General features: G+C 39.7%; 1 protein-coding gene and 1 long non-coding RNA gene across 4 annotated transcripts; one reads left to right on the top strand and one right to left on the bottom strand.

Annotated features, from left to right (window-relative positions):
* Window positions 1–12,019: 12,019 nt before the first annotated feature.
* LOC124614044 lies at window positions 12,020–32,717 on the bottom strand. The gene is made up of 3 exons (XR_006979684.1): window positions 32,651–32,717; window positions 32,523–32,542; window positions 12,020–12,082 (listed from the first exon to the last, which is right to left on the bottom strand). It is a non-coding gene; the product is annotated as an uncharacterized LOC124614044 (long non-coding RNA).
* Window positions 32,718–65,196: 32,479 nt separating this feature from the next.
* On the top strand, window positions 65,197–143,955 carry LOC124613095. Of its 3 annotated transcripts, none has more exons than XM_047141686.1 (7): window positions 65,197–65,297; window positions 65,705–65,775; window positions 84,124–84,273; window positions 84,329–85,888; window positions 99,396–99,564; window positions 99,803–100,001; window positions 142,278–143,955. In XM_047141686.1, the coding sequence occupies exons 3-7, from the start codon at window positions 84,142–84,144 to the stop codon at window positions 142,462–142,464; spliced, it is 2,247 nt and encodes a 748-aa protein (XP_046997642.1). In that variant the 5' UTR covers window positions 65,197–65,297; window positions 65,705–65,775; window positions 84,124–84,141; the 3' UTR covers window positions 142,465–143,955. The 3 variants fall into 3 exon arrangements, with proteins under 3 accessions (XP_046997642.1, XP_046997644.1, XP_046997643.1); XM_047141688.1 differs by having other exon boundaries at window positions 65,198–65,297; window positions 84,353–85,888; XM_047141687.1 differs by having other exon boundaries at window positions 65,278–65,409.
* Window positions 143,956–144,179: the final 224 nt, after the last annotated feature.

Here is a 144,179-nt window from a genome sequence, read left to right as displayed (position 1 = left end):
TGCCAAGCGATAAAGTTCATTCTTGCTTTTAGATAGAGCAATAGCAATTGGAATATTGTCTCTATAAAATGACCATATTTTAGCATCATTTTTGATACTTTGATCAATATCTTTTTCTCCAGCCTTTTTAACAGAAAATAAATTACAAGCACCATACATCTTCAAAATATTGTCTGGTCCACTCTTTTCCATTAAAAGTTTCGACATCAATGCGACCACTCCCAAATCCTTCAATATGCACACTATTTTTAGCACTGTCCATTTTCCGTGGTACATCAAACGGAGTGTATAATACATACCAGTCTTGACAATTTGTAACGTGATGTGTCACGCCACTATGAATATACCACTTGTCACATTCTGATATATCTACATTTGTAGGTAAATTACATACTTTAAACAAAGTTTTTTCTGGAATTTCTCGTGACAATGTTGTCACAGCTGATAACATTGCAGAACCACCACCACCAATAGGACAGTTCCTGGAGATATGACCTTTGCTTTTGCATGTAAAACACACTATGCCGGTTTTGCAGTCTTTCAAAATGTGTCCAATCTTACCACATGAAAAACATTTCCTCACATTGTGGTTGCTTGAATTTTGCAACTTTTTCACATTACCTAATTTAATTTTGCTTCATTGCTACGTAGATACACTTCCTTTGGTTCCTGAAAACATTGCAGCAGCTACATTTGTTTTTTCTCTGTCTCGTATACGCAGCTCATAATTCAAACACCTTTTCTGTAGTTTATGCCATGTTTTGTCAGCTTGTGGTAGATCATGCCAAATTACGTAAATATGAACAAATTCTTTTGGCAGTGTCTGAAGCGTGCACACAAATCAGCTTCATCTATTGATCTATTTAGCATAGGCATCTTTATTTGTACTTCGTCAAATTTTGCTAAATGACCTTGAATACCACCTGACCATTCCCATTTGATATTGTGAAACTTATGTCACAACAAGTTGATATTTTCAGCAGACTGAATATCATACATCTGGTGTAATTTATCCCAAACATCTTTTGCAGTTTCACATGTAGCTACTTGAAATAGCAGTTTTGTTTCTACTGGCAAAACAAGATGTTTCTTCACTTTTGTCCAAGCATTTAATTTCATTAGATAACCTTCAACATTTGTTTCCAGTTTCACAAAAGATCCACATACAACATTGTAAACAGCATCACATTCCAGGACAGCCATCATAAGAATACACCAGGTAGCCCAATTTTCTTCACCATTCTATTTTTCAACTGTTGCTTTTCTTCAGTCATGATGTTTTGCCCTTATTTTCTGTTTACGCTTACAAACACGTCAAATAACTTCGTAAACTGTCTGCAAAAAGGGTGATCGCGTCACACACCGTCTGCTTGAATTAGTCGATTCTGACACAATTAAACATTTCTCAATTATACATCAAATCAATGCTAATTATAACCATGCTCTCCTCTGCTACCATGTTAGGATAAAAATATATATATCCAACCTCTAAATGATTGCACAAAGATTTATTAAAGTACCAGAACTTAACATAAGAACAACAGAAAAACTATATATTATTTTAAAACTTCATGGATCACTAATACAAAGAACAAATACATCAAACATTAACTTTGCATCAAAGATACCTGCACACACATAACAGAAACAAATACAAACTTGTAATATTATTTACAATCCTTTAACACCCTTCATCCAAAATCTAATTATGTCCTTGTAATGCTACTGATCCTGGAATTCCATGTACAATTAAATCTTAAAATATGCATGCATTCATGCACAATTAAAGGAAAAATATGGAATACCAGAATTCCATCTTTTTCTGATACATTTTATTTTTTAAAAAACAATCTAAAACAGTCAGTTTTTCCAAATCCTCCATTGATTGGAGTAGCTCTGCGCATTGAGGAGCAGAGTTGAGTTGAGGTAAATCTGTGGATTCAAGAGGCAAGATGGTTCGAGCTGTAATCTTACCCTCCCACACATTCACTGTCTGAGTATCTTCATTTTTTGAAAAGCTTCGAGAGGTGTAAGATATACAAAATAATAACTTTTTATTTATCTTGATTTTCGTTGTTGTTGTTGTTATTGTTGTTGCTGGCTCAAAAACTTGTTGCATATAGGAGTCATTCTTGCTCCTGAAAATTTTGATTTAACATTGTGGGTTCTTGTTGCACTAAATAAATGATAAAGATTTGCCATTCTTCTATACCACACTAAATTCACAATCTCCATTTTTGTCACAGCACAAATTACATTAGTAGAGACAAGATTAGCATAATACGTGCATTTCCATCTGAGGCATGCCCACCACTACCTACATTCTGCAGTACGCACACAATTCCAAAGAGTTTACAAAGCAAAAGAGTTTACAAAGCAAAAGATTTTACAAAACAAAAGATGAAACATCACTAAAATATATCATTATTTTATAACTGAATCCAGAGATAAATTTAATAACTAGCCTTAGATTGTACAATTGATAACATGAATTTTAAGTATACCAGAAATTTTGTAATTTCAAATATTTTTAAAAGAAGAGTAATTTTAACTGTTAGTACATAATGATTGTAACACATTAATTCCTTTTATAGATTTTAGCCTGAAACATAATACATCATATTCAAACTCATATGTAATTCTTTTAGTGAAACAGCTGAGATAATTTTCAACTATGCAAGAATCGATAGTATAAATGGTATCATTTAACTTTATAAAAAAAGGTAATGTTAGAAGAGGGTGACTTGTTATAATATCCCCCTCACAAAATTTGGAAACAGAGTGTTTACAATATTTTGTTACAGACTATAAGGTTTGCCAAACAGTGTACAAAATGATGCCCAGGATTGCAGATGGATTTATAGAAGTAAGCATCTAGCTTCAATCAATGTTGTACATTCTATTTGAGTATACAAACACGCAGTCGTGATGACCAGGGGTACCCAAAACAGAGCTAAGCATAAGCCTGTTCACAACTCAAGATCCAATCAGATACAACACTGCAACACTCAGGATAAATTCAGGTAAACATAGACATAAATTAGCATTGAATGATGACATGATCCAGTAGCTTGACAACCAAAATCAGAGTACGAAAACAGACACGTATACATCCTATTATATTGTCCATACTGGTAAATGTCGTCCACACTAACCTACACACACAAAGACCTAGAAGATTCATGTACAATTAATAAAAAATAAATAAATAAATAAAAATACTGATTGAAAGTTACATAATGATTGGAGATTCAATCCCCCAATAAAAATAATTGCATTTATGCTGAATAACACTGTCTTTAGCAGTCTTGGTTAACAATTCACAAAAAATCAGACAATACACATGCAAGTCGACAGATGCACGAGTATGTTATCCAGCACCCACAATCTCTTGCAAAATGACTGGTTCAGCAGGGTATTGCCACACAGCAGTGTGCGGAGTGGATCTCCACACATCTTTCAGCTTCCTCCTTAGAGTTATTGTCACACGCTCCAATGGATAGGTAACTTCCTCTCTAGCATTCACATCAAATCCTGAAACATTGTTTTGTGTACTAAATATGTTGTTCAATACATCCTTCGTATCACATGAGGTGTGTTCCCCTTAGTAACTTTTAAAGTCAGTTATATGAGATTTATGTCATGTGAAATTAAAAAGTGTTTGCATATGAAACATCAATAAATAAAGTTAAATGTAAAGAAAAAATGGACTAATAATGTAATCCACACAGATATGCTCAGATAATGAGACCTGGAGGTCAAGGAAGGTAGGATTCAGTTACAATTGTGGACAGGACTGTAATCAGTTACTATTGGTTAGCTTTTCTTTTAATCATACACAATTTATTAAAATCAACAACAAATTAAAATATTGTAATTAATTTAAGAATTGTTTCACAGCTGAAGGCCTTGATGGCAATAAATTAAGAATTGATTAAAGTTGCTGCAACTTACAATTACACTTATTAAACTTACAATAACAGTTATTAAAATATAAAAGACGGCTTGTTGCAATAATAAAATTTCCAAATTAAAATTTGAAGATAAGTAATGACACTCACGGCTGAAGGCTTTAATGGCAATAAATTAAGAATTGTTTTAACTTGTTGCAACTTACAAACTACTGTTATTAAAATATTGAAAACAAATCACCAAGGTCTTAAAGGTTAAGCTAAAATACTATTGCCACATTAGAATAAGCTAAAATACTATTGCCACATTAGAATTTTAAGACAAGTAGTGACAGTCATGGCTGAAGGCCTCTAATGCCAAGAATGGCAATTATTAAAAAAATTTAACAAACATACTGTCACACAGCAAGGCAATAGCAAAAGTTAAATTTAAAAGACAGGCAACTGATCCCCACACAGGTGAGAGAAAATTATAGTAAACTTGGTAGCACAGCCATTTAAACTTGCTGTAGTGCAAAGAATGACAATTATATTTAAAAAATTAAGAAACATACAGTAAAACAGCAAATATAACAACAGGGTTAATTCAAAAGGACAAGCAACTGATCGCCAAACAGGTGAGACAAATGATGGTAACTTGGTAATACAATAATAAAATAATAACACAATAATAAAACACAAGGGATACTCACAGACAGTACTCCAGGACTCAACCTCTGAGTACGTGAGGCCAAAAATATTTTCGTGAGGAACAAGAAAGGCAGCCAAGAGTTGCATTCACTTCACAAGATAGTAACTCAGACTAGTGGCAGTCTAATGAATGGCTAATGATGATCTGCTTAAGCTACCTAATGTCCGATATCATTGCAATGATGGAGCACCGCGCCAAAGCCGGAACCAGCGGTCAGCACTACGTCCTCAGAATGCTGTGTTTAGATTATCCAAAAGGAGAAAGGTGTTGTGTTGGCTGAAGAACCAACACCGTTTTACGAGGAGAGGCCATAATGCACGCATTTTAGCTCATGCACGCTAGCGTGAGGAGGGAAGAACTATACTGACGTGAGGTCTGGAACATGACAAAGAATTAGAATTCAGAAAGCGGACGTAATTAGTTTGATACTTAACTTTAATCCATTAATGATGAATGTCGCTCTTTACGGTACATGATTCACAATATTGTCTGTTCAGAATTCATTCTAATTAATGAATATGGCGCCTTGCTAGGTCGTAGCAAATGGCGTAGCTGAAGGCTATGCTAAACTATCGTCTCTGCAAATGAGAGCGTATGTAGGCAGTGAACCATCACTAGCAAAGTCGGCTGTACACCTGGGGCGAGTGCTATAGAGTCTCTCTAGACTAGACCTGCCGTGTGGCGGCACTCGGTCGTCAATCACTGATAGTGGCGACACGCGGGTCCAACGTATACTAATGGACCGCGGCCGATTTAAAGGCTACCACCTAGCAAGTGTGGTGTCTGGCAGTGATGCCACAAAAGGAAACACCGCTACCAGAGTAGACAAAACACCAACCGACCTACAAATCAAGGCAACTGTTAAAACGAGACACCTTACCAGACAGCAGCAGCAAGGCGAGGAAACGTACACTGCCGTTACATACACTAATCTCAAGGGCAGGTCACTTGGGTGTTAGCGGCCACTAGGCAGGAAAAATACCACTGGTTGAACTTAACAAATAGTAACACATAGAATGTGACAATTAGTAACAAGAAGTCGAGGAAAGCTAATTAGATCTGCCTTCCCTAAGCACTCCACTCACTGCTCTTCGTCTTGGCGACACTGCGAGCAGCAACATAAACCCAAATCACTGGATAATCATGAGACCTCACAATGGTGGAGGTTTCACTGCTAGGATTAAAATCCACTCAACTTAAAGCTTGTTGGATCCAGTTGATGACTAGGTTGTGTACCCTTGCGACCACAGCTCTTCCATCTGGCAGTGTGTGTGTGTGCTGCCAGTGGTCCCAGCGTGTTCTTGCACTCTACTCTTGGCTCCTCTGGTGCTCACAACCAAACTGCCCACTCACACGACCTGGAAGAACGATGACATCAACCCAAATGTAGGGCCACAGTTACAACATATCGATAACACCGCTGCTGCCACTAGTGGACAGGCAATATTTGTGAAACCAAATGGTGCCAGTCAACACAAGGAGAATACAAACAACCGCAACCATGTCAACCAAACGATACAATCTGGCCTCCAACAGAGGACGGAAACCTACAACAGCACCAACGCGAGCAGGGGTGGGGGGTGGGGGGGCATGATGTGGTGTTAGGAGACCCAACTAGCGGCCTAACCAAACTTAATTTGATTAAGGTGGACCCAGTATTGCTTATCAGTTCTTGGCCTAAAATCCATATAATCATACACGGACCCAGAAAATGGTGTGTAAACTTCCCAAGGTTGCCAACACACACACCGCCCTCCTGGGAAAATTACAGACATACACCAGATCTCCCGGCTTACCCCTGAAGGCTCGCCGATTATTGTTATACCTGGCACAATTCCAGTTTTCCTTGACAACCTGAGGGGTGATCTCCACAGGAATTAGGTCTTGAATGCCCCATAAGTTTGAAAGGAAGGAATTAACAGGATAAGCAAACACCAAGGAAACTGGAGTAGCCTTCAAAGCCTCATGGCTGGTGGTATTGAAGGCAAAACTAAGCCAAGGGAGACTACAATCCCACTTACTGGGAGACTTCTGATGAAAGATAATCAGTGCAGATTTAAGGTTACAATTTACCCTTTCCGCAAAGGACCCCTGCGGATAATACAGAGTGGTAGTTACATGCTTAACACCACTTTAAAAATAGAAGGCCTTGAAGGGAGCCAAAAGAAAGGCCGGTGTATTATCATTAATGATTTGCTTAGGAGGTCCAAACACACTAAATATGTTAGTTAAACGCGCAATGGAGGTGGCAGCAGTCACATTACGACTCGGAAGAAACCAGGTAAACCTCAAAAATGCGTCAGTAATGACTAATACATACCAATGGCCTCTTTTGGTGCGAGGTAAGGGCCTCACATAATCAATATAGGGTTTGTCCATGGGGCAAGATTCACGCTCAGAACTAACGAACCCCTGTTGAAGAGTGTTATTCGGTTTGGCCACATGACACAACTGACACCGAGAAACTATTTCTCTAATCTCTCGGTCAATAGACGGCCAAGTCAGATGCTCCTTAATCTTTTGCAATGTCTTATAGGTTCCCAAATGCCCGCCAATCAATCAGTTGTGAAAAGAATGGAAAACCGGGCATATTAGGGTGCTTGGTAGAAAGATCTTAACATCCTTGGTATGTCCCACCCTTTTACACAAAATGCCCTTCCTTATAATGTATTCATCCAAATGCTCACCCGCCGAAAGCCATTTCTTAGCTGGCCCCCAAGTGGGGTCCTGATCCTGATGGTCAGCCATGTCACTAAACAAATGAGGCATACCATCTTAACATGACACAACTAAGACTGCATTCCCTAGTTTCTTGGGTGCCCTCACTAGATGGTTGTTCAGTATACATATGGCTGAGGACATCCGCGAGCACGTTCTCAGTGCCTCTAATGTGCTTAACCTTGAACTGAAATGCTGAAATGCATACCACCCACCTGGCGATATGGCCAGTTTTACACGGCCTGACTAGCACCCACAGGGTGTCTACGTGGACAAGAAAAAAAAATTCCTGGATTTTCCCCAGATTTCCCGGTTAAAAACACAATTCTCCAGGATGAAATTATGTATAAAGCGGGTGAAAATACATCCTTGTTAAGTAACAGTTTGCTTTCCCTCGGAGCTGTAAAACCTATCACTCCTTTGAATCGTAAAGGTCTTATACCGGTGGAGGACGTCCCAGCACTTTAGGAAACGAAATCCAGGAAAAACAATGTGTTTGGAAATTTGTTTGATGCAAGACAATATGCACAGAGTTTATTTTCGTATTACGAAAGTATATACACAAATTCCACAAATTACAGCACAGCAGCTTCCGAAACTCTAAAAAAGAGACTGCGTTGGGTGATGCACTTTTGTCAGCCAGTCATAGCTCATGTCACGTGATCTCGCTAGTGAATGACGGCAGTTATTCAGAGCACGAGGCCTGCGAGAAAGACAGGCTGCGGCACGTACATTACGAAGGTAGGCCGAGCTCACTCAAATCAGCCAAGTGCGTTTCTACAGCAGTTAACTCGTAAGTAGATGTGTATGTACGAACGAAAATTGCATCGTCTATTGGCATCCACTGTTCTCAGTCCTACAATGATAGGAAGTCCGTAGGCCTACTAACAGGTTCTAATTTGGCAATTAAAATCGTGCCAAAATGATTATCAGTTGCGTAGAAAAGTCGAGGTGTTCTGGCATGAAAAGACTTGTGACATTACTCAGTAACACATTATGCACATTTTTTTGAAGGTCAATTACACTTTTTGCCATCGATCGCATAATTTTTTATCTATGTAAGAACAACATTAAATGTGAAAACTAATTTGAAGCTCGGTCTTTTTTTAGCGTGTGCTACACGTTAAGTCATATCAAATACAAATGTGCCGGTAAAATTTTAAATAGTGGCATAAATTACTTATCTTCTGGGCCCGACATTTTTCAAATGGCTGATCCTCAAAGTGTTACGTTTTGAATGAGAGTTGTAATGCCCTGTGATTTAAGAAATTCACTGCACATTCTCACACGTAACATAAATCATCTTGCGTGGAAATTTCCTTTGAAAGTAACGCATCTCGAGTCACTATTTGTGATATTTACTGGTGATCTTTTAGAAATGTAAACAATTGTGGCGTCACGCACATTGAATGCACGTTAGTTGTTACGGACGTACTGCATAATCTTCAACCTAAAGCCTTTGACACTTTATGGTGTTGGCAAACTGGTCTGTGCATTGTGTAAATTACCCATTTTCTACGCAACTAAACTTTTATTTTGGTGTTATTCCCTGATTTATGTTTCATTGCTGCAGTATTATTCAGCAGTAGTGGACTAAAGCTCTTTGTCAGAGTATCAGATCTTACATGTCCAACCTACAAAACTTTAACTGAAATCTAAAACAATGAAAAATCCCGGAATTCTAAGAAATTCCTGGGTTTTTCCCGGATTTGTCTCGGATGAAAAAATTCCTGGGTTTTTCCCAGATCTCCCGGGCCGTATACACCCTGACCCAGCTTAAGACTTGATTGCTGGTCTCTAGCTGAAATACTCTATGTTCAAGATAAAACTGGTACTTATCCATTGTGAGCAAGATGGCCGATCCCTCACATTCGTAAACAGAATATTTAAGCTCGGCACTGGTTAACCAACGAGACGCTTATGCTAATGGCTGCCTTTGACCTTCAAACTCCTGGAGGAGGACTGCCGAAATTCCTGCATTCGATGTGTCGGTTTGGACAATGAATTTCTTATTAAAATCAGGCGCTCCGAGAACAGGATTGGCTATGGCCGCCTTAATATGCTCAAACGCAGCCTCTTGAGCAGGTCCCCACTCAAAACCCCCTTTCAGCGCAGTTCATTTAGAGGAGCCAACAACTTAGCAAAATTAGGAAGAAAACGCCTAAAATAATGCGCCATCCCTATGAACTTGGCAATCCCTCGCTTATCAATGGGTGGTGGAAGGGCTCTCAAAGCCTTAGTCCGCTCCTGATCGATCCAAATACTCTTGCCTGATACTAGGTGACCTACGAAGGATACCTGCTGTCTGGCTAATGTCACCTTATTGGGTTTAACAGTGAAACCGGCCTCCTGAAACCTAGCAAAAACTTACTGGATATGTTCCAAATGCTCTTGAAAAGAACAACTATAAATTACCAAGTCATCCAGGTAATTGTAAACACAGATTAATTTCAAGTCTTCAAGAATATTATCCAGGAAATGAGTGAGGACGGCTGTGCCAGTAGCCAAACCAAAGGGAACCCTATTAAATTCAAACAGATTCCAGTCAGTACAAAATGCTGTAACATGTTTACATTCTTCGGCTAAGGGAATCTGATAATAGGCTTGATTCAGGCCAAGCACAGTAAACCAATTAGCCCCAGCAAACCAAGTAAAGGAGTTATGAAGATCAGGTAAAGGGACTGATTCAAGGGCAACCTTCTTATTTAGGCGACAGTAGTCAACAACAGGCCGAAAGTCCCGCCCCTGATCCTTAAGAACGAGGAATACAGGCAGAGCATAAGCGTTTGTAGAAGGCCTAATAATTCCCTGCTCAAGCATTTTGGAGATCTTTTCCTTAGTACCTTCATCTTAGGCGGTGAGAGGCAATATGGGGACTGCCTGATGGGAATATGGTCAGACAGATGAATATGGTAGTCAAGAACATTAGTAACCCCGATTCTATCGCAGAGAAGCTCTGGGAATCTCTCTAACAAATCCCTTAGTTCAGAGGCCTGCTGGGAAGAAAGATGGGTGAGATCAAACTCACTAACCTTAGCATCAACTGCCAGCATTACCACATCTCAATCCACCTTACATTTAGTAAACTCACAGAAGCCAAATTTCTGACGAGAAGCGAACTTAAAGAAAAATTGTGTACCCTGAATAATTCAAGACAAGACCAGTTTTACTGATAAAATCACATCCGAAAATCAAATCGACCGGCAGCTCATTAACCAAGGACAAAGAGAAGGGCCACAAGAAATCACCAACCAAGATACTTTCTCGGACCCAACCATGCAGAAGCAAAACCTGACCGTTGGCAACCCGATATCTCTGCATCAAAGAAGGGGTCGGCCTAAGTACTGCAAGATGACCAGATTCAAGAAACTATTCCAAGCTCAAGAATGAAAAGGAGCTACCAGAATCCAAAAGGGCACAAACAGGTTCACCACCTACTCAAGAACAAATATAAGGCAGTGAGAGTGATGACCAAGCAATGACATGGGCACACCAGGTTTTAAAGCCTTGGCCCTGGGGTCGCTGCCCAGCCAGACGTCATTTATTGACTCTGGGTGTCCACGGCCGAGTGCAAGTACAAACTAAATGGCCTGTTTGACCACACCTAAAACAACGCCACAATTCCCCTTTAGCAGACTCAGCTGATGTTGGTAGTCCAGAGTTGCCCTCAGCGACGCCCGCGGGCTGAACCTTAACTTTATGGTATCTATCATCCAAGAGTGGTAACACAGGTACCGCTACAACAGCGGCACGCAGTTCCTCCCACAGAGAGGAATGACCACGAAAAATAAATTGTAACTTATCCACCTCTTCCATTCCTCTCAGGACAATTGAAACTAACTCCAGTGCTGGCAAATCAACTAACAAGGCCAAGCAGGCCATCTTAACTCTTTCCATGTATTGATGTAACTCCTCTTTATCTTGCTGGATCTGCCAAATATAGCAACACTCAAGTTGTTTGCGAAATCCCGTGGTCAGTCTTTCCCTAATATAAGCTCCCTCAACTGCTGCAAGGATAACCCTCCTGCCATGGCCCTGGATACCAGTGTCCTCAATTCGCCTCTAATTAAAGGATACAATAGAGACAAAACTACTTGATGGGAAACACCAAACGCATCAGCCTGTTACTCAAAGCAAACCAGCAACCATAACAAGCTTTCAGTTTGCTCGAGTCGGTCTATAACTAATTCTGCGATGTCTCAAAACAGATGCACCAGGGGATTACGTAATTTAGCAAATACCCATCAAACCTCTCGGAAGACATAAGGGTGTTATTCCCGGGCTCGCTAGTGCACCATCCGGAAGATAGCAAATCCTGCTCCCCTGTCCTCTTCCTGTCTAGCTCTAAACATGTGAACTTAAACTGCAATTTATTAACCAAGGACTCCAACACAGTGGTTCATTCCTTATGACGATCCTCTACCTTTAATCCCCTTAAATCAGATACCCGGATGGTTAAATGTATCAGCCGTGTCCACAACCTGTCTAACTGACTGCCACTGGGTTGAGTGCCCTCTAGAAACCGATGTTGTCCTCAAGACTCCTAACAGTTTTAAACAAAACCTCAATGGCTGCCTTGTCTCATCCAAAACATCCGGCATGACGTCAATTGGCTGAAGCATGGTAGCACGCAAGGGGGCTGCTAAGTCCAGAACACTACCCTCAATAGGCTGGCATCTTATTGCCAGCTCATGAGTGAGGTGGTCCTTCCTCAATAGGCTGATCCCAGGGCACTGCCTGACGCCATTACAGAATTGATCGCCTAAAACAGAACAGAATCACAAAGACAAAAATCGTTAACAAATCAAACCAACAGTAACTGAAATGGCAAAATTACAGTCACAACCAAGCTCTGCTACCATTTGAGACCTGGTGGTCAAGGAAGGCAGGATTCAGTTACGATTGTGGACGGGGCCGTAATCAGTTACTATTGGTTGGCTTTTCTTTTAATCACACACAATTTATTTAAAATCAACAACAAATTAAAATAATGGCAATAATTTAAGAACTGATTCATGGTTGAAAGCCTTAATGGCAATAAATTAAGCATTGATTAAACTTACTGCAACTTACAATAACAGTTATTAAAATATAAAAGACGGCTTGTTGCAATAATACAATTGCCAAATTAAAATTTTAAGACAAGTAACGACACTCACGGCTGAAGACCTTAATGGCAATAAATTAAGAACTGTTTTAACTTGTTGCAAATTACAAACTACTGTTATTAAAATATTGAAAACAAGTCACCAAGGCCTTAAAGGTTAACTGCTAAAACAAAATTGCCACATTAGAATTTTAAGACAAGTAGCGACAGTCATGGCTGAAGGCCTTTAACGCCAAGAATGGCAATTATTAAAAAAATTAACAAACATACGGTCAAACAACAAGGCAAGAGCAAAAGTTAATTTAAAAGACAGGCAACTGACCACCAAACAGGTGAGACACAATTATAGTAAACTTGGTAGCACAACTGTTGAAACTTGCTGTAACGCCAGGAATGGCAATTATATTAAAAAATTTAGAAACATACTGTAAAACAGAAAAAAAACAAGGTTAATTCAAAAGGACAAGCAACTGATCACCAAACAGGTAAGACAAATGATGGTAATTTGGTAATACAATAATAAAATAATAACACAATAATAAAACACAAGGGCTACTCACAGACAGTGCTCCAGGACTTGACCTCTGAGTAAGTGATGCCGAAAACACTTTCGTGAGCCATGAGAAAAGCAGCCAAGAGTTGCATTCACTTCGCAAGATGGTAACTCACACTAGTGGCAGTCTAATGAATGACTAATGATAATCTGCTGAAGCTGCCTAACGTCCGATAACCAATGCAATGATGGAGCACCATCCCAAAGCCGGAACCAGTGGTCAGCACTGTGTCCTCAGAATGCTGTGTTTAGAGCATCCAAAACGAGAAAGGAACCACCATTATCAGAGTAGAAGAAACGCCAACCGACCTAAAAATCAAGGAAACTGTCAAAACGACACCCCTACCTTACAGCAGCGGCAAGGCGAGGAAACGTACACTGCTGTTACATATACTAACCTCAAGGGCAGGTCACTGGGGCGTTAGTGGCCACTAGGCAGGAAAAACACCACTGGTTGCACTTAACAACTAGTAACACATAGAATGCAGCAGTTAGTAACAAGAAGTCAAGGAAAGCTAATTAGATCTGCCTTCCCCAAGTACTCCACTCACTGCTCTTCATCTTGGTGACACTGCGAGCAGCAACATGAACCCAAATCACTGGAGAATCGCGAGATCTCACAGTGGTGGAGGTTTCACCGCTAGGATTAAAATCCACTCAACATAAAGCTTGTTGGATCCAGTTGACGACTAGGTCGTGCACCCTCTCGACCACGGCTCTTCCATCTGGCAGTGCATGTGTGCTGCCAGCGGTCCCAGCGTGTTCTTGCACTCTCCTCTTGGCTCCTATGGTGTTCACAACCAAACTGCCCACTCACACAACCTGGAAGAACAATGAAATCACGCCAAACGTAGGGCCACAGTTACTACATATCGATAACACCACTGCTGCCACTAGCGGACAGGCAATATTTGCGAAAACAAGTGGCGCCAGTCAACACAAGAAGAATACAAACAACCGCAATCATGTCAACCAAACGATACAGTCTGGCCTCCAACAGAGGACGGAAACCTACAACAGCACCAACATGAGCCACAGCACGGCTCAGATAATATTCCTAATTTTGGCAGTACAAATTACGAATATTGTCCTATTTCAAAATTGTAAAAAGCTCTACGCATTTAGTCTCGTGGCATCTATATATTAAATTGGAAAGCACAAATCTATTACAGAACATAATTATATAGTGTATCGTAGATTTTAACCCAGTCAATAGATAAGAGAAAACTTTAAAAATCACATCTTACATATTAAATTCCAGAAAACAAAACACAGTTATCTAGTCTTATGGATATACAGATAGATTTAAACTCAGTCAATGGATAAAATAGAACTCTAGAAATCACATCATCGTACATACTAAATTCATGACAATGGAAAAAAGGACAAAAAAAAAAGATACTTATGGATCATGTCTCTATGCTTTCAGTTCAGTGATATTGCATAATCCAAACTATTTCTTAGATTCTTAATACACAAGTCTGTATGCATTAGATTTTCAAGAACTTCAAATGGTCCAATATTGCCACATAGAGAAAGGTGTAAGTAGATGAATGATGAACACTAACTTCACTTAACGAAGGTTTATTCAGCACTTGCACATACAAGAGCGCATAGCGAACTGCCTCTGACCAGAACACATATGGTATATATACAGCTACGGAACATTCCAGTACAATTATTCTTGCCATTTGTGGATACTTCTAGAATGTACTCGAACCGAATATAGAAATTAAAATTTTTCAGTTCAGGTGAGTATTGGACTCACGACCCTCCATGCAATAATCTAGTATCATGACCACTACACTATGGCAACTGTGCTACTTGGCTTCTTCTGCGACATTGCTCCCTCCTTAAGAGAACAGCATCTTGGTGTTATGTCCTCCTAGTCCGGGAATGAGCCATCAGTCCTGCATACTCCGACTCCCTATGACTGATGTTCGCCCTGGGATCTTCTTAGAACTTCCCTTGCCACTGCATTCTTCGAACCTCCCACTTGTTGCCTGTCACTGGAGCTTCGAATTTACCGTGAGTTGCAGGATCCTTATAGGGCTTCATTCAAAGGACGTGGACCATATCTCTGATCTATTGTCGTCTTGTGTCGGGGTTGAAATCTTCAACTTCATAAATAACATCAGACAACTGTCTTACAACCTTATAAGGTCCAAAGTAGTGCCTGAGGAGCTTCTCAGAGAGACCAACCTTCCGAACAGGAGTGAAGAACCAGACAAGGTCACCAGGCTGGTAGACAACAGGGTGGTGGCTCACGTCATACCTTCGTTGAGCCTGCAGCATGTGGAGTTGAGCAAACTGCCAAGCTTCCTCAGCTCTGGTTAACACCTGGCCAATGTAGTCATCGTCCACCTCATCAGGATGTAATGGAAACACACTGTTCATCATTGTCGTCGCCTCACACGCATGCACCAGGAAAAATGTCATAAATCCTGTGGCGTCTTGACTGGTGGTGTTGTAGGCAAACGTCACGAAAGGTAGTACCTCATCCCGGTTGCTCTACTCAACATACAGACCAAGTACCGGGTCAGTCATCAGAGCTTTTCACAGCACATTGAAAGAATCTTGTTGAGCACCATCCCAGATAAATTTAGCATTGGATTTTAGCAACTCTTGGAATGGCCTGGCTTTGATACAAAAGTCTTTGATAAAATGACGGTAGTAAGAACACAATCCAAAGAAGCTTCTTACGTCTCTGATACTTTTAGGAATAGGAAATTCCGTCACAGCTTTCACCTTTTCTGGGTCTGCCCGCACACCTTTGTTTGACACAAGCTGCCCAAGTATTTTGATTTCTTTTGCTCCAAAGAGACAATTTCTCAGATTAAGTTTCAGCGTGCCTTGTTGGAGACACTTAATAATGGCCCTCAGTCTTTTTATGTGTTTATCAAATATCTCTGAGAACAGTATAATGTAATCTAAATAACAAAGACACATTGTCCACTTCAGGTACCTTAGAAGACTATCCATCATTCATTAAAAATTTGCTGGTGCATTACACAAACCAAACGGCATTACCTTAAACTCATACATGCCCTTAGGGTTAATGAATGAAATTTTCTCATGATCAGCCTCATCTACTTCGATTTGCCAGTATCCCGAGTACATGTCCATGGTTGAGAAAAATTTAGCCCCCTTCAGACAATCTAGTGTATCGTCAATTCATGGAAGAGGGTAAATGTCCTTTTTAGTTATCTTATTAAGCTTCCTGTAATCAACACAAAAGTGCCAAGTGCCAACTGCCATCCTTCTTCCTGACGAGAACCACTGGTGATGACCACGGACTCTGAGAAGGCTGAATGATTTCATTCTTCATCATTTTCTCTGCCTCGCCGCGAATTATTCGACATTCCATTGCTCTCTGGTTTATTGGTTGATGGTCTCCAGTGCTAATCCGGTACTTCACCATCGATTTGTCTAATTTGCTCTTCACCTGTGGATTGAAGCATTCAGAGAACTCTTGAAGAATGGCAAGTAACTTCTTCTGTTGTTCATTAGTGAGATCTGTTGATAGTCGAGTTAGAAGGTTTTGTCTTGTAGTGGTAGTGCTAATTTTGCCCACAGACTCGGCATGGGAAGTTTCTATGATGCTCAGCGGCTCTGCAATTAATGGCTCAGAGTTTGCTATGCACATGTGTCTTGGAAGGATCTGCAGTTCTTGGCGACAGTTAACTATCCACAATTCACTGAATCTGTTCCTAAATGAGATGACAGAGGTTGGGATGAGCAAGTTATTCTTCAGTGGTATGCTTCTCTTACATTCCACACCAAGATCCATGGGTTGGTGCATGGCATGACACATGACAGCTACCTTTCTAGCACTGACTGCAGGAATGATCACTTCATCCAGCACACATAGTCTCCACACACTCGGATGCACATCTTCCTGTCCGCAGTATCTCATCTCGTCTAGCATAACTCATCTCGTCTAGCATAATCTTCAAGCAACCACAATCTATAATTGCTTGAGAAGCTTTCAAAAAGTCCCATCCGAGAATGACATGACTACACTCTTGTAAGAAGAATTCTAAGGTCACTTATACCCACACAAATTACACATGTTCCTGTAGGTTTTACATATTTCCAGTTAGCCACCTTCAGCAGAGATGTTTTGTTGTCGACGAATATGGTTTCCTGCACTTGGTGATGGTTTGTTGTTGTTGTTGTTGTCTTCAGTCCTGAGACTGGTTTGATGCAGCTCTCCATGCTACTCTATCCCGTGCAAGCTTCTTCATCTCCCAGTACTTACTGCAACCTACATCCTTCTGAATCTGCTTAGTGTATTCATCTCTTGGTCTCCCTCTACGATTTTTACCCTCCACGCTGCCCTCCAATGCTAAATTTGTGATCCCTTGATGCCTCAAAACATGTCCTACCAACCGGTCCCTTCTTCTTGTCAAGTTTTGCCACAAACTCCTCTTCTCCCCAATTCTATTCAATACCTCCTCATTAGTTATGTGATCTACCCATCTAATCTTCAGCATTCTTCTGTACACCACATTTCGAAAGCTTCTATTCTCTTCTTGTCCAAACTATTTATCATCCATGTTTCACTTCCATACATGGCTACACTCCATACAAATACTTTCAGAAACGACTTCCTGACACTTAAATCTATACTCGATGTTAACAAATTTCTCTTCTTCAGAAACGCTTTCCTTGCCATTGCCAGTCTACATTTTATATCTTCTCTACTTCGACCATCATCAGTTATTTTGCTCCCCGAGTAGCAAAACTCCTTTACTACTTTAAGTGTCTTATTTCCTAATCTAATTCCCTCAGCATCACCTGACTTAATTCGACTACATTCCTCAAGTACATCACCCTTGTGTAGACCCTCTATATACTCCTTCCACCTTTCTGCTTTCCCTTCTTTGCTTGGAACTGGGTTTCCATCTGAGCTCTTGATATTCATACAAGTGGCTCTCTTTTATCCAAAGGTCTCTTTAATTTTCCTGTAGGCAGTATCTATCTTACCCCTAGTGAGATAAGCCTCTACATCCTTAAATTTGTCCTCTAGCCATGCACTTCCTGTCGATCTCATTTTTGAGACTATTTATTCCTTTTTGCCTGCTTCATTTATTGCATTTTTATATTTTCTCCTTTCATCAATTAAATTCAATATTTCTTCTGTTACCCAAGGATTTCTACTAGCCCTCGTCTTTTTACCTACTTGATCCTCTGCTGCCTTCACTACTTCATCCTTCAGAGCTACCCATTCTTCTTCTACTGTATTTCTTTCCCCTCATTCTTGTCAATTGTTCCCTTATGCTCTCCCTGAAACTTTCTACAACCTCTGGTTTAGTCAGTTTATCCAGGTCCCATCTCCTTAATTCCCACCTTTTTGCAGTTTCTTCAGTTTTAATCCACAGTTCATAACCAACAGATTGTGGTCAGAGTCCACATCTGCCCCTGGAAATGTCTTACAATTTAAAACTTGGTTCCTAAATCTCTGTCTTACCATTATATAATCTATCTGATACCTTTTAGTATCTCCGGGATTCTTCCATGTATACAACCTTCTTTTATGATTTTTGAACCAAGTCTTAGCTAAGATTAAGTTATGCTCTGTGCAAAATTCTACCAGACGGCTTCCTCTTTCATTTCTCTCCCCCAATCCATATTCACCCACTATGTTTCCTTCTCTCCCTTTTCCTACTCTCGAATTCCAGTCACCCTTGACTATTAAATTTTCGTCTCCCTTCACTACCTGAATAATTTCTTTTATCCCATCATACATTTCATCCATTTCTTCATCATCTGCAGAGCTAGTTGGCATATAAACTTGTACTACTGTAGTAGGCATGGGCTTCATGTCTATCTTGGCCACAATAATGCATTCACTATGCTGTTGGTAATAGCTTACCCGCACTCCTATTTTTTTATTCATTATTAAACCTACTCCTGCATTACCCCTATTTGATTTTGTATTTATAACCCTGTATTCACCTGACCAAAAGTCTTGTTCCTCCTGCCACCGAACTTCACTAATTCCCACTATATCTATCTTCAACCTATCCATTTCCCTTTTTAAATTTTCTAACCTACCTGCCCGATTAAGGGATCTGACATTCCACACTCCGATCCGTAGAACGCCAGTTTTCTTTCTCCTGATAACGACGTCCTCCTGAGTAGTCCCCGCCAGGAGATTCGAATAGGGGACTATTTTACCTCCGGAATATTTTACCCAAGAGGACGCCATCATCATTTAACCATACAGTAAAGCTGCATGCCCTCCGGAGAAATTACAGCTGTAGTTTCCCCTTGATTTCAGCCGTTCGCAGTACCAGCACAGCAAGGCCGTTTTGTTTAGTGTTGCAAGGCCAGATCAGTCAATCATCCAGACTGTTGCCCCTGCAACTACTGAAAAGGCTGCTGCCCCTCTTCAGGAATCACACGTTTGTCTGGCCTCTCAACAGATACCCCTCCGTTGTGGATGCACCTACGGTACTGCCATCTGTATCGCTGAGGCACACAAGCCTCCCCACCAACGGCAAGGTCCATGGTTCATGGGGGTGGTTGGTGACGGTACTTCTCCAAAATGACTGAATATGATGCTCCAGAGTCCACAAGAGCTTGGGCTGGTCGGCCACCCATGAGGATATCGATGTAGTTTCCTATCGTTTTTGTAGTGATCGACAGCAGAGGATTTTTCTCTTCGGCGACCTCACCTCCAAGGAAGGTCGCACCCTTTAGTATTTCAGGTTGTGGCGGCTAGGTGATCAGCTGGAGCTTCCAAACAGTGATAGAGATCTTGATCGACGTGTTGGCAAGGAAGGTCGCACCCTTTAGTATTCCAGGTTGTGGCGGCTAGGTGATCAGCTGGAGCTTCCAAACAGTGATGGAGACCTTGATCAACGTGTTGGGGAGCGTCCTCTCCAGTGGCTAGCTTGCAGCGGTGGTGACCTACGTAGTCATCCACAGTGGAAACATATTGGTTGGTTATTCATGGTCCCCAGACATCAGTCTTCCTTGGTGCCCAAACAGGTTCCTCATTCAGTATTGTAGGAATGTAACTTCACCTGGGTCTCGACTATTTTACAGTTTTAAAGGGAAATGAAGGACGAGAGATTGGGTTCAATGTCTGTTCCAATTCCTTCCTTATGACCTCTTGAAGCGTCTTGGTTTTTTGCTCAGTATGCAGTCCAAGTGTCTTCTGAACTTCCTCTCTCACTATCTGACGAAGAACACTTGTGGAATCAGTTTCTTCCTCCATCACAGACATCAATACGCCGTTTGGAAGCCGTTCAAACTTCTTGCATATAATTCTTTTTTGATGCATTGTCTTGGTATACTGGTACCATTTTATGAAGTCGTCTGCTGTCGAAACCTCTTTCAGGAGTAGGGCTTGATACATGTCCTGAGCAGCACCCTTTATGAGATGTGCAACCTTATCTTCCTCCTACATTCAAGGATCCAGTATTTTACACAGCTCCAAGATGTCTTGAATGTAGGATGCTGCCGTTTCTCCTGGACGCTGTGCCCTGCACTTTAATTTATCTTCAGCCTTGCACTTCTGTCATTGTGTGTCGCCGAAATATTTGCGCAGTTCTGCCTGGAATACTTCCCAGCTTGTGAACTTCTACTTGTTGTTCTCATACCATTGCTCGGCAGTGCCCTCCAAGTAGGAAAATACGTTAGCCAAACACACAGTGTCATCCCATTTGTTAAATCTGGCTATACACTCATATACCTTCAGCCACTTGTTTGGGTATTGGCCATCATTACCAGAGAAGCTGGAAGGATGTCTCACGTGGTGGCACACAGTTGCTGTCACTGTGACGTCCTCTTCTTCTTCTATCTCCAATAGATTGCGATCTGTTGAATATGGCTCGAACTTGGGTTTCTCGCCATGTAAACAGCGGCTCTGTCGTGGCCTGATGGGAGCCACCATGCCGTTGATAATGTGCAGTATCACAAGTTCCAATACCCAGCGCCTCCACCAGAATAATGTTTTGTGGAAGAAAGTGTAAGTAGATGAATGACGAACACTAACTTCACTTAACGAAAGTTTATTCAGCACTTGCACATACAAAACCACGGAGGGAACTGCCTCTGACCAGAACACATGTGGTATATATACAGCTACAGAACATTCCAGTATAATGATTCTTGCCATTTGTGGATATTTCTAGAATGTACTCAAACCAAATATACAAATTAAAATTTTTCAGTTCTGTTTGAACTCACAACCCTCCATGCAACAATCCAGTATCATAACCACTACACTATGGTGACTGCACTACTTGGCTTCTTCTGCGACTATATAAATATCGAAAAATTTCTTTATTTCAGGTGTCAACACTTTAGATTTCTCTTTTACTTTTACCAACACAAGATCTCCTACTTCAAACTTAGAAAATATACCTTTACCATCATGTCTCTTCTCTCTCCTATCCCCCTGTTTTTTCATCATATCCCTAACACATTCTTCCCTCTCTTGTGGAGACAGAATTTTAAATGGTGGAAACTCAATGTTTTCAGAAATTAAGTTAGCTGGTCTGTGATTAAACATGATTTCCAATGGGGAAAAACCTGTTGAAGAATGTTGTAATCTGTTCATAATATCCTCAAAGTCAATGACATAATCTATCCAACTGGTATGATTCTTACTTCAATATGTTCTAAACAGTCTTCCAACCTCTCTCATATATCTTTCTGCAAGGTTACTTGAAGGATGGTACACCGAAGTTAGAATATGCCTTATTTTTGCATGGTCAACAAAATCTTTCCAAGCTGTTGATGTAAATTAAGAACCAGTATCAGATAAAATTGTTTTGAGGATAGCCAAGTGATGAAAATATGTGTTTTCAAACTTAGAGATGATTTGCTTACTGGTAGCTTTCTTGAGAGGAAACAACTTTATGAACTTTGTTAAGTTGTGCTGGGCCCCTTAACAAACTTTGTACAAAAAGGGTTGTTTTCCACTGAGACGATAGTCATCGGGCATCCTCTTAGGCAATTAAAAAGGCCCTCAGTAATCTCCCTAGCTTGGCTATTCTTGATTTTGGGCGCCTGTTTGTTGTCCAAAAGGGTGCTTCTGCTTGTGGAATAGTGGCTGTTCTTCTGCAAGAACAAAATGGGAGTGACATCCCATAGCTTATGCTTCTAGGAAGTTGTTACACGCAGAAACTAAATATTCCAATTAAGAATGGGAAACATTGGCAATTGAGAAATTTAAGTTTTATCTTGAGCATAGGAATTTTCTTCTAGAAATGAATAACCAGGCCCTAAGTTGGATTCTGAGACATCCCCAGAAGACTGAGTGAATAGCACATTGGGCAATTCAGATTTCCGCCTTCTGTTTTAAGGCCAGGCATATTAAGAGTCCGGACAGTTAGGTGGCCTTAAGCTGAGTGGTCATCAGGATCAGAGGCGGGGGGGCTTCTGAGGACTGGGCAATGGAGATGTTGACGGAGATCCTGAACTCTTTATTAATTTGAGAGGGAAGCAATATCTTGACCAACAATTACTGGGATTAAACGGAGGTTGTTATAAGGGGAACAGGTCTCTGGTTATAGCCTGCACATAGGACTGCTTTGTTATAGTTGTTGCAGCAAGAGCAAAACTAAGATCAGTTTGTCCATGAAACTTGTCAGTCCTGTATTCCATTACTTTCATGATACTGTGGTGGGTAGCCACTTGGGTATTCATAAAACTATTCCTAAGGTTCAGGAGCATGTTACTTGGCCTACCATTTGCAAAGATATTTGGAGATTAGTGGGAGTTTGAAAGCTGCAAGAGTGCTAAACCCAGTACTCACTAGCATAAAGGCCTTCTCCAGTTGACAAGGAGGATTGTCCTGTGGAGAAACTTTTTATTGATTACTTAGGACCCATTTGTCATACTTGTGCCGGGAACGGGTATGTCCTGGTGGTTGTCGATACCATCTCCTGTTTGCTAGTTGATTCTGAGCAGTAGGTTTACAGGGCCTTTGGCCATCGAAGTAATTTTTTCCGCCTTTGGACCACCTAGGTCTCTTGTGAAAGATAATGCTTTGCCTTTCATTTCCAAAGTGTTTAAAAGGTTTAGTTTTGAGAACGCTGTTAACGTATCACCACCTCTCCATACCATCTGCAACCCTCCTTTGTGGAGCAAGTTAACCGTAATTTAAAGGCACCACTGATCATTTTTGATGGTAGGTCTCAAAGGAAGTGGGATCTTTTGATACCCTGACTCAATTTGGCATTCAATATGTTCCAACATGAGACTCTTAAGGCCTTCCCAGTTTCCCTTATATTTGTTTATCAGGTGAATTCCCAATTAGCTAACTTACGGTCTATTAATGACCTTCTTCTGGAGCAGGTTAGTCCGGAAATTATTGAGTGGAATTAGAGGAGGGTGAAACACAACATCCAGCACTCCCATCAGAAGTTAGTAAGGCTTTACAATTGCGGTCAAAGGAGTTTAAAGTTACAGTAGGGGAATGAGTTTTTGTGTAGAACCCCAACATCGCCTTAAAAGGGGAGGTAGATTATGCTAGTAAATTGGCTCTGCAGTTCCTCAGTCCTTGTAGATCATGCAGAAATTAAGTCTTGTTAATCTTCTTTTGCAGAATTTCTGCACACACAGTGTGTTGTGGGCTCATGTGAGCCAAGTCAAGGAGAATAGTCAATTTTATCAAAAGGCAAAAAAGGAGAAAGCACTCCACTCCCCCTTTTTCCAGTATTAGTTGGGGGAGGTTGAGTCTTGTGGTTTCTTTTTCTTTTACAAATTGCCTGCCTTGTCTGTACGAGTTTGCAGCCATGTATACAGGGTGTTAAAAAAAAGGTACGGCCAAACTTTTGGGAAACATTCCTCACACACAAAGAAAGAAAATATGTTATGTGGACATGTGTCCGGAAACTATGGAAAAGAAAAATCGCTACCTCGTCGCCAATTGTAACAGCTTCAAGTTGAAGAAATATATTTCAAGGAAGACACAATACATGAAAGTCACAGATCAAGTAAACAAAGTAAGACGTGTGTACACTTTAACAGTCAAATCATAACTGAGTCCAAGTCTAGCGGCCACTGGCTGGCTGGCCGCTTAGGTGGCGCTGCTGCTGCATGGCTGGCAGACAGCGCCGCATGTAGAGGACACGCATAACTGCGCGGCAGCTCTTTGAAAGATCAGTGAGTCACAACAGTTTTAACCCCTTTGAATTTTTTGCACAGGTCTTTATGGAGGAGGCCTGTAGATTGCTAACGTCCACAGGTGTTGTTTGACTGGCCGTAAAGTCTCAAGGAGGAGGCTTCCAGTACGGACGGAAGTGTCCCTGATGATAACAGGTTGAGATGACAGGAGGCATGGGGATCGAATCTGCTGGAGCCCCATGCACCAATCTGCCCTTTGCAGCAAGTCCGGTTGTTATAACAGGAGACATGGGCGATGTGTCCGCGTCCGTAGGACATGGAGGCGAGTAGAGTTGCTCCGACAGATGATGATCATCTGTTTCCTGCATGAACACGTCTCCTAGTGGTGTCAGTTCTTGTGCTGGCACCGATATGATAGTGAGAGGACTGCGTTGTGAGTAATGAGAGATTCCAGTATCCCGAGCATCAGGTAGAGCCGAAGGTGGTGTAGTGGCATCCAGAACAGGCGTTGCCGACACACGAGGCCGAAGCTGGTCCGAATGACGCACTGCAACACCCGTGTCCGTCTGGATTTCATACAGGCGTCGGCCACGGTGTCGTAAGATGCGGCCAGGACTCCATTTTGGCCGCCTGCCATATCCCCGTACCCATACAAGGTCGTCAGTGGTGAACCAGCCAAGCAAAGGCACCCGCGGCCGTGAGGTGGAAGGCTGCAGAAGATGAAGTAGCGTGCGGGGCTGTCAGCCATGTAAGAGCTCAGCCGGGCTGTGGTCGCCCATGGGGGTGAAGCGGTAACAAGCCAGAAATTGGAGAAGCACATCGTCAGCAGCAGAAGTCAGGAGTTTCCTCATCTGAGCCTTAAATGTGCGGACCAGTCGTTCAGCCTCACCGTTTGACTGTGGATGGAACGGAGGGGCTGTGACATGCATGACGCCGTGACGGGCACAAAAATCCACAAAATCAGAAGAGGCAAATTGCGGACCATTATCAGTAACAAGAGTAGAGGGAAGGCCTTCCAAAGAGAAAATGCGAGCTAGAGCATTGGTGGTTGCCGTGGTGGTAGGCGACGTGCAACGGACAATGAAAGGAAAGTTAGAGGAGGCGTCAATAACGAGAAGCCAATAAGTACCTAAAAAAAGGTCCCGCAAAGTCAGCATGAATACGCTCCCAGGGCTTCTCAGGCGAAGGCTGTGGTGACAAAGATGACGCACAAGGGCCGCAGGCAGCGACCATGTGTGCGATTTCAGAGTCGATGCCGGGCCAGTACACATGACAGTGCGCCACAGATTTTGTGCGAGACACACCCCAGTGCCCTTGGTGAAGCAGGCGCAAGACCGAAGCACGCAAAGACGCAGGTACCACAACATGCGGTGAAGCATTTTCGGTGGAAAGGAGGATAACACCATCCCTAGCCGTGTGGCGGTAATTCAAAGCATAGTAGTTCTGCAACGGATCAGAAGTCTTATCAGACGGACGATCTGGCCAACCCTTCCGAATACAGCGTAAAACCTGGGAGAGGGTAGGGTCAGAACCCGTAGCAGCCGCCAGCCAGTCCCCAGTGATGGGGAACCCGTCCACAACCCGCTGCTTGGCAACATCCAGGTGGAAACACAAAAGTTCATTCCTATCGAATGCCAGATCAGGACCCATGGGAAGGCGAGACAGTGCATCAGTATTCGCATGTTGAGCCGTCGGCTGGAAATGAATCTCATAATTGAAATGAGACAAGTAAAGAGCCCAACGCTGGAGGCGGTGTGCAGCCTTGTTGGCAAGTGACATTGATGGATGAAACAAGGAAACAAGTGGTTTGTGATCCGTAACAAGATGAAATTTGGATACATAGAGAAAAACACCAAACTTATGAAGAGCATAAATAATGGCCAAAGTTTCTTTTTCAATTTGAGAATACTTTTGTTGGGTGTCCATGAGCGTTTTGGAGGCATAAGCAATGGGTTGTTCAGAACCATTAGCAAAATGGTGCGCAAGGACTGCACCGACCCCGTATTGAAAGGCGTCTGTGGCAAGAACAAGATGTTGGCCAGGTCGATAAGTAGCCAGGCACGGGGCCTGTCTCAGCATAGTCTTCAATTTCTGGAAAGCCGCATTGCATGATGCAGACCAGTGAAAAGGCACATTTTTATGCAACAGGCATTCAACGGTTGAGCCACCGAAGCAGCAGATGGTAAAAACTTGTGATAGTATGCTATTTTCCCCAAGAAGGCCTGCAGTTCCTTAACAGATGTAGGGTGAGGAAGGGCATCGATCGCAGTGACAGTTTGCTGAAGCAGACAAATACCATCCCGAGAGAGTTAAAACCCAAAGTACGTGATAGATGCCTGAAAAAATTTTGATTTCTGAAGATTACACTTAAGACCGGCAGTCTGTAAGACATGAAAAAGTGTGTGGAGATTTTGAAGTTATTCATCAGTGGTGGAGCCAGTGGCAACAGCATCATCCTGGTAATTTATACACCCAGGGACAGTGAGCAATAATTGTTCCAAGAATCGCTGAAAGAGAGCAGGGGCACTGGCAACCCCGAATGGCAATATTTGGTATTGATAAAGGCCGAAAGGCGTGTTAAGGGCCAGAAACTGCCAGGAAGCAGCTTCGAGGGGAAGTTGATGATAAGATTCTGACAGGTCAAGTTTAGAAAAATACTGGCCTCCAGCAGGTTTAGTAAACAGTTCTTCAGGTCGAGGCATAGGGTAAGTGTCGATAAGGCATTGAGCATTTACAGTGGCTTTCAAATCGACAGGGAGATGAATATAACCATTTGACTTAGCAACGACAATGACAGGAGAGGACCACTCACTGGAAGTGACAGGAAGTAAGACCCCTGAAGCAGTGAGATGATCCAGCTCCCATTTGACCTGATCACGAAGGGCCACAGGAATGGGCCGAGCCCAAAAAAACTTAGGCCGAGCAGTGGGTTTGAGCATGATATGAGCTTCAAAGTTGTCTGCATAGCCTAACCCAGGAGATAAAAGGGACAAAAATGTCATCAACGAGGAATCCAATTGAGCATGTTGTTGTTGTTGTGGTTTTCAGTCCTGAGAGTGGTTTGATGCAGCTCTATCAAATCTCAGTCAAATCATAACTGAGTCCAAGCCTAGCGGCCGCTGGCTGGCTGGCCGCTTAGGTGGCGCTGCTGCTGCATGGCTGGCAGACAGTGCCGCATGTAGAGGACGCGCATAACCGCATTGCGGCACTTTGAAAGATCAGCGAGTCACAACAACTGCATCATTAGCAAATGGTATATACCAACTGTACCAACTAAATGACCTAATCTATACTTTTTTTCGAATGGCCATCTTCTGCGACAGCTATTAAAATCTGTTACTGTAGTTTATCTGTCTTGAGCTGACTGCAATTTAATTAAAAAGAAAGATTAATTAAATTGCAGTCAGCTCAAGACAGGTAATCCACAGTAACATATCTAATTTTTAAAGCAAAATCAGTATTACAGTCAAATAGCACAGGCTTCTGTCATAAAAGTCTGGGTCATCTGCAATCTGAAGTATGCATGCACTTCGCAAAGGCCTGACTAGTGCAATTTCATTTGAGGAAGCAGCTAATACTACTTGCGATATTTGCTTAAAGGGAAACAAACAAGACTTTCTTTTTTACGATCTGGTTCAAGAGCCTTGGAAACTCTTGACCTAATTTACTCAGGTTTGTGTGGGCTATACAAAATAAGTCAACTGGAGGAGCCAAGTATTACCTTACCTTAATTGCTATTCCAGGAAAGCATTTGTGTATACTCTCAGAAATAAAAATCAAGTACCACACCTGATTCGATACTAAAAATCTACACTCCTGGAAATGGAAAAAAGAACACATTGACACCGGTGTGTCAGACCCACCATACTTGCTCCGGACACTGCGAGAGGGCTGTACAAGCAATGATCACACGCACGGCACAGCGGACACATCAGGAACCGCGGTGTTGGCCGTTGAATGGCGCTAGCTGCGCAGCATTTGTGCACCGCCGCCGTCAGTGTCAGCCAGTTTGCCGTAGCATACGGAGCTCCATCGCAGTCTTTAACACTGGTAGCATGCCGCGACAGCGTGGACGTGAACCGTATGTGCAGTTGACGGACTTTGAGCGAGGGCGTATAGTGGGCATGCGGGAGGCCGGGTGGACGTACCGCCGAATTGCTCAACACGTGGGGCGTGAGGTCTCCACAGTACATCGATGTTGTCGCCAGTGGTCGGCGGAAGGTGCACGTGCCCGTTGACCTGGGACCGGACCACAGCGACGCACGGATGCACGCCAAGACCGTAGGATCCTACGCAGTGCCGTAGGGGACCGCACCGCCACTTCCCAGCAAATTAGGGACACTGTTGCTCCTGGGGTATCGGCGAGGACCATTCGCAACCGTCTCCATGAAGCTGGGCTACGGTCCCGCACACCATTAGGCCATCTTCCGCTCATGCCCCAACATCGTGCAGCCCGCCTCCAGTGGTGTCGCGACAGGCGTGAATGGAGGGACGAATGGAGACGTGTCGTCTTCAGCGATGAGAGTCGCTTCTGCCTTGGTGCCAATGATGGTCGTATGCGTGTTTGGCGCCGTGCAGGTGAGCGCCACAATCAGGACTGCATATGACCGAGGCACACAGGGCCAACACCCGGCATCATGGTGTGGGGAGCGATCTCCTACACTGGCCGTACACCACTGGTGATCGTCGAGGGGACACTGAATAGTGCACGGTACATCCAAACCATCATCGAACCCATCGTTCTACCATTCCTAGACCGGCAAGGGAACTTGCTGTTCCAACAGGACAATGCACGTCCGCATGTATCCCGTGCCACCCAACGTGCTCTAGAAGGTGTAAGTCAACTACCCTGGCCAGCAAGATCTCCGGATCTGTCCCCCATTGAGCATGTTTGGGACTGGATGAAGCATCGTCTCACGCGGTCTGCACGTCTAGCACGAACGCTGGTCCAACTGAGGCGCCAGGTGGAAATGGCATGGCAAGCCGTTCCACAGGACTACATCCAGCATCTCTACGATCGTCTCCATGGGAGAATAGCAGCCTGCATTGCTGCGAAAGGTGGATATACACTGTACTAGTGCCGACATTGTGCATGCTCTGTTGCCTGTGTCTATGTGCCTGTGGTTCTGTCAGTGTGATCATGTGATGTATCTGACCCCAGGAATGTGTCAATAAAGTTTCCCCTTCCTGGGACAATGAATTCACAGTGTTCTTATTTCAGTTTCCAGGAGTGTAGTTGAAAGGCAAACTGGAAAAATGATCTGTACTTCACATGCAGGTAATTACACACAGAAAACTTCAATGATAAATTGATAAACTTTTTCATACAGGTAGGTATCCAACATCAGACTACAGCACTGTATGTACCAGAACAAAACAGAGTTGATGAGCATAATAACCCTACAATAGTAGAAAAAGCAAGATGCCTGATCTCCGAAACAAATTTGCCAAATAAATTCTGAGCAGAAGCAGGCTCCCATGCAGTGTATGTTATTGAGAGATCTCAATTAAGACACTAAAAAGCAAGACTCCAGAAGAAGCTTAGATAACCAAAAAGGTGGATCTTCAACATCTCAAAATATTGGGAAGCAAGGCCTATATTCACATTCTGAAAGCTACTCAATGAAATTGGGACAAAAAAAGTATTGGATGTATCTTGGTAGGATACTGTGAATAATCAAAAACATACAGGCTTTTTGAAACTAATTGCCAGAGAATCATAAAAACAAGGGACATTATTTTTTATGAATGTACTTTTAAACAGTGTAAAGAAAAAACTGTGTTGCGGGAACCAAGTCTATTGTTTCTCCCACTGATGCAAAAGAAGCAAAATCAAATAACGGCTGAAGTCGAAGAATTTGAAACTGAACCTGAGACTATCACAGCCAGTAGTAGTTGAGGAATACAATGAGGAACCAAACCCAGATAATGCAAATAATGATGACGAGCATCCACAGCAACTTGAGTCAGTACAAAAGTCATCCAGAATTCCCAAGCCAAAGGAGCTATATGACTTTGTAACTTATCAGTCTAAACACTGGCTGAAACCAATACAAGAAGAGTTACAATCACACAAAGAGAACTACACATGGGAGTCTGCTGTTTCACCTTCGTTTAAGAAACCAATAAATGGGAAATGGGTGTCTCAGTCAAAGAAAGATTTGAAAGGTCACATTGTACACTATAAAACATGGCTAGTAATAGAAGATACTACTCAAAAGCAAAGCCTGGATTACGGTGAAACATATGCCCCAGGTATAAGATATAACTCATCAAGATATTTATTTGCTGTGGCTGCTAAACCTGATCTTGACATTGATCATCTAGATGCTGCCACTGCTTTCCTACAAGGTGACTTACATGAAGAGATTTACATGAAAATGTCAGAGGTAGACTCTGCTACAGAGACAGTGAAAAATATTGGTATTAAAAGACTGAAAAAGGCAGAATATGGATTAAAGCAAGGTGGTCACAGATGGAACTTGAAATTAGACAGAACACTGTTAAATCTAAACTTGAAGAGATCAACAGCTGACCCTTGTGTCTATTACAAAAATCAAAGTTCAGACATTTTAATAGCTGCTGTTTATATGGATGATATGCTAATTTTCAGTAACATTTCATAATAGAAAGAAGTTTTCAAAAAGAGTTTAAGAGAAAAATTTTAGCTGAAAAACCTTGGTGATTCTGCAAATTGTTTAGGTATCTGAATCACTAGGAACCATAAAGAAGATTATATATGGATAGACCAGACACACTATGTGGAGCAGATTCTCAACAGAATTAATATGAAAGAATGGAACCCAATATCTATGCCACTGGACAGTAACCAATTGCTCATTCGTAACCAATTGCTCATTCATGACATGAGTTCAAAAAAAAAAAAAAAAAAAAAAAAAAAAAAAAAAAAAAAAAAAAAAAAAAAACAGAACAGGAGCAAGAAGCTATGAAGAACATACTCTATCAAAAGCAATAGGAGATTTAATGTCTGCTCAGTTAGGAAAGAGGCCAGACCTAGATTATTCGATACAGATTGTCAGTCATTTTTGTGACAATCCAAGCATGCCACCCTGACAAGCAGTCAAAAGAATCATTAGATACCTAAAGGAACCAAGGATATGTGATTATTGTTTTCTAAAAGACAGGACTGCCACAAAACAGGTTACTATGATACAGACTGGGCCAAAGTTTCCAAAGACAGGAAGTCAATAACTGGATAACTGTTTAAATCTCAAGGAGCAGTAAAATCCTGGCAGAGGAAGTAACAGCCAACCATAGCCTTATCCACAACTGCAGCAGAATATATGGCCCTGACCTCAGCAGGTCAGGAGGCTCTGTGGCTTCAACAGTTAGACAATCAAATATCTCAAATCCCCAAGAAGGATCCTATCAAACTATTGTGTGACAACAGAGCAGCAATTGCCTTATTTAAGACTAATGGTTACAAGAGTCAAACCAAACATATAAACGCTAGACACCACTTTATAGGAGAAAAACTAGAGTCAGCCCAAGTCACTGTGCAGCACAGATCTTCAAACCATAGTAGCAGATATGATGACAAAACATCTGGTTTTATTTCTTTTATTTATTTTTTTGTGCTTGATTCTAGTGGGGGTTGAGAGAATTTAGAATCTGTTCCTTGACTGTGTATATATCTTTTGGGTTGCTATGGACAGTGTTATTCTTTATTTTGTGGACTGTATAATACATTAGTTTGTGTAACTGTGTTTAATGTGTTAATGTGTACAATAAATCTTACAGTTCCAGTCAGATACCACCAGCAAATTACTCTGCTAAAAGGTCAAGTTTGTAACATTCTCGTCAAAAGTAAACGGAAAACTGTAATTAACTTATTTGCATCCATTACTGTTTTCTCAAGCTGTGCCCTTGGTTAAAATATTACAGTTTGTGGTTTAAATTATCATAAGATTTGGATGTGATTTGACATTAAATATTTCCAGTTTATTAAATTGTCTACAAAAAGTTGTAATTTGATGAAAGGTCCTGTTTCATTTCAAAACAGTTGTTGGTATCCAAGCTGTTGTTTCCTTTTTAACTGTTGTTTAAAGTGGATGTTGCTGATCTCAGAAACTGTTTCTCTTAGTATTATATAGTTTTTAAAAAAACAATCCAGCTTGTCAAATAGTGAATGATGTGTACTTAAAATCCCGGCTCAGTCCTTTTGCATGTTCGATTTTGGTTAAGCCACATTTCTGTAAGGTGGCATTTAAAACCATAGCATAACTTTGCTCGTGCAAAATTAAGCTTGTCCTTTTCTTGTATGGTATCCTGTGAACCCTGGAATGAAGGGCCTGATCAGCTCACTACCATGAGACAGATACTGTAGTCAACAATTTAACTGTCTCCCTCGCAACCAAAGTGTATATCGCTTATGTATAAATGGTGTAGACAATTTCACTATTGGTAATAGAAAGAAGAAGTTAATTTACTAACCTTCTTCAAGCAGCTGTTGTCTAGGGGCAGCAAAAATCTCTTCAATATTCCAAAATTCAGGTCCAAGTTTACATTGTATATTACATCACAGTGTGGGTTTTACATGGCGTTGAACTGTAATAACTCACTTTTAGGATCGAAACGACGTTTATTTCGTCACTTGATAGAGCGAATACAGAAAGATGGCTGTCGAACATAGTGGGAGAACGCAAAGACTAGAAGATAAAGCTAAAGAGCATAGTCAAAGAACTGTCACTTCGCATCAGAGAAGCCACAGCTCTGCCCCCCTCTCCCCCCCCTGGTAGTGCGAAGCACAGCAGGGCTGAGCTAGCACACACTCACAAAAAAACCTTCATGCCAGCACGGTGAGTGGAGGCGGCGTCTGGCACACGAAGTGTGTGGCTCGAGCACATCGTCGTCAGGGGTCCTGTGCGTCAGACAGCTGCGCAGGCGATGGCGAGTTGAAGGGGGTGTGGCAGCGTCAGGCGAGGTGTTGGTGGAGGCAGGTCAGCAGGGTGCAGCGAGATGTGGCTCCAGGAGGGACCACGCAGGCTTTAAACATTGTACTGAAACTGTACTCGGGTGGCTGTTGAGCAGAATCATGAAAGTATTGATCCTGCAGTGTTATATGCGGTGCGGGCCGGAGTACGAAGGTTGCAGAGCTGCATGAACAGCGTCATCTTGTAACACGACAAAATTGCATGATTACAAGTCCTTATGAACAAACACCTGCGGCGTGGTGTGAGTGCAAGGTAGAGGCGGATGAAGGTGGGCCACGTGAGCACACACTCATTTGATGAGGGCCGGCAGGTCAGTAGCATCCGTTGTAGAAGTGTCCTCGATGCAGTCAGTAGGCAGGATGAGCGGTTCACCATACAGGATCTCCGCCAATGAAGCATTGAGGTTCTTCTTGTGTGTGAAGCGGATTCCCAGTAATACCCACAGCAGAGCCTCACACCAAAGCCCGTCGTGGCACATGAGTGTAGCTTTTAGCGTTCCGTGCCATCACTCCACAAGACCATTGGCCTGCAGATGATATGCAGTCGTGCAAAATTTCGCCACCTCGCACAACTCACACAAGCGAGTGAAAAGCGACGACTCGAATTGGCGGCCCTGGTCCATGGTAAGTGACAGGGAGCAACCAAATCTAGCCACCCACACCAAAATGAACATGTGATCGATTGTCTCAGCTGTAATGTCCACCAGGGGTAGCGCCTCAACCCAACGGGTGATGTGGTCGATCATGGAAAGGATGTATTTGTATCCCTCGGACAGCTGAAGAGGACCGACCACGTCAATGTGCACATGGCACAGGCAGCCCCTGGGGACGTCAAACTGTCCTAAAGGTGATTGCACATGTCTGCTCACCTTGCTCCATTGACACGGACTGCATTCACATGACCACGAGTGGCAATCGTGCCGCATGCCCGGCCAGATGAAACGTTCGATTACTAGTCGTGTCATTGCCCGCATTCCAGGATGGGCAATATCATGTGACACGACACTGTGTGTCCATGTCTTCAGCCTGAAGCCATGCCAGTTCCTCTAAGTTCAATAGGGTGGAGAGCATCGAAATGCAGGAGAGGTATTCAGCAACTATGTTCTCTGCACCGCAGATATAACAAGTGTCCGAAGAATGATGGCAAATAAAGTCCATGTGCCGGAAGCGGCATGTGGGAGATCTTTTGCTGGGCTACAGATCGCATCAACAAGACGTTTATCGTCCAAATAGATGGTGAAAGCACGTCCTTCGACATCACTCCTGAAATGTTTGACTGCCTCATAAACCGCGAGGAACTCGGGGTCGAAGGTCGACCATTTACACTGACTCCTTGTTAGCTTTCTTGACAAGAAATGCAGCAACTGGTTGATTCTGCAGTGTGTTGTTGGAGGACAGCACCTTCCGCCAACTTGCAAGCATCAGTTGTGATAGACAATCCACACCTCAGGTTCGGGGTGTACGAGAGTGATAGCCTACGTGATGGTCAATTTCAAATTGTCCAGCATGGGCCTAGTCCAGTCCAGTTTATGCTTTCCCATTGTATTTTTACGAGAGAGGGCGTTGATAACAGCTAACTGGATGGAGGCAGCCCAAGGTATATGTCGCCAATAAATGTTCACCAACCCTAGGAAACGGCACAGTTGTGCGTAATCCTCGAGTAGAGGCACAGTGAGGATATTCGCGATTCGTGAATCAGTAGGGAGGAGGCCCATCAGATGAGACTGTATGGCCAAGGAAAGTAACAGATGTGGAACAGAGCTGCAATTTGTCATGGTTGATAATCACGCTGTTGGTCGCAAGAGCCGCACGAACTGCATCAGTGTGAAATTGGTGTTCCTCCACAGACGAGAAAAAGATAAGTATGTAATCCAAATAGGCAAAAGCGAAAGGAAGTGGTAGCAAAATCGAATCATGAAATGTTGCCACGTCGGCGCAGAGTTTTTTAAACCATAGGGCATGAAGCAGTACTCGAAAGGCCAAAAGGCATAATGACCGCTGTTTTCGGAATGTCCAGCAGGTGCATTGGAATTTGGTGATATGCCTTCGAAAAGTCAAAGACAGAAAAGAACTTTGAGCCATGCAGAACCTGCGTGAAATCCTGGATACAAGGAATCGGATAGTTGTCTACAATAGTCCTAACATTAAGAGACCTGTAGTCACCGCACACGTGGCGCGAACCGTCTTTCTTAGGCACCAGGTGGATGGGAGAGGACCAGTTGCTGTCTGATAGTCGAAGCACACCTGAAGCCAGTAAATCCTGAACTATCTCTTTCACTTGCTATAATTTGAAACCGTTTACATGTCGAGCTTTGTGACATATGGGAGGGCCGTCCATGATGCAGATTTGGTGGCAGGTGCCGTTGCTGATTGCCAAGACCTGTGGAGGGATGCACGCATAGTAGGGCGAGATTGGGGGGGGGGGGGCACGAGCGGTGGTGGTTGACTGACCTTGGTGTGCCAGGATGGCATGTATGAAGCATCGGAAGTATGCGACGGCTGAGCATGCGGCACGGCAGCCACGGAAAGCGAGCGATCCCATGAAGCAGGAACATGAGCATCTGAGCTAGGCCGGAGTGACATGGGCAGTGCCTTGGTGGGAGATGGCAACAGTGGGCGTGGCATGACAGCCACGTGATGCAAAGGATCCTGCGAAGTGGGTGCAGGAGTGTCCTGCAGGTCCAACTGCATCCATGTGGAACTGGCATCAGGAAAGGTGCAGCTTGACACAGGAGCGAAGCAGCATGAAGACACAGTAGGAGAGGGAGGCTGCATTGACAGGAGCGGCTCTGCAGAGAGGCAGCGTAAGGTAATCCGTACATGAGCCAATTCAGCAGAGTTGGGAGCAATGCAGGAGTGTAACTCCATGTTATGAGTGCATAGTTCATTGATCTGCTTGCAGATGTGTGATAAATCAGAGAGGCGAGCTGTAATATCTTCGAGCAGAGAAACACATGTGAAAAGTGTGGCCAAGGACGTGGAGAGCAGAGAAGTGCTGCACTCGTTTGAACACAGAACGGTAGAACAAGATGCGTGGCGGAGCGTAGCAGCTTCAAATGGCTCTAAGCACTATGGGACTTAACATCTGAGGTCATCAGTCCCCTAGACTTAGAAGTACTTAAACCTAACTAACCTAACGACATCACACATATCCATGCCCGAGGCAGGATTCGAACCTGCGACCATAGCAGCAGTGCGGTTCCAAAGCAGCCTGTAAGTCCACCAAAAGCTTGTAATGGTGCAGAAAATCCAACCTAATCGCAGGTTTGTCCACGTCGGTCCAAGGAAATGTCGTGCCCAGGGACAGACGAAGCAACATCTTTCTCAACGAGAAAGCGTGTGCCCGACGACAAGTCCGTGACATAGAGGTGTCGCGCTGTTGGTGCAAGCAGTGTGGCGTCCAAGGTAGGCACCACTGATGATTATGGCAGGATGTGGTGCCTAAACGTGCCTGCCAAAGTCTTTTGGGTATGCACAAGGCTCATGGCAGTTGCGAGCAGAGTCCCCGTGGGTTGCACATGGTACCAGCAAAGCGGGTAAGCTTGGAGGCGAGGCCTAGCGGGGCGGGCGAGGGATGCAGCTAGCTGCATCAAAGCTCACGGAAGCTTGGGCTGCTGCTCAGGCAAGGTCGGCTGCTGTTAAGAGGGTGCAGGTAGTACCTCCTGTAGGCCACCAGGAGGCAGCACCTGGCAGGTCGCTGAGCTGCTGAGGCACATGCGGTGGCCTCTGCTGGTGGCGCATGGAACTGGCGAAGCAGGGGTGCCAACTGAAGGTGAAGGTGATGTTGTCCATGACAGGCGGTGTCTGTGACGAATGATTGCGTAGGCCCAATTGGCCTCATATAGGCGGACCTCGAGAGGGTCGGCGACGTGCGATAGCAGGTGAAGCCGTAGGTCTGATGGAAGTTTGACTATCCACAGAGTCCACAGCACAGCATGGGGTAGTGATTGGTCATCAACCAACATACGAAGGCACTGCCGCAGCTGCGAAGGTGTGCGGTCGTTGAGGTGCTTGTCATGGATATGTGGTGGATGGCCTCGGTCAGAGGGTGAGAAAGGTGTTTGATAAGCAAAGTTTTCGTCATCACACACTTGTGCAAAGTGGGTGGCGAGAGTAGTAGATCACTAATTAGGTCAGGATGGTCGTTGAGGTGGCTCACCAGGCGGACAAAATGGGCATTGTCATCTGAGATCCCGTGGATATCCAGTAGATGGTCCATCAGAGTGAACCAAGTCTTAGGGTTGTCCTTTTGCAACGCATACAGCTTAGGAAATCTGCTGGGTAACACATGTTGATGTACCACAGGCAGGCGAAGATCCATGTCAGCGGTTGAGGGAGCTCCCAACACCGGGAGTGCAGTAACAGTGGGCGATGCGTCGCCCGAGGTCTGCATGGGGGGGGGGGCAGCCACAAGCAGCACACAAAGAGCAGTGGGCCGGCACATGAAGGCTGTTACTGATGAAAATAAGCACAAAACAATTCCTGAATACACAAAGTTGAAGTCAGGGTCACCACTGTGGGTTTTACATGGCACTGAACCGTAATAATACAGTTTTAGGATCGAAACGACATTTATTTCATCACTTGATGGAGCGAATACAGAAAGATGGCCATCAAATGTAGCACGAGAACACAAAGACTAGACGACAAAAACCAAAGAGCGTAGTCAAAGAACTGTTGCTTCTCGTCAGAGAAGCTGCAACAGTTTATTTTGTCGATTTTTTAATTTATTGCAAAGTTTTTCATTCAAAGTCATGTTAACATATCCGATTTACAAATATTACACTTCTCTCTCAGCCTTCCAACAGTTACAACAAGGACCATACAAATTTTTAACTGTATGATTACAGCATGTCTGATGCTGTAGTATTTCACTGCACCATGACTTACTCAGAACAGCCAGTTCACCTCATTGGGTTCCATTACATACTACTCAACAACGATATTATTGCACTTGGCCTGTCGTTGCTGTTATCGGAAACATGCTGTGACTTAACAATAAATAAGTACAATGATGATTACGGAAAGTGCATCACACTGTAAATGCTTTCAGGACACTTGTCCATATACTATCAAGTGACTCAGCCTGTCCTCATGAAACATGCAATAGAAAACTCATGATAAGCTGACTGAAGCACCCTCACTCCCAGGTGCAGTAATATTGTGGTTGACTAATACAAACAAACAAACAAACAAACATAAGGCAGTACAGGTAAACTTTAATTGAATTACAAAGGTTTAAATAAAAGTGTAACAATATTATGAAATGGGAAGTTGCTGCTCACCATATAGCAGAGATGCTGAGTCGCAGATAGGCACAAATAAAGTTTCGGCCATTAAAGCCTTTGTCAACAATAGACACACACACACACACACACACACACACACACACACACACACACCACAACTGAAACCACACTCAGTTGCCCGAGACTGCAGTTTTTTTGTGTGTGTGTGTGTGTGTGTGTGTGTGTGTGTGTGTATTCCATCCTGGAATTTCCATTGTTAGATATAAAGTGTGATATGCGTTGTGTGAAGCATTATACATGCTGTGTGAAGTGTGATATACATTGTGTGCAATAAAAAATGTAAATTTATTTGTTATAGTCGTATAGTAGAATATAATTTGTGTTAACTATCTTAAGTGTTATTTGTATCCTTTATAGTTTAATTTAACCACAAAAGTACCAGAATGACTAATTTTTCAGAGTTTTCATATACTTGGATTCTGAAAGCATGAAATATCTACAACAGCTTCAAAAAAGATAACAAAATAGTAACAACCGAAAAGTACAATAATGCATCAAGCTCCTCTACAAACCAATAACTGCGAAATACAAACAAAACTTATACTGGAAGCATCAGTGGAGAAAATGAACATCAAAAAATTCAGTTTAGATCAGAGATGGTTACAAGGCAACAGACATATTCCATTTTCCTAGATTTCTTGAAAGCATTTGATATGGTACCCGACAACAGAATGTTAATGAAGGTCCAAGCATATGGAATAGGTTTCCAGATATGGGAGTGGCTCAAGGACTTCTTAAGCAATAGAACACAATACATTGTCCTCAAGAGCGAGTGTTCATCAGAGACAGGGGTATCATCAGGAGCTTCTTGGGGAAGTGTTATGGGACAGCTCTTGTTCACTATATACATACATGATCTGAGGAGTACGACCAGCAGCAATCTGTAATTGTTTACTGATGATGCTGTAATGTACAGGAAAAGTGTCAGCAATGAGTGACAGAATTTATATTTCTTGTAAGTAATGATAGTTTGTCCTAAATGTAGTGAAATTGAAGTTAATGCAGCTGAGTAGGAAAAACAATTAAGTGATCTGCTGCTTGACACAGTCATTTTCGTTAAACATCTAGGTGTAACACTGCAAAGTGATATGAAACTGAACGAGCATGTAAGTTTGGTAATTAGGAAGGTGGATGGTCGACTTCAGTTTACTGGGAGAATTCTAAGTAAGTGTAACTCATTTACAAAGGAGACCACATACAGAACACTACGTCTATGTCATACTCCACACACCACGTAATGGTGTGTGGTGAAGGCTAGTGTTGGTATTGCCAGAAGACCCCTCTTCCTTGTTCTAATCATGAATGGCATGCAGGAAGAATGATTGTCAGTAAGCCTGTGTATTAGCTGTAATTTATTGAATTTTCTCATCATGAACATTTTGCGAGATGTATCTGTGAGGTAGTTATATGTTGTTCGACTCCTCCTGGGAAGAGTTCTCTCAAAATTTCAATAAAAAACTTCTCTGTGATCCATAATGTCCCTCTTGTAATGTCTGCCACTGGAATTTGTTGAGCTTCTCTGTAATTCTCTCACGCTGACTAAATGATACCATGATGAAATGTGCCACCATTTGCTGGATCTTCTCTGTTTATTCTACCAGTCCTACCTGGTAAGGGTCCCATATTGACACACAGTACTCAAGAATTGGTTGAGAAAGCATCTTCTAAGCCACTTCTTTTATGGTTGAGTTACATTTCCGTAAGGTTCCTCCTATAAATCTCTGCTTAGCATCAGCTTTTCCTACTATTTGTTTTATGTGGTCATTCCACTTAAGATCACTCTGTATGGTTACTGCTGTACATTTTGTGGCTGATGCGATTTCCAGCAGTTTCTCATCAATAATGTCATTGTACAGCAGTGGATTTCTTTTGTCAGTATGCACAATATGTTACATTTATTCATGTTCAGAGCCAACTGCCAGAGCCTGCATCATTCATCAATCTTCTGTAGGTCATTCTGCAACTCAATACTGCTTTCTGGCATTACATCTTTCCTAAAGGCAACCGCATCATCTGTGAACAGTCTTAAAGTGCTTCCGACACTTTCTACTAGATCATTCCTACACATTGTAAAAAATAACAATCCTACCACACTTCCTTGGGGTACTCTCGAAATCAGCTTTACACATGTCGATTTCATTACATTAAGACCAACATGTTGAGTTCTGTTCATGAGGAAGTCTTGAATCCAGTCGCAAGTGTGGTCTGATATTCAGTAAGCTCATATTTTTTTCATTAACTGACAGTGCAGAACAGTGTCAAATGCCTCCTCCTCCCCCCCCCCCCCCCCCGAAGTCAAGGAACACAGAATCAACTTGAGAGTCGGATCTATAGATTTCATGGAAGAACAGAGTGAGCTGAGATTCTCAAGATCTCTGCAGAATACATGTTGATTTTTACAGAGAACATTTTCATTCTCAAAAAAGGACATAATTCTTGAGCATAAAACTTATTCCGTAATTCCATAACAGACTGATGTGAACAATATATGCCTATAATTAGTGCATATGTTCTACACCCCTTTTTGAAAAATAGGTGACCCACACTTTTTTTCCACTTCCTAGGTACCCTTCACTGCTCCAGCGACCTATAGTAAACTGCTGTTAGAAGGGGATCAAGTTCTTTTGCATAATCTTTGTAGAATCTTACAGCTATATCATCTGGTCCTAACGCTTTTCCTCTAAGAAACTGTACTTGCTTTTATATTCAGTTATGAGTTGTCTCAATATCTGCCATTCTAGCATTCATACAACAATTTAAAGGAGGAAACATGGTATGATGTTCCATGATGAAACAATTTTGGAAGACCAAATTCAGTATTTTGGCCTTCTGTCTGTAATCTTCTGTTTTGGTGCCAGTAATCTGTTTGTACTTTCTCAGTTTGTATGTTTTGAGATCTTATTCAACTTCTTTACACAGTACAATATGGCTTGGGACTGTGCTTGGCATGGGTGGACACAATGAGTATTGGCAGCTGTCCGTAAACAACTGGAAGCTGCAATGGCTATGGTCAACTGGCTCCTGCTCAAAGTTGTCGTGACAATGGGGTGCTAGTAATGAGCCCTACAACATCTTTGGTGCCATTGGAATCTGCTGGTGACCTGATTGGCACTGTGTCTTCTGACATGCAACATCAGGCTAATCTGTCCTCATTTGAGAAGGAATGGTGGGTTTGCATGACACTGCATGATGGCGAAAGAGGAAATGGACAGCATGGCTGGCTCCTTAAACCTTAGCAACATGTATAAGGTGCTACTCAGTGTTGATAATACTCCTGAACCAGCACAGGCCAGCAGCAAATTTTAATGCCCAATCTGGACAAGTGCAGAGGGCAGATATGCTAGTCAAGGGAGCTCCAATGTCAGGCAGGTAATGGAGCCCCTCTGGGAAATAGCATGCAAGGTGGGGAAGAATGCCAGTGTGCAATCAGTTTGTTCACCAGGGGTCTCATCTGTGACATGGAGAAGGCCCTCCTGGCAGCTAACAAGTGAAATGGGTGTGACCAGCTGCAAATAATGGCACATGTTGGCACGAATGATGCCTGCAACTTGGGTTCTGAAGCCATCCTCAGGTTCTTTCGGCAGTTGGCTGATTTGGTGAAGGCGACAGCATTGCAAGTGGGGTGCAGGCTAAGCTGACTATGTTAGCTTTGTACTAGGATCGATCATGTTCCTCGGGTCTCGAGCAGAATGGAGGATCTAAACAAGAGGCTCAGATGACTGTGCAGTGATATCAGAAGCAAATTTTTCAACCTCCCATGCCAGGTACAAAATTGTAGGGTTTCCCATAATAGGTCAGGTGTGCACTATAAGCAGGAAGCAGCTATCAGGGTGCAAACCATTCTTGAGTACTGCTTGACTGTTTGGGACCCCACCATGTCATGTTAAAGGAAGACATTCAAGCAATTGAGGGGCATGCTGCTAGATTTGTAAATGGTAGATTTGATCAACACGCAAGAATTATGGAAATGCTCCGTGAGCTCAAATAGAAATCCCAGGAAACACTGCTGAGAAAGTTTACCATTTGCTGTTTACTGCAGAAAATTCTACTACCAATGTATATCTTGCAGAAAAGCCACAACAACATGGTATGAGAAATTAGGGCTCGTATGGAGGTACATAGACAGAAGCTAGTAGTGGTACAAGGTGTCCTCCACCATGCTCTGTATGGTGGCTTGTGGAGTGGAATTTTTGAGAAGGTAGCAAACAGAATATTGACCTTTCTTTATGACAATACCCCTTCAAAAACTGCTCAGTTTGAGTTCTGTGCATATTTCTCTGCAGAGAAAGCAACATATGATCCCTTAAACTCTATACTGGTAGGATGAAGTATGAAAATAGCCATGTCGGGATTTTCTACAATGCTGCCAAGACCTCTTATCAGTGTAGATAATAAAATTCTGTCACAGATAGTACAACATTGTGGCACTAATCACATTCCCCTTGGATGAACTGAGTCATTACTTAACAAAAGGAAATGGAGGATCACATTAATAAATAATATCCCAGGAATAAAAATAAATTTGAAGTTGGGAAACATCTATTATAGTGTCTGCAAGGTTTATCACTTGGGCCGCTCCTCTTCTTAACTTATGTAAATGATTTTTCCAAGACATTGTAGGATCATTCAAAAACTGTGATGTTAAATGATGGTACTTAGTATGATAATAACATCTGAACCAGAAAAAGCCATGAGAATAATGGAACAGGTTTACAACTGGTTCAAAATAAACAGCTTAACTCTTAATGGTGCAAAGGCTCATATTACGTAAATACAAACAAATAAATAAATATGGATTCCAGGTCCAAGAATTAAAGATCAATGGGAACACCCTGAATGAAGCTCCAGGCATGAAGTTCTCAGGTACAGAACTAAGGTGGCAACAGTACACGGATAAGTTAATGAAAAGATTCAGTTTTGCCTGATTTGAACTTGGAGATATGTCTCAGTTGACCCAGAGACAAGATTCCTAGCATAGTTTCACTTGACACTATACTATGAGATTATGATTTGGGGAAATGATACTTACACCAAAAATGTATTTATTCTACAGAAGTGTGTTGTAAGAGTACTACGGAAAGTTGGCAACCAGACATTTTGCAGAAGTCCCTTACACTCAAATGAAAACCTATGTCCATTCTTATTGGTGTTGTGGTTAATAGTAAAAGCACAGTTGGGTGAATTGAGAAATTCAAAACCACAATATTATAAGTAAAACTAATTCCCATTTAAACTACTCCATCCCTGTCTATGATTCAGAATGGAGTTTTATTTTCTGATGCAAAAATATTACGCAACCAAGCAGTTTCTATACTGGTGGGCCAAAAATGGTTTTGATCCCGTGCCTCTTCAAAATTTGTCTGATTTTTCTGGACATTGTCTCACTATGCTGGAGAAACATATTAACTACAGTCTTCTCATGTGCCTCTTCTTTGCTCTCACTGTACTGTCAACGTTGGGTATAACACTCACCAAATCTGTTGTTCCATGCAGCAGCTGCTGTTAAGAAAAATGGCCTAATATTTTCTAGTTCCTTTGTGCAACTCCTTGTGCCACAGAGGGCACAAGCCATGTGAGCTAGAGTTTCTATTATGTTAGCATGTGTCTGCAGATGCTCCGCCTTGCCCCTACACGTACTGGTCTGAAGTGTTCTGACATGATGTATATAATGCTTTTAATGCAAGAGCTTAATCTTCTTTTTTTTTTTTTTTTTGATGAAGTATCTGTTATCCTGATCCATGAGGTTTTGCAAAAAATAAACTTCCACAATCTCTTTGATGATGCTGTCCCAGTACGAAAAGGGCTGTCTCACAATGGGTGTTTCTTTGTACTACATAGCGTGTTCCAGCAGGTGTTCTCATTTGTTGGTTGGAGTAGCCTGGTGTGGCACATGGGTCTCTTTCATGTCAGTGATGAGGGAAGAAAATCGCTTGCATAATGTGTACCATGAGTAGGAATAAGAGAGGTATATATGTATGGAATGGAAAAACAATAGCACTTCGGGACAACATATCACTTCATGACGACATCTAAGTATGATGCTGAAATGTCTTGCAAATACGACACTCACATCTGGTATGATGACCAAGTATTTTTCCTTCAAGCTGTACAGCAGAAAAAACTTCAGTCCCACAATAAAAAAGCTAAAGGTCAAGGGACTTACCATTAAACTTGTAAAATTACCTTTTACTGTACAAAAAATTACACTTTATGGCACCTAGTGGGTATACATTGAATACACCTGATAGAATGGGATGTGGCAACATAGTGACTATTTATCATCTCTCAGTGTAAATATTGATGTTGCTCCCTTAAGCAGCAGGTAACAGTAACATCTTTGACTCTGAGTTCAATTCTCAGTACCCCTGACTTGAGTGTCATGGTGTATTTTCTACTCTGCTAATAAAGTATGAAACTGTCTACTTAGTACCAATGTCTATTATTCCATGTATGCATCTAACAGTACTGCAGTTCCTACATTGGTGACCCCATCTACTGCACCACATCACAATTTTGTGCAAATCTACCATACTGGTTGGGTACATGAAAATGCTGCCATTGTCCGCGGTTTCGCCTCACTGCCTCCACCATGGCACCGAGGCTATTTTGCATACAGTGCTACGGCATGTTACAAACATTCCATGTGACATTCTGCAAAATGACCTTTGACCTGGACCAAGTGAAATTCAGTGCAGTGATTTGGACAAGAATAATGTCGAGTGGAATCACGAACAATGGCACCCTGTTTATACTGCAACTGCTATCTCACATGCTTCTAGCTGCTGTAAGGCATGTTAACACTGAGCTGAACAGAATGTTCCAGACACCGACAAAATCTCACATGAGCATTGTTCCAGTTGATGCTATTGGTAGATGGGGATACACTAGACATGGCCTGCACCTAAATAGGAAGGGGAAAGATAAGTTAGCTTCTCTATAGCAGATACTGTAAGGGGGGCCACAATCACACAAGGGATGATTCCTGTGGTTAATGGGACCAGGCAGATAGGTTTTTTATGTTAAATCCAAAGTCTAGACAGACAAAAATAAAGAAAAATAGAATAAAAGAAGCTTCATGTACAGTTAATAGGGATAAAGCTAAGGGTAGTACCAATTTCAAACAATGGAAAATCCAGGATGGAATGTAATGTATTTTGTTGTGCCTATCTGCGACTCAGCATCTCTGCTATAAAGGTGGGTAGTGTCAATTTATTTCATCAAAATATCAGGGGAATAAAAAATAAAGTAGATGAGCTGTTAGTGTGTTTAGATGATCTCAAAAATAAGAATGAGATTGATATATTTTGTCCGCCTGAACATTGTGTAACTGTGGGGATGGAAAGTATCAGTATAAACGGTTATAATTTAGCATCTTACACTTGCAGATCTAACATGGATAAAGGAAGAGTTGCCATTTACAAAAAACAAGGGTACAAGTACAAAAACGTAGGAGTAAGCAAATTTTGTTTCGATCAGACTTTGAAGTTTATGCATGTGAACTGCAGCCAGATAATGTAGTGTTGTTATTAGCAACAGCATACAGGTCCCCATAAGGAGATTGAGAGCTATTCATAAAAGAGTTTAACTCCCTGTTATGCTGTCTGTCAGACAAAAAAAGAAGAAGTTATTAATCTGTAGTGATTTCAGTGTAAACTTTCTAAGCAATTCTGATAGGAAAAGTGAACTAGAAGTGCTATTAACGACATATAACATAGAATCAGTGATCAATTTCCCAACATGTATAGCTCAAGACAGTAGTAATCTCACAATGTATTTGTACAGCACGAGGATGTAAAACTAACACATGCTTTCACTGTGATAAATGGATTATCGGACCATGATGGGCAACTGATTACCTTACAAAACTTGGCAGGGTGTACAGTCCAGAAGCCATTAAGTAAAAGTGTAAGGCTGGTCAACCCAGTATCTATAGAGCACGTCCAATAAAGTTTAAGAAATATTAATAGGGAAATGTGTATAACAAGCCAAATGACAATGATAAAAGCAACATATTTCTTGATAAATTTAACAGTTTTCAAAGAAACCTTGGATCACTACAAGTGTTAAAGAGTCTTCAGAAAGTAAAAAGAAATTATATGAGACAGCAAGAATTAGTAAGGACCCAGAAGTGATTTTACACAATAAAAATTATTGTAACACACTGAGAAAAGTTGCCAGAAAATTTAAAAAAATGTTTGTATAAGAAATGAAATTAAAAATCGGGCAATAAAATCAAATCAGTATGGAATGTTGTTAGAAGAGAGACAGGAAAAATAACCACTGGGGTAGGTAGTACTACTATTAAAGAGAATGAGGCCATCTTAACCAACAGTACACAAGTAGCTAATGTATTGAACAACCATTGCTTAAGTGTAGGTGAAAAAATTGCTGAGAATAGTTCAAAAGAAAAAGCCAAGCAGTACATGGAAGAGTCTGTTTTGAGAAATCCTAGTCAGATTAGTTTTCATCTAACAGCCTCTTGTGAAATAAGGAAAATCATTAAATCTTTGAAAAATAAATGTTCTGCTGAAGTAGATGACATCTCTAACAAGATATTAAAACAATGTGGAGCAGTTACAGCTGATGTTCTGAGTCACGTCTGTAATGCATCACTAACTCAAAGTATTTTCCCAGACACATTCAAATATGCCATTGTCAAGCCTCTTTACAAAAAAGGGAACACCACAGATGTCAATAATTACCACCCAGTATCCTTGCTCACAGCATTTTCAAAAACTGTCAAGAAAGTAATGTACTCAAGAGTGGTTAGCCATCTCAGCATTAATGGGATACTTAGTAAATCACAGTTTGGATTTCAAAAATGCTGTTACAATGAGACAGCAATATGTAATTTCACTGCCTACATTATACAGTCTTTAAATAGCGAAATGTCACAAATAGGAATTTTTTGTGACTTGTTCAAAGTGTTTGATTGTGTGAACCATGACATTATGTTACAGAAATTACAGTTCTATGGTATAAATGGAACAGCATATAAGTGGTTGAAGTCATACCTACAGAACAGGAAGCAAGAAGTTTCTTTATATGGTTTAAGTGATTTAAGAAAGTTTCCCATTTCATCGAACTGGGGTGATATTACATTAGGTTTTCCACAGGGTTCAATTATTGGGTCCCCTTCTGTTCTTGATATATGCGAATGACCTCCCTTCTTATCCGAAATAAGAAGCTAAACTGACAGTGTTTGCTGATGATACAAGCATCATTATTAATCCAACAAAGAAACTCCAATCGAAAATGATAGAAATAATGTCTTTGGGAAAGTTATTGATTGGTTTCATGCAAATGGGCTTGTTCTGAACTCTGAAAAAACACAGTACATCCCATTTTCTACTACAAGGAGTACAATTCCTTCAATAAATATAACACACCAACAGAAGTCAGTAGCCAGGTTAGAGCATACTAAGTTTCTGAGCGTTCATATAGATGAGAATCTTAATTGGGAAATACATATTTTGCATCTCCTATAGCGATTAGGTTCAGCAACTTTTGCAATCATAATAACTGCTAATTTTTAGGGTATAGAAATTAGCAAGCTAACATACTTTGCATACTTTCACTCTCTGATGTCATACAGAATAATATTTTGGGGTAACTCAACACTTAGGCAAAAAATATTCACCGCTCAAAAGGAAGTGGTTAGAATAATGTGTGGTGCTCATAGTCGCACATCTTGTAGGCATCTCTTTAAAAGGTTAGAAATTCTTACAACAGCCTCAGAGTAAATTTACTTGGTAATGAAATCTGTTCTCAACACATGGTCCAGTTCAAAAACAATAGTGACATTCATGATTATAACACCAGAAGAAAGAAAGACTTACACTATCTTCTATTTAACCTATCTTTGACACAGAAAGATGTAAAATATGCTTCTGTAAGACTTTTTGATAAATTACCAGATGAAATAAAATGTCTGAGAGACAGCAGTAAAGTTTTAGAAATAAATTGAAATCATGTCTCCTTGACAACTCCTTCTATACCATAGATGAATTCTTGAATAGGAATAAATAAATCTATAGGTATAATATATGTATTTTGTGCCATTTAAGGGAATTGGGCAGGTAATAAAAATTTTAAGCTTAAAAACACCTTTATTCAAGCACGCATTTTTTATGCACTTGACATGTTCCACTTCATAATGGTTACCGTGAGACTGGTCAGTGGAACATGTAACTAACCGTGTTTTTCACTGAACAGAACCATTACAGTGACTTTTTGAGTGAAAATCTCTGACCACAGTGCTATATGGATGATCCTAACAGCGCCTTTACCACACATCAACAATGGACTCTGTCAAACACTCTTACCATTATCTCATCCAGCTATTCAGTTTACGGACAGCAAATTCCATTGGTTCATCCCTCCATGGTGTCCAAGTCTCATGCTGCACCTATTTCAACATTGTCCATTCCACTTGAATGTGATCCTGGTGCAACGAAAAATGACGTCCACCCCATTCCAGTAGTATCGTTCACTGATTTCAATCTCACCACCACCGCCCACCTCACATCTCATGCCTGTCAGGTGCATTCTGTGTACAGTGTAAACATGCTCCACAAGCCTGAACTCTCACAGCCTACACCTCTTCAGTTTTTGGCTCTGCAGAGCCAATCTATGTCTGATATCACATCCACACTAGCCATGCCATTCACTTTTGACCTCTCATATGCCACCCGTCGAACAGGGATCCATGTGTTGTACTGACCATACCCAATCCCTTCTGTGCCTGCTGCATCGGTTTTTGAGCCATGCTCCTATGATTGTCTCAGCAGTATGGTACATTGCCCAAGGTCTGTACTTCAGAAGACGTAATGTCCATCCCACTTGGGTCACACGCCTTTGTGCTCGTGCCTGACATGCACTTCTATGAAATGCAGCAACTGCATACTACATGATCCAGTGCTTCCATGCCAGTTAACACCTTGCTCTGGCCAGTACTGCATCCACAGCCCATGAACAGTCATAATGCCACCCAGCCTCGTTTTAAACTGCCCCATTCTGTACCAATTTCCTGGCAGTATGGTTCACTTTATGTGAGTGCCTGATGTCTGCTGATGGCATCATCACAATGATGTGAGATTTATGGCTTTAATCAGTCATCTCAGTGATCTCTTCCTGGCAGCATCCATTCACAATAAGTGCAAGACAGCCAAGATCCTGTTGCTCCAGGGCCACTCACACTCCCTGAAGCAGCAACTACACCAGATTATACATGAAGAAACTCTTAGAGACAGCTCTCCTTCCTCACTCTGGTGCCAACTCCGTACAAAGATTGATGCTACTCTTATACCTTACAGCACTCTCTGGAAACTGTGGCTTCTTAAACTTCCCACACACAACCAAACTGCAATGCTGTCTCATGGGGAAGACCCCCTTGACACCAGACTCTGCTTCGTCAAATGAATCCACCCCCAGGCGCAGCATCATTATCTCATTAACAGCCAGTCTGATGCCATCAAGGGCATCGTATAGCTCAGCTACAGTGCAACCAAAGACAGTCGACTCCTGCTGAACCAGTCTGAGCTCCCACCCACAACGCCAGATATCATCACTGCATTCACACCACACAGCTGCAAAATGACCAAGGACAGCCATCTCCTTCCAAATTGGCCTGAGCTCCCACCCCCTGCCTCCCTGCGAGAGCTTCACTGCGCGGACAGCCAACAAATGCTGAATGCTACAGTGAATATGCTTGCACCTCCTCCCCTCAGCCTCCCACTCCTCTAGCACTGTTTACATACAAATTCAAGACAGGAAACAGTGTCACTTGTCTTGCTGCTTCAGCAGCCAAGCGATACTATTGGTTCCATAGCAGATTTAGATAGGAGGTGAACAACTGCAGGATGCCTTTTGCTCACCCAAACATGTACAGAAACTTGCTGTAGGTGCACCAGGTCTACAACCAGGAGACGCCTTAACCAACTGGACCAGCACAGCTCTTCCACCCCACATCAGCCCTCCGACAACTCCCGCTTATTTGTTTATGACCGTCTCACATGAGCCTTCTTACTCATTAACACAGGAGCTGATATCACCACTCTCCCACCACCTCAAACGCCACTTATTCTCTTTCTATTGTTGCTTCAATTACATGCCCCTAATGATATCATCATAGCTGTTGCTGGCATTACCTAGACTTAAGGACAGAAAAACACATTTCAGGCCTTCTTTGTCAAACAGACTGTCGAGCCAATCCTGGGATCGGACTTTCTACATCATTATCAGCTGCATCTTGACCTCGCCCATTATTTGTTATTATGCCACAACTGTCAGCATCCCATCGGTGGAGTTATTGGCAATGTTGACACCGAGCAAGCTCCACCACCATCCACTCCATCATCACTGTGAGATAGACCATTAGACCTTCCCCTTAAGTGTTCTCTACTATTCAACAAACTTTGCTCTCTGATGTTGGACTCCTACTCACTATGCATCACAGATCACATTACGAGACACGATAATACAAACATCCAGACCTCCAGTAGTGCATCACCAACCTGCTGCCACACTACACATAGCCAAGTAACATATTGCTGTCCTAAAATGTCTGCAACAGTTCTGTCATTCATCCACTGGCTCACAGGATGCCAACATACAACCAGATCCCATTCACAAGGGCTCTGAACAGGTCAGTGAAGTGTTGTGTTTAACTATAACATAAGATTCTGACAGTGTACCAATCGCTCCTCCAGTGATTTCTATCTACACCGTGCTATGCTCTCAGCCTCAGATGTGCTCTCTGTAAGTACCAGGTGGTTATAATTAAACTTTCCTATTTAACACATTATAACAGAGAAACTAATTACCGTACGAGTACCAAAACTGGTAGCATTTATATCCAGATTATGGGGTGCACGATTTCCAAGCATCACAGCGCCACTGTCCACCAAGTGGCATAATCAGTCATCGAGATTCACACGCCTGGCCACTCACAGTGCACTTGTTGATGTGTCAACACGAGCTTGGACAAAAGGAGCTGGACATTATTGGTGAAGCTCTATTATCATAACAACAGTAATGTTGCAGCTGCACTTTGAGAATATCATTGGCTGAAAGGATTGCCGAAAGGTCCTCTTTCTCCACCTGCTGTGCGTAGAATGAAAAAGTAGTTCAAATCAACTGGAGAACTGGCCGTCACTCCAAGAAGAGGCTTATGACCAGTTGCATCACAGGTGGTTGATGAAATCACTGTTGCTATGGCAGACAATGCTGCGTGCAATTCCTGATCATCAGGCAGCGCATGTGCTGTGTCACGACAGTTGAACATCCCATGGTCCACAGTATGGAAGGTGCTTTGAATCATTCTCAAATGATATCTGTACAAGATCCACATCATACAGCAGCTTGCACCTCAGGATGCACAATGACATGTTGACTTCGATCTCCACTTTCTCGTAAGGAATGAAGTTGATAATGGTTGGCCCTGGACCATCCTATGGACAGACGAAGCTCAGTTTTCTCTGACAGGTGAGGTGAACACACAGAATTGCCAAGTGTGGGGATCTTCACCTCCAGTCACTGTGCATGAAGTTCTCTGAATGGTGAACATTTCACCATATGGTGTGGCTTTACGGGATACATTGATCATTGGCCTATTCTTTTTTGAACAGGTTGGTGCTCAAGGGCCAAAGACATGCAGTGTGACTGGGCAGCATTACTGTGATATGCTTCTCCAGCATGTCATACCCACCCTACAGGAGAGGGACACATTGAGCTTAACGGTTTTCATGCAAGATGTGGCCCCATTGTACATCACTCCTGAAGTTCACCTGCTTCTCTGAAACACATCTGGAAATGATTGAATTATCAGCTGATCGTTTCCAAATGCTTGGCGGGCACTATCACCTTATCTCACTCACTGTGATATCTGGCTGAGGGGCTACCTGAAGGACAGGGTTAACCAGAGGAACATTCACACATGTACTGATCTGAAACGCAGCATATTAAGAGAGGTAGCCAGTGTACCTATGGACATGCTTCATTCTGCTGTGCTGAATGCAGTCCTCCACTTTCAGACTTTTCTGGACGTTAATGGGCACCATAATGAGGCCCTTTTAAAGCAGTAATGGTACTGTTACATAATGGTATGATGTACTGTAGCAGCACATTAAAAGTGTTTCAGCTGAATTGATTCTGCATTATTTCTCTTCTCCAGGTCTTTCGTACGGCAATTAGTTTCCGTGTTATAATGTGTTCAATAGCGAAAGTTTGATTGTAACCACCTAGTATGATAGAACCAGCTTTCTCCCTCTTCCTTGTATCCCTGTTGCATCCAACTAATCTAAAAGGATTTCATGACTGCCCATACTGAATGGTCTAATTAACTTCTACAAAACTATTGTTGTTATCTAAATTATGACCTATTTTGTCAGTATAATCATTTATTGCTGTTTCTGTACTTCTATTTGTTCAAAAGCCATGCTGATTATTATTCAGTAAGATGTCGTTGTCTAAGTACTTGGCGATCTGTTGTTTCATTAATCTCTTAGTTACTTTAGAGAATACCAGGAAGAGTGAAATAGGTCAGTATTTTCAGCTTTATGCCTATGCCACTCTTGAATAAAGGTATCATTTCAATACTTTTAATCTTTGGAGGAACACACCCTCAGTGAATGATAGATTAACGTGAGCCATGGGCTATAGAATTTATAAAGCTGTACATATTTTTAGTGACACTGGTACATCACCTACACCAGTTGACATTTTGCATTTGAGCCTTTTAATCATCTTTACTACTTTATCCTCATTTGCTGAACTAGCCTTAAGCTGTATGTTAGTGTGCAAAACCTAAGTTTACCCTGGGGTTTGAAACTTGAGCAAATAGTTTGGAATCATTGATAAAGTAATCATTTACATACTCTAATAGGTCTTTTTGGCCAATATTTAAATCAGCTTTTATGAGACTAATTTCCTGCTCTTCATGTATCTTTTCTGTTTCACTTTTTATGATATCTGATACGGATATTAATTTGTTGACTGGCATTCTCTTTATGTTATCAGTTCTAAGCTTTGCCTTTTCTACAAAGGGGGATCTGTGGGTCTTTTCATTTGAGAACTGAGTATTTTTTAAAGTCCTGTGGGAGATGTTAATGCCTGACGTGACCCAGGAACTAGATTTAGAATCCCAACATGAATGGGCTCTAGTCAGTATCTTAGGAAAACACATTTCAAAATAGGGCATGAATATTGGAGAGAAAGCACTTCTAACCAGGATTCATTACTTAGACTAACAATAAAACTAGCACAATTTTCCACAGAAAAATTTCTTTTATAAGTACATTCCATTCTTTCATAGGTATCACTGGAATTGTAAGGATGAGGGCATTATGGTCAGATAGCCCTAAGTCAGAATCAATACTTTCTCTCTGTGGTGTCAACATTCTGATCTATCTGTTATCCTTTTGGGGCTATTTACAAGAGTAAACATGTTGAAGCCGTGCAGTGCATTAAGAAAAAGCTTCCTAGATGAGATTCATGCATAAGGTCTGCACTGAAGTCTTCACAAACAATAATAGTAGCTTTTTCAGTAAACATTATGTCCAGCAAAGACTCCAATTTATTAGGGAATGTCATCACTAGGTGCTCTATAGACTGCTATAATTATTATGTCAGCCAGTTCACCATGCATGTAAGGCAGGTGATTCTAGAACATTTCTCTTTGCTGGTGACACCAGCTGGATAGTGTAGGATGTCAAGGCCACACAGGAAACGTATCAAATCACACAGTTCAAGACATAAATTCATTGCTGTAAATGGGTGCTGAATCACAATATGGCTCAGCTTTTAGTTTGTAACACACAATTCAGCTAAAACTGGCATTTTGATTACACAGAATGGGCACATAATTTTTGAGTCTGAATGAGCCAAATTTCTACATGTTCAGGTAGATGTGAACCTATCATGGAAAGTCCATGTTCGAGATCTAGTTCAAAAACCGAATCCTGCTATGTTTACCACGAGAACAGTATATGCAATAATTGATAGTCCAACATGAAAATTAGCCTATGTTGTTTATTTTCATCTGCTAATGACAGACAGCATTGCATTCTTCCCATTTGCAAAGTGTAGTTTTGGTTCACATATGGGCAGTTCGAGCAATATGTAGTGTAAGTTGATTAACCTTTTGTCCACCCCTATTCAGGGGTCTGGGAATTACGACATTGGCCTCTCAATATATATTTTTTGTTTAATGCTGTTAACAATATGAGCTTATTCCCAAGAATTAGCAGCTTTCAGTCAATTAATACTATGAAAAAATTCAATCTGCATTTGAATCATGCCTCCTTGACCCTTGTGCATCAAGTTGATCAGGATTCTCTGGCATCCATTTTCAATAGGCTATCACAAGGATACCAGGATACAGGTTGGCTGGCAGCTTTTCTAGGAGCTCTTTGCGGTGTGGGGGAGTAGCCATGTATGTGAAAAACGGTATCCCATTTGAGTCAATTGATGTTTCAAAGTACTGCACTGAAAAGGTGTTTGAATGTTGTGCAGGTGTGGTTAAATTTAGTGGAGCTAAACTTCTTACTGTTGTTATTTATAGATCCCCAGACTCCGATTTCACAACATTTTTGCTAAAGCTAGAGGAGGTTCTTGGTTCACTTTATAGGAAATACAAAAAGTTAGTTATATGTGGTGACTTCAATATTAATTGTATAAGTGATTGTGCAAGGAAAAGGATGCTGGTAGACCTCCTTAATTCATATAATCTTATGCAAACCGTATTCTTTCCAACGAGAGTGCAAGGGAACAGTAGAACAACCATAGACAATATTTTTGTTCATTCGTCATTATTAGAAGGGCATTCTGTTAGCAAAAAAGTGAATGGCCTTTCAGATCATGATGCACAAATTTTAAGTCTAAAAGATTTTTGTGCTTCAACACATGTTAAATATAGTTACCAACTTTTTAGGAAAGCTGATCCAGTTGCTGTACAGACTTTTGTAAACCTTATCAAGGAACAAGATTGGCAAGATGTTTATAGTGCTGATACAGTAGACGATAAATATAATGCTTTCCTCAAGACTTTTCTCGTGCTCTTTGAAAGTTGCTTTCCGTTAGAACGTTTAAAACAGGGTACTAGCACAAACAGGCAGCCTGGGTGGCTGACTAAAGGGATAAGAATATCTTGTAGAACAAAGTGGCAATTATATCAAAACGTTAGAAACAGTCAAAATCTAAATGCAGCAGCCCATTACAAACAGTATTGTAAGGTGCTTAAAAAAGTTATTAGGATGGCAAAAAGTATGTGGTATGCAGATAGAATAGCTAAGTCTCAGGATAAAATTAAAACCATATGGTCAGTCGTAAAGGAAGTGGCTGGTCTGCAGAGACAGGTCGAGGATATAGAATCAGTGCGTAGTGGGGATGTCCGTGTTGCTGATAAGTCGCATATATGTACAGTACTTAATAATCACTTTCTGAATATAGCAGGTGAACTAAATAGAAACCTAGTCCCAACAGGGAATCATATAGCGCTCTTAGAAAAAAGTGTTCCGAGACTGTTACCTGAAATGCTCCTCCATGATACTGACAAGAGGGAGATTGAGTTAATAATTAAATCACTAAAGACCAAGAACTCTAATGGATATGACGGGGTATCTAGCAGAATACTGAAGTATTGTTCCACGTATATTAGCTCAGTACTTAGCCATATCTGTAACTTTTCCTTTAGGAGAGGTCGGTTTCCTGACCGATTAAAGTACTCGGTAGTGAAGCCACTTTATAAAAAGGGAGACAGGGATAATGTTGACAATTATAGACCTATTTCTATGCCATCGGTGTTTGCTAAAGTTATCGAGAGGCTTGTATATACAAGGTTACTGCAGCATTTAAATTCACATAATTTGCTGTCAAATGTACAGTTTGGTTTTAGAAATGGCTTAACAACTGAAAATGCTATATTCTCTTTTCTCTGTGAGGTTTTGGACGGATTAAATAAAAGGTTGAGAACGTTAGGTGTTTTCTTTGATTTAACGAAGGCTTTTGACTGTGTTGACCACAAAATATTACTGCAGAAGTTGGAACATTATGGAGTAAGGGGAGTAGCTTACAATTGGTTCGCCTCCTACTTTAAGAACAGAAAGCAGAAGGTAATCCTCCGCAATATTGAGAGTGGTAATGATGTTCAGTCCCAATGGGGCACTGTTAAATGGGGCGTTCCCCAAGGGTCGGTGCTGGGGCCACTGCTGTTCCTTATTTATGTAAATGATATGCCTTCTAGTATTACAGGTGATTCAAAAATATTTCTGTTTGCTGATGACACCACCTTGGTAGTGAAGGATCTTGTGTGTAATATTGAAACATTATCAAATAATGTAGTTCATGAAGTAAGTTCGTGGCTTGTGGAAAATAATTTGATGCTAAATCACAGTAAGACTCAGTTTTTACAGTTTCTAACCCACAATTCAACAAGAACTGACATTTTAATCAGACAGAATGGGCATGTTATAAGCGAGACGGAACAGTTCAAGTTCCTAGGCGTACGGATAGATAGTAAGCTGTTGTGGAAAGCCCATGTTCAGGATCTTGTTCAGAAACTAAATGCCGCTTTATTTACCATTAGAACAGTATCTGAAATAAGTGACATTTCAACACGAAAAGTAGTATACTTCGCATATTTTCATACGCTTATGTCATATGGTATTATTTTTTGGGGTAATTCTTCTGATTCAAAAAGGGTATTTTTGGCTCAAAAACGGGCTGTTCGAGCTATGTATGGTGTAAGTTCGAAAACCTCTTGTCGACCCCTATTCAATAGTCTGGGAATTTTGACATTGCCCTCACAGTATGTATTTTCTTTAATGTCGTTTGTTGTTAGCAATATTAGCTTATTCCCAAGAGTTAGCAGCTTTCACTCAGTTAATACTAGGCAGAAATCAAATCTGCATGTGGAATGCACTTCCTTGACTCTTGTGCAGAAAGGAGTGCAGTATTCTGCTGCATCCATTTTCAATAAGCTACCACAAGAACTCAAAAATCTTAGCAGTAGCCCAAACACTTTTAAGTCTAAACTGAAGAGTTTCCTCATGGCTCACTCCTTCTATTCTGTCGAGGAGCTCCTGGAAGAGATAAAAAATTAAGCAAATTCCAGTGTTACATTCTTGATTTTCTTTATTTAAACTAACGACTTGTTTCATTTTATCTGTTTCTACAATCGTGTTATAATTTCATGTATTGACTCGTTCCATGACCATGGAGACTTCTCCTAAATGTGGTCCCACGGAACAATAAATAAATAAATAAAAAAAAAAATAAATAAATAAATAAATAAACAAGAATTAAAAATTTTTTAGCAGTAATCCTCATGGCTCCTGCTTCTATGCTGATGGAGAGTTTCTGGAAAAAAAATTTAAGCAAATTCCTCTGTTATATTGTTGATTACACTAATATATACTTGGCAGCTTGTCCTCTGAATAGGATTCATGTAAATTTTATTTTATTTATTATTACCTTTTCTGATTTAACTTCATGTAGTCACTGATTCCAAGACCATAGAGACTGGCTTTTCAATTTGGTCTTAGGTTTTTTATCAGAAAAATGGGTCACTGTGGGCCAGCCATTCCAATGCTTCAGTAGTGAGGTCATGAATGTCTTGTAATGTACCCCTGAAGGACACAGGACAATGTAAGGAGCTATCTCGAACAGAATGAACTCCTTCATGTCAACCAGCATCCTGCATAGATTCCAGAGAAAGGGGTGGGGGGGGGGGGGGGGGGGTTGGGGAAGGGATCATGTGAAACCCAACTCATATTTTTCTCACGTGACATCCTCCTGAAAGCCATGGGTCAATGCAGTCAGATAACTGCAGTGGTTCTTGACTCCAAGAAGGCATTTGGCCCAGTATCACACATATGCGCACAATCAAAAAACAATCACATGTGGTATCACGTGAGATTCGTGATTGGACTCAGGATTTCTTGGAGGAGAATAAACAGGACATTACCATGGATGGAGAGTCATTGACAGATGTAAGAGTAGCTTCAGGTGTGCCCTGAGAAATTTTGGCTGGCCGCTGTGGCCATGCGGTTCCAGGCGCTTCAGTCTGGAATCACGTGACCGCTGTGGTAGCAGGTTCGAATCCTGCCTTGGGCATGGATGTGTGTGAGGTCCTTAGGTTTAACTAGTTGTAAGTTCTAGGGGACTGATTATGATGAGGTCCCATACTCCAAGGAGCGTAGGGGATGATACGGGAGACCCACACCGCTGACCAGGCAAGGTCCTAGCGGAGGTGGTTTGCCATTGCCTTCCTCCGACCATAATGGGGATGAATGATGATGATGATGTAGATGACACAACACCTAGTCATCTCGAGGCAAGGAAAATCCCTGCCCCGCCAGGAATTGAACCTGGGACCCCGTGCGTGGGAAGTGAGAACACTACCGCAAGACCATGGGACTGATGACCTCAGATGTTAAGTCCCATAGTTCTCAGAGCCATTTGAACCATTTGAGAAATTATGCTGGGACTTTTGGTGTTCACATTGTATATTAATGACCTGCAGACAAGATGAATACTAACATCAGACATTTTGCAAATGATGTTGCTACATATAATGAAGTACTGTCTCAAGATTGCTGTAAGATCATTCAGTCGGATCTTGATAAGATTTCAAAGTGGTGTAAGAATTGACAGTTTGGCTTAAATGTTCATAAATGTAAAATTTTGTAGTTCACAAAATTTAGTACACAATGACAGCAAGACCAGTCATTCGCATTTCAAATCAGTCAACTCATACGAATACCAGGGTATAACAACTTATAGGGATATAAAATGAAGTGATCATGCAGGCTCAGCCACAGGTAAAGCAGGTAACAGACTGTGGTTCATTGGTACAATATGACAGAAATGCAATCAGTCTACAAAAACGATCTCACATAAAACATTTGTGTGTCCAATCCTAGAATATTGCTCAAGTGTGTGGGATCTGTAAGAAATTGGACTAACAGTGGATATTGAATATATACAGAGGTGGGCAGCACAAATGGTCACAGGTTACACAAATGGTCACAGGTTAGCTCAATGCATGGGACTGTGTCATGGAGATGGTAAAAGAACTGAACTGGCAGACTCTTGATGCTTAATCTACGAATATGCTACAATCCCCTACGCATTGCTCCCATATGAACTGTGAAGACAAGATTTGATCACTTACAGCATACACAGAGGCATTTTAGCATCCTTTCTTCCTACGTTCTATATGTGAATGGGACGGGAAAATTCCCTAATAACTCGTAGCATGGGATTTTGAGTCAAGGTGCAGGTGAAAGGTAACAATGTGGTTGAGAGTTGGCATCAATGAATGGGAAAGCAAAACACCTGGTTGCAGTGACACACCTGAGCCTGTTAAAAAAAAAAAAAAAAAATAGCCTCTAATATTATGTTACAATTGCCATGCTGTTTATGATTTTTGTTGCAAGCTTCCTGTCACTTGTCAAGACCAATGACTAGTACTGAATATTCCTATTTATCCCAATGGGAAGTACCTTCCACCATGCATATGTAGATACGGATGTATCAGTAGGCTTACAAATAAGTTACACTGTCTTTGCAAAAACACAGCCACATCCTCTTCGTTTACATGACTAGATTGTTTTAAAAATTCAAAACAAAATTTGACTTGTATAACCCAACCACTGGCAGCTACTACATATTTAAAAATTCATGTATGGTGTATGAGAAGTTGATGAGAAGTTATCAAGTAGAAATTATTTCAGTTTGTTTCTAAAACATTCGGGTCAATGGAAGCGTCCAACTCCACCCACCTACATTGACCCTTGATGTAAGGGTGTTGTTGTGTGTGATGTCATTACAGCACAGGGTTTATGAATTTGTTGTGTTTTTAGAAGTCATCTTGCTATGTTTGATGGTGTCCTCTAGTGGTGTGTGTGTGTGTGTGTGTGTGTGTGTGTGTGTGTGTGTGCGCGCGTGCGCGCATGTGCGTGCGTACGCTGAGTGTAATGTGTTGTACTGGGATCATTTGAGTCTTGGTGTTGGATATGTGAAGTTGTTGGCAGTGTTTGTAGTTCCACACGTAAAGTTTGGAAGTTTTTTCAGTGAGTAATCAATTGAATTTTTTTTGTTTACGTGTTTGGTGTTCCCATTACATTTTATTGGTTTGCTGTTTCCGGTGTGGTAAGCCTGTAGCTTCTGTTGTTAGGTATGGATATCACAATGAAATACACAAACCAAAAATGTTTTGCATCACCCCGGTTCCCAAAATCCCTGAAGATAGACGTTGACTGTGAATTTTTTATCACAGACACAGTCCCTTTGACTGTTCAGAGATGTCACTAAACCTGCCCAAAGATGTAAACAACCATGCATGAGCAGCACCTTTTAGATGGAGGGAGACTGAAAATTGATCAGTTCCAGTCATTCCACCAGGGAAAAGGTACACAGCTCGTGTTGTCTGTAGTTCAACCATGCCTAGATGGTCAATACCGAGGTTCGATCACTTCCGCATTGTTGCTTTGTGCCAGGAAGGGCTCTAAACAAGGGAAGTGTCCAGGCGTCTCGGAGTGAGCCAAAGCAATGTTATACAGATATGGAGGAGATACAGAGAGACAGGAACTGGCGGTGACATGCCTCGCTCAGACCGCCCACGGGCTACTACTGCAGTGGATGGCCGCTACCTACGGATTATGGCTCAGAGGAACCCTGACAGCAATGCCACCATGTTGAATAATGCTTTTCGTGCAGCCACAAGACGTCATGTTATGACTCAAACTCTGAGCAATAGGCCGCATGATGCACAACTTCACTCCAGACGTCTATGGCGATGTCCATCTTTGTGCAGCGTGGTACAGATGAGCCCAACAACATACTGAATGGACCGCTCAGGGTTGGCATCACATTCTCTTCACTGATGAGTGTCGCATACGCCTTCAACCAGACAATCGTTGGAGACGTGTTTGGAGGCAACCCGGTCAGACTGAATGCCTTAGATACACTGTCCAGCGAGTGCAGCAAGGTGGCGGTTCCCTGCTGTTTCGGGGTGGCATTATGTGGGGCCGACATACGTCGCTGGTGGTCATGAATGGCGCCGTAAAGGCTGTACAATATGTGAAAGCCATCCTCCAACTGATAATGCAAGCATATGCATTCGTCTTCGTGGATGACAATTCACGCTCCTATCGTGGACATCTTGTGAATGACTTTCTTCAGGACAACAATGTTGCTCAACTAGGATGGCCAGTATGTTATACAGACATGAAACCTATTGAACATGCTTGGGATAGATTGAAAATGGCTGTTTATGGGTGATGTGACCCACCAACCACTCTGAGGGATCTATGCCAAATCGCCCTTGAGGAGTGGGAAAATGCGGACCAACAGTACCTTAATAAACTTGTGGATATATGCCACAATGAATACAGGCATGCATCCATGCAAGAGGACGTGCTACTGGATATCAGAGGTACCGGTGTGTACAGCAATCTGGCCCACCACCTCTAAAGGTCTTGCTATATGGTGGTACAACATGCAATGTGTGGTTTTCATGAGCAATGAAAAGGGAGGAAACGATGTTTATGTTGATCTCTATTCCAGTTTCCAGCACAGGTTCCAGAACTCTCAGAACCGAGGTGATGCAAAACTTTTTTTGATGTGTGTAGTTTCCTGAGGACCCTGGGATGTATGTAACTGTACATTACAGGACAGTTTATTTATGATTCTCTTGTAATGTATACACACTTACTGGATATTGTTGGTATCCAATAATAACAAAAAATTGCCAGCATATACCAGAAGGCCTCACCTTTTACATAAGGTATCGTATATCTCTTCAACAAATCAGAGTTTTGTTTGCTACACTTTGAGCCAAACCAGTGAATGTGGAATGTACGAAACATGTATGGAATGTAATACCTACTTAATTTAACGTACCAAATAAGCCAACACAACTGTAGCCTAAGGGAAAATCACACAAATGTGATGATAAATCGTCAAAAGCAATAAAACTGTTTCCCAACATAGGAAAAACCAGTTCCACAATTATTGCTAAATCTGAGCTCCAAATGACAAGAACCTTCAACAGATTCGCTTCTGAGGCAAAGGCAATTACATTTACAAAAACATTCGTGTATTGAAATGTTGAGTGAAGTGCAAGAATGGGCGAATCATTAGACTCCACAAAAAATTTTTGATTGTTAAGGAAAGTGTTTGCGGTAACAACAGACAACAAGAGAAATATATGTTCCTATGCATATGTGTGTTTATTTTCTCTTGTTTTCAGTGGAATAAGCTACGCAAATATAGATATATTCAAAACTATATAGACACTCTTGAGTTCTAGCTTATGTCATTGAATAAGTCAACCTCAACATGAAGTTGATCAGAGTTCTGATGTCTCAGGCCAGGGATGAGTACATGTGGTGTTTTGTGTGTGTGTGTGTGTGTGGGGGGGGGGGGGGGGGGCACCTACTTTGCAGCGCCAGAATTTGTTGGTGGTAAGTAATTGTGTTTTTGGGTCTGTTCTTCTCGAGTTGATGTTTTGTGTATTTTGTATTTATGATGTAATGGATGTGTTTTAATTTATGTAGGGATGTTTGGTTTTTGGACTTTTGAGGTGTTGTGATTTTGTTTTTATTTTTTGTAGTTGTAGGTGTTGGTTTTTTGCATCAATAGTTGTAGTTGATCTATATAGATCAAGGGAAATGACCGATTCTAATTTTCGCAGTTTTAGGTGTAGGTGCTGGTATTTTGGTAGTGTCAGCCGTGGTTGACCTAAATGGGTCAAGTGAAATATCAGATTCCTTTAGATTTTGTTGGTGTAGCAGAATGTTGTAATTTTTTTTTTTTTTTGTCATTTAGTGTGTTGTGGGATCATGGTGTGGTTCTTTTTTTCTATTATGTTTAGCTTGTCCCCACCCTGACACCCCCCAGTTTCCCGCAGTTGTCCCATTAGTTTGACTGTATATTTGGAGGGAGATGTTATTGTCTTATTTATATGTATTTCCATGTTTGTTCCGTGGGTATGTAGTGACGTCATAGGTGACATATTGGAGACGCTTAGAATAGCCATTTCCACCATATTGCTGACATCATAGGTCAAATCAATTGGGTGGAATCAGACACTTCTGTAATCCCAAACATTCATTATTGAAGAAATACTGAGTATTTCGTGGTAGCATGTGCTTGGTACATATGGAAGTTATGAAGGAACACATAATTGGAGAGCAGCTACCAAAACTGCTTCAGTATCCGATGGGTATTTCAGTGGCAGAAGAATTATTTGTGAACAAAGTTGCAAAATGCAAATTGTAAAGCAGGAGCACAGAAGGAACAGATTAAGGAATCCAATTTCAAAGCACAAGTTCACTGAAAAGTAGAGATGTCTGCAAGTATTTACATTTGTAGGACCCTGCTGAATCAAGTCAAAAGTCATGCCAACTGAACCTGGTGATACCGGATGTTGGATTTGTCTTGTATCATAATGATGATTTGGTGTATGATGTCATAGATGTGCAGACTGAATGAGAATGGAACACTGACAATATTTCTTTTGTGTCTGTATTAATTTTTGGAATGTAGGCACTGGCGAAGTACAAATGAAAGAAATGCAATGTGCTACTCAAAAAAGTTCAATGGTGCTGGAGTCTTCCATTTGTTAAGGCCATATATTTGCTAAACTCTTTAGGAGGGAAACACCAAGACATTAGTCTGACAGAAACTATAATTAGGCATTCAACTACAACCAATGTGCTGAACCAATCATGTCTTGCTTATCCTGCTTGGATTTAGATAATACCTATTAAAATCATATCTGTTGTTGTTCCTGACAGAAAGTAACTACAATGTGTATTAAATCAGCTGGCTTATCCGGCTCTCCACTAAAACACTTCATAACAACACGATGGCATGGCTGCCTATGCAGTATGGTAAATCAAAAAATGGGCAACAGTCAGAGGCTACCTTCCTCACTGTACTATCCATTCATTGTGTTTTTTTTTTACATCTCATCAAAAAGGAGAACCTTCTGGAATGTGTGATAAGTTAACATAGGCCTACACATTAACGAAACAGAAGCAACTTTTATTAACTTATGCTATAATAGACCATCATTACACACACGTATCTTCATATTTAAAGGAATATATTGATATTCTCCAAAGAAAGTACCACCTAAGTCTTATCTTTAAACCTGTTCACCTCTATAGCTCTTGGTATAACCTGGTCCTCCCTACTGTTTACTCATTGCATTGTTGCAGCAGTCATGAAATTCTATCACGGATTCGGCATAGCTAAGTGACCATGTCCTGTACGAACTCCTATCACGGTATGTGGGTCAACATCACCTTATTGAGGAATAATACTGTACGAAAATCTCTTCCTACGAACAGTTAATTGTTTTTACATGTTGGAGTCTGGCGCATGCTCCTTGCAATGACCGCAAATCATCCAAACTAAGGGTAAACGAATCGGAGTTTTTGGCAGATTCGTGCCACACGACAGAACCGTTGTCAAACTGATAATATGCACATCGGCAACTTCTGAATGCAAGAAATATGGATCAATAAGTTTTTGTTCAGCAATTAAGAAAAAATACTTTCATAACATCCTGTGGTGCAGTATCAGTTCAGTAATGCTCCAATAATAGGTGAAAATGCTTTCCGAGAAACAGAAACAGCATACAGAGAAACGGAAATCTGAGTATTACACAGGCAGGGCAATGACTAATAGCAGACAGTAATGAATAAAAAATGTAGAATGTAACTGTTTAACGATTTTCTGCAACAATTTATCGTCAGATCCTACGAACAGCCGAAACAGATTCGCATAAGCAATCATTGACAACCGCAAAGTTCGCACTACGTCGCTCTCAATGGGAGATTCCTCGCACGCAGCATCCTGGGTAATGTAGTAAAACAATATGGCGTTACTATCATGTAGTACCATTAAGACAGACAATTTTTATTGATTTATGTATTTGTTATGTAGCTGAGGAAAGTGAGTAATGGAAAGGAGAAACATTCAACTACTTTGATGCATGTACTTGTGATCTTTTCTTTAACTGTAAATGATGGAAATTTTGTAGTGGATTAAACGTCATTTGATGAATGTAAATAAGCCAAATACGTATTTGATCTTATTTTCGTAGTTTGCAGATAGCTCTAGTTATTTTTTCTGTGCGTTACCAGAAAGCCCTGGATACATAGTTTTCCCTCAAAACAGATTAATAATTTCTTGTTTCAACTTCACGAAAATGACTGTTCTCACTTTGGTTGATGTAATTCTTCAACACAACTGTATAGTAAATATGTACTATTTAGTATCACTAAATTATGCAGTACCAGTAAGAAGTAATTGGATTCAGCCCTACTACATAATACATTATTTCATTTTATTCGTTACAGTCATTTGCATACGCACATACTGTACGCCTTAAATCATGCACGAGAAGTCGCGGGGCTGGATAACCTAGCAAGTAAGTATGGAGACGTATAAATTTGACTTACAGTGTAACGTGTAACTCGAAATTGATTCCTGTACATTAAAAGTTAAGATAACGGAACAACTAATTTTTAGAATGCAAGTACAAAACTTCACGGTGATTTTTGGAGCACATACGTCCCTACTTTAGATACCACAGTTTAAAAAATCCGGACTTAATGTCGATGCCGTAGAATCCACGTCTGCATTTACAACTGCAGCCACTTTTTTTATTTTTTATATTAAAGTTACATTTTCAACAATCTGCTGTGACTTTGCCTTTTAACTGTTTGCCCCTGTGCTTTCTTTTATATTTAATAAATGATTGTTACATGCATTTCCTACCTGTGATTTAGAGCCCTTCCATTCAGTCCAATAGTGCTGCTGCATAGTTCTGTGACTGGTTCTCCTGTCTCTCGCTTCACTACATTCCATGTTGCCTTAAGTCTGTTGTTGGACGTACTGGTTTGGGACATTGGGTGCAGCTTCTTTGATTTTTTGATAACTTTTCTTTGTAATTTTGTGTAGTGTGCAATACCGCAGAATCCCTACTTTTTCTTTCTGAAAGATACATTCTATTTCATTTCCTTTCACAAGATATTTCAATACCTTCATTGATCCATGTTTTTTTATCTGTCTGTTTAGTGTCCTTTCTGACTAGCTTACGCGAAAGCTGTTTTCAAGTAATGATATGAATTTATCATGGAATAGATTAAATTTTGTGTTAGTGTTTGGTTCATTATAAATTACATCCCATGTCATCTACTTTAAACTATTCTTAAAAACATTTGTCCTAGAGTCACTAGTTATTCTAACTGATTTCCGCTGAGGTATCCATATCGAAAGGTGCTATGTTGTTTATCCTTACTAACTGTGCTTCATGATCAGAGAGACTGTTTGTTACTGGGTAAACAATTAATTTCTTTCGTTGAGCTTCATCAAAGAAAACATTATCAATTAGAGTCCAATTGTCTTTATCCACCCACTGGTCTCACTGATGTGTAGTAAACTTTTTTTATGGGATGTATTCATTTTCATCAAGCTGTCACATTTCATTCACACCACAATCCTAGCAGTCAGTTCCTGCCTCCAGCCTTGTGAAAACTCACCCATTTTTCTCTCTCGTAATAATGCTAATCTCAGTGAATTGTTATTTTCTGATTGTTAGAATTTGGAGATTGCATTTTTCCACAATAATTAACACCTATTATATCACGAAATACAAATTCTGTAGCTAAATGAGATTGCATCTGGTCTGATTCAGAACATTATTTTGGTATATGCACCAAACATACCTGAAGTGGGTGTGAAATTCTGCTTGAAGTACCACAGTGGTTTCTGCTAACTGTGCCTCTTGAAATGGTTGTATCAGTTGTGTACCCAACAAAGTAAAAATCTATGTCTTATTACCTTATTGTTTGGTATATGTGGAGTTTTTCCCTGATGATGATGATGATGATACAAACTTTGGGACCAGTGTAGCAGGGGATAAAACCCGTCGGCTTTGGACAATGACGTCACAAGTCGCCAATCGAGAAGTGATTCTTCTTAGTGTTGTAGCCCCCTTCAGTGTCTGATAAGTGTTTTTTGGCTTTTAAAAAAAAAAAATCTCACGAGATAGAATAAACAGATCCACTTTATTAAGCAATCAGTAAAAAAACGAAACTGAAACATAACAGCAAAAGCGAAAATGGTAAACTGCTCTCTGGCGACTTGTGACGTCATTGTCCAAAGCCGACGGCTTGTATCCCCTGCTACACTAGACCCCAAACTTCCAGGAATGTTGGAGGATGACAAATACAGCAATCTAAAATAAAGACAATCGAGTTATAAGTTAAAAGGCTGAATATTTTGTATCATATGCAAGCAGTCGAATACATTGGCCAGTGTATAATTGTTTGAGGTAATAAATTGATTTTTAATGGATGTAGGTGCTAACTCTGCTTAGGTAGATATATTTGCGTAGTTTATTTATGTGATGCTATTGAAATGATGTGTGTGTGTACAGCTTGATAATAAATGTTGATGCATGCTGGCCAGTTTCAGAATAGTAAACATCTCAGTAGCTTAAATAGGTCATTACTGCTTCTCATGTTACAAGAGAACCAGAGATGTAACAAGAAAGTAAATATATGTTTCTACAGTCATCCTCATGCTATAAGGATTAAACTGAGTAATTATCTATAGGTAGGAGATAGTATAGAAGAAATCATTTTAGCTAAAATTTAAAATTTATTGTGTAACTCATCAGATTTCTTCCATGTTAACCAGCATCATGTGAAACGTGGCTCGCGCTTTTCTTATGTTACATTCTGTAAGCCGTGGATCAAGACAATAGGGAGGATCTGGTATTTCAGACTCCAAAAACTATGTGACTCAGTACCAAACCAACGTTTATTGACAAAAGTATGGCGATTTAAAGTATCAAACAATATTTATGATCGGATTGAGGATTTCTTGGTAGGAAGGATGCAGAACGTTATCTGGGATGGAGGGTCATAGATGAGTAGCAGTAGCTTTTCATTTTTTGTGTTAATGATCTGGCAGTCTGTATTTATAGTAACTTAGACTTTTCGCAGATGATTCAGTTATTTACAATGAAATTCTATTTGAGATAAGCTGCAAAAATATCAAGTCAAATCTTGATCAAATTTTATTTGAATGCAACATCTTGTAACGGATATGAAATGGAATCGTCACATAGGCTCACTTGTGGGTAAAGCTGGCAGCAGACCACGTTTCATTGGCAGGACACTGGGAAAATGTAGCCAGTATATAAAGTGCTTGTAAAACTCTTGTATGGTCCATCTTAGAGTACTGCTCACGTGTGTGTGACCCATACCAACAGGACAGACAGAAACTACGAGACATATCCAAAGAAGGGCAGCACAAATGGTCATAGGTTTCTTTGAATCACAGGACAGTGTCATGGAATTGCTGAAAACCTGAGTAGGCGGACATTTGAACCTAAAACACCAGTTATCCTGTGGATGCTGACTTACAAAGTTTCAAAAACAAATATTTAATGAAGAATCTAGAAATGTTCTTCATTCGTGATGTATCACTCACTTTGTTAGAAATTAAAAAGACAGTCAGTATTAAAGTTGCACTTGGGGGCATTTAAGCATTCACTTTTCCCACACTCTATAGTCAGTTGGAACGAGAAGAAACACTAATGTAATACAGTTAAGTACCCTCTGCCATGCACTTTCAGAGTGTGTGTATATAGATGTAGACTTTTTGTGGTTTCATATTGAATTCCTTTCTGTGTTGCTGGTAGCTTAAGTGATGAGTAGCTAAGGGTTTTTTTCCCCTTAGTGTTGTAACTGTGAATGTTACCGTTTACTTCAAATTCCAGTGGGTTATTTATGACATATTGTTAGCAGATACATATATAATGTAGAGATATAGTTAGAATGCCTAACTTCTTGGGAGACGCCAATGGGATTACTATGGGAGAATTCCACAAATTATTCTCACTTCATTTTTGTGCAATGAGTACTGTCTTCCTAAGCAGTGAGTTACCAGGAAATCGTGGTGTAAGACATTAATGAATGGATAAAATTTGAAGCTTTGTATCCTATTCACATGGTTCATATACTACATTGATTGTTACTTTTTTTGTTATATAGAAATGAATTTAAAAAAAGAAGAGATGAGCACATTTACAGACAACCACTTATTATTTCTTTGAAAAACTTTACTAACAATCTCTTCTGTTACTGTCTGACAAGATTAATTATAGCATTTGTGTCTTCTGTGAAAAGTACCAACTCTGTTTGATGTGTATTAAGTGAAAAGTTGTTCACATACATAAACAGAAGGCGTGTGACAAAAACTGAACTCTTAGTTACACTTTTCAGTAGTTTCCCCAATAACTCAAATTTTCTCCCTTTCCAGAATTTATACGACACCATTTTTTGTAAAATGTGATTTAAAGCAGTTGTTTTTAAAAGTATTAATTCCACAAAACTTTAAACTTTGTTTTAAGGAATGCCAAGATCTACAAAAATTCCTTAGATAGATCACAAAAACTACCCACTGGTGATATTTTGTCATTTGACACTTTGCTGCTGAAACAATCAAAAACTGTACAAAAGGATGTAATATTCGAGGGGAATATCACCAAATCAACTAAAAATAGCGTAGTGCCTTGTAATGCAGATGTATCTTTTTAAGTTTATGTAGGCCTTTAAAATGCAAGTGGGACTTCTGATTTTCATCGGGATGTATCCATCCTACCTGATACTAGTTTACATTAACCATAACAATTCAAAACCAGTTTATAAACATCAAAACCCTTACAATAATGTCCTTTGATGTCAGAAGGGCTCACAGTCTTCTTACAAAATGAACACCACAGCTCTGCAACAGTATGTCTTTTTTTCTGTCATCTGTGGCCAGAGATATTGAATTATCACAGCTAAAGAGTTTCCTGTACTACAGCTGAGGTACACAGCTGTCTCAACAGGATGCCGGTACATGAATTCAACTCCATGCTGTTATATGACTCTAGAAGGCAGGCAGACATTTAAGTCCTAGTGAAACACCAGTTTATCAACTAAAGAATTAGAAGAGACATCATATACAAACAAGCTGTTGGAAACTGGTTTGGGCCAAGTACGCACAAAGGAGACATTCAACACATACCATATTTCTAACAAGGGAACCTCCCCATCGAACCCCCCTCAGAATTAGTTGTAAGTTGGTACAGTGTATAGGCCTTGAAAAACTGAACACAGATCAATCGAGAAAACAGGAAGAAGTTGTGTGGAACTATGAAAAAATAAACAAAATATACAAACTGAGTAGTCCATGTGTAAGATAGGTACCATCAGGTTGCTGTAAACACATGAGCGCCGTGGTTAGCGTGTGCAGCTGCGGAACGATGGGTCTTTGGTTCAAGTCTTCCCTCGGGAGAAAATTTTAATTTTTTATTTTCAGACAATTATCAAAGTTCAGGCACTCACATATAATCAACTTCGCTCTCCAAAATTCCAGGACATGTTCAGATTTGCTTGGACATATGCAGGATTTGACAGTCTACACACGGAAAAATTTGAAAACGTTAAAAACATATGTTTTGACAGAGCACAGGCAAAACTGGTGAAACTGTTGCATTCATTTGTTGCAGTTTATGTGACAAACTCTTATGTTTTCACACTTTTTTGGGAGTGATTATCTCATCCACAAGAAAACCTAAATTGGTCAAGGTAGAAGAATCTTTTTACCCATTCACCAAGTGTACAAGTTAGGTGGGTCGACAACATATTCCTTTCATGTGACGCACATGCCGTCACCAGTGTCGTATGGAATATATCAGACGTGTTTTCCTGTGGAAGAATCGGTTGACCTATGACCTTGCAATCAAATGTTTTCGGTTTCCATTGGACAGGCACGTCCTTTCGGCTACTAATCGCACGGTTTTGCGGTGCGGTCGCAAAACACAGACACTAAACTTATTACACTGAACAGAGACGTCAATGAACGAACGGACAGATCATAACTTTGCAAAAATAGGAAAAGTAAACTTTTGATTCTAGGGAAGATTTGAACCAAGGACATCTTGTTCCGCAGTTGTTCACGCTAACCACGGGACCATGGCGCCCCTGAACTCAGTCGCTCCTAGATGTTGCCTATCTTGCACATGGACTACTCAGTTTGTATATTTTGCTTAGTTTTTTCATAGTTCCACACAACTTCTTCCTGTTTTTTCGATTGATCTGTGTTCAGTTTTTCAAGGCCTATCCACTGTGCCAACTTATAACTAAATCTGAGGGGGGTGCGATGGGGAGGTTCCCTTGTAAGAATGTTCCAGTGGATGAGAGAAATGGGGCCAGTGGTGCCACAGTACAATGAGTCAGACACGAAATTGCACTACCTCTCAACTGGGAGACCCTGTGTTAACCAGCATGGATGAAGAGCCTTAAGTTAGCACTTGATCAGTTGTACATGAAATGGACTTTGTCCATAGTGACATTCTTCACCACATTGCAGTATTATCTTTAGAGAAAGTTTTTCACTGGGCTCTGGCCCTCTTTCATAGTATGATAAAGCTTCTGTTTACTCATTCATGATATTCTAATTCCATTAGTTATTCAGATTGGTTACTTTGTAGAATTATTGCTAAATATGTGCTTTGTTAATGGCTGTAAGTATCTGCATCTCTGTACCTCTATATATTTTGTTAGATATTTGCTTTTTCATTGGATCATTATCCAAAATTTTAGAAAACATTCTTGCCTGGAGGACAGTGATCAGTATAAAATTTTAAAAGTTGATAAGAACTGTCCCCATTGTGTTTTCAGATTTTTTATTTTTGACAATGAGTTTTGGCTCTTTCCTTGGACTATTTTCTAGCTTACACCGCTGTAATACAGTAATAATACAGATTCAATGTGGGGGGATGAAAATATAGCAAACAATATCTAAAATATAAGCTACGAAGTATGAGGTTATACCCACTATGGCTGTTGGTGGCGGCAGATAAGCGTGAACCATAGGGTACAGTTTTCACTGCTGAATAAGGCAGCTTTGAATGACATTATATACTGTAAGCTCCACCCATCTCCACCTACAGCATTATGTCATTGATGACCAATCATGTATGAGATATACCTAAAGGAGGCTTCAAGTCTAGGATGGGGTATGGGCTGATAAATATTGATTCTAATGAATTAGGAGAAAAACAATTATGTGGTAATTACGTTGTTTATACATATATCTGCAAAATTGGACTAAAGTAATTGTAGCGTGATGTGCTACTGCCAAGTAACGTGGCTCAATAAAACTTGGACCATACACAGAAAGGATTGCTGCAGTGTGGTGCAGAAGGTAACAGAAATATCAATGAGATACAATAATTGCACTGAAACCACTAGAATTTGTGTGGTCCCCTGTACATTACAAATGGTGGGTCATGATTCTTAATTGGTTGCATGATGACCATGATCTGTTGTGTGCTCTGAATCTGGCCCCAAGGTTGGGAAGGAATTCTTGTGCTAGGGCATTCCATTCTTCCACCAGGACGGTAGACAACTACTGGATGGTCATTGGTGCCTATGGATGTGCTGCACCACGTCTCCCACATATGCTCAATGGGACTTAAGTTGGGGCAACAGTAAGGTCAATCCATTTGCCAAATATCCTTGTATTCCAAGAGCTTCTCCACCTGCACTGTTGATGTGGTCGCACATTGTAATCCATAAAAATAAATATCCTCCCCACACCATAACTAATGGACCACTAAAACAATCATTATGGACTACCCTCTTCTGGCGAGGGGTGGGTACACATAATACACCCAGCAACATTGTCAAACATTTTTATGGATGACAACAAGAGGATATTCACTGAATGGAGTGGCCTGCCCATTCCCCGACTTGAATCCCATTGAGCACATGTGGGATGCATTGGGGATATGTATTGCACCATGTCCACATGCACCATCGAGCATCCAGCTTTAAACCGTCAGCTCCACTGATGGACGAATGGAACACCCTACCAAAATAACTCCTTACCAACCTTATGGTCAGAATGGTATCACCTTGCAGAGTATCCACTGTTGTCTGTGTTCATCACACACCCTATTAAGAACCTTGTCCCACCTTGTGTACTGTTCAGGGAACCATCATGAATCACAGTTACTTCAGTCTAATTATTGTTTTTGAATAAAAGTGTCATTTCTGATTGTCTCACTGTGTATTTCTTTTAGTTACCTTCTGTACTATACTGTAGCAGTTCTTTTTATCTGTGTTCCAAGAATCTTCAAGATATGTTTCTGGGCAATGACACATCACGTGGAATTTGCTTTCTTTGCTAAGTTTTGTACATCATTGTATTTACCAGTGTCACTCAAAGGGTTAAGAACTGAACCTAGCACAATGTCAGTCTGGACACCTGTAATCTGAATTGGGGTTCTGTAGAGGCCATTGAACAATACTCAATAATTTGTTGAATAAAGAGTTTCCACAGGTGACCTCTTTTGTACTGAACTATACTTCTTTGGGATTCTTCCAATAAATCTGAATCTGGCATCTACATTTTCCACAGCTGGATTTCTGTGGTCATTATGCATTAAATTTCTCCAGACGATGCTCATAATTGAAATTTCTGACTAGTTCCTGTCTAAAGACAGATGAATTTAAATTCTGTGTGTACTCGTGTGTGTTGTACATCTGCTTTTATCATTAATGTACCAGTTATTAATTTCCAAAGCTTATACTCGTATGTACTCACCGCACTACTCCTGTGTACTCACCACACAGTTATCATGCAGACACAAAAATCTTGTCTTTCAGAAATTTGCAATAATTTTGTGCAAACAAGAAAAATATTTATTTTGTTAGGAGTTTATGGTGCAATATCCCCCCATTTTACTTGAACAGATGTATCAGTATTCAGAAATTTTTGCATTAAGAACAATAATAAGTGTGTTTTAATAACAACATTTTGAGCATAATTTCTTACACAAATATTGCACAGTAATGTTTTGATAAATCTTTGTGGAGAAAAAAAAATCACTATACAAAATGTATTAAGATTATTAAGCAGGCTCCAATATGAACATTTTGTAAACATCTATTTAAAAGAATACGGACAATAGCCTTAAAGGTCTTTAGACAGGAACTAGACAGAAATTTCAATTATGAGCATTGTCTGTAGAATTTCATGCCATTTACAGATTTAATACCAGAAGAAAAAAAATGATGTGCCCTATCGTCCACTGACTCAATTTATGCCCAAGGTACAAGTGCAGTACAAAATTAAAAACTGTTTAATAACCCACTGAAGGAAATTGTGTGTGTGTGTGTGTGTGTGTGTGTGTGTGTGTGTGACAGATCAGTGATGATATGTGTACCATGTATGAATTTATTCATTTGCTAGCAAACCTGGCAATGCTTCATAATTGTTAAATATGTATGGAAATTGCATATACAACCTATATTCCTTGTCCCTCCCCTCTTTCTTTCTGTCTTGATGTTCAGTAGCTCTGTACATGTCCTCCGTCCCCCATGTCTCAGCGCGTAACCTCTCTTTCTCTCTCTCTGTCCATCTCCTCCTCACCTCTCTCACTTCTGTCTGAATGTTCAGTAGAATATTGTGTAAAAATTTGAAGTAAATTTGTCAAGATCTTTTTGAGATTTATGGTAACAACATTTCCCCTTTATATATTACATATGTATGTTGTAAATTACAAAGATATATAGCCTATGTCTGTACAAAAGTTCATTAGAGTATTCTGTAAAAACTGTAGTAAATTGGTCAAGAACTTTTCGAGATTTATAGCAACAGTATTTCCCCTTTATATATTACATATGTATTATCTAAAAACAAAGATGATTTGACTTACCAAATGAAAGTGCTGGCAGGTCGACAGACACACAAACAACCACAAACATACACACAAAATTCAAGCTTTCGCAACAAACTGTTGCCTCATCAGGAAAGAGGGAAGGAGAGGGAAAGACGAAAGGAAGTGGGTTTTAAGGGAGAGGGTAAGGAGTCATTCCAATCCCGGGAGCGGAAAGACTTACCTTAGGGGGGAAAAAGGACGGGTATACACTCGCACACACACACATATCCATGTGTGGATGGATATGTGTGTGTGTGCGAGTGTATACCCGTCCTTTTTCCCCCCTAAGGTAAGTCTTTCCGCTCCCGGGATTGGAATGACTCCTTACCCTCTCCCTTAAAACCCACTTCCTTTCGTCTTTCCCTCTCCTCCCTCTTTCCTGATGAGGCAACAGTTTGTTGCGAAAGCTTGAATTTTGTGTGTATGTTTGTGGTTGTTTGTGTGTCTGTCGACCTGCCAGCACTTTCATTTGGTAAGTCAAATCATCTTTGTTTTTAGATATATATTTCCTACGTGGAATGTTTCCCTCTATTATTACATATGTATTATATATACAGCTGTCAAACTCAACATAAAATATTTTATTATTTTCTTTTTCATACCATTACCAGCCACAATTACGAACACAACAGGGGGGGGGGGGGGGGGGGATTTCAGGCCGTTCTGAAGCGGTGATCTTTCACAATTGATTTTAATTTCAGCCTTGTCTGGTGGATTTTCCAAAACTTTTCTTTCATACAACCTTGTCTTGAAAATTATGAACACAGCAATGACAAAAATTAACAGAATCTGTCGAGCCATTCTTAATCAACTATATTTTGTACAAGCTGTAATTGATTGTAATTTCTGACCTTTCCATTGAATTTTCCAAAAAATTTCTGTCATACAAACCTTGTCCTGACAATACCTAAAACAACAACAACAACAACATCGACCAAATTGGTCAAGCCATTCTCAGGTGATGACTTTTCATATATGTGGCAATGGATTTTTTATTTATATAGATTTACTCGTCAATAGACTATTTAGAACCATGGTATTGGACATGTCAGAAACATTACAGAAATATACATACATATAAAATATTAACAAAATACGATAGGATAGTTGAGTATAGGGCACAAAATCGGCTGTGGCCTAATCAAAGGAACCACCTCAGCATTCACCTTAATGACAAGGGGAAATCTTGGAAAACCCAAGTCAGGATGACTGTATGGGGTAGAAACAGTGGTCCTCCTGAAAGGGAGTCCAGTATATTAAAACTGCACTGAATTAAAATAAGTTTTCCCTCAATCAAGGAAAAAATCTGAGTAATTCAGTGGCAGCAGTGTGACGACCCACAGGTATTGACCAAACATTTGTTTTATAAAACAGGGATTACTTAGTCCAACAAGAGGGGAGAATAGGAGGAAATGAAGCGAATTTCAAACTATATGCTGGACTCAGACTCAAACCTGGAACCGCACATTCTGCTGTTAGTGGTCAACATTTGTGTCCTCCGCCTGGCAAACACTTTTAATATGTTCCAAAGTTACAACACAAGGTGCATTGTGCTGCAGAGTGAAGAATTCGTGGTGTAAACAACCACAAGGCTGTGCCTAAGCCATTTGTTCAAGGAAACCTTTTTTAAAAGAATGCTGATCCTGCTGGTATGTGGGGGAGCTCGTGTTTTCTGGGAGCTAGAAAGGAGGTGCTGACAATTGGAGCTGTTTGGGCGGGCCTTGAGTTGTGCTTGGGTCGGACAGTCAGAGAGAGTATTGCATGTGAAAAGCAACGTTTCCAGTTAAGGTCCCACTCTGACATACAGTTTGCAATTTCTCAGGAAGTTTGAAAACAGTTCATACTCCACTGCAAGTGAAAGATTCATTATGGAGGGCTAAAATAGCATTAAATTGAGCATCAACAGTCATTCTGGTTCAAGGGTAATACAATAGGGGCAAGTTGATAGGGAAGTCAACACTTGCTAATTTTGCTTCCTCTAGTCCTTGCCAAAATTGTTTTGTGTAACTTTTTTGTATGTGTGCATGGCTGCTGTTTATAGATCATTAGCTTTAGGATTTTTTAATAATATTTTGTTAAACTTCTAATTTGATAGAAACAATCAGCTACCTATCAGTATGCCACATATTTAGTAGCATATGGTTTTCTATATGTATACAACTGTTGCACAAATGGCACATTCCATGTTGTCATGTGTATCGAGAATATCCTTGGAGAGATGTTGGCTGGATATTGCTGATCATAGAAAAAGTGGAGTAGCCTGTATTTTTGGTCAAAACAGTGTCATACTTTTTCACTACCATTTGCCCAATATTACTGAGGTCAATCATCCTGCAATTGGCATTCAACAATTTCTGACAGTTTTTGCAAAAGCAACCAGATTATAGGTTTGGTGAAATCATTTTGTGCCTATCATACTGAAGCTTAAGATTCTGTTGGAAATTAAATAAACACCGATTCCATGGCATGAAAATGTTCATTATAAAAATTGACAGCTTCGGTCCATGCACACCACACCACGTTAGGATAAGCTCGGGCAGCAATGCTAGGTTCAGCAGCAGTTCTCTATATGGCAACACACACTGCAGAGATTTGATAAACACTATCTTAGTGTATGAAATTATTTTATGTACTTGTGGACAGCTGCCAACACTTCTTCGGTGATACACTGCAGTGCATGGACCAGACTGGTGAAGTGGATTAAATGCAGATAGAATATGTGAAGTGCAGTTGCCACTTTCAGTATGAAGGTCACAGCATCTAAATACATGACAAGAACTTTTTATACTCGGATTCGCCCAAGCCCTAGCAATTTAAGACTGTCATTCACAAAATGAGCTACTGTTGAAGGATTTGTGCGTTACAACACTTCGCAGGATATCGGCACTGGCTTTGACAATTCTTCTCAGATGAGGTTGCTGTTGAAACATCTAAATATATCTTCTGCATCGTTGAAAACTATCCAGCAGTTTTTCCTTATTGTCAGTTCACCAGGAACCTGTTACCCACAGCACTTTCATAGAAATGCACAGTATTCAGACACTTGAAACTCGTACCATGACATGATTGCAGCAACAGTAGTGGAGCGCATACCATGGAAAAAATTATTTGAGGAGTTTAAAGCCTTTTGCGCCTGCATCACTAAAATTCATTTTTTAGAAGATTGAATCGCTTTGTTCTTTATGTGCTGTTTGTGTACATGTTGCTGAAGTTGGGCCTTCATAGTACATCCGATCTGCTTATTGCATGCTTGGCATAAAACAGTCTCTCCGCTTGGCATAAAACAGTCTCTCCATCAGTACTGAAAGATCATCCTTCGAGACTAAAGATCTTAATTTAGATGATAATTTTGATACGACAGGAGGCGGCATGAACATAGTCATGAACTCTTAAGAAGCACTATTTAGCAAAATTTTCTTGGCACCCACACTCCTTAGTTCTGCTGAATCTGTAGAAGTTGCTAGCAGATGGAAAACTTTCGACTGCTAGTCTTTTGTTTGCCCCATTACCAATCTCGACAGTACATGAAGCCCTTCACTACACACAATAATGGCTACGGCAGTGTTACACGTAGTATTGTTATTGTATCTGCTTTGCTTTTTTAGAACTGAAATTCCAAATTGTGGAAAATTTAGCAGAAACATGCCCTTCATAATTCAATTCAAAGTGCAGTTAACTCTGTTGTATTGCATTATAATGCGATTTTGAAGATAATTTACTTCCTGTCATTAACTTTTATGGTATGTTTGATTTGGATGTTTTTTTAGGGAGCAGAGATGGTCAGAAGGGTAAAAAAGTGATAATATGTAATTTTACATAATGTAAAGTTAAAATATGTAAATAGATGTAATCATAGTGAAATACGTAAAAATACATGATGATACGATGAAATATATCCAAGCTGGCAAATAATTCATGAACATTTACCATTTTTACATGCATAGGAGGGAAGGAACCAAATATGTAATATAAAAATCTAGGTTCTATTGATGGTATTAACAACTTGCAACAATGGCTGAAGCACTGGTCTGCAAAACATGGTGAAGCAGTCACATACCTAGAAAAGATTTGATGAAGGAGATGGTGGGCACAGAAATCCATGCTCACATTCTCAAGTTGTTTACTGTAAGACATGGGTGACTAGAAACTGTCACCAAAGACAGTTTGCATAATGAACAGTTCAGCCTTGAGTAAGTAACATTGTTGGAGGAAACAATTTGATCTTATGCCTGTAGGTCAGTGAGAGAGTTTTATTGTGTTAATTGAAGAAAGTTGGAAATAATGGAGGAAACAGATTAATGACATTCTATCTGTAAATGGTCCACATACATCCAATCAGACGTTGATAAGATTTCGTAGTGGTGTAAATATGTAGAAATATAAAATTGTTTACATCAGAAAATACAGAAAAGTAGTATCCTATGACGACAATATCAATGACTCCCAGTTGGAATCAGCCAATTTATACAAATACCCGGGTGTAATTTTTGTGGGGATATGAAACTGGATGATTACATTAGCTGAGAACTAGGTAAAGCTGACAGCAGATTATGGTTTATTGGCAGCATACCGAGAAAAGAGAGAGTGTTTACAAAAGCTTGTGCATCCCATCTTAGAGTATTGCTCATACATGTGGGACCCATACCAGGACTAATAGGGGATATTGAATGCATACAAAGGACAGTATGAGTGGTCACAGATTTGCTTGACACACAGGAGAGCTTTATGAAAGTGCTGAAAAATCTGATTTGAAAGACGCTTTAAGATAGATTCTGACTATCCCGCAAAAGCCTTACAAACTTTCGAGAACCAGTTTTAAGTGAAGAATCTAGAGATATACTTCAGTCCCTTATGCACCACTCTTGAAGGAATTGTAAAGATATGATTACACTAATTATAGCACACACAGAGGCATTTAAGCAGTCATTTTTCCTGCACTTCATATGCAATTGGAATGAGAAGCAGTTCTGTTTGTTGTACAATGCTAAGTGTCTTCTGTCATGCCCTTCACAGAAGTTTGCAGAATTTGTATGTAGATGTAGAAAGCTCAGTAACAGATAAAAATGCAATATAAACAAATACCAAAATTGTGTTATCCATAAATTGAACAATATATATTTATTAAAAATTTCTGTTTATAGTAGAGAGGACATTGAAATGAGCTTCCTTGGCAGATTAAAAATGTTTCCTGATACAGGGACTGCCCCCCCCCCCCCCCTCGAAATAGTATGAGACAGGTACCCTTAAATGGCAGTTGGTGAAATTATGAATTGTGATCAAATAGTTGATTTGGTTGATTGTTGTCTACGAGGAACAAAAATATATATTCAGGTACCAGTTTGGTATATAGTTTTAATCTGTTAGAAAAGTTTGGTCATGGCCGAGGTGCATTTACTGAGTACAAAGCAAAATAAGAAATCCACTTATCACTACCTAGTGTTCAACAGTAATTTGTAAAAGACAATGAGTGAAGTAAAATTGGAAGAAGGGAGAGCAGAGTTGTTTGTTTGATGACTACATCACATTTCTTGTTGAGAGTAAGAATCACCAGAAGAAATATTGAATGGAATATATAGTCAAGATTGTGAAGAATTAGTGTTGATGGTAAATTAAGGACTGAGTGTCACTCTGGGGAGATATATGAGTTGGAACTACTGTCAGAACAACACAGTTGAGGCAAGGAAGATTCACTGAAAAATTGTAATAAATTCTATGAGCTAGGAAGTGATTTCAACTATGAAAGAGGAGCTGCTTGCCAGTCATTAAAGAGGAAAATAGTGCAGACAGAGAAAACTTTTTTCTGGCAGATATATTTCCAATTTTGAAGAGTGAAATGCGAAGCAGTTGCTACTTTCTGAAGCTGCTTGTATGAATTTTGGCACAGTTTATGGGCTATAGATGACTATAAATTCTAAGTGCAGTGACTATGAGATTATTTAGAGCAGTGGTTCTCAACCTGTGGATAATTACCCCAAGGCGCAAAAACTAAACAACTCGATTCTGTTTCAGTTATGAAACTAAATTATTTTCAGTCGATCATTGCCATTATCACAATTGTGTAAGACTCATATATTGATTATATAAGTTATCAATAATTCCTTTTTTCGATTAGTAGCATTAATGCAGTGGAGGTTATAAGTTCCTCATGTAGTCAACCCACTGCACAAGGTGTGCTTTGTTGTGTACATCACTGATGATAAAAGTGAGACGTATGCGTAACAAATGCTAAATATCTCAAGAAAATATCTTCTCCAAGTTGTAGATAGCAACTGCAGCAGTACAGAAATTGCTTCATCACTTGCTTCGAAACAGATATATGAATTAATTAACAGCACGACACAGCAGTAACTATGTAAGGGCACAAAGCATTAGCAGCCTGAAGTCTTCCAATTTCTGCCAGTTCAAAAGTAAGGGGTGCAGCAATCAGCTGATTTACAAACAGTAAGTATAGTGCAAGCATTTTAAATAGGGTTGCAGTGTGCAGGTCGAGCTAGTGCCACAATGGAGAGGAGTAATGCAGGGGAATTATATTTTGTAACAAGTGGCTATTATCAAGATGGATAGTTAGCTTTCTTATCTGAGGAGTTGTGGGTAGCACTAGCAGTGCACCACGAATTTCTTCATCATTCATTCTTTTTTTTTTTTTTTAAACACACACACACACACACACACACACACACACACACACACACAAACAAACAAACAAAATAACATTCATATTTCATCATTTTGAAAATAAAAGTATCCAAGACAAGTCTGTCATTCTGCAGTTTATTTAGGTGCTAGAGTTTATAGATGGTGTTTGTGTGTGTGTTTGGGGGGGGGGGGGGGTTACTAGCTAATGTCTAATTGCACTCGTGGGTAAGGGTCTAAGAAAGTTTGGGAACCAATGATTTAGAGGAAGGGTTAGGAAATATCCAGCAAATAAGGGACTCAATAACTCCTTGTAATGCTGGTCCACAGTCTCTATAAAGTCTTTTACCTATGTCATTTACAATTTCTAGCTGTAACAGTTTTTATTATGCTGTTGTTATTTTGTCCCATGGACTATTCTCAAGGACATGGTTATTTTTAACCTATTTTTATGCCATAATATGACATAGAACCTTATGCATGACAGTGGCACAAGGACCAAAAATGCAGTGCACAGTCATGGCCAAAAGCAAATGATGACATCACCGAAGAAAGCTAATATACTATCAAACCAATACAATAACAGTGTAAAATTACAGTAAAATATGAATTTCTGCTTGTGAATATTATACTTCATTGATGATGTTTTGGACGTCTAGATTGCTCTAGAAATAACCGCCATGAAATTACTATATCTCACCATGAACATTTTGAATGAACAGTCATGAATCATTTCATTGTTTTCTTTGGATCCTCACAAACATGTCACTGTCCTAAGAGTGTGTCATTTTTCAGCAGTTTCTTTGAGTCCTGTGTGGCCCTTTGAAAAAATGTTCAGACAGCTATTTATCTTGCTAGGCAGTGTTACCTGCAAGAGAATGTTAACTGTAGCTGCTTTGCAGTGTCCTTGAAGGCATATGTAAGTGATTTGCCACTCTTCTTCCAGGCTACATGATGTAGATTAAACTGATCATTCTATACAGACTTATTTAGGTTTCACATTGGACCCAGTGAGTGATTCAGTCTGTCTTTTATTGTGAACTTGTTAAAGTCACAGCTTCAGTTTGCACACAGGTTGTCACTGAATTCTGAAAGAAATGTAATCTAGTGTGGCAGTTGTAGTTATCTTAAGAGAATATGAAGCTTGTTTTTAGAAGGAGTACTAAGTTTTTCAGTCATCTTTGGAGTAATAGTAGCTTTAATGCAATTCTGTTTTCTCACATTGGCTTATCTTGCAGGTATGTGCTATGTGCTTCTGAATTTAGGAGGTCACTATTAAACTTATTGGTCTGGGTTGTCGTTGATTGTTATATTTACAAATATCCAGTTTAATCCATTGTGATATGTTTACATAACATTCATTATAATGCTTTGACAGGATATTCTGGTGATGTCATCCATGAAGTTGGAATAGCAGCATTTTTGTGCAATAATTTCTTTTTACAAGGTAGTTTGGATTCCATGTCAGTAATTTGAAATTTGGAAAATATTCTTCTTCCATTGCCTCTCAGTGTTTCTTCAGTTGAGAGATAACAGCATGCCCTGAGGGTATTTTTGTTCTGTCATTGCAGTGACAAGAAAATGAGGGTTTTTTTCACCTGATGCAGTTCGCTTTTTTCAGGTAAAGCATCATCCGTGGTCTGTAATTAAAGATATTTACAATTTAATTAAGATCAAAAAACAGTTTGTTAATAATATGTTGCTTTTTACTTATATTGATTTCCGCTTGGTTTCTCGGCTACATTGGGAAATCCTGTCTGCTGTGAGGTTTCGATGTAAGCTGACAATATATGATTGTGAAATATTTGTGTGATTTATAGCAATTAATGAAGTACAGCAATTAGTGAAGCATATGTTGAGTGTCCTGTCATACATTTGTTATTACAATAACTGCATCAAAATGTATTTAATACTTGTGGCAGACTAAATAGAAAGAAATATTAAAAATCTTGAAACTTTTATTTTTTGTGCCTAAGTGACAGTACCATTCTCTTTTTACTAATAGAGAATATCTTTGAAGAATTCTTTTAATGTAAGTTACTGCAAAATTTTAAAGGCTAATGTTGTCCATTTACTTCCTTATAAGAAGTCAGTGTGGAGCTCTGTTTAGTTATTTCTGCTTTCTCTTACTACTGTGATAATTGTAACCTAGTAAATATGTATTAGTTTTTTCTTTTTTACCTAAAAATCTTAATAAATATGTGTCTTTCTTTTAATATACACCTTCAGAACCTTTTGATTCATGGTGCTAAACACTTACAGTGACACTTTGGTTTAACTACTTGGCACGTTCCACCTGATTAAATGCTGTATCATTGCCCCTGCAGTTATATTATATACAAGTATTTTTCACAGATGACTTGAGGGGGAACGATGGAGTCACCGCCTACCTGCTCTACGTGGTCAGAAGTATTTCCAACAAGCGACGACAGTGGACTGCTGCTGACCAGTGGGCACAGTGGCTCCATCTCCAGTGGCAGTGGTGGTGGCCAGTTGCCACTCGAGGTAAGCGACAAAACTTGAGATCCGCAAATCAGAAGACTATTACCGTGTTAATCAGTTTTCAAAACTTGATGTCTTTCAGCTCCTCGAGAGCGACGGAGAAGAAAAGTCTCTTTCGCAAGATGACTCCCTGGACTACTCGGACGGCATGTGTGGAGAGAATTTCAATACACTGAAGAAAGGTCCTGGCTGGCCTGACCTTCCGGGGGATGGCTGCAAACATGTGATACCTATCGATCCCCCACCAGAATTTCAGGACAGCCCTCCAGAATCACTACTGAAGTTTGAGCGATGTCTGGAAAGGTTTGCATTGCGCCTTGTGGCTGCCGTTTTAGAAGAAGCACTTCGTGTGTCTTCCAAATCTGTGGTGCATCCGGAAAGTGTGAAACATGACAACAGTCCAAAGAAGGTGCAAGTGACGAATGTCCAGCAGCAGTTCCGCAGTCGAGCGCGGCTGTGCTGGACCCCTGAACTGCTTGCATTCAGCCCCTGTCACCGGCCCAGTTCTCGAAGTTCACTTTCATCTTCGCGGCTATCCAGCTCACACAATTCATTATCGGTTCCCGCAGCAAATCGTGCCGATGATTCGAGCTTCATCACTTCTGCTATGTCACATGATGTTCTCACTGCTGGTGACATCAGTGATGTGTATAATGTGCCGTTTGATAGTGACATATACGCGGTACCTGTAGACGTGGTGCGCCCCGAAGTGAGAGTACCACCCAGTAGGCCCAAGCGACACCATCGGAAACCGCGAAGAAGACACACCTCATCATCTGGAGTAGGTAGTGCAAAGTGTGCACCTGGCAACACTGGCTGTAGAAGTGGAAAGCCCACACCCCCTGTGAGTGTGTGCTCAGGAGGGGGATCTGGAGGCGGCAGCAAACGGCACAGTGTTCCTGGTACATCAAAACGTCGAGTTGCCGAGCCCGTCCACATGACTCTCCACGAAGTGAGGCAGTACCTACAGAATTTGTATTCCAGTTCTAGTGACTCTTCAGAAAACAGGCCCATTGCAAAACACCGTCAGACTGGCAACACTGCTCCTTCAGTTACAAATACATTAGGAACTGTTTCTGGGAGTACCACAGATGCTGCTGATATTAGGAGAAATAAAAAGAACAATTTTGTAATAAATATTAAAAATAAGAAAGCCAAAGAATCATGTGATATTGTTCAGGACAGGGGAAATATTAAAAATGAAAATTCTGTTTGTGAAAAGGAAAAACAAAAGAAATCATCTGGTAGACATAGCTTTACAATGAGCTTGAAGCAAACACTTTGCAACATATTTAGATTTCGAAAATTTTCCTCGCCTGACCGCAGTGTGATCAAGCGGGAACCTGTTGCACAACAACCGAAGCCTTCAGTTGAACCTTGCAAGATATCTAATGGCACGGTTAATTTGGAAGGAAAACCACCGTTCCTTAGACGGGCTCTTCCACCGCTTCCAGCTGTAACATCAAATGATCCTTCAGAAACAAATGGCGCAATGGATGCAACACCATTGCCCTCTCCCGATGATGGACAGTTAATAAATGATGATGATGATGATGTGGAAATTGCAGGAGAAGAGTTGAGCATGGACTTTGCTTCCAGTATAGAAAAAGTGAAAGATGTAAGTATACTTACATTCTAATAATACATTTTGATGTGTGATAAGATAATCCGTGATTCTCGTTTGCTTCGATTTCAACTGCATTTCTCATGATTTTTATTTTAGTTAATAATTGTAGTCAAAAAATGGAATAGTTTTGATCTTTTTAAGGATTGCACAAAATCTCTTTTTAAATCTTCCATCATATAAACTGAACATTGCATATGCAGAAAAATGTGAACATCATGTTTGTTTTGAGAACATATCTTTTTTTTAGTGTGTATTATTGAGCTGTTTGTAGATTTAATTATTCCATTGTAAGTAGCAGTGTATCATATGTAGAAATAGTCTCATCTAAGTCACTGGTTCAAGCTCCTGAATCCCAAATGTGGCGTAAAAATTCATATCATTTGATGCAACACCAACATTCATTTTTTTTCCCAGTCACAATTTCTTTTACAGATATTCTGGATTGCATTTGTAATTGTGCAGCATTGTGCAAATCTGATATCAGCATATTGCGTACTAAGAAGATAACATTACAAAGAGCACAGGACCATAATGTATGTCCTGAGCGACAGAGGTGCTTATTACCTACTAATGAGTGATCACTAGATCGAGAATGCAGGGTGAGTCAAAAAGGACTTTACAGCTTTGGAATGCTATAAAATTTTATATAGAGAACTTACAGAATCAGTAGATGTGTCATTTTTTAGCAGATAATCTCAAGTTTCACATAAGAGTATGAAATGTCATTTTGGTTTGGTGTGACTGTCATTTCTGATGTGGCAAACATCACACTGGTAATCAATATCTTCCCACACTCATTGCAGCAAATTGGGTGTAACTTGTGCAATGGCAGCATAGATTCGATTTTTCAGCTCAGCTAAATTGTTTGGTAGGCGAGGAACATACACACGGCCTTTAATGCAACCCCAGAGAAAGAAATCCAGTGGTGTCAAGTCTGGGGAGCGAGGTAGCTACGCATTTGACCCTCAACGGGTAATCCACCAACCTACAGAGCAATTGCCAAAAAAACCTCGAACTTCCTTGAAAAATGAGGTGGTGCACCTCTTGCTACTAGTAAACCATCCCATCTCAGTCATCTTCATTGATCTGTGGAATTAAAAAATTTCAAGCATATCCAGATACACAATACCAGTGACAGCACGCCCAGCACCAGTTAAAGTTTTCATTTTAACTTTGATGGCGGAATGGGGTTCTGATGCATTGCGTGAATCAAACTTGAGGTTGTTGCTACAAAATGACACATCTATCGATTCTGTAAGTTATCTCAATAAATATAATCTATATTATTCCAGAGTTGTAAAATCTTTTTATCTCACGAGACTCTGAGGGCCATAGACACGGGTTCCCAGGTAGATGCTGTGTTTCTTGACTTCCGCAAGGCGTTCGATACAGTTCCCCACAGTCTTTAATGAACAAAGTAAGAGAATATGGACTATCAGACCAATTGTGTGATTGGATTGAAAAGTTCCTAGATAACATAACGCAGCATGTCATTCTCAATGGAGAGAAGTCTTCCGAAGTAAGAGTGATTTCAGGTGTGCCACAGGGGAGTGTCGTAGGACCGTTGCTATTCACAATATACATAAATGACCTTGTGGATAACATCGGAAGTTCACTGAGGCTTTTTGCGGATGGTGCTGTGGTATACAGGAGAGGTTGTAACAATGGAAAATTGTACTGAAATGCAGGAGGATCTGCAATGAATTGATGCATGGTGCAGGGAATAGCAATTGAATCTCAATGTAGACAAGTGTAATGTGCTGCGAAGACATAGAAAGAAAGATCATTTAGCTACAATATAGCAGGTCAGCAACTGGAAGCAGTTAATTCCATAAATTATGTGGGAGTAGGCATTAGGAGTGATTTAAAATGGAATGATCATATAAAGTTGTTCATCGGTAAAGCAGATGCCAGACTGAGATTCATTGGAAGAATCCTAAGGAAATGCAATCCGAAAACAAAGGAAGTAGGTTACAGTACACTTGTTCGCCCACTGCTTGACTATTGGTCACCAGTTTGGGATAGGGTTGATAGAAGAGAAAGAGAAGATCCAACGGAGAGCAGTGCGCTTTGTTACAGGATCATTTAGTAATCATGAAAGCGTTACGGAGATGATAGATAAACTCCAGTGGAAGACTTTGCAGGAGAGATGCTAAGTAGCTTGGTACGGGCTTTTGTTGAAGTTTCGAGAACATACCTTCACCGAGTAGTCGAGCAATATATTGCTCCCTCCTACGTATATCTCGTGAAGAGACCATGAGGATAAAATCAGAGAGATTAGAGCCCACACAGAGGCATACCGACAATCTTTCTTTGCACGAACAATACAAGACTGGAATAGAAGGGAGAACCGATAGAGGTACTCAAAGTACCCTCCGCCATGCACCGTCAGGTGGCTTGCGGAGTATGGATGTAGATGTAGATATTACCTTAGCTAGTTGTCATCTACGTTCTGCTGACTTGGTAAACCTCAAGTTCTGAAACCCTTACATCTGCTCGTTCTTATAATGGGGAAACCTACCACTCATCAAAATGTGTAGCTTTTTCTCAGGTTGGTGAAACCTGATCATTCTCATAGGAGGTACAAAACTTAAAATGTAAAGTTGTCCCCTACTTGTAGATTGATTTGAAACACCTAAATACTTTATGAGGCAAGGCCCTATTATAGGTGGTATACCCCATTGCTCTACTGACCTTTAAACTGACTTTCCCAGCCATTTACATGCATTAAATTCCCCAGCAAAAGTATACAAAAAATAGAATCATGAAGAGAGATGAATTATCATTGTATACGAACTGTGTAATATTGATGTGCAAATATTAATATTTTTTCTACACAGTATTAATATTTTTGGATTATCAAAATATTACTATATTGTTGCTCTTTGTATATGCTACTGCAGCTGCTGTGCTGGTGTGGAACCAGCAGATAGCAGGAGGTTGTACATAGCATCAAACATGTACTGCATGATGCACAATAATTTCTTATATGATGAGCAGTACATTGTACACAGGACTCTTAACAAATCATACAAGTTTATCTACAATATTAGCTATTTGCCAGGATACTTCAATATGTTTGAAACTCTGTCTCTCCTGTTTGACATCATCTGCTTCAGGCTGTAGACTTGCGGTACATGTGCCATTGTAGCAGCACACAGTGTCCAAAAATGACAAACACTACAGAACAAAACATTATGAATGTGAATGCTGTCACTGGTTTACTGTGTAGGAGAAATTAGTATTTTCAGACAAACTTCACTTCAAACTGCCCTGTAGTGATATCGGTGTATGTATTAGACATTATTGTGTTGGTCACAGCCACGCGGATAGCCAAGCATATTAAAGGGCTGCCTCCGCGACAGGGATGTGTGCTGGTCCCAAATCAAATCTGTCCAGTGGATGGATGATGAGGGCTGGCATGCCAGCCAGCCTGCCTGTATGTGGTTTTTAGGCAGTTTTCCACATTCCGCAAGCTGAATACCAGGCTGGTATGCATGTCCCTCACCGGTTACACAGTTTTCAAATATTTCAAAAATTTTGCTTGCTTTCGCCTGAATAACACTATACATGGATCAGAGTAACAAAGATATTTATGTCTAGCTGTTCACAGGGCTGCTACTGCAGCAACAACCAATCAGAGAATGCACTTGACTGCACCTCCTGTTACGTTCACCATTGTTGAATCTCTCTGTTACTGCAGGTAGCGGCTACTGTAGCCATTTGTAGATGATGCTTGCAGCCATTAACATTAACAGTTGGAATCTGTTTCGTTTTGTGGTTTATTTCTCTGTGCAGCGAGTTTATTTTGCACTGCAGAATGCCTTAAACCAGTAGCGGAAATGTGCATAAAAGTGTGGCTGCTAAACGGAAAGTTCAGTGATCTACTCATACTTTGTGTGCCAGGCACGTGACTTTGTGTGGTCGGTGTGAGAATATTTCGAGAAAGAGAGAGACAATGGTGCAACTCTGTTGACTCTTAACGAAGGTTGTCGAAAGAGCTACAGACACCTTGAAGATACACACAAATACTGTCGTCAGAATTTGTAAGGAGAAATACTGTGCAGAAGGGAAAGAGCCTGATTCATCCAAACAGCAGACACCTGGGAAGAAGAGCAGGAGAGAACCAAGCATAAAAATTCAACAAGATGCTGTTTGTCACCACATATATGGATCTTGCAATTGAAAAGAACAATCAACTATTAAAAAATTGTGGGTTACTCATCGTGAGGCAGAGTTATTAAGTGGCAGCAAAATGTCTCTGTTAATGGTTGTCAGAGCCCTTGGTTTTTGGTAATGGACAGAAAATTGTAATTAGGAGAGGCAGCATTGTAGCATGGCATTGTCGATTTTTAAGAACTGTTGTTAAAGTGCCATTTGAAGACATTATGTGGCTTGACGAAACCTGAAGAAATGTGGATCATTCTGTCAGGAAAGACTGCACAGATGGTAGTTTATGTTGAAATTCTGCTATTGTCCTGGGAAAGGGCGGAAGAATTGTTGTCTTGTGTGCTGGAAGTGCATCTGGTTTCTTACCTAACTGTCTCCACATTTACAAACTGAGGAAAACAAACGACTACCATGAGGAGATGAACCACAATAGTTTTGTGAAGTGGTTCAAGGGTCAAATCTGGAAAATGTAAATCAGTTGTCTGTCATTGTAATGAATAATGCCTCATACCATTCAGTTATTAAAGATAAAGTGCCAATGATGGCAACAAAAATGTTGAAATGTTGAAACACCACAATGTGAAAATTCAAAATGATTTATGTAAGGCAGAACTCATGGAAATAATAAAGAAAGATAAGCCACAGTTTCAACAGTATGTTATGGACAAGGTAGCTAAAGAACATGGCCACAGGGTTCTTAGGCTTCCACCATACCACTGCCACTCTACCACCATCGAAATGCTTTGGGCACGAATTAAAAATTACGTGGCAACAGAAAACAAAGCTTCACTGTGGCAGAAATTCAAAGATTATTAGAGGAAGCAATGGCACAAATAACGCAAGAGAAGTGGAGAAATGTTATACACCACACAGAAACGTTTGTTAAAGAACCGTGGAAAAGTGAAGTGAGTGTTGAGACTAATATAGAGACTAATATAGAAAATATAATTATATCCTTGGGCAATTCCTGTGGCTACTCCATGGACCAGAACTCATATAACAACAGTGTCAAGGAAGAAAGCAATTATGAAGTGGCATTTACCCTTTGCCTCAATTCGTCTTTATGTTTTGTTGCACAATAATCATCATCTCATTATTAAGGTATGCACAAGTGTGACATTCTGCATGCACACTTCAGTGATTGGTAAGTACTCAAGCAGCTTATATTATTTTAATATTGTTAGTTATTGTATGTACATAAACGATTCAGACCCATTATAACACTCCTTACATATTGAATACGACAACTGAACATGATTCATTCTGATTATTGAAAAACAGTGCTCTTCTTGTTGCTTTTAATGAGATATACAAATAATAATAGCACAGTATCATTTTATACATGGGAGTGTGTTTGTCAAGCCACAAAGATATAACAATCCTGTAAAGCGAACTCAATACTGTACATTAAAAGGGCAACGTGAGAAGGTACTGCAGTAAGGAACCACACAGCTGTTGCTGCTACAGCCATAGTGCATACACACGCACCAGCAAACCAAAAACCTCACCCCCTTTCATGCTCAGCTGTGCTTCATTGTCAATCACTTTGTTGTTCTGATCCGGTCATACATACAGACATGTGGGGGGGGGGGGGGGGGGGTGTAAACATATTCTATCCTGGTGGCCTAATTGGGTGGCAACAGGAAGGGAATCCGGCCACCCCTTAAACTAATCATTGCAAATCTATAAATAACCTTCCCAATCCTGTGTCGATGCAGGACAAAGGCGTAGAAAAAAAGAGATTATTGTGGTAACCTTAACATCACGTCCTGTATGGGAGTCCAATGGTAGAGGCATTATTGCATGCATCACGTGATATTGACCCATATTTATTGAGTGAAATTTGAACAGCAAAATAAATTAGAGATTTGAGTTGCCCATTAAATAATATCATCATTTGGCATTGGTAACTGGATGTGTGGGTCATTGCATGTAAATTTAATTTATAATGCCAGTTTCATAATCCTGCCATTCATGTAATACTATATGTACAATGTTACTCTTTCAAGGAGGGAGAGCGCATCAGTGTGTAATGCACACATTATTGTAATTTTACTGTAGTAAATAGTGTTTCAAAGAGGCATTTTCTATATGTTTTGTGTTCTGTTAGGACCAACTGGCAGTGAGATAACAACAACACATGTACTAAATGGGAGATGGAGTGGTGGTAAGAGAAAGAGAAGGTGGGGGGAGTGACCACAAGTTTTCACTTGTACATTTTCTCTGGGCTTATTTCATTGTGTATTTTGCTTCCCTTTTTGCTAAACTTGGTGATGAATAGTTATTCTATAGAATATTGGTCTGGTGACCAGTCGATGCATCATCCTTGACCTAAGGTGTAATGTGACTTGAGATCAGCAGACAGTTGTTCCAGCTATTGGTGTCATCTTTTGTAACCTGGCCTCTACATCTCCTTCAAGCAGATTCTTAACTCTCCCCGAAATGCCAAATGGGACCTGTTCCAGTCCTTTCGCTAGCAGGATAAATACATAATGTGTAAGCCGCCAACCTGATTTCCTGTAGTTTCTTGTCACCTCTTTGGTAGAATGTCAGTCTATTGTCTTGAAGTTGAAAATCTTATTTAGTTTTTGATGATGTTTGCGCGGAAAATGTAACCAACACCACAGTTTAGGTTGCACTATTTTTACTCATTTGTTAGCCTCGGCATTGTATTGTTGTGACATTGACCAGTTTTTCTTTGTGAGATTATTGGCACCGAAAAGCCGGTTGGCACCCACAAAAAACCAAGAGTCTAGTTGCAGAATTACTCAGATAAATTGTAAGGGTACGGAAGCACAAATAATGAAACACTGTCAATGATAGTTCTGACAAGTCACGAAACAAAAAGATTTAAGTGTGGCATAGAACGCAGCCCATATTTACACAAATCACCATAGTTGACATACAGCATTTTCTTTTTAGTAATCCATTAGAGAGACGTACACTGCAGTAGTTTACTCAGTTCAGTCATTAATGAAAGTCACAATTTTCAACAATCACTCGTTCTGATGACAATAATAGTCCAGGCCTTATACAAAGTCCAACACATTTCATTCAAACTATTCATCAACTTGAGTTAAAAGACATCACTTTAAGCTTTTAAACATGGACATTATTGTGTTTTCATGTATACCGATACAGGTATTTTTGCAAACAACTTGTGCATGACAATTACATGAACATACACTGTGGCCATACCTAACTAAAGTGTTACATGCTTGATACTTCAACTAGGACTGGGCACAAACTTCGAGTGACGCCTGACTGTATAAAGACTGTTAAATGAACAAATTGTTATTTCAGGAACTCCAAAATCATTTGAAAAATGGCAAGGTTAGATTTTGCAGTTTATTATGGACTATAATTATTGCTAAAACTTTGGTTTGCCAAAAATATGCTACTCGAGAAATTTAGAAAAGTTTATGTCTTCACTTCATGCATCCACGTTGGGAATATCTTACATATGAGTACAAGCACCATTGTGAAAATTATTGTAAATTGTGCAAAAATGTTAATTGATGATTCAGTCAATTAATAAAGTCTCATCTGGTGCATGAAAACCTGGTTAACAAAAGTAGAATGGCAAAGGTCAGAATCTAGGGTAGGGAGGACAGAAAGAAAGCAAATTTTAAGAGAGGTTAGAACTGAGACAAACCTTAAGTTTGAGAAAGAAATCAAAAAACATAATTCCAGCTTATTACATCAGCATAAACAGCTATTGGTTAAGAATTTTCAACAGTCAGCAGATATTATAACTCTACCAAATTTTAACTCAGTCAGTGTGAAATGTCAGCTATCTTTATTGCATCAAAATATTTGAGGACTGAGAAATAAAATTAATGAATTAACTATCTGCATAGATGAATTAGAGTCTTCAAACCCAGCTGACATAATCTGCCTCTCTGAACATCATGTGACCACTGGTATAAAACTTTTAAGTGTTACAGGGTTTAGGTTAGCATCTCACTTTTGTAGATCAGAAATAGAGAAAGGAGGAGTTGCCACATTCATTAGGAACGGTCATAAATTTAAGAACATAGACATTCATAAATTTAGCCTAGAACAGCATATGGAAGCATGTGCAACAGAATTAGAATTTCACAAAAAATCCTTCATAATATTAAGTGTATATCGAGCACCTGCAGGTAACTTTAATCTGTTCGTAAACCACCTTGAAGCTGTACTGGCCCATTTAACAACCAAAAACAAAGAAATAGTTGTTGCTGGTGATTTCAATGTAGATTTCGTTAAAGACTCTCCCAATAAGAACTTATTTGGGTTAGTAACACTATCATTCAACTTCATTCCCACTGTAAAGTTCCCCACTAGGGTAGCCACTTGCTCACAAACAGCCATTGATAATATTGTTATAGAAAAGTCAAATGAACAGAATTATATTACAAAACCAATAGTCAATGGCCTCTCAGACCATGACATGCAGTTCCTTCTGTTAAATGTTAATACTGAACAGGATATAAAATCTGTTAAATCTGAGCTCAAGAGGGTAACCAATAAGCCAAAAATTGATTATTTTAGGACACTCCTCAGAGACATTCACTGGACTGATGTTTACAGTGCTCATGGCATGAATGAAAAATATAACACTTTTGCTAATAAAGTACGTACCTTATTCCAACACTGTTTTCCCCCAAAACTTACCAAGGTTAGAGCAAAGTCTACAAAAAAGCCATGGATTACTCGAATATGGGTATCTTGTAAAACAAAAAGAAAACTGCATCTGTCAATCCGAAACAGTTCTGATGTTGATGCTATAGCACGTTACAAGAAATACTGCAAAATATTAAAGACTGTAATACGGATGTCAAAGCAAATATATTACAAGAAAAAGATAGTCATATCAGATAACATGATGTCTGCTTGTGTCTGTATATGTGTGGATGGATATGTGTGTGTGTGCGAGTGTATACCCGTCCTTTTTTCCCCCTATATACATGTCTGCTTGTGTCTGTATATGTGTGGATGGATATGTGTGTGTGTGCGAGTGTATACCCGTCCTTTTTTCCCCCTAAGGTAAGTCTTTCCGCTCCCGGGATTGGAATGACTCCTTACCCTCTCCCTTAAAACCCACATCCTTTCGTCTTTCCCTCTCCTTCCCTCTTTCCTGATGAGGCAACAGTTTGTTGCGAAAGCTTGAATTTTGTGTGTATGTTTGTGTTTGTTTGTGTGTCTGTCGACCTGCCAGCACTTTCATTTGGTAAGTCACATCATCTTTGTTTTTTATATATATTCTGATCTACAAAAGTGAGATGCTAACCTAAACCCTGTAACACTTAAAAGTTCTATACCAGTGGTCACATGATGTTCAGAGGCAGATTATGTCAGCTGGGTTTGAAGACTAATTCATCTATGCAGATAGTTAATTCAGTAATTTTATTTCTCAGTCCTTGAATATTTTGATGCAATAAAGATAGCTGACATTTCACATTGACTGAGTTAAAATTTGGTAGAGTTATATTATCTGCTGACTGTTGAAAATTCTTAACCAATAGCTGTTTATGCTGATGTAATAAGCTGGAATTATGTTTTGATTTCTTTCTCAAACTTAATTAACAACCAAAAACAAAGAAATAGTTGTTGCTGGTGATTTCAATGTAGATTTCCTTAAAGACTCTCCCAATAAGAACTTATTTGAGTTAGTAACACTATCATTCAACTTCAGGGTAGCCACTTACTCACAAACAGCCATTGATATTCATATAAAATATGATTCCATGACTTACCAAACGGGAAAGCGCTGGTAGATAGACACAATAAACACACACACACACACACACACACACACACAAAATTTCAAGCTTTCACAACCAGCGGTTGCTTCGTCAGGAAAGAGGGAAGGAGAGGGAAAGACGAAAGGATATGGGGTTTAAGGGAGAGGGTAAGGAGTCATTCCAATCCCGGGAGCGGAAAGACTTACCTTAGACGGAAAAAAGGACAGGTATACACTCGCGCGCGCGCGCCCCACATTAGCTTATTTGTTTTAGTTGTAAATATTTGTCATGTATTGTTGTTTTTCTGACATGTTCCACATCCTGGAGGACCTCCTCACTACGGACCAATTGGAATGAAAGTAAATCTAATCTAATGAGTACTGAGGTACAGTCAGCAATGGCAGATGTAGCTGTTTCTGAAACTGAATATTAATTGTTTCATAAATTAATTAGTTTCACATAAATTTGAAATCCATTGTAGAATTTGCAGTAGCAGCAACAGAATTGCTCACATTGAAGTTACAAATTCTCTTGTGTGAGTCTTTGAGGTAGGCCCCATATTTTCACCATTTTGGAATTCATGATACACATTTTCCAGGATTTCCTCTGGTCTGCTCTTTCCTCTGATGGACGCTTTATCCATTGCACTTTTTGCCATTCTCTCCCTCCCCCTCCCCCTCTCCCCCCCTCCCCACCCCTCCCCCTCTCCCCTAGCGATGAAGCAGATTTGAGGTCAAAACACAGTATGATTAAACTATTTAAGCTGTGTTTGACAGAATGGACAGAATGTGGTCCTTCTAGTGGTTGGGCATATTGCTAATATTTGGTTTTTTGCTTATCATCAACTTTTATATGCAACTTATCTTGAATTTTTAAAGGCTTCTCCTGTGTTTGTTAATTTGTCATAATTTGGTGGCCAGTTTAAACAGTAGGGTTCGACATCCTGTTGACAGTGAGGTCGTGGGAGATGAATGCTACTAAATTATGATCGGCCAAGGTTGGGGAAAAAAATTGACAATGTCCTTTTATAAGGAACTATCCTGGCATTCTCTTTAATTAAGGTAGGAAAACTCCAGAAAACCTGAATCTGGATGGCAAAACATGGAAGTTAAACACCACTCATCCTGAATGTGAGTCCAGGGCCTTAACCTCTGTTCCATGTCACTTCATGTCTGTTAAAAGATGCCATTTTTAAAAGTAAAATGACTGGTGAGTGACCACGTACTATATTACCAATGAAGAAGTTTTTTAGAAGTTGTGCCTTACACAAATCAGCTTTATGGAGTCCACTTAGTAAAAATATGATCATCGGAGATTAAAACTGCCCACTGGAATTATTGATCAGATTTGGAAGAACAACTAATCAGATTCAGCATTTTTGTTTCTTAACCCAGAAATGGTGATGACATTGAACACAGATATGGAGTTAATTCTGAATTATTTCAATTTGTTGAACAAGTGGATATCTGTTTATTAAAACTTCAGGCCATTGCTGAATACAGACACAACATACACTATGTGATCAAAAGTATCCGCACACCCCCAAAATCATGTTTTTCATATAAGGTGCATTGTGCTACCACCTACTTCCAGGTACTCCGTATCAGCAACCTCAGTAGTTATTAGACATCTTGGGAGAGCAGAATGGGGTACGCTGCGGAACTGACGGACTTTGAACGTGGTCAGGTGGTCGGGTGTCACTTGTGTCATATGTCTGTATGCAAGATTTCCACACTCCTAAACATCCCTAGGTCCACTGTTTCTGATGTGATAGTGAAGTGGAAATGTGAAGGGACACCTACAGCACAAAAGTCTACATGCCGACCTCGTCTGTTGACTGACAGAGACCTCCGACAGTTGAAGAGGGTCATAATGTGTAATAGGCAGACATCTATGCAGACCATCAAACAGGAATTCCAAACTGCATCAGAATCCACTGCAAGTACTAGACAGTTAGGCGGCAGTTGAGGAAACTTGCATGTCATGGTCGAGCGGCTGCTCATAAGCCACACAACATGCCGGTAAATGCCAAACGATGCCCCCTTGGCGTAAAGAGCGTAAACATTGGATAACTAAACCGTGGAAAAACGTTGTGTGGAGTGATGAATCATGGTACACAATGTGGCGATCTGATGGCAGGGTGTGGGTATGGTGAATGCCCGGTAAATGTCATCTGCCAGCGTATGTAGTGCCAACAGTAAAATTCAGAGGAGGTGGTGTTATGGTGTGGTCATGTTTTTCATGGAGGGGGCTTGCACCCCTTGTTGTTTTGCTTGGCACTATAACAGCACAGGCCTACATTGATGTTTTAAGCACCTTCTTGCTTCCCACTGTTGAAGAGCAATTCGTGGATGGTGACTGCATCTTTCAACATGCTCAAGCACCTGTTCATAATGCACAGTAACATCTCTGTAATGGACTGGCCTGCACAGAGTCCTGACCTGAATCCTACAGAACACCTTTGGGATGTTTTGGAATGCCGACTTCGTGCCAGGCCTCACCGACCGACATTGATACCTCTCCTCAGTGCAGCACTCTGTTAAGAATGGGCTGCCATTCCCCAAGAAACCTCCCAGCACCTGCTTGAACGTATGCCTGCGAGAGTGGAAGCTGTCATCAAGGTTAACGGTGGGCCAACACCATATTGAATGCCAGCGATACCGATGAAGGGCGCCACAAACTTGTAAGTCATTTTCAGCCAGGATACTTTTGATCACATAGTGTAATCTGTCAATTGAACAGTAATATGTATGATTGTGATGGTTACATTCACAAGCTTTTTTGTTTGGAATTTATTGTCTTTCAGGCTAGAGATGTCGACAAGTTTGTTTGAATATGAGCATATTCAACAAGGTTAACAGTGGTGCATTCTTTCTCGGATTTCACTTCTGTGTAACTGCTATATCTCATGATGGAGTGCTGCCATATTATGATAGTTTGCTGCAAAGTATGTGTTTAATTTGTTTTATGTTGGTCTGAGCTTTGTTGGCCGGTTTCTCATTGTCATAGCAGTAAAAAAACTTTACGTATGATGAATGAAACAATGAGGAAAGCAATTTTTGTTGCTATTGTGTTGCATCTCAAATAAGTTTTTGCAAACTTGTGTCCATCTTGCATTGTGTAACAAAATTTCATCTTACAATTGTTGTAACAGTTATGAAGGTCAAAACAGCTCCAACTGTTAGTGGCTTGTTTAATTATCCATATGTTTCAATCTTCGCTAAATCCATTTTCAAATAATAACAGAACTTGGCTGAGCAAACTGTTAATCAGTTTCTTGACACTGAATTGTTACTTATCCTACAAGAAGTTATCACGTTTCATATACAATAAGAACATTTTGTATATCTAGTAGTAGCCTTTTTAGTGTAATTTTTGTGAGTGTGTATGAAAATAATTAAGTGTTGGCAAATTATTATTCATTTTTCCAAGTAACAACATAGTGGTTTGGGAATGGTATAGTTTCCCATTTTAATTTTGAGTTGTTCTCCAGTTATACTCTGCATAATTGGTTCATAGAAACATGATGTCCCACATCCTTCCCATAAATTAGTCTTAGCTCATTTTATACAGCTTATTTATTACATCTTGTCTTGCAGTACGGTTGGTATTGGGGTCCAATTTCTGGAGAGGCAGCTGAAAAAATTCTGTCAAACGAGCCGGATGGGTCATTTATTGTTCGTGATAGTAGTGATGATCACTACATCTTCTCACTCACTTTTAAACTGCATGGTTGCATTCGTCATGTTAGGATAGAACATGATCAAGGTATGTCTAATATTAGATGTCGTTTTTTGTAAAGTGTTTACATATTTGACCTTTCTTGAATATTGGGTTGCAGCATATTGTTATATATTGTTGATAACGTTGTCTGGCAATGGTTATGGTACAAAGAACTACAGTTTTTCTGCCTTTTTTCGTGTGAAATAACCATTACATTTATTATACATTATATTTGTGGTTATACTTTGTAATTTGGCATCGAATTTCATTGTTTTTCTCGTAGGAAATTTTAGCTTTGGAAGTTGTACAAAATTCAAAAGTCATACTATTGTGGATTTCATCGAAAATGCAGTAGAACACTCAAGAAGTGGGCGTTATTTATTCTTTCTGCATCGTAGACCAGTACTGGGCCCGATGCGAGTGCAGCTATTGCATCCGGTGTCTCGCTTCAAGCAAGTTCAAAGTCTGCAACATATGTGTAGGTGAGTATGCCTGAGATAGATAAAAATTTTATATTGCCATAAGTAATTAAGATATTAGATTTAACAACATCATTTAAAAGATTCACAGAATCTTGAAAATTGTGAAATAAAATGCTTTTTTTCAATTCCCAAACAGAAATTGATAGGGGAAGAGTGTAGAGGAAGAACTCCAGGAAGCATAGAAAACATACCTAGTAAAAGAAAGGCTCATTTACCAACAAGCTGAACAAACAATTGTAGCAGGGCAGGGACTCAGATTACAAGCATAGGTGATTCTTTAGCTGTCAGAACAGTTCCTTAGGCAAGAGAGAGGGAAAGATAGGGAGTAGAAAGAAAGGGAAAGATAGCGTAGAGCATGGGGGGGGGGGGGATAGCTGGCAGTTACTGATATTTCAGAGATGAAACTAACCTCAAATGAAATCACGGGTTGCTAAAAGAAAGAAAGAGAGAGCAGACAAAAGCTGATAAAATGCATTGGGAATGGGGGATGAAGTGCATGAAATTATTAGAACAGACAAACAAGGAGACATTCACTGATAGAGAAATAGAAGTTGAGTGTTTGAAGTATAACGAAGAGGGGTGTAATTAAGGGTGTAATAAGACAGTAGGAAGCATCACGTATCCCTGTACACAGGAAATGGGTTCAACTTACAATTTTACAACTTTATCCAAATTTTCATTTGTCACAACATATTAACTCTCTAACTGCTGCAGAGGTTGTTGTTACTTGCAATTTCGGCCACTGTATCATTATCAGTTATCTGACTACCTGCTCGCTAAGTTACTTGTGCTCAGGCTGCTATTTGGCATTGAGTGACTCATGCAACCTACCTCACACTGTGCTAGATATTTTCTGGAGTGTACAGTGGTGATTCCATATGTTGCTTTGACTTTGGCCACTGTTAATCTAACAGTTATTCGGACACTCAACAGTTCCTGATTTCAACGCTTCTCTGTGAATGTGTGCATGTCCGAAGGAACATTACATCATACTTCTTCACAACAGAGGCCCTGCAATTTGTATTTATCAGCCAACACCGGGCTTGTGACTTCCAAATAAAATGTCTCCCCTGTGTAGGAATAGCATTAAAGGGATTTATAAGTACAGGTAAGACACATGAACGACAATGTATGGAAGTTGGGTTCTGTCCGTGAGTCGTGCTCACACAGCTGAAGCAGTTAAGAGGCAGCCACTTGCATAAAGTGAGGAATCTGTGTTTGAGTCCAAACCCAGCACTAGTTTTCATTCTCTTCATTCCACTCTACAGCTGAAGGTGGTTCATATGCACAACTGCGAATACATTTCATGAAATTATATTTGTCTGCTGCCACGGCCATGGTAGTACTACTACTTTTCCAATGCATACTAGGTGGTCATAAAAATGTGAGCTGTGAGGCAAACCACCATACTATAGAAGCCCATTTCGTATGTCACTTACTTGTCTCTCATGACGTCTGTGAGTTCTTCCAAATCTAGATCATCCATTGCATCCATGTCTCTTTCATCTGTTTTAACTTTGAACAGAATTTAAATCTTCATACCATATTTTATTGTAATTGATTACCCAGTTCTTTTATATTATTTATAACAATCCACTGTCTTTCTGATTTACTGAGCATTTTGATTCTTTTGTAGGCTACTGTTTGCCCCCATGAGTACTATTTTCCGTTACACCTATAAATATTCCCATGAATCTTGATGGGCTTTTTTTATTGTTTTCTTAATGTTATTTAGTTTTTGTTGACAAATATGGTGAGTTTCTTCAGATGGATCGCTGCTCAATTATTTAATTTAAGATTCTTACTATAAGGATGACATGTTGAGTTGCAGACAGGCACGACAAAAAGACGCTTACGCTTACGCATTAGCTTTTGGCCAAAACCTTCGGCAGAAAAGGAAACACTTACACATGTTTGTCCACACAAGCAAGCACGCCTCATGCACATATGGCTGCATTCTCTGGCAGCTCGGACTGGAATATTCCATTGTTTAAGATAAGATTCTTGTTTTTTGTTGATTAACCACTTCTGTCGCTTCATCACAAATTTGTAAACCTTTTCATTTCCTATCTTTTTCTTTTCACCAACTGCTTCATCAGCACCTTCCTTGATCAATTTTTCTAGACTGTGCTATTCTTTATCAGTATTGTTTTTCATATTTGTTCTAGAGTGTTGTTTACAGCTGAGGCTTAAGCCATTGCACAAGTCAATTTATAAGTATACAGATGAAAGACTTCTATGTGTACTTATTTGAGATCAGAATAATTCAGTTCAAACATTTAGTATTTATGTAGCACACTTCATAAATTTATCTATTCTGTAGTTGAGTAAAATCAGTGATGCAGTAAATATATCTTTAAAGATTTTCCAAAGGTTTTGAGCTTAGTAATTGTTTTTGTGTTTCTAACAAGGGAACCTCCCCATCGCACCCCCACTCAGATTTAGTTGTAAGTTGGCACAGTGGATAGGCCTTGAAAAACTGAACACAGATCAATCGAGAAAACAGGAAGAAGTTTTGTGGAACTATGAAAAAAATAATCAAAGTATACAAACTGAGTAGTCCATGCGCAAGATATGCAAGATCAAGGATAGTGTGAGTATACGAGCGCCGTGGTCCCGTGGTTAGCGTAAGCAGCTGCGGAACATGGGGTCCTTGGTTCAAGTCTTCCCTTGAGTAAAATTTTATTTTCGCAAAGTATGCTCTGTCCGTTCGTTCATTGACGTCTCTGTTCACTGTAATAAGTTAAGTGTCTGTGGTTTGCGACCGCACCGCAAAACCGTGCGATTAGTAGACGAAAGGACGTGCCTCTCCAATGGGAACCGACAACATTTGATCGCAAGGTCATAGGTCAACCGATTCCTCCACAGGAAAACACGTCTGATATATTCTATACGACACTGGTGACGGCATATGCGTCACATGACAGGAATATGTTGTCGACCCACCTAACTTGTACACTTGGCGAATGGGTAAAAAGATTCTTCTACCTTGGTAGATTTAGGTTTTCTTGTGGATGTGATAATCACTCCCAAAAAAGTGATGAAAACATAAGACTTTGTCAGATAAACTGAAAGTAAAAAATTAAAATATTCACTCCAGGGAAGACTTGAACCAAGGACCTTTCATTTCGCAGCTGCGCACGCTAACCCTGAGTCCACGGCGCTCCTTTGTTCTCTTTGCTTTATGTTGCGTATTTTACGCATGGACTATTCAGTTTGTATATTTTGCTTATTTTTTTCATAGTTCCACACAACTTCTTCCTGTTTACTAGATTGATCTGTGTTCAGTTTTTCAAGGCCTATTCACTGTGCCAAATCTGAGGGGGGTGCGATGGGGAGGTTCCCTTGTAAGATGTTTGTTATAAAGTTTTACTCGCTTGTGGAAACCACTGTTTTGGCACTGGAATGTGTTGATTTGGGTCCTGTGTAAGTTTTTGTTTTGTCTGGTAAAGTGATCATGAATAACATTTCTCTCTCTCTCTCTCTCTCTCTCTCTCTCTCTCTCTCTCTCCCCCCCCCCCCCTCCCTCCCCCTCCCCCCCCCCCCCCACACACACACACACTTTTTTGTAGTCTGCAGTCATTACCTATATTACATTTATTTTGAAAAATATAAGGGTTTCCGTAATGTAAGTGCATAGACAGTAAAGGACAACACCGGAGATCTTAGAGGTTTACATCCAAACTGATTCTAATTGCAGTGTTTTGCAGTTTTGAAATGTATTTAAAAGAACAAATTTTGTTTAGAACAGTGGTCAAACATACCATTAATGAATGTGGAAAATAGACTCTCAGTTTATGATATGATTATGACCAGAGTACAAAACACTCCAACAGACTAAAGATTTGTAGACTTAGTAACTATGCAAAAATGTATGATAGATAAGATGCACATAGAAATGGCAGATGCTGCAGCTGTTAATAATCACTTATTTGACACCAATGAACTGCCCTTTAACATGATTTAATGTTCATTCATGGCTTGATGATGTTTGCTTGACTGGAACTGGTGTCAGTGAATAAATACACCTTAGGGGGGGGTTTTGTGAAATGTTTATTCACTATCCCTAACAACACATTACAGTAAGCTGTGGATTTGTCTGTTTTCACTGCCTAAGGTACGTAGACTGCTCTCATCTTTAGCCCCTCTAGCTTCATTTATACAAGGTGTCCATAATTTCCATTTCAACATACTGTAGAAAGAGAACCACTGCCCAGAATGATGTCAAATTTGAGAGGCATATTATTGCTGCAAGGAGAAATGTCACGGAAGGAAAAAAATTAATGAAAATTTTACCAATATGTAAATGGGGTCAGCTGGAAATGACAGATAGATCGCAACACGACAGTCAACAGTTGTGGCACTGTTAGTTAGGTAAGCTCGTCCATCATGGCTAGGTCGTCCTACATTGGATGGGAAAAATCAGTTTTTAATTGTCCTGAGGCCAAAAACCATACGAAAAGGAAAATGACATTGGTTTTCAATTGTCATGGGACCAAAAACCGTGTGGTCGCAAAACATTGGAAAGCGGAAGCTGATAAGGCTTGCGCCAGAAGTTGCACTTGGCTTGCATCCAAAGTTGTGGTTGAAAAGCATGCTCACAAGTGCACACTGCCAGTCTGTGTTAAGCTGCTACAAAGGCAACTACATTGAATGATGCACAGAGATGCCTTGTTACTTTCATCTTCACCATTCTACGATGTGCAAATCAGTTGGATGTTTGGAGCTTAAGAATGGAGAGAGAACATTTACAAGCAAGAATAAGGCAGCAACTTCAAGAGGAATTGTGTGTTATGCACTCTTATATCATTACTTACCGTACCTTTCATTTCAGACAGATAGCAAACAAAGACTTTGGTAATGCTTATTTTTATTGTAATTGGCCAAGGACTGTATTTACTTGTGGTCATCGTAAGGTTGGTGAAGGTGAAGGTGTCTGTCTTGTGCACAGGTCATGGTGTCTATGAACAGGTGCCCTAGACTGCCGATTGTATCTTATCACAGATAAAGTATGTCATGATTTAACCCAATCGTCCTTTCTTTGAGGGGAGACTTGCCTTCAGTTTTTAATTGTGTTAGTGTGAAAAATCACATAAAAAAAACAAAATGACATCATTTTCTAGTTGTCATGAGACTGGTGCAGGACATGTTCAATATGCTGTTCACTGTTTTCTGCCAGAAGTTGAAATTGAGAAACAGCATGTTCCACAACAGGTGGGAGTGTCTTGGGGGATCATGTTCAAATGTATTGCACAATATGTGCCTTCAGCTCAGCTATGTTCATAATTGGAGCACTGAACACAACATCTTTCATATAACTCCAGAGCCAGAAGTCACACGGATTAAGATCAGGTGATTTGCACAGTCAAGCTGTAGGGAAATAATGGCTGATAATTCTAGCATTTCCAAATTGTCTATACAGCAGCCACTGCACAGGTTTTGCAATGTGGGGAAGAGGGCCATCATGCACAAAAATGATCCTACCCACACATCCACACTGTCGAAGGTTTGGAATGATGTTGGTGTGCAAAAGACTCACACTATTTACCAGTGAATTACAAGGAACAGGACCCACAGGATTCATCTCCTCAAAAAAATGCGGCCCTATGATAAATGATGCCATCAATCCGCACCGCGCTGATCACTTTTGTACTGTTTGTTATCTTTCTTGTTTCTTAGAGAACTGAAAAATTGTTTGTGGAATCTTACGCAGTATATTGTGGTAGGACAACACTCTCACCACATGTTTTTGAATGGGAATAATACGACCAGTTCCAGCACAATTTCAGCAAGAATTATTTTTTAGTAGCTGCTGAAAGATTACACACTGCAGATCTCGTTTGTCTAGGGGTTTTTTGTAGTTTTGTCTGCAAAATAATTTCTCCAATATCAAGCATGGCCTGGGTTTTGTTCTGTTTAAAATAAACTCCACCAGATTGGAAATACTTTCAGCTAAAAATTATATTTATTCGTACTTTTTGTTAGGAGCTACACCATTTTCACTAACAAAATTGATAATCTAAATCCATTATACTACACTTGTCATGAAAGCATGCCCATCTTCCTCCAGTACTGATAAAGAAGTGGCGGGCAAGCCAACATCCTAGATTCTTTGGATAAATTGTATCTTCGGCAGTTGATTACATTACACTAGCCCACCAGACTTACAAGTGTACCCTGGTCCACTTGTCAGTCCGATACAGAAATTGCATAACTGTCTTGGCTTCTATACAACTTTTTATGACAACTCTAGCAAATTGTTCATTCTTACATCACCCATTGACTCCCTGCTTTGTCTCACAACATAAATTACATAAACACACATATTGGTTTGTTGCCCAGAAACTTACTATAAAATAGTACCATAGTTAAAAGATTTTCTCATATTAGAATAAACATAGCACTAACTCCTGTATCATCAATGATGTTACAAAAGTATATGAGTTCACCAATACTAAACTCTCATGAACTTTGTAGATTATGTGATAGATATCATGATTAAGAGGTGAAAGAAGCCAGCATAAACTATCTGCTTTGTGTGATCAACACAGCCAAATAAAAATGGTTATTCATGGTGAGCATGATGTAAAGCAAAAGCACACTTGCATATACAAGAAAGTATAGTCTATTAACTATAGAACTTATAAGCATTATGGTTTATTTAAGTGAATGAGCAAGATTTCAAAAATTATGAGATTTGCTATTCTCACACAGTCGGGGTGGGTGACATGTATTGTCTCCTAGCATCATCATTAAAATAAAATCCCTCATTTGTCAAGTATACATATTTTGCAATTCATTAAATACCGTACAATTACTTAAACAAGCACGTTGGAATTACGAACTCTAATCTTATAACAGAATTGAGTGACAATCAGTCTAGATACAACATCATTTTGCACGAGATATGTTACATGACTTAGCATGGTGATTCAATTTGTTCCTGTGACTTTATCTCACAGGATTTCATTTTTCTAGTAAAATTCTTTCCAGATAAAGGCATATTTGTAGGCTCAATTTGTCCTTTTTTCAATATACGGCTTCAAAGAAACAACGTTCCTAAGACCAAACAGCTTTCTCGACTTGTGATGTACTAATCGGTACGCATTCGAGTGGGGGTCCTCAATAATCTCAAATGGCCCAATGTGTATATATAAAAAAAAACTTCTTGAGTTCTGCTGTTAGTAACTTCGATCGTTCATGGGATTTCACTAAGACATGGTCGCGTACTCTGAATGTGGTAGCTTTTATTTTTCTGTTTTTCCTAGATTCACCTACTTTCTTCGTGGTTTTCTTTACAATATCTTCATGTTCTTTCATTGGTATTAAGGCACATTGTGGAAAGTCTAAGTCAGAAATAAGATTCACTTGTCTGAGATGAAACATAATTTCATATGGTGAAAATCGAGTAGAGCTATGCTGCAAGCTGTTCGTGATGTCCTCAAAGTTGTTTACAAGGTCGGACCATGTGACTACAATATGTCCTGCAAAGTCTCCCTATTTCCCTCATGCACCTTTCTGCTGGGTTTGAAGATGGGTTGTATGCTGGTATCAAGATGTGTTTTGTGTTAGTTTTTTCCATGAATGCTTTCCAGTTTTTTTGTGAACTATTATCAGATGTATTGCTTTAGGTTTCCCTAAGCTCTTGAAGTAATCTCTCTCAACCTTTGTAATGATCTCTTTACTCATAGCTTTATGAACAGGATAAAGTTTAATTAATTTGGAAAATACATCAACCATGATGAATATGAAACAGTGAGCACCTTTGCTCTTAGGTAAAGGGCCATAAAAGTCTACAGCTACTAAATCTAATGGCTTATCCGGAATAATGTTCTGCATTTCTCCCTGACATGTTCTGTTACTTACTTTTGCTCTTTGACATTTGTTGCATGTTGATATTTCATTCCTCACCTTTACCACGTTACAAAAATAGATGTTTTCTTGTAACTTTGTTACACATTTCTGTATTCCACAGTGACCATAACTTTCATGGGTGTGCCTTATTAACTTGTCTGCCTCACACTCTGGCCAACATAGCTTCCAATTGTCAGAGTCCACGTCTGTTCTTCTAAAGAGTGTTCCCTTAAAGACCTTATATTATTTGTCAAGTTTATCGTACATCTGTTGCCTAAACAGTCCTTAACCAATTTCCAGTTAGGATCGTTATTTTGTCCCCTCCTGATGTTATTGCAAAGTGTCCTTATGAGCTTTTCATCTTGGATTCCCTTCATGTATCTTATTTTAAATTATTTTTCTTCCTCTTGATCAAACATTTCCTCATCTCCTCCTACTGGTAGCCTGGATAAAGCATCAGCTACTACATTTTCTGACCCCTTAATATACTCAATTTCATAGTCAAACTGTTGCAGGAACATTGCCCACCTGGTTAATCTATTATGATATAGTCTACACTCCTGTAAATAACTTAAAGCTTTGTGGTCTGAATACACTTCTATCTTGTGTCCTAACAGGTATGTTTTAAATTTTGTAAATGCCCAGTGTACCGTAAGTAATTCTTTTTCTGTGACTGTGTAAGTTCTTCCATGTTTAAGTAACATTATACTGGCAAATGCAATAGTACAATGAAGTTTTTTTCCATTCACAACTTTCTCCTGAAATAGCTCTGTTCCTAGTCCATAATCACTGCTGTCAGTGTGAAGACAAAATGGCAAACTAAAATCTGGTCTGTGTAAAAGATTGTTCGTACAAAGTTCATTCTTAATTTTCTCGAATGCTTTCTGACACTCTTCAGACCAATTCCATGTAGCATTTTTTCTAAGTAAGTTGCTTAAACATGTTACATTAAGGCATTGTCCATTTATATATTTTTGATAGAATCCACAGATTCTGTAGAAAGATTTCAATTGTTTTCAGTTTCTAGGAGATGGAAAGTTTACGATAGATCTTATTTTCTCAGGGTCTGCACTTATCCCTTCCTTAGTAACGACATGACCTAAAAATTTGAGTTCTGACACACCAAATTCACATTTTTCTAGTTTTAATGTCATTCCTCCTCTTCTGAGTTTTTCACACACCTTTTTCAATAACTTCAAATGATCCTCCCAACTTTGATTTGACACTAATATATCATCTACATAAATGGTTAATTCTGACACAACTTCTTGGCCAATTACATAGTCTAGTGCTCTTATAAATTCTGTGGCTGATGAGTTTAATCCGAAAGGCACTATACAATATCGGTAACATCTCCCATTGTATAAGAAAGCAGTGTACTTTCTAGAACTAATTGCAAGAGGTACTTGATGAAAACACAAAGTTAGGTCAAGGCTTGACATAATTTGGATATTTTTAAATTTATATAACAACTCATCAATGTTCTCTGGGCGGTCAGTTTCTCTGTATAAACATTTGGTTAACTGTCTGGAATCTAGCACTAATCTGACTTGTCCAGTAGGTTTATTTACAATGACCAAGGGATTATTATAAGGGCTTGTACTCTCAATGATTTCACAAACTTCCATCTTTTGTAATTCCTTCTACACTGTTACCCTTTCCAAGATTGGAATACTTTACAGTTTTGTTAAGAAAGGTCCATGTGGTTTCAACTGCAAAGTACATTCGTATCCGATTACTTTACCTGGTATATTGCTAAATACATCACTATATTCCCACAAAAATAATTTCAAATCTTGTTTTTGGTTCTCAGTTAGTTCTCTAGCTTCGGCTACTTTTTCATTTACCAAGTTTTCAAACTCTATCTCATCTGTATCAAAATCTGTGACTTGGTTTTCAATGTACTTACCTTCTTTTGTAAATTCAATACTGTTCACAGTCTTATTCATACTCGACACATTTGATGTAAGAAGTTTCATAGCAATGACTTAACCACTTGGTAGAGTCATCATTAATTTCTGTCCTACCCAGTCAAATGCTGCACTTTTATTATCCAAGGCATGCCTAGGATCAAATCCTCTGAGAGATCAGGAATAATGAGACACCCATGTGACCATGATACTCCTTCAATTTCAAAAGTAATAAAAGCCTGACTCCTTACTGATTTACTGTGCCTCCCAGCAGCACCTGTTATTTTAATTCCTGCTACAGGTAACTCAACATAACCCTTATTAGTTTTCAGTTTTTTACTTAATGATTCTGATATCCCAGATATTTGACTTCCTGTGTCCACTAAATACTTTCCTTTCCATGATCTATCTGTACATCAATAAATGGACTGGTTACATCAAAGTAAAATTTTTTATTAATATTCTCATGTAATAAGTCATCTTCAGTTTCACTAAAACCCATATCCCTTTCTAGTGTCTTTACCTGTATCATTACTTCCAGGGTTATATGCTTTTATTACCGTGATTGCCTTTTCTTTGGCCTGGTTACTATTCCTGAATTTTTCTTTAATCCAACTACATTCATTTGTGATATTGTGTGTCTTTCCTTTATATTTATCTCTTAACATTTGTGAAATGTGGTACTTAATTCTATGCCACCATTCTGGATACAAAGTTTCATATATATCAAGTGTTACCTTTCTGAAATTTTCATCATCCTTAATGGCACTACTGTTAATCCATAAGCTAAGCAAAAATTGCTCACTATCTGACATTTCATCATCTACTCCCTTAATGCTGTTAAGATTACCTGCTGTCAATTCCCTCTCATTGTTTTTCTTACATGTATTAAGATCAAATAGCTCATTGGCTAAAATTCTGACATCCTTATCATTCAAATTGTCAACTGTGTTCATGTGTACCTCACTAATTGCATTACTATCCTATTTTATATTAGTAGTCCCTAAAGCTCCCAACTACTCACTTACACCAATAAAACATCTTTCTTCACTGCTATCCTCAGTCTCCTTTTCTTCCCAATCAACACCACAAAAATTATCCTCTGGATCCTCTGCACCCTTACCTTCAATATGCAGATACACATTTAAATCATCTTTACTATGTGCAATTTTCATTCCTAGCCCACCAGACTCTTCCATAAGTTCTCTAATTCCTAACACACTTTGATCATTTGAACAACTATTTTCCAGCAAGGTGTCCCTCTCAGCCCACTCATAGAGTAAATCTAAGTTTAATTCTTCTTCACGGTTCTCCAAGCAAGCAGTGTCTTTAAATAACTTACCTTTTGTTTCTTGTTTATTTGTATGACATATTATTTGTAACAGATACCACATTAATGGGATAACACTTCTCCTTAAAATAATTACTCATTATGTCACTGGCATTTTTCTGTTTAGTTTGGCTGTTTGGGTTGGCCCTTTCCATTTGTGTATAAGTAGCTCCTATCTTGCGGACCGCCAGTGGAGCCCTATTCAGTTTTTTAACTCCTGTATTGTTGCCTGTTCAGTTCTCCCCATACCATTATGACTATCCAACTCCTTTGGTTTATTTTCAAAGTGTCTGTTACCAAATTGATTATTGTTATTTCCATATTGATCCTTGTAATGGAAATTGTTTTCTTGTGATCCCTTGAAGTTGCACTGGTGATTTCTCTGATGAAAATCATTACTTCCAAAATTGTGTTTCCCCAGTTTGTATGACCTGTCTTTTGAAAAGGGTTTTGACTATGGTATTGTGGTTTACCCGTTTTCTCAATAATTCTGTCTAGTTTGTCTGCATACTTCAAAAACTGATCTGTTGTGTCATAGGTCCAGAAGCTAATTCCCACTGTAATTCATATGGCTGCCTTCTTTTTAGTGTATCGATTTGAGTGAGTTCATCAAAATGTTTGCCTAGGTGAGTGAGTATCCTTGACTGATTTTTGCAAAATTGCTTCTTGCTACTAAACTCATGTTTATAAACTGGTCCATTCAAGAATTCACTTTTTATTCGAGCGTGTTCTGTCTCTGACCAGAATTTACTTAAGAACCTCTCCTCAAACTCTGCAAAAGCCATTCCCTCAATACAATGTTGATTAGTCCATGACAGTGCTTCATCTTCTAGAAATCTTTTCACAAATTTAATTTTCAAATTATCATTCATATTTGGAAAAAAATTATCTTTGCAATGCTTCAGGAAATCTACTGGATCTATACTGCTCTCATCTGAAAAGTTTTTTTACTGGAATATTGCACCACATATTGCCAATATTGTTTGCCAAACTATTGGTTTCCATATTGCTACTAACACTTTCAAGTTTCTTAGTGATGTCATTAATACTATTTTCTAAACTCTTGACTTCATCTTTGCGTATTTGCTTATTTGCATCTATTTTTTCAGTAATGATTCCTATGTTTTGTTCAAATTTGCCTTCTGCTTGAACAATTTTATCATCTACATTAGAAATACAAGCAGATAATGTATCTTCTGCTTGTTTGATATCTGCATGCACAACTTTAAATGCATTATGGATTTTCTCTCTACCTGTGCTAATTTCAGTTTTCAGATTTCTTTTACTTTTGCATCTACATTTTTAACCTTTCTCCCAACATAATTGACCTTACCCGTGATCTGATTATGACTCAAACTGGAAATTTTTGCTTCTACTTTTTGAAAGTTTTCGTCATTTTTCTTTTCATATTCTTTGAACTGTTTTTCAAATCTATCACTGATGTACTTAAGATTCTGGTCTAACTGAGCAGTGTTGTTTTGCTCCATTTGATTAAAACGAATCTCACTATTTTTCTCCATTTGTTCCAAATGAATCTCATTAGCACCGAGTCTGTCTTTAATATTTTCTAACCACTCCCCGTTTTGTCTGTTAGTGTCATCAATTGCCTTAAATTTTCCCTCCGTATAATTCATTATTGTTGATAACATGTCTTTCCATACGAGTTTCAACTTTCTCTACAGGATCAAGACTATTCCTGTTGCATTCACTTTCGTATGATAAATTTACAGTGATACTAGCATTAGCGATACCGTTGCCAATACTTTCCTCTTTTACAATTGTCATCACAGGAATAAACAAAAACAAAAAATTTATCTTTGCTAAAGGATACTAAATTATCTTACTCACAGTTCACTGATTTTCTTATCTTATAACATCTTCTCTGTTGATTGGTGGCTGATGGAATTCACAACACTGAAACAATGCACTTACATGAATATTGCTTTTTTGTTGCACAACACTTTACACTTTTATCTTCTTTCTTGACTTATTGCGCCGTTATTCTTGCTCCAGTAACTGCATTCCGATGTCTTGAAGGTGTCAGCATACGACTTTCTTGAACATTTTCATCCAGGATGTATGAATTCTGTCGTTGTCTTCGCAATCTCGGTGGTAATTTATTTCGATAACTTTTTCAGTAATCCCGGACGACGACACCATACTGTACTGGTTATTATCTTTCTCGTTTCTTAGATAACTGAAAAATTGTTTGTGGAATCTTACACGGTATATTATGGTAGGACAACACTCTCACCACGTGTTTTTGAATGGGAATGATACGACCAGTTCCAGCACAATTTCAGCAAGAATTATTTTTTAGTAGCTGAAAGATTACACACTGCAGATCTCGTTTGTCTAAGGGGTTTTCGTAGTGTTGTCTGCAAAATAATCTTTCCAATATCAAGCATGGCCTTGGTTTTGTTCTGTTTAAAATTAATTCCACCGGATTGGAAATACTTTCAGCAAAAAATTATATTTATTCGTACTTTTTGTTAGGAGCTACACCATTTTCACTATCAACATTGATAATCTAAATCCATTATACTACACTTGTCACAAAAGCACTTCCGTCTTCCTCCAGTACTGACAAAGAAGTGGCGGGCAAGCCAACATGTGCCCAAAAGTTGCAGACATCCCCGCTTCCTAGATTCTTTGGTCTACTGACCTTATAAACTAATATAGCATTTAACATCTTAAACAAGTCCATTATATATCATAAAAGAACATATTCATAATTAAATAAACTAAACACGCTCTCTGGCAACATAATACTATAATGAATTACCTACCTCTTTACTGTGGGCATTGTACTTTTTGCTTCAGGTAAACCGTATCTCTGACAGTTGATTACATTACACTTTGCAGAGTGAAGTGGTACTGGTTGATGTGCGTGTGAATTTCCCATTGCCCATATTCTGTAGTTCTGCATATGTCCTTGGAGATAGAAGTGCTCTTTGTTTGCCCACAGAATGTTCCATGGTTATTCACTGTCCACATCCATGCAAGCAGAAAATTCCAGAGCAAACATTTGTCTTGCTGGCAGTTCAGCAGGAAGCAGCTCCTGAACATTGATGACTCTTTATGGATAGCAGTGCAGGATGTGTTGTAGGATTTTATGCACTATGCCTGCAAGCATGTTCAACGTTCGGGCAACTCCTCTTGCACTGCGGGTTTACACACCACTGCTGGACCCCTCCTGCAGCGTTGTGTCCACATCTTTGACGACACCATATCAACTGCTTTCCTCTCTCTGTCACAATGCACTTTTAAAAGAAACGGTCCTTCGAATTTTGCTTTCATTCTTTCCAGGCCTTGAGCAGACTTGGGACCAATGCCTTTTTTCATACCTTTGAGCGTCTGGCACTTCTGCAGGGCTTCTGGCACATTGTCACCATTCTTGTAAATTAGCTTTACCAGCAACAGGCAATCATTTATGGAGGTAATCATGCTGGTTGTCTCGGATGCAAACTGAGGAACAGCCATGTGCTGTGTATTTGTTGGTAGATGTATTCAGATACTTACAGTGCAACCTATTGGTCAATTTTTTGCGCCTAAGACATTTCCCCCCTGCATCAATTATATGCTGTTCATATTTGATGACATTCTGAACAGTAATTCTCTTTCTACAGCTCTTTGAAACTGCATATATATTCTGTGAGACCTGTTTGAAGATTCTGAGGTTATTTCAGGTGGTGTAAGTAGGTATGATGTTCCTGAATCAGTTACTGAGCCAGAGCAAATAAGTTATGTAAGCTTCCAGTCCTAACACCCTCTTTTCGTTTGATAGGGCTTGATACACGGTGCAGTACGTAGTGAAAGATGTTCTGCATTCATACCTGGTTTCTTGGCACATTTTCTGTTTCGAGCAAATTATGATGTATGTGTCGGTGTATCTTTCCTTGATTGTTCATTCTGAATAGTATTTGGAAAATGCCTCTCAGTAAATTTTGGGAATTCTTGCAGTCAAAATACCTGTCTGTACTAGCGTTCCTCTGGTCTGTGGCATAAGTTTCAACTTTTTCTCTTACCAGAGACAGATGAAACTATTTTTCACCAACTGCAACATAGTCGCATATACAAACAGTGATCCAATACTGTCAAATGTTTTTTATTCCAGTCTTTGATCACAATATCAATTCTTTAGACAGATGAAACTATGCTTCTGGCATTTATTATTCTGTTGCTACTCTGAGAATATCAGGAACATTTAAAATACACAGGTTCACTTTGTGGAAAAAAAAATCTGCAAAACTCTAGAGTTTATCGATTCTTTCAACAGTCTTTCTACCAGCACACCCCCAGTCTCTCTCCCTGCCTTTGACATCCTTCTCCCTCTACCCACCTCAGACGACACTACCTCCAATACAACCAGTCCATCTGCCAAGAAACAAAGCATTGGCACTGTTAGTCCAAATGGTACCAAGAAGGGGCAGAGGTATTTGTATGTGTGAGTAGCATGTGTGTGTGTGTGTGTGTGTGTGTGTGTGTGTGTGTGTGTGTGTTTTACTGTCAAAGGATAATTCCAAAAGCGAACAACTTTCCTTTCTTTTGTGCGTGCCTATAAAAAACTCGGTGCTTCTGCTTATCAAAAACTCTGTGCTTCTGCTTTTCGGTGAGTGGTCTCCCTTAATCCAAAAGTTTTTCCAGCCTCAAATATTTATTTGATATTGAGGGTGGTTCACATCCATACTTATCTTTCATTGCATGAATTCATAACATCAGTGGATGTAAACTGAATTTCTCCTTGTTTCAGTTTGTCCTGTTGTTTTGTCGTGTTGTGGTTGTTCCTACAAACAGTACGACCTGCAGTTGTGCCATGATTATGAAACCACAGGAACAGGTCCATGCTTGAATACCAATTGTCAATGTAAAGAGAGTGCCCCCATTCTAATTATTGCTTCCTGAGTGTTGCATTATTCCTCAAATTGTGGAAACCTGTTTCCACCTGTTTACAAAATAAATCCAGGTCATACCTAGTCCAACAGTCAAACCTATTTTGTTTGGAGGAAATTTACTGTTTGAAAGACAATCACCCTTTGAGCAAGAGTAGGCTTTAGTCACTGGAGAGCTTTTGATGTGGGTGAATTGTGCTGTGGAATGTTTAGGAACTTTTATCAACAGTATTGTTTTTTGGTTGTTTTTTTTACAATTTGTCAACATCTTTTTTAATTTAAAATAATCTTTCTCTTTTATATTACTGGTAGAGTTATCACTACCCTCTCAGAATTTAAGAGAAAATTATCTCTACATAATTTTGCTGGAAGAGGAGTTTTCAGTTGTAAGTCTCTGAACCATGTTTTTCACACAAGTCATAACAGCTGTGGAGTAATACAGATTAACAAAAGCTGTTTCTTTCCACATTTACAATCAGGAATTCACCGATTCTGGGATAGTTTCCTTGGTGTGTAAATAAAATCTTTTCATTTCATGTATTTCAGATTTGATCAGAGATTTTGTTACAGATACCAGAAAAATTTAGTATTGGAGGGCAGCGTGGAGGGTAAAAATCATAGGGGGAGACCAAGAGATGAATACACTAAGCAGATTCAGAAGGATGTAGGTTGCAGTAGGTCCTGGGAGATGAAGAAGCTTGCACAGGATAGAGTAGCATGGAGAGCTGCATCAAACCAGTCTCAGGACTGAAGACCACAACAACAACAACCAGAAAAAAACAGAATGCTTGAACCTTACCCTAATCTACACTTGTGTCCTGACACTTAATCATCATCTGCTTCACAAATGGATGAAAATAACTTTTCTTCCATATTTCACTAAAGTATGCTCTTCGTCTTGATATTGATTTCTAATTATCCCACTATCACCCCTACAAATAACATCAATTCTAGAATGAAACCAATAATAATTCCTTAATTTAACAAGTGTCAGTGATGAGAAGGGGAAGGATTAGGCACCAGACATGCCAGGTTAGAAACAACTATCTCATTTGCCTAGATTGATTTGAGAAAGCAATGGAAAATATATGATCAAGTTTAATATTCAATTTTTTCCTCATGAAAATTTCGTTCTCATAACTAAGTTAAGCGAATCCAAACCATTCACACACAGAAGACTAGAAGTAGTTTGCACGGAGAAAAACTTTAGCTTGTAAACCTATGATGGAATGTTACGTTTGTCTTTTACCATTTGCTTAAACCCCACTGTTGCTGCTGAACAAATTACGGTGTAGGGCTTAACTGCTCGTACAGAAGTAGGTCCTAAAGAACACTCCAGGGAGTTTCTCAATCACCTTGTGATGTTCTCAGCCAATGATCCACTAGTATATCAATGTGGCATCTTCAGTGAATGGGAAAATGAAGGCAATGCATCTGAATAATGATCAGTAAACATCTAATACTGTTTCACTTTTTTGTGTCCTGAAAATTTCTTATACAGTTTTTTAGCCCTATATCGGGCCTTGTCCAGTGCTTCAGTCTTGTCAAACCATAGACAGTCAAGGGTACATCTCGTGCAACAATTGGACATTGTACAAGGTGTTCCATGCCCTGTCAGATTTGTTGTCTGCTTCATGTCTGGGCACCCATTTAATAAGATTTGTTTTGAGTGACACTATACCTGTTCTGATGTGATTAAGTGTTTTTCACATCTTCCAGCTTGCTGTATTTCCACTGGGCATCGCTTATGAAGCAGGATAGTCCTTCAGGCGTTCACTTAGCTCAGTTGTGAGAAATCTCTTGTCGAATTTTCATCTGTCTGGTCTGCATGAAGCGCCATGTAGCAGTTGATGTGCATTGGAAGTCTGCTTGAATTTTTCTGTATGTTCATGGACAGTTCTTTGGGATTCAGCGTCTGAGAATCTGGCAGCTTTATATAACAACTCACGCACTCAACTGCAGTCTCAGGTAACTGAAACCACACTTTAAGATGTCAGAGAATTGTGCAGATGTTCAGTTAACTAGATAAAAAATCAGTAGTGTCATATCTCAAGGAGAAACTTCAAACTTTTAGCACAGTAGAGGAAATATGGCTCAGGTTTAAAAGAATAGTTGACAATCCAGTGCATTGGTTAGATACATACCCAGTAGAACAGTTCATAATGGCAGGGAATCTCCATGGTATTCAGTCACTGCAAAGAAACTTCTAAAGAAACAGAAACTACTGTGTAATAGGTTTAAACAAAACATAGGACTATAGATAGAGACAAGCTGAGTGAAATGCATTTGGCTGTCAAGAGGGCAATGTGTAAAGCCTTCAGTGTCTACCATACGGAGTATTATCAAATGATCTTTCACAAAACCCAAAGAAATTCTGATCATATATAAAGGCTGTTCATAGCACCACAGTTAGGTCCAGTCCCTAATGAATGGGACAGAAACTGAATTTGAAAGTAGCAAAGCAAAAGCTGAAGTGATCAAACAGTCCACGGGTGTACTGCTGGTTCATAGTGTTCAATGGGCACAATATTTCGGTGATCAGACAAGTTGCCATCGTCAGGTGCACTGACTAACTGAGCTCCTAAGGATGTGCAACCGGCTAATAGCGGTGCCCCCACGAGCTGCTCCTTCCACTCCTGCAGCTGCTCTTCGGTGGTCACAGACACACTAGCTTCAGCATCTGTGATAGCATTGTTGTAAGTACTCTGTCTGCCCTGATCGCTAGATCATTTTATTTGCTGAGAGTCTTCTTAATTAAACTCAGTACTGGTTCCTAAGCCTTGCAAAGATTATAACCACAATCTTGGTTGATGAGATCGTCCCTGGTGCAAATATCAATTGCTTCTCTGATGACGCTGTCCCAGTATTTGGAAGTTGGTATGTTAGTACTCCATCGTGTAATTGTAGGGCAAACAGTGTTCTGCGAGCGCTGGCTTGTTGGGGTACATCAGTCATGTGTGCTTCTGGTGTTATCAGCAACATTGTTTGACAGTGTGGCAATTGACATGGAACCTTTTATTTGCTGGCCCTCCGCAGTCAAGATAATCTTTTATGCTTGCCAATAATGCTCATGTTTTATTGGGTGGACAAAAGACAGTTTTTACTCCATGGTTCTTCAATATGCGTTCAATTTTAGGTATCATGAGGACAAGATTAGAATTATTATAGCATGCACAGAGGCAATCAATCAATCATTATCCAAATGTGAATGGAACAGGAAGAAACCCTAATAGTTGGTGCAGAGGAACGTTCCCTCTGCCATGCGCTTCACAGAGGTTTGCAGAGTATGGATGTAAATGTAGAATGTCTGCTCATCGGAGGTGCTGACTAATGTATTTTGTGATAATATGGGTTGTAATATTTTTCTCAATATGTAAATGACACTACAAAGTAAACCAGTACAGCTCACTTCATCAAACCATAGTCACCCACTACAATAAAACGCTTACTTTGTGTGGTCTCAGCTGCCCGAGACTGTGGTGTTGTGTGTGTGTGTGTGTGTGTGTTGTTCTTGTATGTATGTGTGTGTGTGTGTGTGTGTGTGTGTGTGTGTGTGTGTGTGTGTGTGTGTTATATCTCCGACGAAAACCTTGTTGGCAGAAAGCTTGTTTTCTGACAGTGTTTTCATTGTCGGCTCAGCATCTTTGCTATGTGATGAGTAGCAACTATCCTTTTCATAATATTGTTACAAAACACTTTGAAGCAAATAATACATTCCTTGAAAGTGGTAAAATTGTTTATCAATCTCCAATTGACTGTAGTTAATATCAGTAATTGAAATTATGCTAAAGATATACTATGGCCCAATTGCACATTACTGCATCCCACACTCTATTGCTGGCACTTACTGCGTAAGCAACAGTAGACCAAGAACACCTGCAACAAAACCTACCAATACGTAAATGATGCAGGTGCACATTCAAAAAGTAAACTAATGCGAAAAAATGACTGTAGTCTTACAGGTTTGCCAGTTTTCTACTCTTCTGGAACCCTGTTGCAAATGTATGTTGTAGAGTCCAGCACTTCTCATTGAACAGTAAAAAGTATCCTGGCGACATGAAGGCATACCTTATGTCTTATGTTCACCAAATGGATGTTGCTGTTCCTTTCAGACAATTTCATGTCAACTATAGGTCTCATTTGCGAGTAGATTTATTGTGATGTGAAAGTAACAGTCCTAGGCTTGTTAACACTAGAACGGTGGAGTTTTTGACATTTCTAGAATAGTGGAAAGCAATTTTCTTGAACCCTATAAAATATTTTCATATTTGACTGACACAGGTACTTTAAATTAGTATACGTTTATCCCTATCTTTTTGCGAGTTATAACAACAATTATTTAACATGATTATTTACTTATTTCAACAAAGCAAATCTTACCAGTTTGTCATTATTCATGCTAATAAATTTCCCAAACTGTAGCCTTTATATATAACTAATTTTAGAACCTTCTAACCAAATTTAGTATTTGTGGTCCATGTTGAACTCTCATGTTTTCTACAAATAGCTTTGTTGTACTCAAGTCATTGGAATCTGCTAGATGTACTTCACACAGGTGACTTTTTTTTCATGCACATTTTTCCCCATAAAGCTTTTTGGCACTTTACACAGTTGTCGCTCGTTTTGTTGCCTTTGCAGATGCTAATTTGGCACGTCTCCTTCTTACTAGATAATTTTGGTCCCATATTCTCTTCTTTTGTCTGTTCTTCTTCTGCTCTTTCAATCCCTTGAGTTCATTTGCCAGCAGAAGTACTAACTTCTTCCTTTCCATTTTCTTGTTTGCTACTATTTTGTAGATGGCCCATGTCTTTATTGCTGCCATGTCCAAGATGATGTAGAAGACATGCATTGGCCATCTCCTATGTGCAACGTTTGTGTTATATGTACAAGTTATTTTATCAGCCACGTCCATCCCATACTTTGTTGCATCGTAGAATGTTATGGTGTCAGGTTTCGACTTTCCTTCTTTGCTTATTGCTACTTCAGTATGCAGTGTACTCTGAAGAATGCAGTCTTTATTCTATTTTTCCTTGGTATACAGCCATGGTGCAGTCTGTGTTGCCAGTCTGGTGCAGGATGGTGGCAGATTGTATTTCAGCATTTGGTACCTGATAATGTCTGTGAGCTTCCTAGCAAGTTGAAGAGATGTGTTGTATGTCATCATGTTTCATTCTTAATTTAGAAATAGCTGCATGAGACACATTGTACTCCCTGCAAGCATGTCCTCTTTTCCAACGTATGGGAAACCATTACTTCATCTATGCCTGAGCAGCAGTCCAAAATTTGAGACTCAGTTGAGTGAACCTATATCTTGTTTTCCTTGGTAACAGTTGCTCGTCTATATGAACACTGTTTTCCATTAAATTTCCCCAAATTTCAGATACAAGAGCAAATTTGTTGGCTGACAGGCATTGTTTTTCATTTAAATGGAAAAGTTGGAGAAGCTCTTGAAATCTGTCCCTTGACATGAAGTGTTTGATGAAGTAGGCACCCAAGAATGCGACCGAAGATCATCTGCAGACTTAGCTTTTATACAGATGATGCCCCAAGCATATATGGCAGCTATCAATTGTTCCAGTTCTTCAAGTGACACTGTCCAATAATTATTTTTTAGTGTTTTTGAGCATTTCATTGTGTGTGTTTCTTAATGAGCCCTAGCATCACTTCATCAAAAATAAGACAGAAAGCTCTGATAACAAAGTCGTCCATTTGTTGACAAGTATAAGTAGTTGGACCTCCTCTCTCCTTTTGGATGTCCATAGCTGACCTTTCCCTAAAAGCTGAGGAATTGGCAATGTCCCACTCATTTTCATCCCTAACGATCATCTTTGTAGAGGTATTCAACTGGACCTGCTGTGACAAATAAGGTGAGAATTATTGTAGATCAGTGTCTGAAACCACCTCCACCAATTCCTCCTCTCGCATTGTCTTCATCTTCACTTGTCTGGTACAGAATCGTCATCTTCAGCACTGAAGTCGATTTCCAATTTGACATTTGAATTCTCTAAGAGACATAACATTTCTTTATCAGAAAGTCCACAATGGCAAGAAGTTCTAAAAAGTCTTTCATGTGAAAAGAACATTACCTAAATGATACAATGTAAGCTTTGGCAGATTGTAATGTGCACATGCCTAGATGGGACAATGTGCAGAAGCAACTCTACATAATTGCTGATTGTTACCACTTTTTAGTTGAATTGTTTACGTATATACAGAGGAGAAATTACAGTGGTATCAAATTGTCCCAGTTCTAGGTATATCACATGAAATGACCAAAAAAATTTGAATATTTTTGAACTCATAATACATCATGGTAAAGAGGAGAAAAAATTATGAAGATTCACATAATTTCAAGACTGAAGTAAAAAAATGGATATGAAATTGAAGGAAAAAAAGTATGATAGGATGCATTTTGATCCATTCTGCCATTCTGGTGTTAGACATCTACATGAGTGGTGTTAATTAATACTGCATATGACCCAGACACTTGCTTTTACATTAAAAATATTATTTCTTCTTGAACTGAATTGCCCTAAAATATTGTCCCTGGCAAAAAGAAAGTATGCAAAGTAAACAAATTACTGGGAATCATTGGTTTCTCTGTAGACAGTCACAAAGATAGCCACCTTGAACTTCTGCAGGAAGCTGTGAATATGTGCCCTCCTTGAGAGCTTACCATCCACTCTGGCTGGTATTTTCTGCTTCACTAACATGCCTTCTATTGAATGTTGTAGAAGAAACTGTTGTATGTGCTGTGTTTTATTATTGTGAATCAGAATTGTTTCTCCCCAAATCAGTATGTAAGTCAATTTCTCATTTAAATCTGAAAGAAAAACTCTTGTGCTTGTATCACCTGCAAACAAAACAGCATTACTGTTATCTTTTGCAGCTGGTGAAGCAGTAATGTATATCATGTAATTAGATGGATAAAAAAAATCTACTCACCAAGCAGTGACAGAACAACACACATATAAAAAAAAAGGTTTTAGTTATGCAAACTTGTGGAGCCAGTGGCTTGGTCTTTTGGCAGAGGGTTGAAGGGGAAGGAAGAGAGGTGAAGGGAAATGACGGGAGAGGTTTAGGAAAAGGAATAGATTTCGGAAAAGTCGCCAAGAACCCCGGATCAGGGGGGACTTTCCGAGCGGGATGAGAAGGAAAGACTGACCAGTGAGTCTCCCCTGACCCAGGGGTGGATGTCCGAACTCTGCCGCTTTTCCTAAACCTATCCAGTCCTTTTCCTTCACCCCTCTTCCTTCCGCTTTAGCCCTTCTGCCAGAAGGACCACTGGCTCTGAAAGCTTGTGTAAGTAAAACCTTTTTTGTATGTGTGTTCTCCTGTCACCACTTGCGAGGTCCCCCCCCCCCCCCCCCCCTCCTCCTCCTCCTCCCCAGCCCAAGAAATTCCATTAGTATGGATGCCTGAGGAACACTACAGGTTAAAATACCATATTTATATCTCATTCTGTGCATACATTTTTGAGATTTGAAAGTTGCCTGAAGTGTCGTACAGTAATCCTGGGACTAGTTGGGAAGTGAAGTGAAGTGTGATTTTTTAAAAATTTGTGACCTATTGAGTTGTCAGTAAAGGATATTACCTTTGTAGCTACACTACACAGATAGACTCAATCTTTCGTGTGATGCTGCTTCTGATGATTCATTGTTATACTATATTAAACTTTTATACATTGTGCTATCTCACATGACCCATTTTCCAGTTCCTACAGTCTTTTCTTAAAATGGCTGATTATCTTACCATTTCCACAAAGAACCAGATGACTACATAAAGAATAAAATTATGATTGGTAAACCTGTGCAGCATCCATTTAGTAAGAAATTCATTAAAGAGGTGGAAATGGTTTTATAACCTTGTAAAAGTTGTGGTTAAAGTGCTGCACTGTTCCATCAGAGTGATAATTCTGGATTTTTACACTATGTGATCAAAATTATCCGGACACCTGGCTGAAAATGACTTAAAAGTTCATGGCGCCCTCCATCGGTAATGCTGGAATTCAGGCATAGGTTCAGTCAGGTGCTGGAAGGTTTCTTGAGGAATGGCAGCCCATTCTGTACGGAGTGCTGCCCTGAGGAGAGGTATTGATGTCGGTCGGTGAGGCTTGGCATGAAGTTGGCATCCCAAAATATCTCAAAAGTGTTCCGTAGGATTCAGGTCAGGGCTCGGTGCAGACCAGTCCATTACAGGGATGTTACTGTGCATTATGAACAGGTGCTTGAGCGTGTTGAAAGATGTAGTCACCATCCACGAATTGCTCTTCAACAGTGGGAAACAAGAAGGTGCTTAAAACATCAATGTAGGCCTGTACTGTGATAGTGCCATGCAAAACAGCAAGGGGTGCAAGCCCCCTCCATGAAAAACATGACCACACCATAACATCACCGCCTCCTAATTTTACTGTTGGCACTATACACACTTGCGGATGATGTTCACTGGGCATTCACCATAACCACACCCTGCCATCACATCGTCACATTGTGTATCATGATTCATCACACCACACAATGTTTTTCCACTGTTCAATTGTCCAATGTTTACGCTCCTTACACCAAGCGAGGCATCGTCTGACATTTACCGGCGTGATGTGTGGTTTACGAGCAGCCGCTCGACCATGAAATCCAAGCTTTCTCACCTCCTGCCTAACTGTCATAGTACTTGTAGTGGATCCTGATGCAGTTTGGAATTCCTGTGTGATGTGCTGGATAGAAATCTGCCTATTACACGTTACATGGATATCTGTGTATTACATATTATGACCCTCTTCAACTGTCGGCGATCTCTGTCAGTCAACAGAAAAGGTTGGCCTGTACGCTTTTATGCTGTATGTGTCCCTTCACGTTTTCACTTCACTATCACATCAGAAGCACTGGAACTAGGGATGTTTAGGAATGTGGAAATCTTACGTACAAATGTATGACACCAGTGACACCCAATCACCTGACCATGTTCAAAGTCCGTGAGTTTCAAGGAGTGCCCCATTCTGCTCTCTCGCAATGTCTAATGACTACTGAGGTCACTGATATGGAGTACCTGGCACTTGGTGCCAGCACAATGCACCTAATACAATAAATGTATGTTTTAGGGGGTGTGCTGATACTTTTGATCACATAGTGTACCTGTAACATCCTTGTCAGTAAGTCAGTTATGGCCAGGAGACCAGAGCATCAGTGCTATTGCAGGGTGTCTACGTGGACAAGAAAAAAAATTCCCGGATTTTTCCCGGATTTCCCGGTTAAAAACACAATTTCTCCCGGATGAAATTACGTATAAAGCGGGTGAAAATACATCCGTGTTAAGCAACAGTATACTTTCCCTCCGAGCTGTAAAACCTATCAGTCCTTTGAATCGTAAAGGTCTTATACCGGCGGAGGATGTCCCAGCACTTTCGAAAATGAAATCCAGGAGAAACAATGCGTTTGAAAAGATGTTTGATGCGAGACAATGTGCACAGGGGTTATTTTCGTATTGCGAAAGTATATACACAAATTCCACAAATCACAGCACGGTAGCTTCCGAAACTCTAAAATAGAGATTGCGTTGAGCGATGCACTTTTGTCAGCCAGTCATAGCTCATGTCACGTGATCTCGCTAGCGAATGACGGCAGTTATTCAGACAGGGTGTATACGTGGACAAGGGAAAAAAATTCCCGGATTTCCCGGTTAAAAATACACTTTCTCCCGGGTGACAGTATATTTTCCCTTATCAATCCTTTGAATGATTATGGTTTTATACACGGGCGTACAATTTCCCAGCAGTTTAGAAAACCAAACACAGGGAAAAAGACACGTTTTGGAAATATCTTTGATGTGCAGGAACATGTACGCTGCGTATTTTCGTATTACGAAAGTATACATTGCAATGCCACCAAACACCGCATGTTACTTTCCATTGGATAGTTTCCTAATCATTGAAATCGAGATTTCGATGCGCTTTTGTAAACCGTTCATAGGTCATGTCATGTGATCTCGCCAGCCGATGACAGCGGATATTCAGAGCATAGGGCACGTGATGTAGTCAGCAACAGCAACATCACTGTTAAGTAGCACGAACACACAAACAGGGAAAGTTAATAGTGTAAATTAATATAGATAGTGTTGCCACAAGAAAAGCAAGGCTTTCACATATAATATTGGTCTCAAGCTGCAAGAGAAGCTAAGCTTTCGCATATACTGTTGATCTTTTTTGCGTGTGTTACACTTTAAGATATATCACACAAATGTGCCAGTAAAATTTTTAATAATGACATAAATGTCTGATTTTCAAGGTTCGAAATTTTTCTAAATGGCTTGTCATCAAATAGTTGATTTTTAAATGAGAGTCAAACACTCTGTGATTAAATAAATTCATGGTACATTCTTGCAAATAGTTCGACTTACGTAAAATGATATTTACTATTCGCAATATTTTCCCGCGACCTGTTAGAAACAGGTTCGTTTCAGCAGTTGCCAGAGAGTGCAGATAACAGGTGACACCGCGCTTGGGTAGCTATCATGACGTAGGAAGCCCGTATGTACGTACGTGTAAAACATTGAAAAATCATCCATTATTTCATAAAAGAAACAAGACATCAGAGGATACTGCAAGAGCATCGGAATTTCATGAACAATATTAAAATGTGCACATTTAAAGTGCATACTTAAAGGGCATATTCGTTTGTCCAGATTCCCAATGAAGTAGACCTCGACCTGATATTAAGATTTTCAGTGTGGTTTTTGGGATGGAAATTTTCTTGGAGCACCGGTACTGTATTATATCATGTTTGGTTCTTTATTATGGCATAATGCCATACGTGCTAGAAAATGAAAACATGCACTTGAAATGCAGCGAACAGTTGAAACTAACCAGAACTGTTGAATTAAACATTTCGTTTCAAATAAATTGACTGCCTCTGCGGAAAAGGTTAACAAAACTCAAATTTCTTTAGCAAATAGACAAAAATAACATATAACTTCATTGTTCCGCAAGGTGATTAACGCTCGAGTGTCAGAAAGGTGGAAATAAAATAAAATCTGAAACTAATGACAGATTTCAGCCTTCTGTACTTATGTGAATGTGTTTTAATTCACTTGATAGCTCCCGGCTACAGATATCCTGTTTGTTTTCATTTGACGTGAGAGTAAACGAAGGGGGAAACAACAAAATCACTAAATGTAAACACAGGTCACTTGGAGACTAGCCACTATAACTCAGACTGCTCTGCGCATCAGTCCCGGATCTACGACATTTGCGAATTTCCAAAATATGTTCACCTTGTAGCGCAAGTCTGAAACATAAAACATATGTATTCGAGGAAATGTAAGATATATCATTTGGTCTTAAGTATGCCAAGGTGCAGTGCCATGTCTCTTCATAAAGCATTTTTCTGCCGCACGTCCAAACTATATTCAGGAGAGTGGAAATTGAAATGTCCTGTGGTGTCTCTCCTGCTCCCAGTCGGCCGGTTTGACAGCCTGCCCCTCTTTTAAAAAATCTCGCAATTAATAGCAGATGGGATTATTTGTAATCGAGAGGACAAGAACTTTTCAGAAAATCTGAACTCTTTATTGCCTATTAATTAATAACTTGCTGTTTTGTGTGACATATTTAATTAAATATAGGATATATAAAACCAATACTGACAAGAGATATGCAAGAAATTACACATTTCTTCAAACCTCAGCTGCTAGCATTTTTTTTCTCTCTAATCTTGCTACAGCTTTGCATGGCATGGTTCTAATTCTGCAAAAGAATCTATTACCTCATCAAAGTTCGTCAAACGTTTTGCTACATGAAAAAATGAAATGTCGTTATCTAGTACTGAAAAAGCTGTTAATACAAATAATACCCAAGACTGGTGTGGTTTCTCAATCTGATTACGACTATTTTGTCACTGCTAGATAAAACAAAATAGGCCTTTCTAATGTTGCAGAAATTTTGTAACACACCAAATAAACGAGACTGTTTTGGCACAAATGGCCATTTCTATAACACGACAGAATCTAATCCACGAAGTACCAATATCAAATGCCCATTAGGCCTACTACAAGCAAAAAGCCTTATGTTAGGAAATAGTTTCACATTTCATTCATAGGCACCAGCTTCTCAAGCATGAGATCGAAAAGTAGTATTACGAAATTCTTATATAAATGTGGAATCGTCTTATTCTTCCATAATTTGTGTGATGTCCACGTTTCTTCTCCTTCCTCCTTCTAACAAACAATCTTGTCATCACCAATTCTGTAGCTATTGCTGCCACTGTCAAAATTTGTTCGACGATTAACTTCACTAACTGTGCCAGAATCACAGGTTTAGTTACCCTGCGATTATTTTCCGGTTAGGCGTTATTACGTGTTCGAACAACACGTTTTCCGCATTACTTCCAGAATAGAACTTACGCGGCTGCTAGCTGGGGACTGTACTACTGGTCCTTACTAGTGTGGCCAAAAATTTTCTGTCAAAATTTAATTTTCTTGGATACATCTGTTATTCCTGTCAATCGTTTATTTTCATTCTGATAGTCTGAATCTATGGATTTCGCTAGTAATTATAACAATGCTGATCATTCACAAACCCAATCAACCACATAATCAGACAGCGATTGGCATTTGTCTGTTCAGCTTTACTCCCTCGGCTCGTATAGCCCCGTCCTCTTTTGTCTGCGGAAAGTTTATTTCTAGATGCTACGAGGATTCTCCTGACAGACACATCACGTACACTATGCATGCATTCAAAAGTCAACTTATGATTCATCCAGAAATCAACTTAAAATGTGTTCAAAAATGTTCCAAATCCAACGGGGAAGCGTTTCAAAATCATATGAATAATCGCGCAAACGTGCGCTGGATGCTAGGCGCATTGTGAAACAAGTTTTTTTCCTCAACAATATGAATTTGGCGACCCCTTTTCCCGGTAGCATCTAGCTGCTTGCTGCGACTGCTTGCACAGCCAACAGCAACATTACTGTAGTCAGAAGCGGAAGAATCTACTCTCAAACGCGACTCAACTGCGCATGCGCATGAGGATGAGCCCGCTCGTAACTGCTAAAACGAATCTAATGGAAACAGTTGTGACTTCACACTCATTGGAGGCAATTTGTTGTTATGAAGCATTGCATAGTCTTCCTAAAGCCTTTGACACATTTTGCTGTTAGCAGACGCTTGCATGAGCACTTTGTGTCATTGTATATGGTGCATTTCCTTTGCAATTTATTTTCATTTTTTTTCTCTTGTTTATGTTCTATTGTTGAAGTATCTGCAGTACGGGGATACAGTAATATCCTTTGATACAGTATCGGTTCTTACCAGTCAAAATTTCAGAAAATTAACTGAAAACTAAAACAATGAAAAATTCCCAGAATTCTAAAAAATTCCCGGGTTTTTCCCGGTTTTCTCCCGGATGAAAAAATTCCCGGATCTCCCGGTTGTCCCGGGTCGTATACACCCTGTATTGAAAACATCAAAGAGTTTTCTTATTTTTAGGAGTTATCATCTTATGGAATTGTCTAAATGAAAACACTTTCATCATTTGATCTTTTATTTCCTTTTTGACACTATTACCGTTTTAGCTCTATTTTCAAGTGATTCATTACCATGTTGTGATAATTAGTCACATTGCAAGCTGGAGAATATGTTATGCAACACCTGTCCACATAGCATACATCATGTCAGTGTTTACTTACGTGGCATGCCAAACCAGCATTAAGTACCAGTTCAACACCAATCCAAATCACAACTTACCATCTGGCACAGCTATAGGCAGATTTCATTGCAGACACTACATACTGTGTCAGGGGTTAGGTATGTCTGGCTTTAAATGTTTATGCTGGGTGAACATTCTGACACAACCAGTCACGCTCTGTATGTATTGCAGAAATACAAGTTACGGAGCATGTCCTCTTTCCCTTTCACATCTGATACTTCCTTACACTGTGGAGATTTGTCTATTGACAATCACTTTTTATTATCAAAGTTTTCCTTAGATGACATAGTTCTTTGTTAAAGAAATTGCAGCAGCATTGATACAATATTCTCTTTTGGCAAATGGTCCCAATAGCAATACCCAAGAACTTGAAACATCATCTACAGTGGCCTGGAAAGCTTACATTCTTATTTCATTTTAATTCTTTATCCCCTCTATATTCCAAATCTGCATCCATTTCTTCTTGTATCACATCAGCAGATAGTTCATCCAGCTGAGAGGCTCTTAACTATCTCATTCATCCTTTCCACTCCCTCCTCTGTGTTTAACAGTGGAATTCTATACATGAGCATCACAGATTTTGATAAAAAATTTTATGAACTATTGCACACATTCCCAATGAACATTGGTAAAGTTTCGTGATCATTAACGGAATACTTCCAGAGATATAATCACAAGGTCTTAGAATACAACATTTCATTCCTCTTAGGCTTTTCAATAGTAATTGAGGGCAAAGTAGACAATTTTACTAAAAACATAAAAAATGGTTATTTGTGGCCCATTTTTACATAAACTCTTTTAAACTGTTTTTATTAGAAAGGCCATGTTCTAAACTGCCTGAAAGCTATGTTTGGTTTTGCAATGTGATCATATAAGGCCTTAAAAAATGGCAACGAGGTGGAGGTGCATTGAAAGTGGACCATATTCTTTTGGTACTCAAATTAACTTTACTCCTTTTGTTATGTTCTACAGTTGTTTAGCAATCTCAGGAGAAGGCAATATCAAAAGTCTGTGTGACTAAGAAGTGAGATAAAGTACAAACAACTTCACACACTTACAGAAAGAAGTGTCTTTCATTGCAATGAGTCATGAAATATTTCAGTCTTTTTTCTGCTTTAACTACAGAATCAAACTGGTTATAAACTTTACAATTTAATTGTGTTTTAGCATAGCAGTGGAGATCATGGTGGTAAAATTTTTGTATTGCAGCTACAGCACACATCATATAAATAGCCTTTAGGTTTTATACCATTGTCACATTGTGTAAATTTTTTGATGTTCATGGCAACCTTGCTGACATTTTCTGGAACGGATTCATACTATTGAGAATTATTAGTAGGTCTTTTTATTGTGTAATGATATTGATGTGCTTATTTAATTCTAGTTTAAGATATAGCATACTTTATGTTAGCATAGTTCGCGGTTAATGTGGAACATTAGTGTACTGATGAAAAACTGTGTAAATGTGTTGCTGTGGTCCGTGGTGGCTTAACCGCTGCTGGTTCCTTTTAAAAGTCAGAAAATCAACATCCCCATTGCCGTAGGGGCCATGCCTGATAGCTATGCAACAGCAGCCAAGGGTTGTGTCTTTACCATGTGTTCCCAAGCCTGATAAAGGTTTCTTTACACAGGATTCCAAGCTGGTGATATAAAATAAGTGTCAGGGGCCATAGCTAGAAGAAGTCTCTTTAGAATCCGAAGCTTACAGTTACTTCAAACTACTTGTTTTTTTTTTTTATAGGTTTCATTAATTTGCTGTATGTCTTGAGGAAAAATTTTGATTTGACTAAGAACTCAAAGAATTTTGCTTTTCAGGTGTGATTACCTCAAGTTGTTAGAGCCACAATAAAGAGAAAACAAATCTTTTTATTGGATTCCATATTCCATTTAATTTTTTATAAAAGGAATTTTGTAGAACTGAATGCTGTTGAGATTTCTAATTTAAATGAAAGAGCTACTTATTTGCAGTTTTTTCTGACTCAAGCTCATTTCCTAGTCATCAGGCCTTTTGATATTATCTCCCACAGAGAGTATTAAACAATTGTAGAGGATATTGAAAGATGTCAGATTTAATTTGAGTACCAGCAGAATATGGACCCATTTTCAGTGCACCTCCACCTAGTTGGTTTTTAGGGCCTTATATGCTTAGAAAGGGAAACCAAATATAGTTTTTTAGGTGGTTCAGAACGTGATCTTTCTAATGGAAACAGTTTGAAAGAATTCTGTTGATATTATGTCTCAAACTTGTCAAAAACCAATGGGTACACAGTCGATAGCTGGCTATAGGGTCAAACAAATGAGTATATCTGTGAAAGTATTAAAGTGATGGAAGTAAAACTTTACCAATGTCCATTGGGAACATGTGTGAATGTTGACACAAAATTTCAGAAAAATCAATGAACATGCAGTAACTTTCTCCAAAAGTTGACCACTTGGCATGGAATGGCCCAGCTTTGTTATTAATTTTAGCAGAAGTTATTTTGATTTTCCTGTTTGTTGGATCATTCCTTGTAGCAACCAACTTTTTCCTGCAGCCAATTTGCTTTATTTTCCTTGCAATTCCAATTTATCTCATCCTAAGTGATGCCTGTTCTGTATTGCTTCCTTTTGTCCGTCAGTTAAAGTATTTCCTCTGTTACATGCAATTTCATCACAGTTTCTTATATTTTTATCTGTTCAACTTTTTTAATTAGCTTTCATATGCATGTCTTTTCTTCCTGAACTGAGCTTCCTACTGAAGTGTTCATTATTGCTGTATTACAGGCTTAGCAAACTTCAGATACACATCTCCATTCCTCAATATTTCTGTTTCCCACTTCTTATATATACTGCTTCTTCCTGGCGATTCTTCTAAACTTCACTGTACTGTTAATCATTATTGAAGTGTGATCTGTGTCTGTATCTGCTGTGGGATATTCCTTACAATCTAATACTTGATTTCAAAATCTCTTTTAATGTAGGTGATATCTTTTTGTGTCTCTTTGACTTTTCATGTATACCTCTTCCTTTTATGATTTTTGTACTGTATATTTGCCATTAATAACTGAAACTCAGTGTCTTTCTCCTCTCTCATTCCTATTGCTGAGCCCATATTCTTTCATAACTCTGCTCTCTATTCCTTCTTCTACTGTAGTGTTACAGTTCCCCATGATTATTAGATTTTCACATACCTGAACATGCCAAGTTACGTGTTCAGTTCCCTCACATCTATCTCTATCTCATCATCTTCTGCTTGTGATCACAGCGTATATACCTAAGTCACTGTTTTTGGCATTGGTTTGGTTTAGAAGCTGTTTAGAATAATCCTGTCAAACTGTTTACAGTAATTCACTTTTTGCCCTACCTTCCTATTTAATTCTGTCCTATATTCCTCTTACTAGAATCATTTATCTTCTATCTGTATAACTTCACTGAACCCTTTTACTTCTAGACTTAGCCTTACATTTATTTTCAGAATTTATAATTTCCCTGCTACATTCAAAATTCTGTCATTCCATGCTCTAACTCATAGAATGGTACTGCTTTATTGATTTTTCAGTATTTTTCTCGTGATACTCTACCAGAGGTCCAATTATCTTGGAGAACTACTCTGGTATCATTTTACTATGGAGAGATCATCCTGACACCTTTTCAGTTGCAAACCACATTTCCTGTGGATACACTTCATGGGTTTTTAATGCAGTGGTTTCCATTGCCTTGTTGACCAATAATGATTCTTATGCCATCTGAGGCAATTTCCCATTCCCAAGGCCCTGAACCGCTACCCACTCTTTTGACAAAGGCATTGACTAGAATGTGGGCCACTCCTTGGCCATCATATGTAATTATTGTTATTCAAAACTTAATCAGTGGCTGGACCATAGGACTTTCAGATTAGTAGACACAAAGATGGTAGACCTAGACCACAGTGATACAGTGGGCCTAGTAAAATCCATTTTTCAGGTTTGTCTTCAGTTTAGTTTTATTAAATTGCACAGAAGAGTTTCACAAAAATATCAATTTCTTGTACAAAGTCCATTATATACGGTGTTCATTTTAACTGAAGACATTGAAATATCTCAAAAACTACACATCACATCAAGAAAGTTATAATTCCAACTTATTTGTCTCAGAGGGAAACACTCAACGATACCACACTGGACCCACTACCCCTAACTGTACATGGGCAGCAGAGATCAACTTTGAAATTTTCAATGGGAACCTCCCTTTTTTATTGCAGGTTACAATTCTATGGCAAAATCTACGTGCGTTTCGTCGTAAACATTTTCTTCATTTCTCCACAGATGGCACTGTAATCAGTGGAATAGAAATGGGTATACAATATTAATTTACGATATGCTACTCAGTGGCCCTTAAATATCCAATGGCACCTGAGACTCCATCTCCTTGCTGCGAGGGTAGGACAGGCCAGTATTTCACAACTTTTTGTTGAAAACCCCATTTGCAATGTTGTATGCCTCTGACACATCAAACAGGGTACTACTTGACGTGCCCCTCTGGCGAACTGCAAAGTATCATAACAGACAGTACACTGCGACTGGAGCTCACTTATTATGCAGATGTAGAACAGATAGCGGCTCTAAACATTGTTGTATTTGCGCAGTATTTATTGCCTGCACATCTACATATCATTTGGAGAACAGATGTGCAAGTGGATTATCAATGTTGCTACCACAGAAGAAAAAATTGAAATGATACCGACTTGTGAAGAATGTAGGAGAAATGTTGAGGCTGCTGTTGCCGTGTGTGCAGAGCATTTTTCAGGGAAAGGTCGCTCTCATTCGTTCTTTTACAAAATTGTGAACACTTTTATGTCTGATGGCAGCATATGGACCGGCAAAAGGAAACGAAGCAAACGTGTTACAGGGGAAGCCAATGAAACAGCTGTACTAGCAGCAGTGCAGCACAATCTGTGGATAAGCACTCGGCAATTACGCTGCGATTTCAATATGTCCATAGGTAGTACTGCATCCTCATAAGTATCTCTCATACCATGTGTCACAGCATTGAAACTTCATGACACTTATTTTCATAATCAGGTAGTGGTTTGTGAATAGGCACGTCAACAAATGCAGACGACCCCCACATTCTTTGCTGAGGTACTATTTTCCAATGAGACTATACTCACAGACCATGTTAATGTTAACTGGTGTAACAAGCATTACTGGAGTGTAGACAATCCTCACTGTTTACGGCAAGTTGTCTATCAATGTCCGCGGTTGATTAACATATGGTGTGGCATCACGGGGAGTAACGTTGTTGGTCTGTATTTTATTGATGATACATTGAATGGGCATAAAAATTAAACACTTTTGGAACAGGAGCTACTAGTACTATTGGAGGATGTTACACTGGGTGTTCGACAATGTGGTTTCAGCCTGACAGTAGCCTAGCACATTACGCAGTTGAAGCATGGGAGGTATTAGACTGTGTTTACTCTTGATCAGTGAATCGGCAGATGTGGCCCTATTAATTGGCTCATTATGTTGCCAGATTTGACGTTTCCAAATTTCTTTTAGTGGGGATATTTAAAAGATAAGCTGTACCAGCAAGTGCCAACAACCGTGATGTTGTGGCGGCTTCTGCCACCGAATGTATCAGGATGACCAAATGTAGCAGGAAGACATCAAATGTAGTGGGTGGGTGCCAGGAGGTATCGTATTAAAACTCGGCGAGAACTTTCCAAATGATTTATTCGTTTCCACTACAGTCTTCCGTTCCCCTCGGTCTGCGTCACAGGGCCCAGCAATGCTGAGGAAGCACCCCAGCAGCCTGTGCAATGCAATGCAATGCTGTGCCGTGCCGGCCTTGACTGGCCTGCTGAGTTCCGATAATGTCAGGATAGCTGCACCAGCAGCTGACTCAGCGGCCATTGTCCCCGTTGACTCCGCGCTGCTCTGCCGGGAGTCGTAGGCCGGCCCCGCTGCTGCTTCTTTCTCACTGGCAAAACTGAGAACACGGAGGCAACGACCGCCCACGATCCGGCGTCCGAATCTGTGGCCCACGCCTCGGAAGTCCCTGGCGTGTGTCGGGAGCTGAGACGACTGCCTGCGTTAGCGAGCTGAAGAGTGGCCCGCCGCTGGCTGGCTGTGGACCCTGCGACGGCCTCAGAGGGTCAAACCAATGGCCCACCGTGGACTGCGACGCTGTCGCCCCATCTGCTGCTGCGTGTAGCCCAGCGGTGTGGCACGTCCCGCCGTCCAGGAGAGCTGCCACACTGGAATGCCCCGCGTTGGCCTCAGAGGGTCGAACCAGTGACCCGCCGTGGACTGGAATGCTGGCACCCCACCTGTTGCTGTGTGTAGCCGGCAGTGTGACATGCCTTGCCGTCTAGGAGAGCTGTCACGCTTCAATGAATCTTGTTAGAAAACGGCACCTATTTATACTCTGCTGTGTGCCTCTGTTTTGTCAAGCGTGCCACTTCGCATCACATATGCATAATACTTAGGTTGGCCAGTGGCACTCCTCTGCCTGTGACTTGTGCCATGGAATCTGCTGTGTGCACCCTCTCTGGCAGTTCTATGCCCCTGTGGCCTCTATTTGCTCTCGTAACTGCTGTTATGCGTAACTTACTGCAATCCAGCCCACACCTGGCTGTAACTCGTGTTCCAAATATCACACAAAACTAACTTTCCCTATCCTCAACGGTGGTGCTGCTACAGTGAAGACATAATCGACACTTCAGAAGCACATATGCTTCTGTCCTGTGTATGTTCATTTGAAAAGCAGATCACAAAGAGTACTGAAGTCAGTGGTACTACGTTTGAACACTTACTCTATTTGGAAAAGTATAGTAGCGTTTGCCTTGAGCCACGTCCTCAGTGGTGTGTCGAGTAGTCCCCTTTTCTACATCTGCATAGTAAGTGAGCTCCAGTCACAGTGTACTGTCTGTTATGATACTTTGCAGTTCAGAGGGGCATGTCAAGTAGTACTCTGTTCGATGCGTCAGAGGAATACAACACTGCAAATGGGGTTTTCAATAAAAAGTTGTGAAATACTGGCCTGTCCTACCCTCACAGCATGGAGATGGAGTCCCACGTGCCATTGGATATTTAAGGTCCACTGAGTAGCATATCGTAAATTAATATTGTATACCCATTTCTATTCCTCTGATTACAGTGCCATCTGTGGAGAAATGGGAGGTTCCCATTGAAAATTTAAAAGTTACCCTCTGCTGCCCATGTACAGATTGTGGTGGTGGGTCCAGTGTGGTATCATTGAATGTTTCCCTCTGAGACAAATAAATTGGAATTATAACTTTCTTGATGTGATATGTCAGGGGAATACAATGTTGCAAATGGGGTTTGCAATTAGAAGTTTTGATTTACTGGCCTGTCCTACCCTCGCAGCATTGGGGTGGGGTCCCATGTGCCATTGGATATTCAAGGGCCATTGAGTAGCATGTCGTAAATTACGATTGTGTACCAATCTCTGTTTGTCCGATTACAACACAATCTGTGACAAAACGAAGAAAATGCTAAAGTCAAAATGTGTGTATATTAAGCTGTAGAATCATAATCTGCAATAAAAAATGGGGGCTTCCATTGAAGATTTCAAAGTTGTCCCTCACCATGCAGGCATGAGATAGGGTGGGGAGGGGGGGGGGGGTAGAGTAGTGTGGTATCATTGAATGTCGCCCTCCGAGATGAATAAATTGGAATTATAACTTTTTTTTATCCGATGTATAGTTTTCAACATATTTCAGTGTCTTCAGTTAAAATGAACCCTCTGTATGATGCCTGAGCACTCCTGTAACATTTTTGTACTGATTAAACCAGTCAGTTTTTGCAAATTTATCAACACAATTGTAATTCCTTAGTTTTGTTACTGTAATCTGATTTGGGGAAGGTGCCTAACATTCAAGCTGGATCTGAATTGGTTTCACGAACGTCTTTCTTGTAGCTGCTTTGAAGTTGTGCTACATTTTCCCAGATTTCTTCCAATAAATCCCTCACAACTCACTTGGTGCATTCATCCAAACTTAACATTACTTTCTTAGGTAAACCTAGGTATTTAATTGTTATAACTGAATCCAGTTAGTTGCACAACTATAACTTAAGTACAGTACCTTCCAGGAGACACATTCATTTGCAGCAGAAATCTGTGTGTGCTTTTCACACTTATGGGATAGATTGTTTACAATGTACTCTCGGTTATCCATGGTAATTGCCATCTTGAAAACTGCAGATAATCGAATTCTGTAGAGAACTCACAATTGAAGTTCGCGGTAATGTATTAGACTTTTTCAAAAACGAAGATTAATTACACTGTCATAATTAAAATGACTTGACAAATGTTTGTAATAAATTCTACTTTGTTCGTCATATTAAGTGTGATAATATAGTATTTACAAAGAATAGAGTGAAAAATAATTTCACATTACACCACACTACTTTTGAAATAAAATAGTCAACTGATTTCTGCCTCAGTGAGGTAGCTTGTCTTTTACACATCAGACTATGAATCTTACACAACACCAACTTGTCAGAAAGGGGAGCATCTTCTTGCTGTTGCAGATAGTCTAGTAACCCTTTGGCCCATTGAAGTGCTGATGCACGACTAATTATTGTATCCGAAATTAGATGAATATTTTCGTCTTTGTCCTTGTCATTCACCTCCTCAGATTTCCCATTTACTCGCTGAACAGTTGCACTGTCACTCAACATTTCATGACCTGGCTCTGTGCAGCGCTCATCAACTATTCAGAAATATTTTGTTTGTCAACAATTTCACTGCCTAGAGTACGTTTCAGAACATCAGTTAATGTCGCTAATGAGCAGTCTTCTTGATCATCAGAATCACTGATTTCATTAGTTTTAGGATTAATGTTTTTCCAAGATTTGGGTATGGTTGAGTGTTTTACCTTACCTTGCGTTCAAAATTTCATAAAGTGCATTTAGCACTATCGATTATTTCCAAAATGTTTGAAGCTTGCTGCCCTCATCATTAAGTTTTTGTAGCAGATTTTCTCTGTAACTTTTCTTCGCGTTGGCAATGACACCCTGATCCATTGGCTGAATTAAGGCTGTCACATTAGGGGGTAAATGTTTTAATATCATCATCCTGTCATCCAATTTCAGAACAAATTCATTCAGATGTGATGATGCATTGCCCAGTAACAATAAAGCCCTTGCAGGTCTGACACCTGTGACACAAAGCAGTTATGGAACCTGTTTGAAATATTATGCGGTCCATCCCTTTCTGGTGAAAATAATGGACAGGTAAATTGTACATTTGTTTTCCTCTGAAATAGTACTGTTTTTTAGCTTTACCTCTGTACTAAACTTAACTTTACTTGATCCCATATCATTAGCACAACACAACACAGTCATCCTTTTGTTACTTGATGTATAACCAGGCACATTGTCTGGAAAACTAAAGTCTTTGCTGGTACAAACTTTCAAAACAGCCCAGTTTTGTTTGTGTTTTGTATTTGCTCCATCTCTAAATTTTCTCATACAGTAAACTCCTTGAACTCATTACAAAATTTCTGAAGCAACCTTATTATCTGCATTTAACTTTTCTCCTTGGGTGGCAATGTCCTGGCTACCATGATTTTTAAATCTGATTAGCCAGCTGGAAGATGGATTAAAATTTCATCTAGTCCCCAAGGTTTCAAAGAAAAACTGGGACTTTTGGGTGCATGTTGGGCCAGATACTTGTGTGCCCTCTGCTCTTTTATGCTGAAAGCATTCCAACATGGCTTTATCAAGTTCTGCATACAGAGACATTTTAATAACTTTCTGCTTTGACAAACTGTTAGATGAGTCAACAATGTAGAAAAAGATGATTACTACTTACAGTAAAGAAAATACATTAAGTTGCAGACAGGCACAATTAAAAGACGCTTACACAAAGCTTTCGGCTACGGCCTTCATGATGAAAAGAAAAGAGAGAGAGAGAGAGACACACACACAAACGCGCGCGCGCACGCGCGCGCGCGCGCACACACACACACACACACGCACACACACACACACACACACACACACACAGATTATAGAGGAGGCAGAACTGCTAGCAAATTAAATTATTTTGTCTTTTTTTCCCCAAGTATCACAGATCATAATTTCATCCGCATTGTAAATCAGTGCCAGATTCTGCATATTGTTACCGCCTTATTCAAGTTTGTTTATTATTTCCAGTTTCTGCTATGTCATCAGCACAGCAAGTCTTCGCTATTCATACATTCTTCAGCACTAACAGAAACCAAATAACTACAGTTTCCATCAGAACAATACAGTCCAGTGCATGAAGTGTTTGTGCAGCACATCGTTTACTTCACTCATGTTGTAATGTGACATTATCATTCACCGGTGACCACTTATGGGTAAAAGAAAAATTTTGAGCAGGTTGAAAAAAATAGGGAAATATAGGTCGCAGATAACCTGCAAAGGGGATTATCCATAGTTTACTATATATGTACCGAGAAGTACAGATATCCTAGCATGTTTCATTGGGTCACTTCCACCAAGTGATGTGGCATAAAGGTTAAGACCTGGTCTCACATCCAAGAGGGCTAAGGTTCAAATCTATTCTGCCAATACAATTTATGTTTTATGTGACTTTGCTTAATTGCTTAAAGCTTGGCTAACCATATTTTTTGGGTCAGCACATAGTTTTGAAATTGCTGAAATGTCTTTAACAGTTTACGGAAGCATTAAAAATGTATTTATTGAGTTGTATTTTTCACTGGACATGACTCTCTTTAGAATAGGTTTGTTTGAATTACAACATAAAACTCACAATAATGAAGCTTTGCATTAATTTTAACACTAGCAAGTATTTAACAGTAGATGATGAAAGGCTATACCTTTCTGCAAGCCAGATGTACCCCATAATTGAGAAAACACCCTCAACTGGAGCAGATGTGGTTTTCAGTTATCTGGTTCAAAAATGTATATTCATGAAATTGGTCATCTGTATTTATGGAATCTTTAATCATTTCATTGACAACTTGTGCACACTCTAGACCAGGCAATTTCAGTTCACAAATTAATCCATTTACCAACTTTATCGAAGCTGATTCTCCATAAGTCTAGGTATTGGGTATTAGTATTACAAAAATTTATACACTTAAGAAAAATTTTGTTCCTGAACATTATTATTTTCTTTTAGAGTGGATAGCAGATCTTTGGCCGAAGATGGTATAAAACTTTAAATACACATTCTCTTTTCCCCGTTGCCAAATGATGCAATGGAAAACATATACAGAGAGAATTATTGAAAAGTGTAGATGAGTTACTTTACAGATGAAAACAACATGAACACATTGCACCTTTTGTGTCGTTAAATGACTGAGTGAAAAGTTGTTGTGGAACCAGTAGCCATACCACCTAACCAACATCATTGCTTGCTCATGGTCAGCTGAGAGAGGCCTGGCATTTTTAAACATTCTCTTATGAATCTTTAAAAATGTGATATTGATTTTATAGATCTAAAATTTTAAAAAGTCCTCACCAGTAAAAAATGCTCAAACCATGGACACTTTTGGAACACCAGACATTACCTTGGACTGCACTAAAAGACCAGGGCTGTTTGATCTAGACCTGGACATATGGTAAGCCTACTTAGCAACTGCTGGTATAGTTCCTTTGCAAAATATGTGGCAGAAGTCCCACCACATTCTTCACTGAGCTTATGCTCCATCTTTAATGACCTCGCACCACTTTTTGCACTATTGTCTACAGAAGCAGATATTTCAGTCAACGTTTGTCTTTATCGCCTTAAGGTGTTTATAAATATCTGTCTTCTGGGAAGGGGGAGCAGCTTGAGTGAAGCTCCTCTTTTTTCTGCTTATGGACAAAAATTATGAAGCCTATGTTTGCAGTCTGGCTCCTGTTAAACTCCCTACTACTGTGAATGACATTCCAGCTTTAAATATTGGTTAATTAATATATCAAAAATCTGGTCAGTGAATTCTTGAAAATGTACTTACTGATCATTCAGTTATTGTAAGATTTTCTTGCAAATTACATTTATGTAGTAACAAATCACTTCTTGTAGTCTGTCAGCAGCACAATTAGTCATACACTCAGACAATTGTGTTGTCTGTTTTATTTAAACTCATGGAGTTCATTAATTATTGATTATCCTTCATTCTGTGTGTTACCAGATGAAACAGATGTACAGAATCATCTGCTCAGAAACTCCCATATGTTTGTTAAAATACCATTGAGAGTCAGTAATCACACACAAAATTATATTGTAGAATCGTTTCATACTGATTACTTCACAGGATCGGAATGTGGCACATAAGAGACCCCTGAAGTATAACAGCAGTTAGTTAATCATTCCTTAACAGTCTAGTTCTGTGAAGAACTGTGTAACATTCTCCCTCGCAGTTGGATGAGAGGTGGTGGAGGGAAGAAAACTGATTGTTATCCATATCCATTCACTGTTGACATTTCCACTCTTAACTGCTATGTACCTAGTATAGATGATTAAAATATTGTTATCCATAACTGTATATGCAGTTTATTTACTTTTTTTTCAACGGGGTAATGCAGAATTTTAACTTTCTGCACTGCTAGAGTATCCTTTTTATTTCTGCATCATTGTTATTCTATAACCTTTGTACTATAATGCCAATTGTTACAGGTTTGTTATACTGAAACTAGTACGGCGTGACTTGATTCACACCCTGCCACTGCCTCGCCGAGTCATAGACTACTTGAATACCCCTCACTACTACAGTGAGCAGTTGCTGGAAGATGAACGCAGTTCCTCCCCCTCTGCAGACGCTCAAGTGGAACTGATTTCTTTTGTACCCCACCACGTCTCTTGAGGTTGCTGCCTTTAGTCATCAACGATTTGTCATGTCTCTTGCTAATGTGTTTTAATCTGTACGTGTAATTGTTATTGTTTTGTATCAAATATGAGTTGCTGTGTGAGCAGCATAATGTAATTGTATTAACGTTGGCTCTTTCTTTGAAAGAGCAAATCATGCCAATACAGTAAATGTCTAGATAATAGAATTGTCACTGTGATATAACTTTTAAGAACTTAACTGCTCTATGTGGAGCATTGTCAGAAGACTTAATGGCTTAGATTTGGGTATTTTCCTCTTAAATTATGTTTTCCGGTGCGTTATTTAGGACAAGACAAACAGTTGTTTTGTGTCCTAAAAGTTATGTATGTATGGTGGCTAAACATTTAAATCATTTAATTGTGTGCTACATGATAGCAAATGTTTGAAAGTATTATGTGTACTTCAAAAATGTGTTAGAATGTGTTATTTTTGTACTATTAAATGTGTGTTTGATGCATGGTGAGTTTTCTCTTTGCAAAAGTGTTTGCTAAACTTTAAGTGTATTACTTTTATTTCATGAGAAAAAGAATTTCCTGTAATATACCAAAGCCATCATAATTCTGAGTATCAATTCAGATTCAAATATGATAACAAAATATTTATTTCTGTGTATCGTTTTAAAGACATAGCTCATTTAATATTTAATTTTGGCTACAGAACAGGTTTACGTACTCTGAGAATTTGAGGGTATCTTGGTGCTACATGACAATTTTTTATTACTTTAATTCAGATATTGCTTGCAATTTGTCCCATACTTGCTGCCATTGCCATATTGTAAAATAGTGTATCACTATGCCTCATATGTGGTTTATTCTAAAGAGTAATGTGTTTCAAAGTGAATTAATTAACAGTTTTGATTTACAGTTTCTAATTTATTTCTTATGGAATAATGCTCTACCATAAATAATTGCTTTCATTGCAGTTATAAACTGTTATTTCTTCGTACAAATATTGTTGAAAATATCTGGCTTACATGTCTTTTCAGGAAGCAATTTCCATGGTGTCTTGACTGATACATATTCCTAACTAGTTTTTATCCCCCTCATTTATATGTAGGAAATACAGAAACTGTATTTTCATGACTGTTCCATGAAGAAGATTCTGTTTATAACATATGTTTTCTAAAACCTAATTTGAAGATTTTTTAGCTATACAGTTACGATTTTTTATTTCAAATATGTCTCACGACAGAGATTTTGAATCAGTAGTACCTGTACCATTGTAGTAACCGCAGTGCAATACCAGTCACAATTTACATTCATAATGGCTTTCCAGTTCATAGTTTCATACTGAGCCTGTTGAGGCTGCTACAGTGTTGTGATATTTTGAACTAAAGCTAAAGTTTATGTGACTTAAAATATACTGTCCAGAATGATTTTTGTTACCTTCTTTTCTATTTTGTTCTATTATTTGTGTTCATATGAATATTCATGTTATGAAAGATAAATATTTTCTAATATGAATGAATCACTTGGTATATTAATTATACTCTTTCTCGTCCTTTATTATTTTGTACATTGTGATGTTCTTTACAAGATTAGGTTTAGCTCTGATTGAATGACCTTCCAGTGGCAGAACTTCTAAACCACATTTACAATCACACTTAAAAATTGTGATATTTGGCTGCTGACAATTCTGTTTAAATATTTTACAAGTCACTGTGGACTCCAGGTTAAGGGATGCTTGTTATT

The sequence above is a fragment of the Schistocerca americana genome, chromosome 4 (assembly GCF_021461395.2).
Source record: "Schistocerca americana isolate TAMUIC-IGC-003095 chromosome 4, iqSchAmer2.1, whole genome shotgun sequence".
Taxonomy (NCBI): domain Eukaryota; kingdom Metazoa; phylum Arthropoda; class Insecta; order Orthoptera; family Acrididae; genus Schistocerca; species Schistocerca americana.
This window is presented reverse-complemented; position numbering and strand designations above follow the sequence as displayed.

Coding starts and splice junctions, on each gene's coding strand:
- LOC124613095 (XM_047141686.1), top strand. CDS start 84,142: ATGGAGTCACCGCCTACCTGCTCTACGTGGTCAGAAGTATTTCCAACA. Junction 85,889..99,395: donor GTATAGAAAAAGTGAAAGAT/GTAAGTATACTT, acceptor CTTGTCTTGCAG/TACGGTTGGTATTGGGGTCC. Junction 99,565..99,802: donor TAGGATAGAACATGATCAAG/GTATGTCTAATA, acceptor TTTTTCTCGTAG/GAAATTTTAGCTTTGGAAGT.